The 130156-nt window shown below is 46.4% G+C and overlaps 2 protein-coding genes and 1 pseudogene across 2 annotated transcripts; 1 reads left to right on the forward strand and 2 right to left on the reverse strand.

Moving 5' to 3' along the window:
* Window positions 1–13888: 13888 nt before the first annotated feature.
* LOC144152559 (uncharacterized) lies at window positions 13889–34908 on the reverse strand. Its single transcript, XM_077683856.1, has 5 exons — window positions 34747–34908; window positions 22229–22389; window positions 19777–19841; window positions 17781–17864; window positions 13889–14130 (listed from the first exon to the last, which is right to left on the reverse strand). The coding sequence occupies exons 1-5, from the start codon at window positions 34840–34842 to the stop codon at window positions 13994–13996; spliced, it is 543 nt and encodes a 180-aa protein (XP_077539982.1). The 5' UTR covers window positions 34843–34908; the 3' UTR covers window positions 13889–13993.
* Window positions 34909–65209: 30301 nt separating this feature from the next.
* LOC144152122 (uncharacterized) lies at window positions 65210–96449 on the reverse strand. Its single transcript, XM_077683334.1, has 5 exons — window positions 96239–96449; window positions 71869–72029; window positions 70813–70877; window positions 67687–67770; window positions 65210–65624 (listed from the first exon to the last, which is right to left on the reverse strand). The coding sequence occupies exons 1-5, from the start codon at window positions 96332–96334 to the stop codon at window positions 65479–65481; spliced, it is 552 nt and encodes a 183-aa protein (XP_077539460.1). The 5' UTR covers window positions 96335–96449; the 3' UTR covers window positions 65210–65478.
* A 25253-nt stretch (window positions 96450–121702) lies between these two features.
* Window positions 121703–123096, forward strand: LOC144153503 (S-phase kinase-associated protein 1 pseudogene; annotated as a pseudogene).
* Window positions 123097–130156: the final 7060 nt, after the last annotated feature.

Here is a 130156-nt window from a genome sequence, read left to right on the forward strand (position 1 = left end):
CTTTTGTGTCATGGCTTAGAGGCTCAATATTGCAGTATGTCTGTAAATTAAACTCCAAAGCGAAGGAAAAGGGGAAATTTTGTGTTCCGAGATTTTTGATTATCTATCGCACCCATACACATATCGAAGTGCTCGTTGCCGATATGTGTAGCGCTTAAGAATATCTATAAACTAGTTTTACGGTCTCGCCCGAACCTACACCATCGGGTCATGATGCATTTCAGAAGAACTGGGTGTTCGTAGAGATTCTCCAATAAACGTTTCACTGACTGATTTCTCCCATTGGTTTTTCCTAATAAATGTTATTTGGTAGAATTGCAGAAAACCAATTTTACGGATTTCGCCTTCCGACCTATAAAATTAAAAAAAATATTTTTTTTCATCACGCACCAGACTGGCGGGAAGGCCTGGCAGGTGATCTCAACGCTTAGCCAAACTGCAGGTTCAAACAGCTTCATATAAAGACGATAGTCGAAATTCGCTACTTCCACACGGAAATTTTGGTCTATATGTCTGTCTGTCTGTCCCTCCATTCGGCCACCGGGCCAAACCTAAAGTACACGTCGTAGAAAACTTCTATATACCCACTGCATTTCTGAAAACCTAACTGAGGCGGCAATTATCATACATCTCAATATTATTGAGCCAAAACAAAACATAGAAGATATCCGAGACAAAAAATCAATTCCCCAGAGATATTTGCGATGTTTGTTTATTAAAAATATATGGATGCGTGATTTTTGCGATCAGATAAAAAATACTACAGCCACTGTAGAAAACGCGCACTAGTGGCGTCATCTCTTAGTGGCCCTGTGTGCGCACTTTCGTGAGTTCCACAGGGTCACCGCCAGCTGCCGCCACCTAAGTCGCTGCTAGACCTACCTTCGAATTCAGGAGGTCGTTGTATTGGAAAAGTGGCGGTGTGCCTCGCCAGTCCTCACGCGCGTGCCCAGAGCGCGCAACATGCCCACAGGCTAACGCAAGACCGTGCGACAAGGCGAACGTGGAGGTACCACCACGCACCTAGGCCAGTGGCGTGTGAATCGTCGGGTTTCCTTACTTCCACGACTATGACAGGGCCATAGAGTGCAGATTCTGGACGCGAACGTATGCCCAGGAAACGCCACATAATTGTAATCTGTCTGTCTGTCTGTCCTTAAGAATATCGTCTTTCGACGACATCTTTAGCGAAGCAAGCATAAACGTGGCCACTTTTTTATGATAACCTTGAACCTTCTCATTATGGTGTAGGAGCTGAAAATTCCTGAAATTGGTAAAATTACATCAAGAAAACAATGCACAATGCAAAGCGCGCTCAAAAATTTTTTCAGGTTTTTCAGTTTTTATCGCAGGCCTGTTCGGATATCCAAGTGATTTTCGTTGATATAGCTACATTATACAGTTGTGTAAGCATTGTATCAGAACATTTATTCTTAACACCTAATAGAACAAATCGTGATTTTGGGAAGCTTACATGTTTTAAAAAATTACTCAACAAATATATAGCCTGTTTATATACCCAATTGGTTAGTTTTCTCGGAAAAATTGATCGCAGTTAGCACAGCAACTGGAGGGGCCTTTGCCCCGCAGTGGGCGTAGATAGGATGCTGGTGATGATGATGATGATTATACCGACATTTGGTTTTTTATTGCAAGTGCTGTCACTAGAACTGTCCAAAAACGAATTTCAGGTTTCTGTTGCAGCACGTGCATAAACAGGGCAGTAGGCATTTTAAGATTACTTCGCTGTATTAGTGCAATTCAGTTCAAATTTCCCGCGTTCGCTGAGCGCTCACTATCTGCAGGCACTTTCGGAAACCACGCACCTCCAGTAGGAGCCGATGTTATTATTCATAAAACTGCGACTGATCAGTACCAGTAAGAAAGAAATACGATTACCAGTAATACCAGTAAGAAATACCAGTAAGAAATACCAGTAAGAAATACCATTAGTGTAGTGGGCCACCCGGGCATGGCCCTGTTCTACCGCTAGTAACCCACGTGCCTCTTTTATCAGTCTACACAGCGCCGTCACCGCACTCCCGTTCACCGTTTTTTAATGAAATGAAAATTGCGTTGTAGGCAGATTACTAAATGTGTCCCAGGGTTTTTCGCACAGTCGCAGCACGATTGAAGTTGTTCGCGCCATGTTTTCCTCGTCTTTCATCATTCCGGCAAGCTTCTTCAGGTTCATTTTGTAAAACGTGAGCCAGAAGCGCAGCAAGGCAGCAGATAGATCTCCTTGTAGCGGAGTCCTCAATGCTATTAAGAGGTATTACGACTACTTCAAGAGAAAGAACAGATGAATCGGATAAATGCCCTTACGTTTATACGTGGTCGCCATGTCACGACAGTTTTAAAGAAAGCTGCATTTCTGAATACAAAATAAATTTATAGGCCACATTTGACTTACTATACACGAATTAGATTTTGCTAAGAAGTTGCTGCAGCCGGCAGTGCTATAAAAAATTATAGTTTACAACTGCGTAAAAACAAATCAATTGCACTTGTAGAATTAGTAGATGACACAGCTTTAAACAAAGGTGCAAATTCTATCTACATCGCGGAAAAGGCGGAACACACTTACGAACATATAAATATTTTTCTAAACATGCGCCAGGAGTTCAAATTCACCATGTATAGATAACGACCCAGCCCTCTAACTGCGACAAACATCAGGTAATTGTGCTATGACCCATGCTTCTCATTTCGGATCTCAACAATATGGCAAAAGCAACCAAGCTAAGTTAACCTGTTACACTTGCAGCGAGTAATCACTGTAAACGTGTCATCATCGTGGTGTATCCCTCATTTTAAAAGACTAATCAATAAAAAAACGGTCGTTTTGCTCGGCAGGGCTCTCTCCTTGTAATTATCGTTGGGCTGCCTGCAAGATCACTTTCTACGTCTTGGTATTGGCGCTTAAAACTGCGAAACATTTTTTGACGGATAGCCCCCCCCCCCTCCTCCGACACTTAACACTTATGTAACAATTTTAAAATTAGTTCATCCACAGAAAATAAAAATATAGTGTCAATAGTATTAACACGCAATGTCAATTCACCGCGCCAGTGCGCATTGATGTTAAACGACTAATTTGTTGCAAAAGTCTCTTCAGGGTGCTAAATTGTCTTTCCCACTGTTCATTGCTTTTATCACTCCAGAATAGCTCCTTTACACGTAAAAGAACCGGAAGGTATACGCAATTGATAGATTAACTTACTATCATCTCGGCACGACCTATTTGGCGCAAAGTTTCTAAAAAATACCAATTTAATTAAGCGCAATATACTAACGAAGATTTTTACGCAATAATTCTAGACATCTACTCTGCCTGCTCTATGGAAAATACCGAAAGTGGTCCTATGGTAAATCTGGAAAAACTTCACCCTGGAATTACCGCCAACTTCTCTCCCAAGTAGCGGATCCCGATTGTTAGAACACACTGTTGTCACCAATCATAGAAATCTTCCATACTTTGACCTAATTTCTTCGTCAGCAAATCATGACTTTCAGAACTTATTATCTGCAGACTAATTACAAATTATTTTAGACCCCCTTTCTCAACTTCATTGCATTTATGACTTTTTTTCTGAAGCTGTTAAAAATATATGTCACCAACTTTTCTTTCTGAAAACGCTTTACGCAACCTCAACTTAACTCTACTGGGCTAAGTGCGCAAGATATTATAGTGGGGTTTATTGGCAGGACGTTATAGCAAGGCCTTACTGTGGCGGAGTCCAAACGCGTTCAAGCGAGCTCTCGGGTCTGGGCACAAGTCTCGCGCACAGCGCTCTCGATGGGGCTGTCTAGCCCAGATTTAAGCACATACCCGCTTGTGCTGGATTGTCCCATATCCAAGCACATACATCGTCTGACGTGATACGTACACAGCACACACCCATTTAAAGGGACACTGAAGTGAATTTGTCAAGCTCCCGTTTTTGCTTGCACTGCGTAGACTGGCCAAATTAGCACACTTTTCATCGTTTATCCGGTTGACAAATCGGTAATTATTTTACAAAGCACGAAAGAAGAAAAACTACCATGCGCGGTTTGCGGCGGCCGCACCAACTAAAGCTGTGACGTTGGAAGGAGCGGGCACCGTGATTGGACGATGCCCAAGGTGAGCAACCAAACAAGTTTCGGTTTCGGTTTCGGTTCTGTAAAATACAACTGGTGGCGTTGTTGGATGGGCATTCTGAATAACTCAGTAATCATCGTACCGCGCTTCTGCCATGTTGTCAGCTGTAAAAATGCATAAAGATAAGCCTCCCAGGACGGCTTGGAATCGTAGCATTCACTAGCTGAGGCCTACGCAGTGCATGAACGTCCTCCGCGTCCCCTGAGACGCTCAAATACATGCGCTTTTCCCCCATATTTGGAGCTTTCCTTACTCATGCCTGTATCGTAAAAAGCGTGTTCGCACCAGGCCAAGGGTCTGTTCATTCTGGCCTGTGCCCACTGCCTCCAAGAGTCGGTGCTTATGGAAACAGCACGCCAACGAGAACTCGCTAGCGCGCCAGTGCCAGCCTGCGCGCGTTTTGTGAAGTAGTTCTTGGAGCCATGAACGTTGCGGCCCAAAAAAAGGTGAACTCAATATAAAAAACATCCGCGGAAAACAAAAAAGTTAACTTACAAAAAAAAAAGCACGTACCCACGGGGATTCGAACTTGTGACTTGCAAAATACTTGCGGTGGCACACCTAGCGCCCCAGATAACTCAGCCACGGGGCGGGCTCCGCAGACCTTGGTAATATAGGGTATATATTGTACAACCAGGTCACACTTTTATTTAGTTTTGGCATTTCAAGCAGCTTAGGTGACTATTTGTTGTATTGCGCTCGTGCAGTAAGCGTCGCCCGAGTTTCCACAATAGCTCACGCCTAGCAATTGCATTTCGTAGACGGAAAAGCGTTCGCAGATGCGTAGTCGTGCTGCTGGCCGCTGTGCTTGTTCGCCCTGCGCAAAAAAGTGCTTCCCGCACCCTAGTTTTACGCTGTACGGTAAAAATATCAGTTGATTTTATTTCCTTAGTACCTATATTGACTTCGCTGACTCTTCTCCCACCTTCAAGAGGCCTTATATTTTCCTACTGGCGTACCAGTCAGCGAAGCGTCGCATGTGCGCTTGTGCAGCGCTTGTGTGAAGCGACCTTACCTTAGAGCTAGATACAGTGTACAAACTAACCAAGTAAAGAAAGGCAGATTCTTCCATTCACAAACGTGTCCTGGCTTCGTTTCAACCACGACCAACTATACTTCGTGGTTTCAACTGAGCGAACGAATTGCGACGACCCGTCGGCGGCCGGCGGACGAAACGCTGGGCCGACTGACTCTGTCTGAAGGCCGGGGAGCCGTGCAGTAGCGCAGCCAATTGCGAGCTCGGCTCCTCGCGACGTCACACGAAAACGCCGCAGAAAATGGGCGAGCATAGAGAGAGGAGGACAGCATTTTCGAATTTTTTTTCTACTAAATAAAATCGCGTAAACGCGCCCAGGGTGGTCGAAACATGGCCTGGGGACTCCGTACTACAATTTGCGCAAGTAATCCCGCAATGTTTACATATCACTTCAGTGTCCCTTTAAGAAAGTGGCCATGATATCTTCATTACAATATTTACTTCTTAACGACTCACAATTAGTTACTCCTAACAGCTTCAACTCTACCGGTTCTCGTGTCTTATATTTACGACGCTATCAAAAATTACTCTAGCAACATGAGAACAAAACTAAAATGGCTAGTTTCCTAGGAAAGAGTTCAACGGCGAGTCTATCAACGGCGAGTCTATCTATATCATCATTTTTTTGTTTTTTTCCGGGAGAGATAAACGCTAGAAAGAAAAAAGCATTTCACAAGGCTGATGTCAGGGTAAACCCAAGGTCGGAAGTCCTAGTTTGATGACATGGGTGTAAATTTTGGAATGTTTGCATAGCAACTTTATTTTCTAGGTGGGTCAGGGATTTCCAAAATTTATGAAAACAAGCAAGATTTTTTTTCGGCTGGAATTTAAATTTTAGTGACCTGATTAGAATTTTATGTCACACCTGCAAATCACTAATCAATTCAACTACAAGGTCGATTGTTTGTTTGTAAGCTTCTAGGGTCGAAATATTAAGGAAAGAACAAAGGAAAATTTGTTTGCTTAGATTTTCTTGTGGCGTTGCACAGAGATCCGGTTTTTGGCCTTTCCGGTTTGTTATCGACATAACTCTTGTTCCGTCTGTTCTATCCGGTAACGCCAAACTGTTTTTTGATGACTGCGTTATCTTTCGTGAATATACTACTAAGAATGACACAAAACTTCACTAGAATCTTCTCAACATACCTAACTTGTTTCATAAATAGCTCACGTAACTAAAAGTCTCTAACTATAAGTTTTCGCATATCATGTAATACTAACAGACCCCTGTACTCTATATGAACAATGCTGCTTTAGAGCCCATCAATTCTTATAAATACTCAAGTCACAACCTTTCAGCTAACCAAATTTCGACGCTCCAAATTGAGTATATAATCAGCAAAGCTAATCGGATGTTAAGTTACCTACACCGTAAGTTATAAAGCGATGGGCTACGCCAGTGAATAGACCATTCAATGCTGTACAACCCTTCGGTGAAAAAACCCATGCCTTCTCCCGACGACCACGAACGCATGACGAAACCCCTTGATCCATGAATCCCTCCTCCCAACTCCCTCACGTGGCCTCTGGCCTTCCCTCTTTAGATAAATGGTTTAAAAACAACAAGAAACATGACTGGTGGATTGTCACACTGCCTCTAGCTCCTTTTGATCCTATTATTTGAAAATCGTATTATTTGAAAATGAAGTTAAGGGTAATATGCACGTTTTTAGTGCTAGCCTATTATACGTTCCCACCGCCCAAAATAGGTCACCTCCGCGCAATATTTAACGTTTTTTAACATTTCTTGCGTTTTGTTTGTAACGACGTCATCCGCTGATGAAATGGAGTTGATTTAATTACAAAACGTTCTTTGAAATAGTGTAAAGTTATACTTTGTGGTTATATGGCCTTTCAAGTAAAGAAGCGGTCGCCGCGTAGGATCCCAGATGGGTCAAGGTAGATATATTCTCGCGGTCAGGTTCAGTTTGTAGGTAATCATGTGAATTTCTGCTCCAGAAACACCATGAGATGTCCCAGAAAACCAGGAACACTACCGGAAGGCTGAGCGCAACAGTAGCTTGATGCATGGGCTCCTCCAGGGTTTTTTGTAACCAAGTGCGGCTAGAAATTAGGAATATTCAATGACTCGGCAGCAGGGTTGCGGCAGTGATCCAGCAAGCTCACCGCATTCCTATCTACGCAGTTATTGGCGGTAATCGCGGCGTGCGACAGCCCGGCCTGACGGAGTGCGCATTCGAGGCCTCGGAGCAACAAGTCTGCGCAGCCAATCCAGGACGACCAAGCGCCACCTGCCTCGGTCCCGCCTGCTGGCTATAAAGGCCGGCACCTCTTGGCACCCGGCACTCGGCAGCAGGGTTGCGGCAGTGATCCAGCAAGCTTACCGCATTCCTATCTACGCAGGTTGGTTGTTGCTCGCCGAAGCCTTCCTGGCCTTCCTGTATGCGTATTTTCTTGCCGCACCTGTGCTGCCGTTTGTTATTACCGTTGTGCATAGATAGTCTATGATGGTAACGAACGCGGAACTCGCAAAGTCTGTTGAAACTTTGACAAAAGAGGTTGAAGAAATGCTGAAAAGCCTCAACATGTTTAATGAGCTGTACGAGAAGATGAAAGAAGGCCAAGCTACCCTTGCCAAAAATAACAAGGAATTGACCCGGGAAAACCACGAGTTAACCATGCGCGTGGCTGAACTTTAGCAATATTCCCGCAACAACAACCTGGAAATAAAAGGCGTTCCCTCGACCCGGGGAGAGTGCTGCACAGCAATCCTCAGGCAGATAGGAGAGAAAGTTGGTTGTGCTGGTAGTGATGCTGACATCGATGTTGTGCACCGTGTTCCGGCAAAGGAGGGGCCGCACAAAATTGCACGATTTTGTTCACGCGCCAAGAAAACGGAGTTCGCTGCAAAGGCAAAATAGGCGCGGCTGACTGCCGGAACTATCGGTTTCACAACGGTAAATGACAACCTAAAGCCCATCTACATCAACGATCACTTGACCCCCGAAAACAAGCGGCTCTTTGCGCAAGCACTTGCACTGAAACGAGAGAAACAGTGGGAATTCCTTTGGACCGCAAACGGAAGGATTCTAGCCCGCAAGTGCAAAGACTGTCGTGTGCACCGCATTTCGGGGGTCAGTGATCTTTCCGTCTTCACATGAACAATCACCTATCAGATAACCAGCTTAGCATGTACTACAGCGTAGATAAACTAAAAGAACTACTCAGAAAGTCGTCTTCGTCGCACAAATCTGTAATTCATTTTACGCACGTAGTTTACCCAAACATAAGGATGACGTAATAGACTTTCTAGCATTCTTTGATCATAATTTTTCGATTATATGCCTTTCGGAGACATGGTTGTCATACGATGACGATAGGCTGTTTGCCATACAGGGTTATGAAGCGGAATACGCCCACCGAACAAGTGATCGTCACGGTGGTTCAGCCATATTCATCTCGAATCAGCTTTCATACAGACGCCGCTCTGACATAAAATTTAACCTTGATAAAGTAGAGTCCGTGTGGCTTGAATTTGACCGCCCTTCTTTCCCGTCTAACAAAAACACCATAATTGCCTCCATGTATCGCTCACCTTCGTACGTGAATTTCTGCGCAGAACTGGAAATCATTTTGAGCCGCCTGAATCACGAAACCAAAAATATAATCATAGTTGCTGATATAAACATTGACATTACAGATATCAATAGCAGCTGCTGCGCAGAATACGTAAACTGTTTTGTTGGTCGTGGTTTGGAATCATTGTTACAATCGCCTACACGCTGCACTTCACCCCGCCATGGCACTCTCATTGATCATGTCCTAACGAACGTCATCTCGCCTCAGATTACCTTGATCGTTAACTCCCGCATCGTTAACTTTGATATTACGGACCATTACCCCATTTTCTTGTTGGTCGAAACTCATAACCAATGCAAGGGAAAAACTCTAACAAGGTCTTTCTTCGACACCAAATTGTTTCAACAGTTAATTTCAAACATTGACTGGAGCGTTATACTCCAGGAACCGAATGTTGAAGCCGCTTTCAGCAATTTTTCTACTAAATTAACGGAAACAGTTAATTTATGCTCATCATTTTCTGTGACATACAAACGCTACTCTGCACCGAGAAACCCGTGGATCACAAACAATCTACTATGGTGTATTCGTAAAAAGGCCAACCTACATAAAAGAACTTAAAAAGCGCCCATTTAATCTAGCTTTACAGAAGCGGTTAAAAAATTACTCCCACACGTTATCTAAAGTTCTAAAAGCCACAAAAGAGGACTATTATCACAATCAAATTATTAAAAATGGTAACAACAATCACAAAAATTGGTAACTAATTAAGGAATTTTTGAACCTGTCTAAACAAGCACCCAGCGCAAATGAAATTGTCGACGATGGAAAGTGCTTGACTAATTCTTCCGATATAGCGAATGCGTTCAACAAATTTTTTTCGAGGGTATCCTCAATCCCACCAAGTAATATTCCGCATTATGCCCGTTGTTCCCACTCATTTTCCTTACGCCCTACATCACCGGAGGAGGTTTTCCGTGTTTTGTGTGGTCTAAAATGTACGGGTCCAGGGTTAGACCTCATTCAATCATCAAAAATCAAGCTTGTCGCTCATGAGCTTTCGGGTGTTCTCGCTTCTCTTATAAATAACATATTTACCACAGGCATTTTCCCTTCCACACTTAAACTTGGAAAAGTTGTGCCAGTTTTCAAAAAAGGAGAACGAAATGCGTTGGGTAACTACCGCCCGATAACGATCCTGCCATTCTTAAGTAAACTAATCGAAAAACCTCTTGCTAACCGCCTCACCAAGTACCTAGAATAATTTAACCTTCTCACACCACGGTGATTTGGTTTTCGGCCCAGTTTTTCTACGGAGCTAGCGCTTATAGAATTCACTGACCAGATTAAAACGTTTATTGACAACGGTTGCTGGGCTGCGGCAATATTTATCGATTTTACTAAGGCATTTGATACAATTAACCACAGTATACTTTTTTCAAAATGAGAATCATATGGTATATGTGGACCGGCTCTAACCCTTCTAAAAAGTTATCTGTGTGACCGCACACAGGTTGTTCAATTTGCCGATGCCGTATCGCAGCCAATAACTATTAATCAAGGTGTTCCGCAGGGATCCATTTTAGGGCCGCTTCTTTTTCTTTTGTATATTAATGACTTACCTAGTTGCCTTAACAGTTCTGATTGCATTCTTTACGCTGATGACACGACTATTTTTGCCGGTGATAAGAATCTTAACAACTTAACGACGCGACTTAACGACGACCTGGTGAACATTGTGTCATGGTGTAAGGATAATGCGCTGCACATACACGCCACAAAAACATGCTTCATGGTTTTTCATACCCATCATAAGCAAACCTTTTTAGTTCCGAGCATCATTCTAGATAACCACGTGATTTATTCATCAAATACGGCCACATTTCTAGGCGTTGTGCTTGACTCTAATCTAAAATTTAACAAACATGCCATGTCCCTTGCTAAAAAAATTGGTTTTGGTATACGTGTATTAATCAAATCTCGCCATTATTTCCAGCAGCATGTTATTCTGTCACTGTATTACGCTTTCATACACAGCCACCTCACATACTGCCTATCTTCCTGGGGAAACATGTACGAAACTCACATGTCTCACCTTGAACACTTGCAAAACCAAGCAGTACGCCTGATTACATTCAATCCTGTCCAGACATCTGCCCTCCCAATCTACCGGAATCTGAACATTCGTGCGCTCACATACTCACTACAGTTAAAGCTCGGCCTTCTAATTCATCGAATTCGAAATAAAGTTACTGCCGTTAATAATATTTCTGCCCCACAATTACTATACCCCAATATTACCAGATTCGCGGAACGAAACAACATGCTACTACCAAAAGTGCGCACTAATTATGGGAAACAAACAGTCCTCTTTTCAGGAATAATTCTTTGGAATTCATTGCCCACAGACATCAAATTCATCAACTCTGAACGCTTATTTCATAACTGCTTAAAAAATCACTTGTGGTCAACAGTTTGCCGGTAATCAGTGACCATTACCTTAATTTATTACATCTAACCCGTTCTTTGAATATATCTGTTTAATTATGTTCTATTGATTGTTTGTTCTTTGCCAAATATCGCTTCACTGATCTCTGTAACGCTCTACCTGCCTGTGTGTGCTTTTGTTTTGTACTCAGCACAGGAGGTCCCCTCGACAGTGTAAACTCTGCGACCTCCTTCTGTAATAATAATTGCCATTGTTCTTCTCCTGTATGCAAATATTTTTCAATAAAACCTGAAAAACCTGAAAACCTGATACCTGAAACATAGTTGATGATTGTGGGGGGTGTAAAGCTCCGACGCTAAATAGGCGATGAGGCTCGCCGTAGTGGAGGGCTCCGGATTAACCTGGACATCTTTACGTCCGCTGGCATCTTGAACGCACGGGCTTGTTTGCTTTTCACCTCCACCATAAAAGCGGCCGCCGCGGCCGGGAATCGAACCCGCGTCTTTGGTCTCAGCAGCACAAAGTCATAGCCGCTGAGTGACCCCAGCGTGTCAATTAACAAAACATCTCCAGCGTAATCGAGGGTACGAACAGGTACAAAACATATCCAACTTCTCTACGGTGAGCGGCCATATCATCCGCTATTGCTCTAACAATCTCGGTCAAAACCATCGGGTTCGCTATACCTAACCAGATGAATCAACTGCCGCCACGCCCTACGAAAGCCACCCGGAACGGATGCCAGCCTCGGCAGGGCAGCTTTGCACACTCTCCTGAGGCCTTCGGTATTTGACCTATATCTGAACATACATGCCCACTCCCCAACACGCATCCATGCTACAAGATAACCTGAGTTCCAGAAATAACCCTGCACTGCTCGCAACCATCGTCTTCCACGAAAACAGTGGACGCACAAATCATTCCTCCTTTAAAATGCAAGTTTGCTAAAAACAAAACATTGCCAAGAAAACGCAAATGCAAGGCGCCAACACCGAGTCCATTCACAAGCCTTCACCTCCCCCGCCACCACCCTTTCTAAAATTAGAAGAAAACACAAGAATCCTCGCACAACCTCTCCCTTCTTCGATTACCCCGGCAAATACATCGCACGACATTCGAGAAAACCAACGTCCTTAAACAAATCACGTTTGCCCCACACTACGAGACAGCGGATACCAGATTATTTACCGCCCACCCAGAGGCCTTGAACTCTCGGCATGGTCAGGCAAAAGCATCATGCAAGGCTCAGTGGTCACCATCGGTTTCCCCGTCAAAGACCTATGTGCACACCATCAGTTTTCCAGTTAGCGATATCCCGTAAGCGTGTCGAGGCTCAACAAAACGTCGTTACTGGCTGCTTTTTCCTGCCGTACTCTATTATTTTTGTCTCCTGAACAAACCGCAGTACGGCAATTGGTAGATTAATTAAAGCGAATCTTCAGTGTCCTCACTGATGCCTTCGTACGCGATGCGTCCTTCGGAAAAAAAAAACATTTCCCGTCGCTTGAATGGAACCTGGGCCTCTCGGGCTTTGAAGCCAGCGTATATTCCATTGCTCCATTTGGACATGGTCGAAGCGGTTTGGAAAACTCAGCCAACAAAAAATTCGTCACGAGAAGAATGGTGTTGCTATGGGAGCCGTAAAGCTCTTGGCTGCAAGACTGTTAGGCCTAACTTCCCATTTTGAGTTTGAGTACGTGAGGCCGAACGTCAAATCTTGGGGTTCAACACCGCAAACCAGCACCCACTCACAAAAATGTTCACTGAACACCAAGCAGCAGGTACTAATTCGCGCCGTAACACCCCTAACCCAAACATTAGACAGATGGCGTGCACATCCAAGAGTTGCTGTAGCTAGTCTAGAAAAGAGGTGCGTACCTACGAAGTAGTATATACTCGCAGTGTGGGATTGGCCAACCAAAGAATCCATCACGAGAAAGCTTCGTGGTAAACCATCATCGTCGTGAGATGGACGGGTGCAAGATTTGCTATTTGATTGATTGATTGATTGATTGATTGATTGTGATTTATTTATTTATTTATTTATTTATTTATTTATTTATTTATTTATTGAATTTGTTGTTATGGTATTCATAAAATATTACTTAGTCATAGCACATAGCTCCAACGGGATAATATTAGGGACTTTAAACCTCATATCTCCCTTCGTTTGCGTGAACCTGAGGATGACTGAGCCCACTCTTGCACAAGAAGCGGGATGGCGTATTTGAGAACACTTAGCCTGACCACCCCAAACTAGAAGCACTAGCTTTTAAGCTACGTGAGTTTTATTTACAGACTTGCAGCGTATAACGATTTTTTGCATTCCCATTTCCTAGTTTACCGAGCCTCAAAAATTTTGTCATACAAGGCGATGAAAACAGCAGAATACACCTGCTGTCATAAGCGAGCACGCAATCTGTCAATTAGATACAATTTCCTGGAGAACGACTGACTGCAACTGTTTGAAGCACAAGCTCCAGAGGAATATATCTTTTAAGAATTTTACGCAGGCTTGTACCCAGTGCATTTAAAAATACAAAAAAGTGCTGAAAGAAACGTTTTGTATTCAGCGTGAGTGGGACATGAATACGAGAGAGTGTTAAAAGCCAGGAATTACAAAACAGAAGTTCAGCAAAATATTATTCGCAAACCGTCAAACTGCACCTCACGAGTAGCTGAGTTTTTTTTATTTGATTTGATTTGGACCCCACAATAATTCGTTTGCAAAGCTCGTTTAGTGTCCAGTGCGCGATACATTTCCGCCAAAAACGCAGCGAGTAGGAAACATTTCCTTGCTGGTGTTGAGGTGCGCGCCCATCTTTTATGGGTAGCCGGAGTTTCCATCACAGGTTTCTTTGTCGTAAAGCAAAACACCGTGCCCGCATATCTTGTCATTTTCTTGAATACATTGATTCGAGATGTTGTCGACAGAGTCAGTGCTCACCCAAAGCATACACACTGAAAAAGAAAGACGCATAACATATTTCAATTTCAGTTTCAGTTTCGCTATATTAGACAAATAGAGTAAATAACATAACGTTAGCATAGAGGCAGGGGTCCGATATTGAAGAACACCGCAGGTGGGACGCCTCATGATTAATTACAAATTGAAGAATAGGTGTAGTTACTGAATGATATAAATGCATGAGGGTTACACTGTTGGGAAAACAAATTAATAAGCCACGATTGTGTTTAAAACAGGTGAATGGCGTTTTCTATACCCTTGTGCACACATTTTGAAGCAGTTATTCAGCAAAATATTTAAGCCCTGTTCTTCTCTCCTTCTCAAGCAAAGCCATGACTTTGCGTCATTTGGATTCTTTCATTGGGCGTGGCTTTGGGTTGGGTATTTTCACTACTATAACATATTAAACGTGTCCTTCTTGTTTAATGTCACAGGGCGTATCCGGAATAATTCGGCTACCATTTGTTTTGGCTATTTACCTTCAATTGAAATGGTCAAACCACTGATTTTAGAATATTAAAACTTTATTATTTTGCGTTCCTTCGCTACGCGGCAAGAACCCGGCTATAAATACGGCTACTTAGCCCTCAATCGAACTAGAACGTCAAAGAAGCGACCTTCGCTGTTAGGCTTTCTCAATTTTATTGAGATAGCGCTCAGTGCCTAATAATAGGCCGAAGAAACTTGGCCGATACGCCGTTTTGTACTGTCACGTTCACATCCACCAAACCAAAACTGATATACAGCTTCTGGACTAGAAGTTTCCGCCTTCGCGATGTGTTACCGCAGCCAGAAATTAAAGCTGGCGCAACACTTTTTATGGAAAAATATTGACTAAGGATATTGGGAATACACAAAATATAGTCTTCGAGTTAAAACAAACAATAGTCCGCATACGAAGATGCGCGGACGTACGGAAATATCGGCTTCACAAGAGCCGTGAAGTAGCCGGTTATCCGATAAGCCGAGTGAATTCAAAACAGGGGAGTCTTCATGGCAAAAGACCGATCCTCTGTCACTGTTGTTTATATATATTATAAAGAGTGATGTATCACAATTTCTAATAAATCTATGCGCTTGCAATAAAAAGCTTTGGAGCCCACTTTAAGCCTTCGCAGATTTCCAGCCTTACCATTTCGACAAAACAATGAAGTACACAAAGCACACAATGTGTTTATCAATCTGAGCTCAAGCGGGCGGTGTTTTGGTGTGCGGCGCATTTGTTTCCGTAAGAGCCTTAGTATCTTCAAAAGACGCCTGGTCTAAGCTGTCTTTGGCCAGATTGAGCCGCTTTATTCTTTCGTTGCTCTTGCGTTTTTGTTAGGGGGATGCCATGCCAAGTGTTACATTTTCGCAAAGGCACATTCAACCCCTTAACAAACTGTTTCTTTTGCCGCGACAGCCTTAGATCACTATGTTTCAAGGAACCGCTTTTGCAGGGTTGAGAAAATCGTGAGGTATAAAAAATTAAAAGCGCAAGTCAGAGATCGCATTCCAGGAAAGGGAAACAGCAGAACAGTAGGAAGGTTAGAGCAGGGCTCCGCGAAAGGCAGCGGACTGCCACCGCGGAGCAGGGTAGCCTTCTGCCATTATCGGTGTTTTCTCTTGATATCTGGGCGGTGTAATATCAGGACATTCTTCTGATGCATTTCATATAAATAAATTATTTGTTACAATGTGTACCAATCCTGCAGTCGAAGCCTCAACCTTCGAAAATATTGGGCCATCGCTATATGCACATAGCTAACCATGTTTCTGACAAGAACATATTTTCAGAATTGAAAGGGAGTGAAGGGTGTTCCTAGAGTTTTCCTAGAAGCAATTTATGGCGTTTCAGCATCTTTCTTTCCGAAGCCTCCCAAAACGTCATCCATATCGCTAACTGGCTTGCATTGAACATCCGCTTGGCTAATGCGCTCGACAAATCGCATATAAATAATTAGACAGAGTTGTTTTCTTAACGATTCCGGGATTCATATTTTGGGTATTCCTGGAAAAGAGTCTGGTACGGTGTCAAATAGTTTGCAGCCATCAAAGTTATCGACTGTTGGATTATCTACGTACTTCAGCCCCTTTATCCACCAGAAGAATCGAGATTCATCCAGTGAAGCCCACAGAGGATGTAGCTTGATTTCCTTAAATATGCCTTCCTAAGATGTGCGTTTCCCATGGCATTGCTTAAAGCGTCACTGTTGGATCTGCGAAGCGTTATTCAGCAAAAGTCCAAGCTGCTCTGGCATGATTTCATTTGTTTCGCTCTTAAAAGCTAGACAAATCTCATGAAACGGTGTTGGATTCTCAAACGTGCCGCCGTCGCTAACAAACGTGCATTTTTTAGTAGATTTAGCGGTACATTCATCTTTCAAGGCTACTACACTTTCGTACACCCATTCGGACACCTATGCACTAAAAAAATTCAGAGCATTTGAGGCAAAGCACTGGCAGCTATTACAGGCCAGCAAAGATCGGCATCCGGGGGCCGCCTCCTATAGTGCGCACTGAATAAAATTTCATTGTGCTGATACGTTTCGAACTATTTACTCTTGATTAAATGCTCTCAGCTTCGGGAAGAGCAATGGTGTAAGGGAGCCCAACAAAAAAGAACAGCACCGCACAGTATTATAATTAATGATACAACTCGAGGTACAATTATATTTGTTCATCTCATTGATTGAAAAACTTCCTTCTCATGCAAGGATCGCGTATGCGTAACGAATTATGCGTCGTTTAGTTCTTAACAGCCGTGCCTTTAAGTACACGTGTAATGGCCAAGAAAATCCATCAGTGCCTAAGCAGGGTAAAGATTCGTATCTAGTCACGTTAATTTCTAATGCAACTAAACAGCAATGACCTTTGTTTCTGAAACACTGATTTTATAAGAAAATAGCTCTAAACGCTGACCTCAGCCAGTTAATAGATCAATAATGGGCATTTGAAACGGGAGTAATATTTCCCACAGCGTAAAAAAGGTTATCCAATCGAGACAATGAATGCTTCGCGTCCCCTGAACAACCGATGGGTGAACTCTTCTGTACTTTTTACCGCCTCCAAGTTCGATAAACTAGAGACTAATAATTTGCGATACCCAGACGTAGCAATTATTCCAGTGGTTTTAAATGGCGGAAGTGCTGAAACGATTTTTTCTCATCAGTAACTTAATACTCTAACCTCGTTTTAGCAAGCACCCTTTGCGCCTCGACAAAGCGGTTTTGACAAACAATTTCCAACGTTGTTTAGCGGGCCCTTTACACTGTTTTGTCTCAAGAAACACCAAAGCCGAACACAATAACACGAACGTACGGAATTTGAACAAAAAGATATACAACAATGCTATTTACATTCCAAACTGCAGCATTGGTGGCAAAATTTAACTAATGAGTGCTACGCAGCGGAAATCAAAGCTCGAAGACAATTATGACGAAAAGCTTTCGTACGTTATACTATTCAGAAGTGTGGTCACCTGAGTGATTTTTTTCTGAATTGAAGCAACAAAGGCAGCCCAGCCAATTCACAGGGTATTGGAAACATCTCCAAGTTTTTAGCCTGATAACGCCGTGTATTGGTTCGCTCAGTATTTGAAGTGAGTGAAATATCTCTTATTGAAAGAGGCAGAAAACACTAATTGTGTGCATCTAGAACTTACGGTCTTCTATATCTTGACCTTTGAGGATGTAGCAGGTCTTGTCGTCCGAGAAGGGAAAAACTCCTATCCACACTGCGTCCGGATCTGGAAAGCATAAAATGCAGCATAGTTTTATAAAACTTGAAATGCAGCACCAAGAAAATAAGCTGATGTTCCAGATTTGACGCCCACATTGGGCGAGAAGTTTCATCGAGCGAGGAAAAATATTGTTTTTAACAATACAAGAAGACTTAAGCAGGATATATAAGGTAGCGATCGTGAAAAAGTATTTGCTCACCCAAGCATTCGCTTCATTCATTACCATCGGCATTTCCCCTTGGTGTGCCTGTTGGTTCTTTTACTATAACTCGATATTACCCCCGTTCAAATTGCGAAACAAGGACAACATTAATGGGAAGGGGCGTACTTTTTAACGCGACTAATAACTACTTCCCGGGATGCAGGCTCTATTTACTCATGTAGGCCTCAGTTAATGTCTTGCCAAATCGCCTTGCCAAGGTATAAGGAAGTCCACCCTTGTCTTTGGTTCAGGTAGTTATGGATTTATATTACCACTTAAGTCTGGAAAATATTTCCGAATGACACTTTTCAGCTCGAGGGATATCTTTGCGAGTTCCCGTACAGACAACCATGTTTGGAAAGCAGAAGAGGTTGCGTGCTTTAAAGCCCATGTGGTGAACAGCCATGCGAGCGATTGCTTGAGCAATTGAGACAGCGGAGCTTCAGCGACGGTGACAATGAGGAGGAACTTGCGGGCGTGATCGCGGAAGCTGAAAGGACAACGGATCGACGCCAATCAGTGCAATAAGGCACGGTTACTTGGAAACGACCCCGTGGGACGCCTGGTTCACGGGCCACCTTGATCAAGACCGTCGCTACTCTCCGCCAAGGCTCGAGAGCACATCTGGCACCGTCATCGTGGCACTGGTGCGCCGACTGCTGGCGCTCCGTTCTTGCTGTTGGGTGCTGCCGTTAAGCATGACCGTGCTTGAGGATTAAGCGGACTACACGCTTCGTCCCCGTCTATCTACTCGTCTGGGCGGCTAGACACGTACTCCAACGAAACGTGAGACCATGTACTTATTGGTCACTGCGATCCGTTCTTTGACTTTGCTATCTGCCAGACGGTGCACCGTTTCCCGTCGTCTATTATGCTCACGTCCTGAGCTTGCACTACATGAGGGGAAAATAGACTTCAACGCGTCAAACAGCGTTCGTTTCTCGGATTGCGTGGTTCTATGCCCATTTATAACAGCACATAACAACAGGCTGGGATTCCTGCAGCACCCCAGGAAGCACAACCAGGCAGCACGACCAGAATACGTTGCACCAGGAAAGTATTCTCGCTAGAACACTAAGAAAGTGGACATCGATCTATCAAACAGGAAATCATGAGGGCAAGAAATATACCTATTGCTGTTCGGTGTTTCTGTTGTAGCCAAAAATGGTTCTACCGGGCTGGCCGCACGTTATTTAGTAGGTTGGTCCTCCTGGAACCTGGCCGTCTCTGGTGCTTGTTTTGTGCACGTGGACGTAGACCACTAAAGGTGAGTTCCATAATGACACGCTTGCGGCACCCGGATAAAAAATTCGCGGTGGGAAGCGTGCTAAAGAACAGAAATCACCTATAGAAGAACGGGGTTAGCCACTCCCCGCTACTATCGCGGCACTGACTGATTTAATAAAGTTCAATGAAAGTCCTCCCGCAGGCTAGATCAACTGGTGATAATTGTGCGGTCAATCGAAGTTTCAGCTGGAAACTGAGTTGACGCCTGCTTGGATGTTCTGGATTTTTTGACGACACATCTCTGGCTATACCTCGATGTCATCAACAAAGCAAAAAAGCTGAACGCTATTAAATTAGGCGAAAAAAAAACGCCTTGTCAAAAATCACAGCGACCACGTAAAACACTTTGTCCTCGTGTAAAGTGCGGTAAACAAGTAAAGAAATGTAAAGGATTATTTTTATATTTTTATGTAAAACTGTTTCACTTACCAGGACTGCTCACAACGTTGGCTTCGTAACGGGGGCTTCCAGGCAATGTATGGTGAGTAATAGTCCTGCAACAACGGGTTTAGGTGTTTTGAAATTGGGCAGGCTGTACACTTGCGTATGTAATGGCGAGCTTGAGGGCATATTTCGTACAGTAAGCTGGTCAGAGTGATACGTGATGGCAGTATTGGTTATGGTAGAGTCACTAAGGCCTACGCCATCCTCCACTTCTTCAAATATTCAAAGTGCGTCTGCTTCTGTACCCAGCACTAGAATCAAAATGAAGATCCTGCGTTGCTATAACGATCAGTATTTCTGCTTAGGGTTCATGCGCTGATGGCCATAAGAGTTCTCACTTCAACTCTAGCAAAGGAAAAATACGGCCACAATGGTGCCTTCACTTTTTTGTGTGGTTGTTTATTACGAAAAATTAATAATCGTCCCGTATGTGCCTGTCCATATTGGTAAATCATCTAGGACGTTTTTATTCCGCTGATGTTCTTGTTATTTTTTTCAGTTGGGAAAAGGAGCATATAATTGGTAATAAAACCATGGAAGCGTTTAGGCCCTCCGACTAAACACTCCCCCCATGTCCACCCATATCCATCCACCCATGTTATGCAACACGAAGGGAAAGCATTTCTAGATTTTTACGGCTTGGCTCGGTGAACCTCACGACAGTTCGTAAGTGAGCATGTACCCGGCTTATTCGTGGTTGTGGTGCTTAGTTTAAACTGGGCCAACAATGCGAAATTCAAGAATATGTATTTCCAAAACACACTTTTGATAGCTGGCGTACCTGTACAGCAACGCCAAAAGCCCTTTAGGCAGAACAGCTGGGAAACATTGATAAACATTCACATTTAACGCTGGATCATAACACCAGAGACGTAATAATAGGAAACTAGAATAGATTTATCCGTGTGTAATTGCCGGTAAACGTACAAGCGCCGATTGAAGCGTAACTACAGGAAGAACAAAAATTACACTCTTATGCTTCTTGGGTGTCCGGTTGGTCAGACGACGCCATTTACACACATTGCGGCGATTTATCAGTGTCCAGGGAGAAACTGGCTGGTCAGTATCTGTGTGACTTAATAGCTAGATTATCATTCCTTGCGCAATAGATCGGACTTGTCGAAATTAGTTCCTGTGCCGATCCGTCAACACATCTGCAGGTAAACATAGTGCGCGCCCGAGAGAGAGAGGGGCTGCGAGGAAACTGCCTCCGCACATTGGTGGGAAGACGTCAAGTCAAAGTGCGGCGCGCAACATTCGCGTGCCATCGCGCCAAGCGCACGCTCTTTATCCAGGTTCCACGACTACAGCCACTGTTTTTACGCGCTGTGAAATGGCGCGGGCCGGGCAAAAAAAGGAACAATAGGAGTGCAGGCAACGAAACGCTGGTGAAGTAGCGACAGTTACCAGTTTAACTCCGGAGGCCTCAAATGTCACCACTAGGGCGATAAGAGTCACACGCACCTCTCGCCCGCACCGGAACGAGAAAAGCTGTGTTGCGGCCTTTTAAAGCTCTCGCAAGGCGGGCTTACCACGCCGGTCGTCGAGTTCGGGGGAGAGAGATGAGATGCAGTCGCGTTTTTTATAATGCACCAAAGTACGTTCAGTAATTCTATGCATGGAGCTTGTATCTAAAATAATATCATTAGTATCCGGAACGACCAGCCATTTCTATAAAGGATAACTATTTTTGGTCCTCCTGGTCCCGTCAAACCTCCTGAATGCGAGCAGCTCTGCTGGGTTAATGGAGCAAAACAGGGGGCTAACCAGTCAGCAATGTAAGAGTGCACATCTGATGGAACTGTTCCCCGTTTTAACACTATAACGTGTTCTGTGATGTAAGCAGAGACGAACGTTTTCCAATGCTGATAATGCAACTTGTTGAACAAACTAAAGTTGGGGCAATTGTTGGAGATTGCACACCCACATGATGCATACAATGCACCCCATTTTAAGCAATGGTTTCAAGATAGGATCGAGAAAAAGCGTGACATAGACGACACAAGAACGACCGGACAAGCGCTTACTCACTATTAATATTTATTTGAAACATCGTTTCGTATTTAGACCGGTATTATCACTGGAAGAATGAGAAGTGAACTAAACTATGCAGAAAGAAACAAAAAAATGATAGCCTCTGTAATGCCTATCGTCTGTTTGTTTCTTTCTGCATAGTTCCTTCCAATCCTCATGCTCCCACTTGTAATACCTGTATAAATTCGAGACGATGCTACAAATAAATATTAAATGCTAGTAAGCGCTTGTTCCGTCGTTCTTCCTTGTGTCGTTGTCCAACTCGCCATCTGGTTTTCGATCATATTGCACCAACTTGCCAACTGCTTTGTTTAATGAAGTTTCAAGATATCTACAAGCACAAACCACTTGCTTCGACCGCCATGTGAAAGTCCTAGGCGCTTTCGTGCCCGTATGTACGTACATTTCGTCCCCGCCGTCACTTTTCATGTACCAGGTGTATGTAGCGCTTCCTTCCTGTGAGTCGAATTGGGTCAATTCTGCTTTCACGCACTTCAGGCTGGCGCCGTTATACGTATCAGTTATTGAGTACACTGCAGTAACGTTGGGGAACTTTTCTATGGTCTGCAAAACAGAAATTTAGGCAATAAAACGAACTTTCATATTTCCAAAACGAATATTTGTTGAACTCAGATTTTAACACGACCTCTCAAGAAATCCCGACAAGCTAAAAGCACGCTGTTTCACAATCATTAAGTATTCGGTTCTCATTCATGCACAGGTGCCATAAAACGCCCTAAGCCTCGTTTCATTATGTAAACGAGCATGTGGTGACCGGAGTAAATGGGCATCAATAATATTGGTTGCCTGGCTATTTTCAAAGTGTATTTTTTCCTGCCGCAATTTTGGGTGGGGGTGTAACTAGCGATGTGGATGCCAAACCCTCTGTACTTGTCATAGCCAACTTTATTGGTAAATTAATCATCATCATCATCATCAGCCTATCTACGCCCACTGCAGGGCAAAGGCCTCTCCCCTTATTCTCCAGTTACCTCGGTCCTGTGCCAACTGTGACCAATTTATCCCCGCAAACTTCTTGATCTCATCTGCCCTTCTAACTTGCAGCCGCCCGCTGCAACGCTTGCCTTCTCTAGGATCCACTCTGTTACCCTTAATGACCAGCGGTTATCTTGCCTTCGCATTACATGCCCTGCCCACGTCCATTTCTTTTTCTTAATCTCTACTAATATGTCCTTAACACGTGTTTGTTCCCTGACCCACTCCACTCTCTTCTTGTCCCTTAATGTTGCACTTATCATTTTCCGCTCCATTGCACGCTGAGTCGTTCTCAATTTGAGTTGAACCCTCTTAGTGAGCCTCCAGGTTTCAGCCCCGTAGGTGAGTACCGGTAAGATGCAGCTGTCATAAACTTTCTTCTTCAACGACAATGGTAAGCTGCTATTCATTACCTGAGAATGTCAGCCGTATGCACCCCACCCCATTTTCATCCTTCTAATTATCTCTGCCTCATGGTTGGAATCTGGGGTCACAACTTGGCCTAAGTAGATATATTCGCTTACCACTTCCACTGCCTCGCCACCTATCTCAGACCGCTGCGCTGTCCCGAGGTTATTGATCAGTACTTTAGTTTTCTGCATATTAATTTTCAGGCCCACGGTTTAACTCTGTTCGTCCAGTGCAGAAAGTATGCTTTGCAATTCGTCCCCCGAGTTACTTAGCAAGGCAACGTCATCAGCAAATCTGAGGTTACTGAGGTATTCTCCATTAACCCTTACTCTCACCTGTTCCCAGTCCAACGTTCTGAATACTTCTTGTAAACATGCTGTGAATAACATTGGAGAGATTGTGTCTCCTTGTCTGACACCCTTCCTTATAGGTATTTTACTGCTCTCCTTATGAAGGATGATGGTAGCTGTGGACCCATTGTAGATATCCTCTGGTATTCTTACATAATGCTCATCTGCCCCCTGGTTCCTTAATGCCTGAATGACTGCTAGGGTTTCGACCGAGTCAAATGCTTTCTCATAATCTATGAAGGATATATATAGGGGTTCAGTATACTCAGCGCACTTCTCTATCACCTCATTGATCGTGTGAATATGGTCCATTGTTGAATAACCTTTACGGAACCCTGCTTGTTCTTTCGGTTGACTGAAATCTAAGGTTGCAGAAATTCGGTTAGCGATTACCTTGGTAAGTACCTTGTAGACGACTGACAGTAAGGTGATCGGCCTGTAATTTTTCAAGTGCTTCATGTCACCTTTCTTATGGATTAGGATGATGTTCGCGTTCTTCCAAGATTCCAGTGGACTTGCGGTCATTAGGCATTGCGTATACAGGTCTGCCAGTTTTTCAAGCACAATTCCTCCGTCATCCTTCAAGAGGTCTGCTGTTATCTGATCCTCACCAGGTGCTTTGCCCCCTTTCATTTCTTTCAAAGCCTTCCTTACTTCTTCGTTCGTTACTGGTAGGATGTCTTTCTCTAATGAACTACTGTCTCGCTCTGCATTATCCTGGATGTCCCGGCTACTGTACAGGTCCCTATAGAACTCCTCAGCCACTATGACTATTTTATTCCTATTTGTGATGACATTGCCTTGCTTATCTTCAAGTGCATACATCTGATTTTCCCCGCGCCAAGACGCCTCTTCACTGCTTTCAGAGTACCTCCGTTCTTTGCAGTGTATTCGATCCTCTCCATATTATACTTCCGTATGTCAGCTGTCTTACGCTTATTGATTAACTTCGAAAGCTCCGCTTGTTCTATTCTGTCAGCTGCGGTAGAGATTGTCATGGTCTGCCGTTTCCTAATTAGATTTTTCGTGTCCTGTGGAAGTTTACCAGCATCCTGCCTAGCCATAGTGCCCCCGACTTCTACTGCACACTCCGTGATAATGAGTGTAAGGTTGTCGTAGTCTTCCTCTGTAGTAAGCTCGGCTTCATCTGTAAGAGCTGAATATCGGTTCTGCAGCGCGATCCTGAATTGTTCTGCTTTACGTTTTACTGTTAGCTCATTTATCGGCTTCTTTCGTACTAGCTTGCTGTGGTCCCTCCTCAAGTCTAGCCTCATTTGAGATCTTACCATGCGGTGGCCACTACACCTTACCCTTCCGAGCACTTCCACATCCTGCACGACGCCAGGGTTATCGCATAATATGAAGTCTATTTCATTTTTATGCTCCCCATTCGGGCTCCTCCAGGTCCACTTCCGACTCTCCCGTTTACAGAAGAAAGTATTCATTATGCGTAGGTTATTCCGTTCTGCAAACTCAACTAGTAGGTCCCCCCTGCTGTTGTACAGCCCAGACCATAGTTCCCAACTGCCTTGTCTCCGGCCTGATTCTTGCCTACTTTAGCATTGAAGTACCCCATAACTACGGTATACTGTGTTTTTACTTCAACCATTGCCGATTCCACATCTTCATGGAAGCGTTCCACTACTTGGTCGTCGTGGCTGGATGCGGGCGCGTAGCCCTGCACCACCTTTAGCTTGTACCTCTTATTGAGCCTTATTACAAGACATGCTGCCCTTTTGTTAATGCTATAGTTCTCTTTGATGTTGCCAGCTATGCTTCTATTGACTAGAAATCCCACTCCCAGTTCTCTTCTGTCCTCAAGACCCCGGTAACATAGGACGTGTCCATTTTTCAGCACCGTAAATGCCCTCCTAACCTCGGTAAGCCCTATTACATCCCATTTATTGCCCTCTAATTCCTCGAACAACACCTCTAGTCTCGCTTCGCTTGATATTTTTGCGCGTTAAACGTTGCCAGGTTCAGATTCCATTGGCGGCCTGTCCGGATCCAGGGATTCTTAGCACCCTCTGCTGCGTCACAGGTCTGACCGCCGCAGTGGTCAGTTGCTTCGCAGCTGCTGGGGACTGAGGGCCGAGGGTTAATTGGCGTATTCATGGGAGGTTGTGGCCGTTACTACACCAGAGTGGCCAATCCTGCTCTGTTGAGGGAGTGCATTACCGGCAATGGTTGCCGGGGTCACGCCGCACCCCAAGCCCTTTTGTGCAATTCCATCAATACACGGATTTTTTTTAATCCGGTGGGAATTGTCCGGCACCGGGATTCGAACCACGGTCCTTCTGCACGCGAAACGGATGTTCTACCTCTACGCCATCGCTGAACCTTGGTAAATTATTGGTAATTTAAATTAATTTAAATATTAATTTAAACGGTAATTTAAAATTAATTGGTATTGGTAAATTAATCTATATCAAATGATTCTCAAGACACCCTTCATGTTCACAGTGCTGACGGCTGCAATACCAAATGAAATTCTTAACTTTCTCTGTTTTGCATTCATTTAACCTTGATGGCTTAGGGCTCAGTTGCAACGGGAGAGATTAAGCAATGTAGTGCTAAAAATGTTTTTCTAAATGGTAGGAGCATCAACTACTTCAGCAAATGCCACCGTTCCTAAGAGCAGTCCACGTGTAGCTCAATCCCGCATAAACTCCATACGTTATGAATCTGTAAAGTGCGCATTTTTTTTATTTTGTGAGTGTAAACAAAAAAATACGAAGTAATGCCAAGCTATTCCAGAATGAGTATACGTCAACAGGTTTGCTCCGAAAAAAAAACAGTTACTTATTACAGAGAAACCATCACTAGTAGTAAGACCTGCTGCATGGATCATTTATTGACGCCATTTTATGTGTTATTATGAAAGACTTGGTGATTAAAAATCTGCAGACAACTTCCATGGAATTCGTATGATGAGACTGGATAACTATATCACTTAGTTTTTGGAGCATTTGCATTTGCAGCCTTCCAATGCAGATACAGGGCCATATTATGGTACTCTAGTATTATCCAGATTCCATTTACACAAGCGGTACTGAAAAGCATAATAAAGGCATAAATAGTTGTTCGGCCTTTTGTCAGGCCGGTGTGTAAATTGGACTGAAAGATTTGTTTTTGGGGCAAATATGTCTTCACAAAAAAAAAAACATTGCCGCAACTCGCACTAGTGGTACAAGGTAGGAGAAACAGCAGAAATTGCGGTTGAGCCAGGTTCTCCCCGCACTTACTGCGGATCTCAGAAGAGAGGGAACAGACACAGCAAGTCTATGCACTTTCCTATTGCGACGAGCGGCAACCCATAAGTCTCACCCTCTGCCAAGACGTCATTGCCCACTTACATCGCCTCTCCGAACCAATCAGGTATTCCGCGTGCCAAAGACCCCGCCCCGGAATTTCGAAGCTGAGCGGACCGAAAATGTTGCGTGGGCTACACAACGACCTCGACGGCGACGACGGCGACGATGATGATGATAGTGGTATACCCTTTGTAGCGGGGCGAAAACGCGGTCATGTTACCGGAACAAATAAAAAGAAACTAATATACCTGTTTTACTCTCTTTGTTTAATTCTAGCGCTGTTATTTCTGTCCTCCTTTTGCGGACGAGCTCTATAAGACGCATATACGTGATTTCGTTACTATCGCAACTCTTAAAATCGCCGTGAAAATCGCAGCATACCGTTCTGGGTTGCTTCCAGAGCAAGCGTACACAGCTCAGAAAACTCAGAATGCTAAGCTTTAATGCGTAGCGTTATTTTGCGAGTTTTACCTCGGCCAAAACAGCACATAACGCTCTAAATTTTCAAGGAATTGCTTACTTGGCGGAGTTAGCATCATTAACCGCTACAATTGTCCAAATGGAGATATTTCGTCTGACGTAAAGCTCTGTCCGCCGATCTCTGGTCATCAATATTTCTAAGTTGTTCTTCAAAACATATTTTGCTCTGTGCTTCCCTCGATTTAGAGGAGGCCGATCCCATGTCTACCGGCGCTTCGTCATTTGTTGTTTTACTCTGTGCTCCTAATGCCAATCGGCCTATCGCCCTCTGATTTACTTCATGCGCTGATAGAATCTCCAATTTTACAGTTACTACTGCGTTTAAAAAGGTGAGTTCCGGTATTATTACACCCTTCCAGATTCCTCTGACTACTTCATATTTGTTATATCCCCATAGTGCTCGGGGCTTCATATATAGAGGCGTTCCTTGCTCCTCATGAGTTCTTAGATGCGGATGACTTTCGTTAATCCTTATGCACTGATATTTGTATTTCGTTAACCACGGTATGGCTGCTTGTTGAACGAATAACGATTTGTTGCGGGCGTCGTCATTAAAAACCAGAACTCTAAACTTTGCTGTGCTAAACCGTAACCATAGTTCACTGGCTTCTTCCCCGCATATATCTGTGAACTGTTGCAGACACTGTTCGCTATCTGCTAGTAGTACTATGCCATCTGCATATATCAGTCCAGGGATCCCTGTGGCTATAGCACATATTGAAACCGATTTTACTGCATTCAAGCTGTCTTTCTAGTCAGGCCATGTACAGCATGAAAATCAATGGCGACGGAGGAAAATCCTGCTTTAAGCCTCTACTTGTGACTACCGGTTCTGTGCACTTTTGGTCCTCCCAGGTAATTTGCACCTTGCTCTCATTGTAAATTCCCTTAAACAGCTGTATAATGTCCTGGCCCAACCCCTCCCGATCAAGTATGCTCCCTAGAAGTTCTCTACGTTGCCGTAGGTTTCATTTATATGGAGAAATGCTATCCATAATTGTCGTTGTGAGCCATTGACACTTCTATGCCTTGGGCTAGGGCAAATAAATTCTCCTCTAAGTGCTTGTCTCGTCTTAATCCATTTTGCAGTTTTCCAGTATGCCGTCCCCTTGTATTCATAGTTCCGCTTTTATGGCTTGCATGGCCAGCCTGTATGCCACTGAGGTAATTGTAATAGGCCTGTACGAGGTGACATCAGCCCTGTAGCCTTCATCTTTATAGAGCGTCTTCATACCGCTCTTACGCCAATTGGGTGGTACTTGCTTAGTTTGTATCACTTTTTAGATTGCTCGAATCAGTTGTGCCTTGCTTTTTTGGCCCAGTAGGTTGACCAGCCATGTAGGAATTTCTACCGTCCCTGTTGCCGTATTAGCTGGAACATTTTCTTCGGCTTTTTTCCAGTTTAGATTCTCTACCTTTAGCTCCGTATCTGTACGCACCTCAGTTGCCCCACTCTCTAAATGCTGTAGCCCTCTCTCCGTTCTTCTGAACTTCTCTTGTATCATTAGGCGTATGTGAAATACCGCCTTTTCCCCTTTTAGTACATGGCCTTCACCGTTTATTACATAACGTTGTACTTCTTCGGTCTTTTTCCTTAGTTGCTTTACATGGTTCCAAAACGTTCTCTGCGCGCCTTTATCCTTCGCCCGTATATTTTTTCCACAAAGAACAAACCCTGCCAACTGCGATGGGTTTGTTCTTTGGTGGAAAAAAGATCGTCTGGTGACCATCGCGCTGGCAGGAATCAATGCAGTGTGAACCATGAAACGCGGTATGTCAAGTGCAATGTCGGCTGTGTTTTTTGTGCTTCCACTGTCTTGCTGTAAGGAATACGTCGGTCAAACGGGCAGATGCGTTAACGTGCGCCTCAGAGAGCTTGAACTGTCCCTGAAAGGGGCTATGTAGTCACATCTTGCGGAACATTGCAGCAAATGCCGGCATCGGGGTGGTTGCAGGCCGCTTTTCTCTGATGCAAGGATTGTATTCAGGCATGTGCGGCAATTGACGAGGGAAGTAGCTGAAGCGTTCGTGATAACCCAGAGAGGGAATGATTGTGTTAGTCAGGGATCTTTTGCTTTACACGAGAACGATATTGCGTATCTTGGTAGCCATTGAGTTGTACACCCTGTGGCAGTTGATGATGTAGGTGTTCAGTTTTGTTCTTGTGGGTTTTTATGGTTGTTTTGTGGTTCTTGGGTTGTTCCCATCTGATTATAGGAGACGCATGCGTGGGAGAGTAAATGTTCTCGTCTTTTCTGATTAAACTTTCGTTGTGAGTAAACGCTCGCCCTTTTCTTTCTTTGTCTCGCGTTTGTTCAGTGTTGCGCTTTCTGAAGGTTAAAAAATTATGCGGTTGTGCCGCGTGGTGGTGTAGCCTCTAGCTAGCACATCAGGATGGCTAGGTTCCGCTGTCTCACCCTTCGAAATACCATCTTCTCGGTTTTCTGCGTTTTCTGCGAACGCACGACCAAGCTACAGCGGTGGCGTTGTCCACCGCTTCAGCCCGGCCGTGACCGATGCTCCTGAATTAGGGACGCCGGCCCCACAAATTCAAGGTAACGGCTGGCAGAATCTCTGGTTTCGCTTTTTGTAGAGCCACGTGTGTGAATTTAAGTGACTTCGCATGGGGAATTCTTGTGGGTGTCGTTGAAAGCTTTGCTTTACAACCACCTTCGCAGCGTTGGTTGGAGCCATTTTTTTTGTTCTGTTAGTTCGTTTCTGATGTTTTGGATAAGCATCGGATAAGCATCGCCTGCATAGCTATCCCATGCCCCATTTAAATATTTTGTGAGCCCTGTGTGCTAACTTCGGTACATTCCTTTGCGCTATACTTTAGATCTCGATCTCAATTGCTCGCCTCCACAGCATCTTTATGGTGTCTGCTGTTTAGTCCACTTTCCGGGATGCTCGTGGCCCACCTAAAAAACGTACCGGCCGCGCATCTAGTCTCCTACCCAAATGTTATCTACACGCTCAGTGAAATACACTTCGTCTCCAACAAACTCCTGGTCCCGGACGCCACGGCGTACTTCCCGATCGAGGTCAGCCACCTCAAAATTCATTGCTTTAAAACAAGTCCACATTTTACGGTTTGCTACGTCGCATCCTTTACCCTCAACCACCGGCATCGTAAAGACCGCAATCAGGACGTCCTACGAAATAGCCTTGAGCTCAATGACCCCCTTCTCCACGTGCTTCGCACTTCTTCGTCCTCTTCCCTGAAACAAGAAAGGCCCCTGAGCGGATTACTCTGCAGGATGGCGACACCATCGTTTCCGACCCAGCCAGCATTGTTGAAATATTCACAAAACACTTCTTGTCCGCGTACTCCTCGTCACGCGACAGCGGCTTCCCGCTTCGGCTCGCGCAGATAGGTGATGTCATACACACGCCCAACATAACCGTTGAGGATGTCACGGCTGCTATCCGCAGCCTACCTTTGAACAAATCCTCAGGCCATGATAACATCCCATGCTTCATTGTAAAAGGCTGCTCTGCCATTTTCGCGCCGTTGCTCTGCCACATTTTTTGTCTCTCGCTTGAAGAGCGGCACTTTCCGACAAATTAGAAACCCGGCGTTGTTTTTCCTCTCCATAAGTCCGGAAATGCGTCGGTGCCTGGGAACTACCGACCAATATCTCTCCTTTGTTCTTTCTCAAAAGTTTTCGAAAAAGTAGTACACCGTTATCTCTTGTCCAAAATCCGGCCCCTCATTCATAGTAATCAGCACGGTTTTATACCTGCCCGGTCCGTCGAATCAAACCTTGCCTGCTTTTTGAGTGACGCCAGCAAGTACATACTTTCACGTCAACAAATGGATGCCATTTACTTCGACTGCAGCAAGGCCTTCGACCGCGTAAACCATGATTTGCTCCTTCGCAAACTGTCTTCTTATGGCTTGGCTCCTGCTTTCTGCGAGTGGTTTGCAACCTACCTCAAACAGAGAACAAACTTTGTTCAGTACGCTGGTGCTAAGTCTCGCAGCTTCACTGTACCATCCGGGGTTCCCCAGGGCTCTATTCTCGGTCCTTTATTGTTTAACTTATTTGTGAATGATGTGCAGTTAATTATAAAGCATTCATCTCTATTGCAGTTTGCAGACGACATGAAACTCTATCGCGCAGTGGGATCACAGGCGGACTGCGCCCAGCTTCAACGCGACGTACAAGCAATCTCCCTCTGGTGCAAAACTAACTACTTAGATTTGAATCCATTGAAGACCGTTACAATTACATACACTCGAAAAACCTCTCCTTTAACCTTCCCATACCACCTCGACTCTCTGACGATAAGAAGAGTAAGCGAAACACGTGATTTGGGCGTTCTGATGGATTCGAAACTACCATTCACACCGCATGTAAACTACCTCACACGCTCATCTCTTCGGACTTTGGGCGCTATCTCTCGTGCAACAAGGGACTTCTCAGGAGGTTCGTGTTTCCTTGCTCTGTACAAAGCCCTTGTATTTCCAAAGCTGGAGTTTGCATCGGCAGTCTGGAACTGCATGAGTGCGTCGTCGTCTTTGCGCTTGGAAAGGGTTCAGAAAAGGTTCACGCGCATCTTCTCTCGCCGCTACACCCTACACGAGAAATACGCTTACAAGGATGTCATCAAGCGGCTCAAGCTCGAAGAACTGCAATCTAGACGCACAAACCGCGATTTAGTGTTTTTGTTCAAGTGTATCCACTCCAGATTCGACAGCCCGAAATTAGTGAGCTCTGTTCGGCTAAGGGCACCAATTCGAGCTCTCCGCCCCCACCTTTGCTTTGATGTGACCACCTCAGAGATGCTGTCTCCAGTGTGCCGTGTGCAACGTGTGTACAATGATGACTTTCCTGCATCTTTGGACGTCTTTTCCGGCAATGTTAACTCTTTTAAACGCGCCCTGAAAAATGCATGCATTTGAAGCCGCTGTTGCCCATTCAGTGTGGTATAGAAGTTATCTCGTGTTCGTGTTTTCCGTTCCCTTCCCATTTTCTACACTTGCACCGTTTGCCGTACACATACTCCCGTGTAGCTATGTATGTGTGTCCGCACGTGTGTGTGCATGCATGCACGTGCGCATTTGCCTGCACTTGTTCACCTTCACATGCACCCGCGTGGGCATGCGTGTATGTATGTTTTGTTTGCACTCACGAGCGTATGTGCCGTGCATACATATACATTTTGCTTTATATGTACTTATTACCAGTATCCATGTTCCCCAGTAAGTTACGACGGTGGATTGTACTGAACTTGCGTGTATGCCAATGTACTTTGTAGTATACCTTGTCACAAGCCCTGTCTCAGCGCGTGCTAATGCACCTGACTGTAATCTTAATTCCTTAAATGTATAAATTGAGTGTGTGTGTGTGTGTGTGTGTGTGTGTGTGTGCGTGCGCGCATGCGTGCGTGCTTACGTGTGTGTGAGTGCGTGTGCGTGCCTGCGAGCACGCGCGTGTGCGGTGGTACTATGTACTTTGTGATCCCTGCACTTCATAACCAGTCTCCATGTTTTACCGTTTGTTTATCTGTTTGTTGCCCTATCCTTTTTGTGTGCACCACCCAAGAAGGCCTAGTGCTGTTGGTGGGCACCACCCAATAAACAATAAACAATAAACAAAGATGTCGTTATTCCTCCCATAATCACCTCTAGGCGCTTGTGTTTCATTGTCTACCACACCTGTTCTTTCGCACTTGTCACTACGTTAACCGTCATTTCGGGCAGCATGCTAGCCTCAACTCTCTATTTGTAATCACTTGGTCTGTCCTGCACATGTTGGAATCGCCCACAATAGTGTCTCCACGCTCCCTTGGATCTCTAGCCACGCAGGTGTTTTTGCCTCCGGGGCTTCCGCGCTCCCTGTCTCTGCATATCTCTTGCCCGGCGCGACCCATTCCCATCTTTCACGACAGCGTTAGGCTCCTCACCGCGACCAGCTGTGCCATGTCCGCCAGCAGCCCCACATGCGGTGGCTCTGGTCTCCCCTTTTCCCGCCTCGGATACAGGCACACTAGAGAGTTTTAGAAGACCGTCCGTTCTGTCGTGTGCGTTGTTACCTGGTTTACCGGGATACGTCTGGGCACTTGGGCATTCCTCGCGGCAGGGGGATTAATTCCGCGGGCCTGCCTTTTGCCATATCTGCGCCTCCTCGCCCTTCCTCCTCACCCTTCCGCGCGCGCAGGCGCGGACCGGTCCTAGTCAACCCGGTAACAACGTAACCAACTGGACGGACGGACTGCTAAAACTCTCTACTCAATGCGCTTGTCCGGTGGCGTACACCACTGCTTTCCGGAATGGCACCCCTATTCACACGCGCGCTCTCTACCGGCGCTACCTTTCATTATACCACCTCTCCCTGTTGCTTTCCGGTTTTTAGCTTCTCCAACAGCCCGTCAACCTGTACCGTAAGCTGCTGCTTCTCCTCCTCCAGCCCGTCGAAGCGCGACTCCATCATACACATCCTACACATGAACTCCTGCCCTTCCGCCTCCTCGAGTGAAATAAACCTCGTCTCCTCGACTGGGTACTCTCGCTTGCACCTCACGCACGCATGTATGCATTAGGGAGTCTACATGCCGCCGCATGTAGGCTCCCTAACGTGCATAGGAGCCGCCTGCCGCATGGTGGAGTCTGACGGAACCAGTGCGCTAACTTTTTGCTAGGGCGCGCGGTGATGGGCACGTCTGAGCAAAACGCGCGCGGATGGATCTCGGAGGCCATGTTTGAACTTACACTATTTGTTACCGTCAAAAATAAAACTTTTCCGCACGCCACCACTTCTTTCTTTGTTTTCAAGGTAGTTGAATTCACTGCAATAAACGACAAAATGAAGTTACCAATATAATAACATTGATTGTGGGGTTTTGCCCCACGCAATAAAGGCGGGGAGGCGCACCGTAGTGGAGGGCTACGGAATAATTTTGACCAGCAGGGGATCTTTAACGTGCGCCGAAATATTGTACACAAGGGCGCTTTTGCTATTCGCCTCCACCAGAAAGGCGGTCGCCGCGGCCGGGAATTGAACCCGCGACCTCGTGCTCAGCCACGGAACGCCTTAGCCACTGAGCGGCTACGGCGGGTTACCAATGTAATAGCAACTTCTCGAATAGCTTCTCTTAGCGTCGTTCAAGAAAGGAGAGAGTATATGGCCGCTGTTTTATGCAGAGAGTGCAATGTGAGCAGAGAGATATCTGCCCTCCCGTGCGCCTCAAAACTATCCCGAGAAAGGAAGTCCAAAGAATAACTTCGCCTGGTTAAACCTTTTAGCCTCTGAAGTCGAAACTTTTACAGCTAAGTTTGCCTGCCAAAGGCGAAATGCCACATAGAAATACCGCAAGCACGTTTCAAAAATAAAGCCGATTTTCAATGGAAACAGAAAAGGGCATACCTTTAAAATTTCCACATTGTCACATTTCATCCTCCCTGCTACTAAAAGCAGGGTGTAGGTCATCAAAACGGGCAGGTTTCTTTGAGTAAATGCCATTATGCTGTGGAGCAACTACTGCACTGCTTACAGCCCGCTATAAAAATTATCCCAACCTTCGGTACAGCACCTGCTGAAACCGCTGTTTTTATAGAAACCAGCTGCGCAAAGCACATGTTTGCGCACTTTCTGTCAAGGCTAGAGGTCAAATATTTGATGTGTGGTGCGCCGAGTTTGTGCTCAGTCATTCATATCTGTAATGTTCCAACCTTGCTTGTCCTCTGGCCGCTCAGGGATGTACAAGTAACACGTGCAAATTTCAAAAGTTGTCTTATTTCAGCAGTTCAGCGAAGCCCTCACCGGGCAGCCCTCGTCTTTTTAATTACCCGATAGGACATGTTTTCGAGAGCACAAAGTTTCATGGGGGAAAATAGATTTTTCAGCCTGCTTTTCTGCCACATTGGAACACGCGTTAGGTCATGCGATGCTGACGCGAAATAAGCGGCGAATAGCACTGCGGTCCAAAGATGCCGCCCGGTAGTCGGTACTGCCCGTGCGGGAGCATTGGCATCTGAATATTTTTATTGTCTGCCAAAATGGAGCATGCAGTAGAAGTTGGACAGGCTAGTCCGGTCGCTATCTTTATTTTTGAAGGCAACTTTATATGCCGCTCATTTTGCACAGGGGAAAACATATGTGAAGTTATTTGGTGGACGAAAAGTTTTTCTTTCTCAAAACAATTCCCGGAGCAGGCTGGGGTCACTAGCACGTTGACCAGCTCGCGGAAAATTTCAAACTTCTAACACTGTTAAACAAAACCTTCTGCAGCTATCGCCTTAGTTCTTTTAATGTAAAGACTATGCATACTCTCAAATGATTTAGGGCATTACTGCTTGGCTTCGAGAGCGAACCCCTTTAATTAAAAATTCTCAAACTGGGAACATTTTAAAAAATTGCCCATATTGCCGCGAGCGTTGGCTTGTTTATTTGTGTTTTGCTTTTGCCGCCCGGCGGCGCCGGACTGTGTTATCGTTGTTGTCTGTGTGCCAAGGCAAGCGCGTGTTCCGTTGTTTCTCTGCCGCATGTGATATCTCTTCTGATAGGGAGAGCGTTCCGAACTAACGGGAACAGCCTGGAATAATCTTCTAGATCTACAATGTTCTAGATGTGAATCGACGGTTCGAGAACCACCCGCGCCGAAAGATAAAAAGCCCGCAGAGCAGATGCCGGGGTACTCCGATCGTCGACGCTCGGTCGCACACGTCACTTCGTTGACTGCTGCTACGCCGCCTGTGTATTCTTTGAGTTGTTAGGGGCGCACAAGTTCGCTCCAATAAACGGGTTTTCCGTCAAGACAACTGCGTCGTCTCTGGCTTCGTGACATCTGGTGGAGGTGCTGGGTACATGAACCCTAAGCCCTCGTCAAGCCCATGTCGCCGGTCGACGGCCCGACCACCTGCGGTGCAAACCCCCGCCCCAAGAAAGACCGACGTGTGGCGAACGCCAGATAATCGGCCGCTGTGTTACCACTGTGGAGAGGCCGACCACATCTACCGTCGCTTCCCCTACAACAGGCTCGGCTAGGGTTATCCGTCGACGCATCACGCCCCTGGCCCCGGCAGCGCCCTACTGAAATCGAAGATTACCTGTTCAACGCCAACCGAGGTCCATCCCGTTTCAACCGCTCGCCGTCGCCCTACCCGTACCAATCGCCGAACCGCCGCAGCAATGCTGACCTCGCCCGTGGAAGGTCCCCGAGCCCACGCGGGGGAAACTAAAAGCAGCAACTTCTGGAGGTGAAGTTGCCCTACGGCGAAAAACCGGAAACCCACCAACAACGCAACGGCGCACCGAAGGCAGTGTTTCAAGACATGCCCTCATCCCGACGACCCGACCTAACCCTGACGAGACTCCCGAACACGACGACTGCTACACGGCGCGACGCCCACCAGACATGACCGAGACTGCCGCTGGGAAGACGACTACGACGAACAGTGCCCGACCGTCAACACGCACAAGCCGAGATGCGACGCCCCGACGCACTCGGAACTCGAGGAAGGCGGCATCTGACGTCAAGGTGTCCATCGACGGCTTTGATGTAGTCGCCCTCATAGACACGGGAGCCGACTACTCAGTAATGAGCGGACCATTTGCGTCTTAGCTGAAGAAAGTTATGACCAGATGGGATGGTCCGCACATACGCACAGCAGGACGCCATCTCGTAACGCCAAGTGGAACGTGCACATCGCGCGTCACGATAGACGGAACAACGTACCCTGCGGCGTTCGTCATATTGCTTAACTGCTCCCGCCACGTAATTCTCGGAATGGACTTTTTGACGGATAGCGGCGCAATAATTGATCTGCGGACCAAGTCCATAACTTTTTCCTCCGATCACTCCATGACGCCGGATCCGAACCCCGAACACCGTGCTGCTTTAAAGGAGCCATGAAGAGAAAATACAACTTTGTTTAATTTGAAAGAACTAGAATTCAGTATCTCACTAAGCTCTATTAGAGCCACACAAGAGGTTTTTTAACCAAAAAAAAAGCAAAAACTATTTAAAAATGTTCAAATTTTGCGCCACAATGACGTGTTATGAGAAAGAATGACGTCATACGGGCCAACAATAAAACATAATTTTCAGTGTGTTAACTGCACGTTAGTATTCAAGTGATGCGGTCAAATGGAACTGGAGGCCCCATTACAGATGTCCAGACATGTGTCGTCGCGACAGGTCAGTTAGGCGGCCGCCAATCGCACAAACAAGGTTCCGTGACGTCATAGAAAAGTTGCGGAAAATTGGCTAGGGGGTCGCGACTGCTTCAAACGTTTTCTTTAATATCTCCGTTATTCGTTCGAAGATTGCGATGATATTGGTATCATTGTTACCGGGACTAAGCAGTCTTTCTAATAAACCGAACTTGTATTTTGTCTTCATGGCTCCTTTAAGGATCGCCGATGATCATGTCACACTGCCACCCCGCGCAAGCTTGATGATCATCGTCTACTGCGAAGATGCTGTTACTGACGTCGACGCTACCGTAGAGAGTGACCAGAGGTTGCTCCTCGACCGCGGTGTCTTCATCGCAAGAGGCATTGCGCGCTTTACGTGACGCAGTCCCAAGTTATGGTCACTAATTTCAGCGAGGAATACCAGCATTTGAACAGGGGCGCTGCAATTGCCTTCCTCGAAGAAACGCAAGAAGCAAGTGACGTGATTGCGGTGGCCGACTTTGAACACGCACCTGAAGATACCTTCAAGCTTCCGAATTACTTCGACATGAATCTGGCGCTACCGCAAGAAGAGAGGAACAAGCTATTGGCTTTGCTGCGTCGCTACAGCGAGTGTTTTTCGTCGAACTCAAAGTTACGTCAGACACCTCTGGCGAAGCACCGGATAATGACTGAGGATGGAGCCCGACGTACCCGACAATCACCGAACCGCGTCTCTACACACGAGCGCGAAGCCATCCGGACTCAACTCGACGACATCCTCAGCGACGACATTATACAGCCATCGAAAAGTCCGTGGGCTGCGCCGGTCGTGCTCGTGAAGAAGAAAGACGGCACGCTGAGGTTCTGCGTGGACTACCGGCGATTGAAGAAGATCACCAAAAAGGACGTGTACCCCCTGCCACGAATCGACGACGCCCTCGACCACCTCTGCCACGCGAAATTCTTCTCATCGATGGATCTGAAGGCAGGCTACTGGCAAATTGAAGTGGACGAGAGAGATCGAGAGAAGACTGCATTCATAACCACGGACAGCCTATACGAATTCAAGGTGATGCCGTTTGGGCTATGCACGGCGCCAGCAACGTTTCAAAGAGTCATGGACACTGTGCTAGTTGGCCTGAAGTGGCACACCTGCCTCGTATACCTCCACGACGTTGTGGTATTCTCCCGGACTTTCGACGAACACCTTGCAAGGCTGCAGTCTGTACTGGAGGCCATTCGTACGTCGGGGTTAACGCTGAAGCCTGAAAAGTGCCGTTTCGCTTACGAGGAACTCAAGTTTTTGGGCCATGTCGTCGACGCCGTGGGAGTCCTGCCTGACCCGGCGAAAACTACAGCCACAGTGAACTTCCCAAGACCGAAAGATAAGAAGGGCAGGCGCAGATTTCTCGGACTGTGCGCATACTACCGGCGCTTCGTCGCAAACTTCGCACGCATTGCAGAGCCACTCACGCGCTTGACGAAAGATAGCACCCCTTTCAGCTGGGAAAACGCCCAAGAAAAACTCGCTCGCCTGCATCTTCCCACGGGGGGAACTCGAGTAAATGCGTCGCATAGGGGTGGTTGTATTGCGTGAAAGTTGCGTAATTGGGTAGTTTCTGGTTACCGTTTGGATGTGGGGAGGGCCTAGAATGCTTAATTATATCTTTCGTCTTTATTATTCTTATTTAATGCTTCGTGATTTTCGGACACAGGAACGACATATGAAGGTATTGTCATCATTATTTTCTTTTATTCCTTGGTGCTGTCGTTGTATTGGACGGAGAGAACGACTGCTTTGTGGTCGCTAAAGTGGACTGGCAAGGGACCTTTGAGCAGCGGTCGTGCGTTGGAGTAACTGGTGAAGATGAGGTCGATGCAACTGCCGTGGATGGTGGTGGGTTGTTTGTTGTTGTACGAGTAGAGTGACGCTGCTGTTGCATTGTGTCGCACTACTTGTTGACGGTAGTGTTGCTTCCATCGCTTATACTTCATCTGGAGCCAAACGAAAGGCAAGCAAAGACGCACTTGACTGAAGCTCGAACGAGCGCTCCGCCGCTTATATACACTGCGCGCGCTGTCGCGGGAGAGGATCATGGGGGAGAGACGCTCATGCGCACACTTCCGTATACAAGCGCGCGCCCTTTCCACACCCCCACCGCGCTGTTATCACGCAGCTGGCACGCCGCTAGCACGCCGCTATCACGTGTACACTTGCCGCAGTTGCTGCTGAGCGCGACGGAGCGCACGGGCTAACTACTGCGCATGCGCGCGCAGACGCGTTCCTCCCGCACCGCCCCAGCTGCTGTTGAGAGCGACTAGGCGCACGGGGCAGCTACGATGCATGCGCGCGCAGACGCGCTCCTGCTGCACCGCCGCAGCTGTTGTTGAGAGCGAGCTGTTGAGAGCGAGGAGGGTACGGGGGAGACACGCGCACCTGCGGAGGGAGCGTGGGGACGGCGCCGACAACATCGGCGAGTGACATCGCGAGCCTAAGAAATGCTCCGCATTTAAAAAGCATTCTGCAAGCTGCAACAATGCCTGCAAAGCCCGCCCATGCTCGCGCATTTCGACGAAAACGGAAGTGCACACGGACGCCAGTGATATAGGCTTGGGTGCTGTCCTCGTCCAAAAGCAAAGCTGTTGCGAAAACGTAATCGCCTATGGCAGCCGTGGTCTGTCCAAGGAAGAAAAAAACTACTCAGCCTCTGAGAAAGAGTGCCTCGAGATTATATGGGCCATTTCGAAATTTCGCCCATACGTGTATGGAAGCACAGGGAGAGGGCGCTGGGCAGCTCTGATCCGGAGGTTCAAGCCTCCCTGACGAATCGGAAACCGAAACCGTCACTGTGACAGACCACCATGCGCTGTGTTGGCTCGCCAATTTGAAGGACCCCTCTGGCCGTCTTGGGCGGTGGAGCTCGCGCCTACAAGAGTTCGACGCTGCAATCGTCTACAAATCCGGCAGGAAACACTCTGACGCCGACTGCGTGTCCCGCGCCTCCGTCGACCCACCACCACAGGACTCCGATGAAGACACCGCATTCTTCGGAGTCGTGACAGAGAGTGACCTAGCCGCCCAGCAGCGTGCCGACCATGACTTGCGCGTCATGATCGACTACCTCGAAGGACGCAACGTCACCGTGCCTAGGGCGTTCAAGCGGAACTTACCAGCATTCAGCCTGAAAAACTCCGTCCTCGTAAAGAAGAATATCAGCCCCGGAACAAGAACGAATTATCTACTTGTCACCCCCGCACACCTTTCTGACGAAATTTTGGGAGCGTGCCACGACGACCCGTCTTCCGGACATCTCGGCACAGCTCGCACTATTGCAAAAATCAAGGCGAAGTACTCCTGGCCCCTCCTTACATCCGACGTCACCACCTACGTCCGGAGCTGCCGTGACTGCCACCGACGAAAAACACCGCCGACAAGACCCGCCGGACTTCTGCAACCAATCAGCGTCCCGTCGAGGCTATTTAAACAGATCGGAATGGGTCTTTTAGGCCCGTTCCCTACGTCACAATCACAGAACAAGTGGATTGTCGTGGCGAGAGACTACATGACGCGCTACTCAGAGACTGCCGCTCTTCCGAGGGGGACTGCACGAGAAGTCGCCAAGTTCTTCATAAACCAAGTTGCGCTGCGACATGGAGCCCCTGAAGTCCTAATCACGGACCGCGGGACGGCCTTCACTGCGGAGGAGGAGGAGCAGGAGGAGGAGGAAAACTTTATTTAGCCAAGCTCTGTTACGGGGACGTGGTGGCCGCTGGCTTTAGACTAGCGGCGACAATGGCAGCCCGATTCGTCAGGGAGGCTTGAACCTCCGGATCAGAGCTGCCCAGCGCCCTCTCCCTGTGCTCGTCGCAGGTGATGGAATGAAAAGGATCATTGGGACAAGCCCACATGGTGTGGGATAAGGTGGCGGGAATGCCGCATGATGGGCAGTTCGGGGAGGGAAATAAGGACGGATGAATGCGATGGAGCAGCGCGCGACAGGGGAGGCTGCCTGTATGCAGAAGGCGCCACGTGCGCTCTTGCACGTTGTCGAGACTGACGTGAATAGGGGGTTATACACGGCGGGCGAGGCAGAAATGTGTCGCTATGTCGTGATAGCTGAGTAGGCTATCTCTAGCTGATCTGGCACCGCGCGAGGGGACGAGGCTGGGGCCGGCTCGGAAAGTGAACTCTCGAGCAGCAGAATGGGCCACCTCATTACCTCCTAGCCCGGCGTGAGCAGGGGTCCAGATCAGTTCTACTGAGGTGGAGGGGGAATTTTGAGAGAGAATTTTGAGTGCCTGTGGGGATACGAGCCCCTTGGCGAAATTTTGAATGGCCGTTTTCGAATCGGAGATCAGAATTGTGGGCGTCGGCCGGTGCGTTAAGGCAAGCGCTATTGCCACTTCCTCCGCCGTTGCAGGATTGATGGTGCGGACAGAAATTGAGTCAACTGGTGGGGCATTAGGGCGGTCAATGATGGCTACCGCATACGCATCATAGTGGCGGTAGTCAGCCGCGTCCACATAAAGAATGTACGGTCGGACGGGGAGTCGCTTATTGAGCGCGCGCACACTTTGCTCTCGCCGCCCCCTGTGGTAAGTTGGGTGCATATTGCGCAGGAGTGGGCGAACCAGTATATTAGAAGGATATTTGAGGGGATTTGAAGCTTGCTGTTGGTGATTAGCGGAGCTCGTAAGCCGAGTTTTCCCAGAATGTGCCGTCCAGTAGAGGTGCCTGATAGCCGTTGCAGCTGACCTATGCGATGGGCCTCCACCAGCTCCTCCGCGAGGTTGTGAATTCCCAAGCTCTCAAGTCGGGCAGTGGAAGTGTACAAGGAGACCTCTAATGCAGCCTTGTAGGCTTTCCTCATGAGACAATTAATTTTCTTCATTTGAGTGGGAGTCACCTGAAGGAAAGGCAGTGAGTATGTGATGCGGCTTACGACAAAAGCCTGCACCAGTCGCACTCTGTCTTCCTCCTTAAGCCCTCTGTTCCGGGCGGTTATGCGTCTAATGAGGTCGATTGTTTGATTCACGTGCGAAGAAGTTGTGAAATGTACTGAGTGTTAGCCCGGTTACGCTGGATTAGAAGACCGAGTATACGTATGCTGTTTACCAGCGGGACAGTGATGTCACCAATTGTAATTTGTATATCCGGGACGGACTTGGAGCTGCTTTTTGCCGGTAAAAGAAGGAGTTCAGATTTAATAGGGGAGCAGTCAAGTCCGGCTGCGCGCGCTTCCTCGATGACAATTTGTGCTCCAGTAAAGAGTAGAGGGGAGAGAACGGCGCCCTGAGGTGTGCCAATAGAGGGAATATTGATGAGGTCTGAGATTATGTTTCCAACCTGAATAACCGCTGTGCGTGACATGAGGAAGCTTCGCACATAGTTGTAGATGCGTTCTCCCGGGGATACAGCCGTTAGTCCCTGCATAATAGCCGCATGAGAAACCCGGTCAAAGGCCTTTGTGAGGTCCAATGCAAGGCAGGCAGCCGTGTCCACTTTAGATGCTGGAGTGATGACTTCGTGAAATAATTGAAGGTGAATATCCTGAGTTGATAATCCAGAGCAAAAGCCAATCATTGAATGAGGGAAGGCATTGATGGAGGTGAGATGTTTCGTTAGCCGTGCATGCATTATGTGCTCAAGAACTTTACCCATGCACGACGTAAGTGATATCGGCCTAAGGTGATCCATGCTGCTTTCAGGATCTAAAAGATGTCTAAGAATAGACCACGTGCGTTTCATGCTCCAGTGGCCTTTCATCTGGTCACACAGTTGTCCCCACTGATTCTGTGCAAAATGAGCAGCATGGGATTCAATTTGTAGGTTCAATTCCGCCATTTTTCGGCTGAGCTTACGATTACGTTTGTTTTTTCGCCATCGGTGCTGTATGCCCTTGAAGGCCTCCCACAGGTGAAGTAGCCGGGAGTCCACTATGTCGGAAGGGATTTCAGGGTCTAATTGGTGGTTATTGAGGTTGGCATCGGTAACTATCTGGCCGACCCAGTCCTGGAAGGTGTCAGTCTGAATTTCTGGTTGGGAGTAGTTGGCGCGGGCGTGGCGGAAATCATCCCAATTTGTTGTCTGGGTATGTCTGGGTCGCGGTTTGATGGAATGGGCCAGGGAGATGTCTGTTTGAATAATGAGGTAATCACTACCCAATGATGAGTCAGTACAGCTCCAGCGGACGTTATGTATTCTATTTGTGAGGGTGAGGTCCGGCGTGGAGTCTTTTTGAACGCCGTTGCCAATTCTAGTCGGTATTGATGGGTCCGACTGAACTGTGAGTCGAAGTGCCTGAATGCATTCCCATAGAAGACGACCCTTTTTGGTGCACCTGAGGTAACCCGATACGGTGTGAGGCGCATTGAATTTACCCACTATGAGAAGAGCATGATGTTGAGCAGCCTGTTTAGCGAGGGAAAAGAGCCTGTTAAAGTTATGCCCAAGGGCTTTGGGAATTCTATATACATGGGGAATGTATAGCCTGGAGCCATTACGTTGCACAGGATAGAGGACAACTAGATCATGCGGAATATCAGTGCTATCAAATTGAGATGGTTCGGACGGGATGTTTCTTTGGACAAGAATCGCTGTATGAGGATTAGCCGGACATTGAAAGGCCCTCTAATCCTGGAGCTTAGTTGTAGCTCCTGCTTCCTGTACGGCTATGACTGAAGGGGGAATTTCCATGCAGGCGACGAGCATTTGCAGGTTGTGCCTTTTCTTGCTGTAGCCCCTGCAATTCCACTGCCAAATTCTTAGTTTCTTTAGTGCTGGCCATAGACGCGGTTATATAGGGGATCAGTGGCCGCTGAGGATGCGGTGGAAGCATTTATACGGGCACCTATTCGGTCAACACAACACTGAATTTGCGCTCTTAGCTCCGCAAGATTGGCATAGAAAGCAGAAACGTTGGCTAGAACAGCCTGATATAGGCTGGAGTACTCGGCTTTCTGCTCCGCAAGAGCTAGCTTGCATGAGCTTTCAATGGAGGTTATCTGCCGCTGCAGCTGTTCATCTCGGTCAGAGGGCTTGGGTGGAGATTGGGGGTCGGACGACAGCGCCTTCCGCTTGGGCGGAGGAGCGTAAGAGGAAGACGGATCTTCTTTTTAAATGCAGAGCATTTCAGTAACTCACGATGTCATCCGCGTTGTCCCGTCGTAGTCCGCACCGTCGTTGTCCGCACCCCTCCCCCTACACTATATAAAAGAAAATACTATCCGGCGCCAGGTTTCGATCCCTCGACCCTGCGGGCGGAACGCAATGTGCATGGTGCTCTACCCACTGCGCCACAAAGCCGACACAGAATGGGACGCTACGAACGCGCCTTATATCGTTGACTCATTCAAATTACTGCTGACGAGCGCTCTCTCGTCAGCAGTTGCCACAAGTGCAACAACATTAAAGTAACGCAAACTACTTAACGTCGTGGGCCCCCGGAAATGCTCTGCATTCGATCGTGCCCCTCGCGAGGGGGATGTTTAGCTGAACTGGTGCAGATTAGTGCAGTGTCGTGCGGACCAGTGTCGGGTGCTACTGGGGATATCAATCAGTGAAAAAAATGAACATATGCTGCACGGCTTGCACAGGTGGAGCCAGTTCAGGTAAAAAAATGAATGTCTACCGTGCTGGTACGCCCAGCGCTCGGCCTATAGACTCTACCGAGAACCCGGGGAGGGCGCTGCTGCCGTATTTTCTAAGGAGTACCCGCTCGATGTTTCGGTGGATTATTTGCTGCTTTAGGGATTGATTTTCATACTGCAGGGTAGCATTTTCCTGGAGCAGAAGGGTGATTTTGGCCCGAATGGCATTTAGTTCTTTAAGAATGTTAGGGGAAAGCGAAGGGGGAGGGAGAGGGTGCGACGAGCTACTGGTAGGAGCGCTCGGGCAGCTCACCTGATGTCCCGCCCGTTCTTCTGCCAGTGCTCGCCGTCCCGGCGGGGCTGTAGGGGTGTCTTCGTGGTAGCCTTCATCCCGGTGCCTGCATCGCGAGCTGGACGGCGGGGAGGGGAGCGAGGTCCCTCTGAAAACAGAGAAGGTTCGTCACGCTGAGCAAGGAAGGAGTCCTTATTTGGTTTTTCGGAAGACACAACCTGTGCGTAGGTCGGGTGCCGACGGCGGGGCTGGTAACGTCTAGGGCAATCCGCCGAGCCCGTGAGATGCGGGCCTTCGCAAACGATGCATCTGAGGGAGCAGTTGTGATTCTCGGCAGCGTTCATGGTGCCGCATCGAGAGCAACGCGCGGGGGCTTGGGAATTCGGGCAGACGTCTTGGCGGTGCCCTGTTGTCAGCATACCGCGCATGCCTCGGTCTTCCTCCGGAAGGGTTTGCAGCGATAGTGGTGGGTCAGTGTACCTTATCCAGAAGGGAACTTTCGTGCCGTCAAATAAGATTTGAGCCATGTTTGACGAATTGAGCCGTTTGACGTCTAAAATTCACATGTCCGGGTTGTAGTTGTAAATACTGTTTCTTATCTGTTCCGGGGTGTAATCTTCGGGAATATTGAAGATCACTCCCGCTACGGTATTCGCCGGCGCCGAGACACGCGCGGCTATCTCGTACTGCTGCCCGCGTAGCGTGAGAGAGGTGTTGCTGGCGTACCTTGTTCCGCGGTCTTCCAGTGGGGTGCTGGCCCATCCGGGCTTCTGGAACTCCGCCGGGTCCATTTCTTTGCCTTCAACGGCGGCTTCCATTATTGGGAATTACGTGGCAGTGGCGGCGCACCGCAGCTGGCGTGGTCGCGTGCAGCAGTTGCGTCGGCCGGCGAGGCAGCGTCGCTAGGCCTTTGAGGCCTGGCGCGACCGGCGGCGTGGTCGCAACTTTGAGGGGTCATAGCTGGCCGTTAGGGGATCCAATATTAAAGATGAAGGTGTGTTCCTAGAGTGGCCGAGACTTGGCGTTTCTCGTAGGTCCAACCTTGATGCTTGGTGCGATGTTCAGCAGCAGAAACGGTAGCACAAGAACGAGAGCCGACGTGAGATGCATCTACATCCTGCGGCCGCCTAGCGGCCTTCCTTCACTGCGGAGCTCATGCAAGTAATCTTGCGCTACAGCAACACGGATCACCGAAGAACGAAGGTGTACCACCCCCAAACGAACGGACTAACCGAACGCCTGAACAAGACAATCGCGGATATGCTGGCTATGTACCTCGACGTTGAACATAAGACTTGGGACGAAGTCCTACCGTATGTCACGTTTGCGCACAACACGGATATCCAGGAAACAACGCAGGTGACACCGTTTGAGCTTGTCTACGGTAGACGGCTGACTACGATGCTGGACCCCAGGCTTCCCCAAGTGGAAGACGACGACCTCAACGCCGACGTCCAAGGATACCTTTAGCATGCGGAGGATGCCCGCCAGCTCGCTCGAGTTCGCACCACGGACCAGCAGCTGGTGGATGCGATACGCTACAACCTCCGACGCCGAGACGCCGAGTACCACCCAGGGGATTGTGTGTGGGTTTGGATTCCCATCCGACGACGTGGACTCAGTGAGAAGCTTCTACGACGGTATTTCGGACCCAACCGGATTCTACAACGTGTTGGCCACCTTACCTACGAGGTGATCCCTGGTGGGGATTCAGGAACCTTACGACGACGCACGCGGCCCGAAGTCGTCCACGTGGTTCGCTTAAAACCTTTCTACACACGATTGCGGTCTTTTATTTTTTATTTTGTTCGAACTGTCCCCCCCCTCTAAGAGTGCATCGGGTCGATGCACTGTTAGAGGGGGGGTAATGCCGCGAGCATTGGCATGTTTATTTGTGTTTTGCTTTTGCCGCCCGGCGGCGCCGGACTGTGTTATCGGTGTTGCCTGTGTGCCAAGGGAAGCGCGTGTTCCGTTCTTTTTGTGTTTCTGTGCCGCATGTGTTATCTCTTCTGATAGGGAGAGCGTTCCGAACTAACGTGAACAGCCTGGAATAATCTTCTTGGATCTACAATGTTCTAGATGTGAATCGACGGTTCGAAAACCACGCGCGCCGAAAGATAAAAAAATTGGCCGCGTATCTGCTCCTTTTGTTCCAAATGGCGTCAAAAGACGATAATCTTTATCGACTTTTGCCAAGTAAATGCCTCCCTTCGTTTTACCGCTCACCTGTTTACCGCTCCTCCCAAGGTAAAGAAGTCAAATGTTTCCTTAAATCATTTTAAATTTCCTGCGTTCCACTGCTCCAAACCGGGTGTCTCGATGCCAACGCTGCCGTACGGCGAAGACGCGCGTGAATCGAGGCGCCCTACTTCAAAGTTTATAGAACCGCGTTTCTCTACTCCACGTGCGTTGCAAGCAGAACGTGACAACCTATTTAGTGGAACCTTTCGTAACTGTTGCCGGTTGATTTCTTAAAATGGTGCCAGCAGCTATACTGGCGCGGGAGACAGCAGGCGACCGCGGGGTGAATTTTTTTTCTGCAGTTGATGAAGTATTTAATTTCGTAAAAGTGAAGCATGTATGATTTTTTATAAAGGAACACTTTAAATATCACTTCCGTACTGATTTGTTGTCTAATATTTGCTCAGTGTCTTGTTTTTCTTCAACAATGTTGACAAGTATCAACATTACACCGGCCTTAGATGGGTAGATTTAGCTGTTACTATATAAGACTATTGCGCAAGCATTGTTTTACTTTGACCGGATGGCTGAATCGAGTCACAGACGGACAGACATACAGACAGACAGACATACAGACAGACCGAAATTTTTGGGTTTAAGTAGCCCAAGAAAGACTATCGTCTTTAAAAGCCTGCAGAGCAGACGCCGGGGTATTCCGATCGTCGACGCTCGCTCGCACACGTCACTTTGTTGACTGCTGCTTCACCGCCTGTGTATTCTTTGAGTTGTTAGGGGAGCACAAGTTCGCTCCAATAAACGGGTTTTCCTTCAAGACAATGCGTCGTCTCTGGCTTCGTGACAATATGTAGGCCATTTTTCTCAGAATGTAAGCAAACAAGGTTGTTCACATTTTGTAGCAGTATTCTTCTAACCCAGTTGAATGTTCATGCAAATTTTAGCTGATGTGGTCAGGACGGTGGAATTAAAACAAAGCACTGTACAGCAGGTAGGTAATGCATTCTGGTATATTTTCAAAGATAATTAATATAGGACCACGGTCGAATTTTTTCAAAATGTTATAAAGTAAATTCAAGCTTGCTTTCTATGACCTACACCAAAAACGTTGCACTATTTGTGTCGTTTTGCAGCTGCAAAGCACCAAACATGACTTTGTTAGAAGTATTGCGATGACATCCAGTGGTTTGTAAGAAGCTTACTACTGCAATGTAGGGCGAGAAATGGCATTTACACAGAACAAAATTCCCCGCATTTCCCCGAGGGGAAGAATGTGAAAGTGCGAATGCACGAGTTGAATTTGCGCGGTTCGGTAATGTTCGCGAAAGAGAGATCACACACACACACACACAACTACAAAGAAAGAAAGATGCATTTATTCACAGACACCTATTTGTGTTGTCGTTGTACTTGATTGCTAGAGCGGATCTCAGCTTTGAAATTTTGTGTCAGTACTCCTTTAAGCGGGTGCATTAGCCCTTCTCACGCCCGATTCCTGGCCAATCCCCCACGTGGGTATGTGCCATGTCAGCGGCCAGGCAGCGCGCGCCCATCTTTGAAATTTCGTGCCAGTACTCTTTTTTTTACGCAAGTACGCCCTTTGGCATAAACTAGATGTAGTCCAGCAGTCCCGTCTCCCCAATGAAGTCGAGGAGGGGCCGGTATTGGGGACCGTGCGTCCAGCGGCGAAGGTCAGGTGGTCGTCCTGGGTGGTACCCAAGGGCCCTCATGTGACGAACTCGTGCTGCCTGGAGGCCCGAGCATGAACCAAGGAGGTGGTCCAGGGTCGCTTCAGTGGCAGGGGTTTTACAGAAGGGGCATGTTTCTGGGGGAACTTGCGTCCTCCATGAGGCCTTTATCGCCGGTGTCAAAGCAGCGCCCACGCGGATTCTCCGAAGCGCCACCTCCTCGCGGCGGGTTAAACCGCCAGGAAGGTCCGACCCACGCGGGGGAAGAAGGGCACGCGTGGAGCGCCGGAGAGACTCCTTGTGAATGATGAGGGTGTCACTCTGCGACAACTGGAGCAGGGGTAGCGGCCCAGTTACCCTCTGGGGATGGCAGGCCGCGTCAGCGTCAGTGTGGGCAGGTGTTGAACGTCTATTCCACAGAACTCGCACGGGACACGGAAAAGAGTTCACAATGCGATGCACATCGCAGGTCAAGTCGAGCGACTTGGCGACGCGTCGGAGTTGACGGACTGCCTGTGTGGAGTCTGCGTACAGGTGAAGGCACGACGGCGGGTTTATGCGTAATCGAGGCTCTAATGAGGATAACCCATCCCGGATGGCCAGAAGTTCTGCCATGGTTGAGGGAAGAGGTGCCTCGGTGAGGTATGAGCAGGTCTGCTGCAGTTCTGGATGAGTGGGGCACACAAGGCTGGTGTGTAGGAGATTTGGGGCCATGCCTGCGTCGACGTACACTTGCATTGCCTCGGCTGCGCCATCCGACTCCGAGGGAAAAGGGTTGGGCTGCAGGGACTGATTATGAAAACGGCGTATGCGGGTCAGTGGCCGGTTGTCTGTGGATTGGCTTCGGCTCCAAGGGGGAAGGTCAGGTGATTTTCGTAATATAACAGGTGACTTGGAATCGAAGTAGTGGGCCAATGCCGCAGCAACGGGAATTGTTTGAATTTTCAGGTGACGTGCCCTCCGCTGTTCAACAAGCTCGTCGAGGGTGTTCAGCTGGGCCTCAGCTTGTAGCGTCGGAATTGGGGTCATACGAGGCAGGCCTGTGATAACTCGCATAGCCTCTCGGTTTACACTTTCCAGTAGGTCCCAGTCCCTTCGTGTGAGATGCTGAAACTGAGCTTGGTATATCAGCCGGGGTTGCAAGACAGATCGAACTAGGATACGTGCCATGCGACTACAGGCACCGCCGGTCTTTTGTGAGATCCGTCGGAAGAGATGAAGCGTCTTGGAGGCTTTGCCGCGCACGCAGCGGATCCATGGAGCAGCGGACCCAGAGGCGTCTATTTCTACGCCAAGCACTCGCATTGACGATGCGGGATTGAGGGCACGGCCGTTTAAGGCCAAGGAGAGGGGCGTCTGGGAAAGACGACGTCGGCCCCACCTATTTGTGATCGACATGAAGGTCGTCTTTGCAGCCGAAAGTGTCAATCCAATCTTGGCACACCAATGCGCCGTTTTGTCTAGGGCCGCCTGGAGGCCTGCTTGCTGTCTGTTCAAATCTGCATGTACTGACCAGACTGTAATGTCGTCGGCGTAGATTAGAAAGAAACCGTCCGGAATGGTAGCTAACTGCCACGCGAGGGGAAGGAGTGCCACATTAAACAACACTGGTGCCAACACGGAGCCCTGGGGTGCTCCCCGCTCTGAGGTGAAATGCCCTACACTTTCCTTGCCGATTCGTATAGAAAAGGTACGACTGTCGAGGAAAGACCGCACCAAGTTGCAGACCATGACTGGAACTTTCAGCTGACGTAAGATGGTAAGGATCGCAGAGTGACTGACATGGTCATAAGCCTTTAGGACGTCCATGGTTAGGAGCGTTCGTATGCTGCGAGCTCTGCCACCCAAAAGTACCATGTTCGAAAGATGTTCCAGGCCATCTTCTGTACCGAGGTGTTGGCGGAAGCCTATCTGAGCTGGATGATACCACAGGTAGCGCTCAAGCCACCAGGACAGGCGAGTAGCGAGCATACGCTCCAGCAGCTTGCAGATAGTGCATGTCAATGCAATCGGCCTAAGGTTACTCATGCGGTCCACTGGCTTGCCTGGGTTTGGTATCGGAACCACTTCCGCATGTCTCCAGGAAGCTGGGAGCTCGCCTGAGGCCCAGATGGCGTTGAGTGAGTCAAGCATCCACTGAAGAGCTGGGTCATCAGCCTTCTTGAACACTTCATAGGTGATACCATCTGGTCCCGGAGCTGTGCGCAACTTGGCCTGGTCGATGGCGGCCACAAATTCCGCCATTGTAAAGGGCCCTTGCATGCCATCAATGTCCACCTGAGTTGGGCACGCACCTGCTTCAGGAGGGAGGTAAAGTTGGCCGATGAATTGTGGTGGAGCCTGGTCGAACGCCGGGAAGAATGCTTTGGCTAACTCTGGGGCAAATTATTTTGGCGTTTTCCCAGAGGCAAGGCACGCACTAGTGGCAGGGTCCGGTGGTCGTGCACCAGCTTCCATGCTGCGGAATGTCCGCCAGATGGAAGATGTCGTTGAGGACGGTCCAATGGACGCACACCAATCTAACCACCTTTGTCTAGAAAGGCGCTTCTCGTGGCGGCGGGCAGCGGCTGTGGCACGATTTAAAGAAGCTCGCAATTCTGGAGATCCTGGATACCGGTTCACAGCCCGTTCAGCACGACGACGAGCTGCCCATAATCGAAGGAGATGCAGGTCAGGAACTGGCCTAGACTCGTCCACCCAAGCTGTCCGCGTTGCGTCCTTAAGGGCGGCGCATAAAATAGGCACTGCATCGCATAGGGTTCCAGGTAGGGAGCTGTCTAACACCCTCCTAAACAAGTCCCAGTCAGTCACACGACAGCGGCGCCGTAGGCATCGTTGGGACCCTGGAGCTAAACCAAGACGTAAGGGATAGTGGTCACTGCCCCAACAGTCCGGCTCACGATCCCATGAGACCGGAGTTACGCCTGTCCACCAGGAAAGGTCCGGGGCATAGGAAGGCGGGCGAGGATGATCCCAGCGACGTGTCGATATGTGCGGAGCATTGAGTAGCACAAACTGCTGGCTTGTAAATGTATCTAAGACTGCCACACCACGCGCACTGGACGAAGGGTAACCCCATGCCTCATGAGGCGCATTAAAGTCCCCACCGACTAGCACAGGTCGTCCGGGGTACGTGCGGCGAAGGTGAGCAAGCCAGCCCATTCGCAGTCGGGGTGCACTGCCACTGTACGGACGCACGTAGCACGACACCAGGATCACGTCTGTGCGGGGTAGGCGAACCAATACAGCAACCACTTCCTGCCACGCACTGCACCAAGACACCAACGGCACTTGCGTCTGGGGGTAACAGGTGGCTACGTACACAGCCACTTTACCAGGTGGACCAGATGCATTGCTGCAACGGCGATCCGGAATGGTAGGTGAAGAGTACGCAGTGAATCCCTTAATGCGTGGCATTGAGTTTGTCTCCTGCAAGAGCAGAGCCCACGCTTGAAGTGTGCCCATGCGGAGACGAGACTGCAGCTCCCCTACCTTGGTCGCGAGACCTCTGCAGTTCCACTGGAGTACACACTTGTGTCGTAGCGGGCTTGGGGAAGCATTCGCACCTTGAGGGGCCACTGAAGCCATCATGGACGTAGGTGCGCCACGAGAACCGTCGCCAGATGTTGCAGTTGCTCCGCTACGAAAGTGAGAAGTTCTGTGGCCGTAAGGTTAGAAGAATCAGGATGTAATTCCCGAAGCGGCGCTGAAGTGGCAGGTGGAGGAGCAGGTGCATCGTGGTGCTGTCCCCGTTGCGCAAAGGTCGCGCGACGTTGCACTGATGTGGCAGTTGTTGAAACAGGTGTTTCCTGGTGCTTCGCCCGTTGCGCTAAGGTTGCACGACGTTGCCGGATACGCTTCATTTCTGCTTCTAGCTCCGCCAAACGGTGGTCCAAAGCAGCCACGCTATCCGCGCAATCCGTAGTTGAAGGCAATGGTTCCTTGCGGGTATTGCCTGGTGGTTGACGTCGCCGCTTCACCGCAGTAGCGTAGGTGTGGTCGCCGAGCGGTTGGCTCCCATTTGGCTCCGTAGATTCGTCACATTCCTGTTCCTCTGCTAATACTTCATACCTGTTCGACAGTGCTAACATATTGCCAGTGTCTGCCGCAGCTTTGTTTTGGCGCGTTTGTCGACGGTTTTCCCGCAGTTTCTCTGTTGCGCGGCACTTTGTTGGGCACTTCGCAGACGTTATGTCGTGGTCGTTGCTGCGACACAATGAGCAGCGATATTCTGGCGTTTTCAGGGCTTCCATGTCGGCGTCCTTTGGAGGAGTCGGACAAGAGGCCTTCATATGTCCAGGACGTAAACACTGGTAGCAGAATATCGTGGACGGCCGGTACGGGCGAACCCGAAGGATACACCCAAAGTAGTAAAGGCAGGAAGGTGGTTCCGAAGGCCCACTTAAGGTGACGAGGCATGTACGGCTGCGCCCTAGGTATCGCGCCGACACCACCTTATGAGTTGGACAGGTGAGGTCCGCACTTAGAGTCGCTTGATCCTGCCCGACATCTACTCCACTCACGACGTACCTTTTGAGGTCGGTTCCTGAGGTGAGGTAGGCTTGGACTGGGAGGGTAAATGTTTCTGTGACCGGTATCGATTGGAGGGTCTGCAGTTTGGCGGTGGCTTCCAGGGTAGGCACCCACACAGAGATCGTGTTGGTGGGGCGGTGGTAAGTGTAGCCACTAAACCCTGTGGTGCCAAGACAACCATCAAGAGTGCGTTGCATGACTTGATTGGGCAGTTTTGACATGTCGTAGGCGCAGCGTGGCTTGACAACCACCTTGTACGACCCTGCAGATGTCGATGTCAGGAGACCAGTTGATGGGAGAGTCGGACACTGGCGCTTGGCGCTGCAATCTTGGGATGTCATGTCAGATGCTGGTACCGAAGGGCGTTGCATCGCCCTCTTGGGAGGCGGCGTAGTAGCAGGAACCGTAGGCGTACCTCGTAGCTGGCCGGAATTCAACGAGACACAATCCATTTCTGTCGAGGACTCCGGGGCCACGCCCGGCGTCGATGAGTCATGGTCCATAGGCGAGCCGTGTTCCGCCGGTGGAGGAGTCAACAAGGGCGGCGCAAGCCCACGTGCGCCCGCCCGCGTGCCAGAGCAGCCAGCTCGAGAACTGGTAGCACGTGCAGCAGCGGCAGACATCGGGCGGCGTTCGCGGATCTTGAAGAGGCGAGTTAGGCCTAGCCGCCGAGCGACCGGCAAGGCATTCGTTGCAGAAGGCGGTGGGCGCCGAAGCGCCCTCCGAGGTACCGGTTTCGAAGCCAGGAGCACTCAGAACGTTGATGGTGTCCGTTCTCGTGCACCAGGAGTTGTATGGGCGCAGGAAAGTCGATGCAAAAGGGAGCAGCACAGAGACACGTCCACACGCTCACAGCGCTCACAGCGCCCCCCATACTAATATCGTGCCAGTACTCCTTTAAGCGGGTGCATTAGCCCTTCTCACGCCCGATTCCTGGCCAATCCCCCACGTGGGTATGTGCCATGTCAGCGGCCAGGCAGCTCTGGCCCATCTCCCCCCGTTGCTAAGGAAGACGAGGAGCGCGCGCACCCGCAGCTGTTGCTATGCGGACTACGGCGGCGGACGATTCAGGCTCGCTTAAGAAGTGCATTCGCACTTAAAAATCATTATAAATAGGAAACATTTTGGTGGGCATGATTCGTTCAAAGTCGGCGTCCACAAAGTAAAGAGCACTTTAGCAAGTTGGAGAAAAGCCCCCCTAAGTGGACCTTTTACGCTAGCACACTCCCGCTTCCGGGTGTGTCGTTCCATGCACTGCCCACTGTTATTAAATGCTCGCTGTGTACGCTCACAGCGTATACAGAGATGGTCATAGGAGATTCAGACCTCTCGGGAGCGAGCGAGGAGCAGAGGTTATGCCCCAGCTGAGTCTAACTTGCGGCGACGAGGGAACGTTGCGAAGGAAAGAAATACGCATTGAACGGTCGCGGCGGAACTTTTAAATGCAGAGCATTTCAGTAACTCACGATATCACCCGCGTTGATGTCCGTCGTAGTCCGCACCGTCGTTGTACGCACCCCTCCCCCTACACTATAAAAAAAATACTTTCCGCCGCCCGGTTTTGATCCCTCGACCCTGCGGGTGGAACGCAATGTACATGGTGCTCTACCCACTGCGCCACAGAGCCGACACAGAATGGGAGGCTACGAACGCGCCTGATATCCTTGACTCATTGAAACTACGTAAAGAAGCTGCTGATACAACGCATTCACTACCACCAACTCCTCAAACACTAAACGTTAACGCAATACACCCACCCCCTATGCGATGCATTTACTCGAGTCCCCCTCGCGGGTAGATGGGACCGCCAAAAACAACGCGTTCTGGACTGCGCAGTAAGGTGCCGGCACGTGCGAGAACCGCTCGCGCTGTTCGTTCCAGGCAGGGGGCGCGCGAGCACTGCGAAGGCGGGAAATTTGAACTGCTTTGCACAAACCTCCGTTCAATTCATCAAGAGAGAAGTGAGACAGGGAGGCGAAAAGCGTGATGGGTAGTAGCAGTAAGCGGATAACGGTGCCACAGGCCGTTATGGCGAATCACTGCTCTGCATTTACGACAGCTTTCACGTTGAGTGGAACGGCTTTAATTTTTTGCTTAGTTTCAGCATGCTTTTCTGGTCACGAAACTCCGGCCGAAGTTTCATTCAGGGACAAAAGCTGCGGTAGGATCGCCCCTGTTAACGTGAAGGCTTCGCCGGCGGGCGACGACGCTTGCGGGCCGGCTGTTTCTCCGTCAGCAACGCGCCTACTTTCATCTGCTCTTCATTTCTTCCTGTAAAAACGCGAGCGAAGTGTGCATGTTTGTGAGTCAGTTGTTGTCGCGTAGCTCAGCTGTGAAATTGAGGCAAGACCACGGGTGTTACTGAGGCGTATATGTTGCAGTGTTCGTTCGTTGCGGCAGGCACCGCTACGTTCTCGCTTTGAGAAGGCGGACATCTGACGTTTTCAATTTTTGACTAGCCTTTGCAGCAGCCTGAATGATTTCAGTTTACTAGCCCCATAATTAAACCTGCATTAAGCCCTGGGCGGCATGCTGCGCTGAGCAAATAGGTGTGCAAACATACAGCAAGTTGGGTTAGCGCTCTGTTTGCGTTATTTTATAGCGCGCTAATAATGTAAAAAAATATTCGATATTCGGAAAGTGAGCGTGGACAGCAGGAAAAAAATGCTCACACAAGGGAAGCAGCATAATGGGCACGCGGAGGGGCCAGGGTAGGAGCGAATGCTACAGTCTTGAGCGACTTTCTCGGCTGTCCTCATAGGTATAGGGTGTCAACAGATAAAAACTCCCGCTCTCAGTGCCTGTCACACCCCTCCCACCCAAATGACAAGATAAAAAACATTGATTGATTGATTATGAGGTTTAACGTGCCGACGCTACACCAGCAATGGGGCGCGCGCCGTAGTGTAGCACTGCGGATTAATTTTAACCACTCAGGTATCTTAAACCTGCGCCGAAATCTCGAACACACAAGCGTTTTCTTTTTTAGCCTCCATCAGAAAAGAGGCTGAGAACCCGCGTCCTTGGGCTTATCAGCACTACGCCTTAGCCCCTGGGGCAAGCGCGGTGGTCAAGTTAAAAAAACATATATGCAGCCAAAGATAGCCATGCTCCGCTTTCCAAATTCAAAATCTCTGATTGGATAACCAAAATCACAGTAGCTGCAGTCCCATCGTTCTTCAGCGCCTAAACGCGACGACATTTTGCAGACGGATTTTCTCGTTGTGAGCGCGACCATGGCTTGGGCTTCGTAAAATACGCCGGCAGGTTTTCCAATATCCGGCATATGACATCGACGCGGAGCTTGAGCTCATCGCGCTGCAGAAGCACAGATTGCCCACCTATTTTGAACTCATCGGCTCGAATAATCTCCGTAGGATCGAAATGTTTCTCGCACACACGAACGGCCTTCGACTCGAAGCTGAAAGCGTCCGTTTCCTGTCGTGGAATGGCTCGTTTCCACCTGTCGCGTTGTTAGCGGTCGCTTTGGAGGCAGAACAGCGAAACCTTTTCCGTTGTACTTCGATAGCTAGAGCGGCAACCAGGTACACAGCATGTCAGAGGCATGGTAGTTCACATAGTTTGCCCTTCGTGATGAGTGTAGATAGCTATATCACACAACAAACACCAGCAAGCTCGCGCTCCAACGCAATTCAAATGCGGCCGCCGCCGTCCAAGCCGCCTTCACCGGACTTGTAGCGCCACCGCGCGGCAGCTTTGGTCCCCTTATGAAGCTCTCCCATAGCGTTACGGAGAAGTTTCGTGACCAGAAAAGCATTGAAGGACTCTGGTTTCAGTAATAGAGTTTCATACTAAAAATCACGCCATATCCACGGAATGAATGATGATAAGTGGGGCGAAGCTCGAGAGGGGGAGATCATCGTTAACCGTAACTCTCCCGTGAAAGTTCGCCCATTACATCATTAAGAAAGACGTAAGACTGTGTGCGTACATAGTACAAATCAACTTTTATTTTCGGAGTCAATGCTCCCAGGCCCAGACCTGGTGAAAGACCCCGCGCCATCGAGGACTACCCCGCACCTCCACCACAATTTGTCACGTTGGGTGGGACACAACGGTAAAGAAAGAACTTTTATTTAGGGTGAACTTGTGCCCGAACAAGACGAGAGGAAACGAGCAAAGGTCCTTGCGTCTCGTTCGATCTCCGAGAACGACTGCCTGCGTTCCTGGCGTGATCTCTTGCGTGATCTCCCCCTCGCAGTGCACGTGCGCTCGCGCCTCCGTTGGCGAACACAGACAAGCTCGCGCTCCCGGTGCCGAGTTTGCGCTGCCAGTTGCAGCCGGTTCTTGCGCGTGCAACGCGGCCCACTTTGCGACATCTCCGAAAGCATGCGGCGGTCACGTACTACGAGACACAAGGGATGGACAGAACCATGGCTTTAGGAGCTTCGCCCCTAAAACTGGAGGGGACACTGGTGCTGCAGTCATTCAACCCCCATAGAGCAGATTATGTGACGTCCGCTCGTGATTTTTAACTTGGCTTAACTTAAGGATTTGCGATTATGCGCACTTGGCTTCGGGTTTTTCTGCACAATCAGTTTCGGTTTCGGCGTCGAAAGCGCCGAGGGCTCGTTCCGGGGCAGAATTGCTTTTGATTGCTTTTAGCGCCCGATTCGAGTGGCGGCTATTATCAAATACTGCTCGGCTGGAATGAAGTGGATGCGGAAAGCAGTAGCATCGCCGTGCATCCCCTACACTAGAACTAGTCATGTTTTACGCCTTTTCTGAAAACTGACGCGAATTAGAGATTCTGCACGAGGTAGACGGTACGAACACGCTTTTCCATCCTAGCCACAGTCATGACGACGCTTGCGAGAACAACACCAGCGCGGTAGTGGCTTAGCGAAATGAAAAGCTTTACCTGCAGTAAGTACACGTATACACCCGTCTAATTTTTCTTCACAAAGCAATATCGTGCGTGCTCCTGTGCTCCGCCCGTCGGGTGTGCCAACACCAAGTTGATCATGCTTGATCAATCTCATCCAAACACCAAGTTCATCAATCTCATCCTTTGGTGCAATCCACGTAGACAGCAAAGTTCCAGGAGGTTGGAGAGGCGCACTCTGTGGAGCATCAGAAGTTGAAGGTAGGCCTAGCGCCCCAGGGACAGCTGCAGCCATTGAGCCAAGATGTGTAGCGCGTGGATTGGGAAGCCCAGGAGGCTCGGCGGAGCCCGCGCGCAGCATCGCGAACGTTCCAAGCTTGATCCCCGCAAACCGCTGACTCGCATTTCGCAAGTTTTCCACAGCCTTAGCGCAACATCGAGTCAAGCCCATCCGTTCCCATCAATAGCTCTCCAGCGTGGCGTCAGTGCACTGGACGTAGGTGACGAATTTGGCGCCAAGGTTACAGCTCCCCGGAGCTCTGCAGTGATTTGAGAAGTCCTGACCGATTGGCTCTCCACGCTCATGAATGAATTATTCACTTTGCACGAGCTTATCTCAGCGTAAGCGTCCGTTATCCTCCCTTCTTCGCCAGGCGCCGATGGCGTTATATACTCAGCTTTCCGACATCTCGGCGGTAACGCCCTCCGGCAGTTGCTTACCTTCTACAAGTCGCGGGAGACCGGCCGCGTCGAAGCAAGCTGGAAAGTTGGTCGCCTAGTAGCAGTCCTTAATCCAGGAAAACCACCAACCGACAGCAACTCTTATCGCCCTTGCTTTACTAAGCGGCATAGGGAAGGTAATTGAGGAAATTGTGCTGCAGCGACTCGTCTGGGTCAGGGATATTGTGGACAGACACGTGTATCCCCCAGAGATTTCAGGGTTCAGAGAAGGAAGAAGCAGCATCGACAATCTTACTGCTTTGTCGAGGGACATTCATCGGCAAAAGGCTGCAAAAAAGATAAAAAGATCACAGTAGCTGTGTTTCTAGACATCAAGGCGGCTTTCCAGATCATCTAGACTCCTGGCCATTCCACGCTGGCGAGCGAGAAATTTGCTCATCAGAAAGCCCCCGCTCCATCTCTCCAGGCTTCCGGGGAGACCATATCGCCAATCCCGCGACTAAGATATCAAGACGTAATGCAATGTTACCGGCCCGACAGACTATACTTTCTTCCCCTCATTCTACACTCTGAAAGGAAGAATAATCGCTTCTCCGCAGGCTACAAACATTCTTTCTCACACACTGCGCCTCCATCGTATGTTTCAATGTCAGTGTTCTGCTGGATCCCAGTTTTGTTCACAACTAAGACCTTTACCTCTTATATATTACACTATGAGCACAATTCGAAACTATCACCTCTCCAATCCTCTCTTCCACCCCTGAGCTGTGGGAAGACCTTGTTACCAGACGCCATCTGGACGACCAACAACTCCTGGCATCGATAGGGAAAGCTTTATGCTCACCTCATGGGTTCGCGGACTAGGCAACCACACTCACTTCAACGAGCTCAAACAAGCGTATCTCTCTCTCTCTCTCTCTCTCTCTCTCTCTCTCTCTCTCTCTCTCTCTCTCTCTCTCTCTCTCTCTCTCTGTCTTTCTCTTTCTCTAAGCTAAGCCACCAACGTGTGTTCATGAGCAAGTAGTCCCATCAAGATAGTATAGGCCCCCAACCTCCCATCTCCCTAGGGCTGGGACAGCCACTGTGTGGCTGTGCTCTTTCTTTCAGTGGTTGCTGAACAGCTAAGTATAAAATGCTATGCGTTCAGGGCTCCTAATGCTGCATCATAAATTTCAAGCGTGGAAGGATTGAGGTCTTACAGAACAACCACAATTTTAAAAGCCGGTTTGATTTGTTCATTTGTGTAATTTTTGCCTGCCATAACCAGAGTTTATATTCACACCCGAAGACGATACCGATACCACCTGCTATGGTAGCGATACCAAGAGCACCCCACTCAAGACGGCTCTGTACTTCCGACACCACCCAGACGGCACAGAAAGTGTGCCCCAAGACCGGCCCGTCTATGGCCGCTTTCTGGCATATCCGGCCAGCATCCAGGTTCTGGCAGCCACTGATCATGCGTTGAACGGCCAACATTCGGCAACCAGCGCTTCGGTATTTTTCCGTCCGCCCGTGTCCGGACGCACAGCGGCAGCTAACCGGCTGCCAGATATTCAGTTCTCTTACGGCTGCCGATGTTGAGAAAGAGAACGGCCGAAGTACGGCCTTAGGGCATCCGTTTTTTCTTCGGGAAGCGGTAATCGGCCGAAGCACGGCAAGCGACCGGCCACAGAATATGCGTATTCTTGCGGCAGTTGGTGTTCGAAAGGAGACCGGCCGGATCGCGGCTGCCGTGCATTCGTTGTTTCAACGGTTAACCGCGCGTCCGGCAGTAGAGAATTCGTTTTCTTCAGGCAACCAGTGTTATGAAGGATGCCGGCCGACGTACGGCCCCAGAATATACGTTTTTCCTTCGGTTAGCTGTCCTCGGCCGAATTACGGCAAGCGAATGGCCACAGAATATTTGGCAACCGGTGTTCAAGAGGAGACTGGCCTACGTAAGGTATCTGGTTATACGTCATTTTTTCGGCAAACGGCATACAGCCGAACAACGGCACGCGCCTGGGCGCCGAGAATTCATGCACAGACGTGTTTGGAAGGAGACCGACCGGTTTTTTTCTGGAGGGAGAAAAAGCCGTTAGGGAGCCGAACGACGGGGACGCGTTTTTCATCCGCTCCGTGTTTCTAGGTTTTAAATGAATGAACATCGTTTGTCAAACAGTAATGAGTGTTCTCGGTGAACGGGCAAGGTGCAAGGACTCACTGGACATTAGCAGGGAACCTTTTAGGCCATCGAAATGTCATTTATTGCCACAAGAAGACTGTGCCACACCGACGGGTGAGCTAGGCGTCGCCAGTCATCGCCGCTACCACGCCTCTGCCGCCGGCTTCGTCGACGCATCAGCTCGAGGCTATTCGCCCCCTCAAGAAATAGAGAGCATTGGAGACATCGACACGGCAGAGATGTCCGATCCGAGATGGAGATGGTTGACCAAAATAACTGGCCTTCAAGGGCGTCGAGCAAGCGGCCATTACGCAGGAGCTAAACCACCACCATGTGAAGGACTCCCCACCAAAGAAAGGCAAGTGCGAGAAAAAGCGCAAGTTATTCTGCTTACAATTAAACTGCGACAAGCAATGTTGCACTATGTTGTTGGTGATAAACGTAGAAGAGACCCGCTCGTGCATTGGTAGGATCAACTTCATGCCCTGCACTATGTTACTTCATGGGATTTTACAACTGCCTATTTAGAAAAAAAAATTATTTTAAATTTGCGATAACAACAGAGCCTTGTCACTGACGAAGCCTAGCTGTTAATTTAAAATTATTTTAAATTTGCGATAACAACAGAGCCTTGTCACTGACGAAGCCTAGCTGTTAATTTAGTTCCGATGTTTGAAGGTGAGCTTAGCTACTCTTGGGATATGACTCATTTGGTTAAACATAATCGCCAGCATCCTAGCAAACACGAATTTTGTCAGGATTTTCTTGCTCAACGCTGATTGTTGAGTTTACGCACGATTTGGCTCTTGCAATAGATAAGCTTAAAGTGGTTGACTGTATATTCTTGGACTGCAAAAAAAGCAAATGATGGTGTTCCATACCGGCTTCTGCGTAGTACATTTTATCCTATGAACTGAATGAATCGGTTTTTGCATTGTTATTACTATTGGCCCTATACCTTTGTTCAAAAGTACTGTGTAGTTTACCGGACTATAGCGAATGAACGTGATTCCGTATACCTGCAGCTTTATTCGACTTTAATAACATCCTGGTGTGCTGATTCACAAAAGTTTTGGGATGTTAAACAGTGTGTTAACGGCACCTTTACAGGAAAACCTTCATTCCAATTGAATACGTATACCGTAAATTATGCTCCTGTGACAACGGCCGAGGAATATAAATACCGAGGAGTTTATTTAGGGAGTGGTTAGAGGTTAAATAGGCAGATTCACACCATAAAAGTTACAGCTGCATATGTTTTTGGTTTCTGAGATGAAATTTCAGTGAACCTCCATCTAACTGAAAAGAACAACCGTATTTCACTCATGTGCGCTCAATCTTGAAGTACGCATGTGTTTTCGTGGATCCCTACACCAAAGAGCTGGTTGATACGCTCGAAAACATACAGAATATATCAGTGCGATTCGTATTAGGTAATTCGCACGCTCAACTTAGCATGAGAGAAAGTAAAAGTAAATTGAAATGGCAGGACGTGAAAGATCACAGGAAACCACAGGTTGAACTTTTTTCGTAATATCTATAAACTGGAGTAGAAGGGGAGAAGTATATCCAATCGCCATTCTACATATCGCAAAGTGAGACCACTAGCTTAAAGCAAATTATTAACTTTTCTTTAAAGGTGACGCCTTGTGCGATTCATTTTATTTTACATCAATACTGCAGTGTAATTATCTTCCACGTATGATTGCATTAACTCTTTATATTGACGATTTTCAGTGCGCTTTGTAGAATTATTTTGTTATTTTGTCTCATATTTAATGCTTAGTGTTATGTATCTCCCTTCTGTAATGCATGAAAAGGCAAGCAGGCATCAAATAAATAAATAAATAAATAAATAAATAAATAAATAATTAAATAAATAAATAAATAAATAAATAAATAAATAAATAAATAAATAAAACAATGAAGAAATAAATAAATAAATAAAAATAAATAAATAAACTTCCAGAGGCGCAAGTTTGCCTCCGACGGGTTGAGAACCCTACGCATTCAACCTTGACCAATAAAATAGTTATTGCCCTATTCGTTGCACTATGCAAGGTTTTTCTGTATGCATGCTACAATTGCTATGTTATTGGTTTGAAACAAATTATGTAACTCTAATTTTACGCCTTTCCTTGCGTGAACACAGAGGGATACAACTGCAGCCACCTGAAGCAGGGCGTCATTCGCAACGCGTCTAGAATTTTTTGTACGTAGTATGAAATTCAAAGAAAATGAAGTTCTTTTGGACTATTAAGTGGTGTGGACGTATACTCATGAAAACAACATTAAAATAGATTGAAAATGAAAGCACCTGTTCGCTCCTTCTTAGGATCAGCCCTGCGCAAGATCATCAGAAAAGCTGATCGAGTAGATAATGTCTTTTCAAAAAAAATGGGCAATAACTGGAGATACTTTTTTGTGAAGGAGTTATATTCAATGCTCCTGAGTGTTTTGTTGAGAACCAAAACGCTTCGTAAAGGCATTCATGCCGGTTTTATATACATCAAAATTGGTCAAGCAACTGTTATAAAAATAGTTTATGTAGTCATAGCATGAAAGTGTTCCGGAATATTGCCCTAAAAGAACTTGGCTAAAACGGCACAATTTATCTCTGAAATTCAACCCACTAAAGTTTGCGCCCTCCGCCCCCCCCCCCTCCTCTTTCCCCGTTTATTACAGGTAAGCCGCCCCACAGAGGATATCAGGACCTGGACAATACATCTATTCAAGCTCTACAAAGAACTGAATATTTTCTGTGTTCGGATGTAAAAGAGGCACAGCAATTAAAGGAACGACAATTTGTGAGCACTGTTTAATAAATGAATTTTGCTGTCAACTGAGGCTGGTAATTAAGCAAGGCTGCGCTGAAAGCTTGACGGCTGGTGGTTGCGCGCGAGCTCACTTTGATGTGGCTGCATTGGACCAAAAATGCTGGGTTTGTGCTGCTTCTGCACTGCGCGAATGAGTCATCTGCTTGCGCGACATGCAGTGACCGGCCTCAGTACAGTTAACGTACTGTGGCTGAACTCCAATGCCCCTAGCACGGCCGTATTTCCGGTAGCTTTAGTCCGGCTGGAGTCCGACGACCGCATCTCGGCTGTCCTCCGGCGGCCGTAGTTCGGCCATACACGGGTGGCTTTGGAATGGCCGGAGCCCTACGGCTGGAATCTGGCCGTATGACCGTAAGCCGGCCGACTGGCCGACGGACACTGGCCGTTGGACAGCCATGGGAGAACAGCCGTGTACGGCCAAAAGGCCTACATTTGGACATGGGCCGAACATGGCTGCCGGAAAACGGCCGGACAGAAAATCACCGGCCAAAGTACACCGGCCTGTTTTAGGCCGAACAGTCCTGTGCTGCCTGGGCACCTGGTATGGTCTCAAAATGTGACTGGCAATATTTAAAATAAATAAATAAATAAATAAATAAATAAATAAATAAATAAATAAATTAAAAAATAAATAAATAGGGAAATAATTAAATAAATACACTCTCGAAGTTTAAATCTACTACTCTGTGTAAGAAGGCGACCTATGATACTGGCGGAATTGTTCACCGAATGAAGGAGTTTTTGAGCTGGTGATCGCTTAATTTCAACCGATGTGGCTTAAAAACGGTAGTGTACTTGAATTGTGTGCATGCTCGAGCACAATGGCACTTAAAACACCGAAAGGTTTCGCGCAAAAGAGCCTAGATATGGCTCTAATTGCACATGTTTATTGAAATCAATGTATTGAGAAGCCGTATTATAATCCAAAATTATTGAAAAGACATTCGTTGCATTCTGCCATCAGCTGCACTTTCTCCACCCGTTGTAATTTTAATGGCGCAATACATTCTTCCTAAACTTGTATCTCCCCATTCGAAGACGATTTGCAACGAGCTGCTGTGACTTGTTGGGCTCAGTGTTTAATGCAGAGTAAATCTGTGAGGCAAGCCTCAGTGGGTATGCAGGCTTTGCTCGGCAGCCGCTGTTGGCTACCCCTTCCTAGCGTGTCCGGACTCTGCGCCGCATCTGCTTTTGTCATGAAGCAAAAATCCTCGTCCGCAAATGTTGTTATATTCTTGGGTGCATTGCTTCGGGACGTTATCGATAGAATCACTGCTGACCCAGAGAACGCATACTGAAAAAAACACAGAAAGTGTTAAAACGCTACGTTTTATGTCTGAAACGTATTATATCTCTCTGAGGGCATGTATTTCCGCTTGTAAACAACACATCAGAGTGACATGCGATATTTTGAAAGAATATCCCAGAAAAATCAGTTTTGATAGAAAAGGCGTCTTTTTTTTTGTTTGACACAAAGGGCTGAACTTTCAATACTTGTTTTTTTTTCATATCGCGATGCGCTTGTGCTTCCATACTTCTCAAGTGAACTCGTAAGTCTATGGGCATCTCACAGATTAGTTTGTTTCAGAATGCCGTTGAGAATGTTTTGACAACACGATAATGTAAAAATCTTCATGCAGTTTCAATAACAACTGTCTCCTTGCTTAGATTGATGCCCATTTTTCTTCCCGGTGACAAAGTGGTGTCATCGATGGCGAGTGTTCTCAGGACCGTGTAGTTCAGTCTCGTGTACCACCAGCGTCTATTCTTGGTTTTCTTGTTTTCTAATTGACGTAATGATATTACGCATTGATGTACCGGTAAAATAGAGATTGTTTGCCGATGACACCATGCGTTATAAAGTAGTATTAAATTCTGCTGACGAAGCTCTTCTAAACTCGCTGCTCGACAAACTTCAGTCATGGTTCCGTCATCGCCACAAAAATGTCAGATTGGTGTGTACAGGGGTGTGGTAACTAATTATAAACGCCTGTTTAATGTTGATAATGTAAAACCTGCCAGAGAGTGCACCGGCGCCACCTGCATTCCTCGAGCTTTGAACAGTTACGTGCAATTCGTGCATTGTAAAAATGGTTCTTTTTGTTTCGACTCTTGCGGTGTCTAGAGTCGCATGCCGAGCAGTGCAGTGAGGGGGGTAAAGAAAATGAACTTTTGTCGTTGGGCTTTCTATGCCTGCTATTTGGGTACAATTAGGTTGGTTTACTACAGCCACTGATCATCTTTGTTCTTACACCATGTGCGTTTAAGCATAACGACGGATGCTCTATATGTGTGCGAATTTAGAAGAAAACTGTAGAGCGCCAAATCACAACAGTTCAGCCTCCGTCGTGATTTTGCGACCCAACATCAGCATTGGGGCACTTTACTTAAGGAGTGGGGCATATAAAGGAATATTTTCAAACGCTCACCTCAGCCAATCAATACCTAAAGGGTAGTAATATTTCAAGCAGGAGAAAGAAACTTCACCGAATCGATTATATCTTTCCAAGAGTGAATAATTAAGCATACATTTTCCACAGAACTCACGTGTTAATATAATTTGAGCTTTTAGGTCTCGCAATTCGTTTTGAAAGGATTGCTTTGTGTACTATCCCCAAAACAGAAGCAAGAGAACGTACACATTGTCATCAAAACGGCACAAGGTGTCGTCTTCACAACGAAGTGTACGTTATTTGTGTTTGTTTTAGTGAACAGTACACAGCACAGCCCTTTCAAAAGATGTGACACCAACTAGCCTAAAACCAAGTATAACTTAAACATTTAACTGCATACAACATAAATTCGCCATTTGGAACCTTAAGCTGTTGCAATATACTCATGGGTGATTATTCAGCGAAGCTATGGAACTGTTTGTTTAGCTCCGTGACCGGCTAACATTTACCACGTTATTGCAAAATAACTTTTCACTTAGTGATGCAAACTCTGTTTTGACAAATTCTAACGGGCTTGGCCGGCGCTTTTTTCAACTGTTTCAGCTAACAGGGGAGACGTTGTCCTAAATTTCATCCCTACACTTAATGTAATTTAAAACAAAGTATACATAGATAATTACTTTATGAACACTAGTATTTGTGGTAAATATACCCATATCAACACTAGGAAAGGACTGATTGAACTCTTTTGATACGAAACATTTTGACGCAGTCTTCCTAAAAATAATGTGATTAGAGTGCATATTTAGCGCATTTGATGTATTGCACGGCACGCACTTTCCCCTAAATCGTCAGACAGATCACCAATTTGTTATCTCGCGTTTCGCCTGCTTTTACGGTGTTTGTGGCAAGGCCGCATATTTGTTTGGCGGATAACGCTAAATGGGCGCTCAGGTATCTTACCATTCTTGATATCTTGACCCTTGAGGATGAAGCAGGTTTTTTGGTCGGTGAACGGCACAGTAGCTGTCCATACTTTTTCCGGATCTGAAATACACAGAACTTTGAAGTTATAGTTTAGTTGCTTGGAACATTTTTGCTTGAGTAAAAAAAATTCGTTGTGCAGCAAGCTCCAAAGCTAATGAGCTACGATTCCTGATTTGGAAATGTTTGTTAATTTGTGCTACACAAAATGGATTCAAACTGCTCGACAACTTTGGAACAATTGATTGACCTATGTCGCAGAAAAGGACAGAACTACAAAAGCAATTTAAAAAGAAGGGTAAGCACGTTTTCCCAGTTCCGTCGAGTCATCCTAAAGGATTCCCATAGTGACGGGTACTTTGCTTGGGAACAGCTCCAACAGCCATTATTTCCTTGTAATGACAACTTTTGTATTCATTTCTTTGCTCTTTCGTTATACGTGTTCCCGTTCCGGCAAGGGCTAAATTTTGTCATTTGCTAATTAACATGCCTACATATTCAGTGAGGCGTTATAGTAGGAATGTGTTCTGCAATAATAAAACACGAAAAGTTGCAAAGCTCGACCTGATCATTACAAAGCAAAAACAAAAACTGAATAAAAAATACAGTCTGGGTTGTGTTTACAGCAGGAAAGGAAACAAGGTAAAAGAAAGGCAGGAATTTTAAACAGGCTGCTTCGTAGTTTGTTATCTTAGACGTGGGAAAGGAGAACAATGGGGAAAAAGAGGAAAACAGGAAAAGAAGGGGAAGGTAAGCATACAGCGTAAAGGCCCGTCCTATTTGGCGGAATGCGCATTGTTTAAGAGCGTTTATTTTGCCACCGGGCATAAGTGAGAGGGTAATAATTGATGATGACCAAAATCAAATTAAACCAACATAAGAAATGGATATGGTCCCGCTTGGGTAGCAAGGTCGTAAAATAGCCTTATCTCGGCAAGCAGCTGTTTATGAGGTCTAGGGCACTAGGCTGACTGGAGCGATTGAAGCGTAGGTTTTGAGCAGCAGTAAATTGTCCATCTTCGGTATGAGGTTTGTTGAATAATGTTAATAGCGCAAAAATAGTGTATTTAGATTTTTGACATTAATCAATCGATAGATGCCAACTTGTTTTCAACATTTATGCCCCTTATGACGTTTGGACGTCATATATAGCGTTTGGAATGCAGATTTGCGCTACGAATATTCGCCAATTTTCTTGTTGTTTCTTTCCTCTTGATGCATACGTGTGTGGCAGGAGGGCTTTTGCTAATTCCTCATGCACTGTTCGTGTTAAGAATAACCATATAGCAGGGAAGCACAGCGATTTAAACCCGTAACGCCAAAATTATGCGTAGACGTATTAGTAACAAGCACCAAGGCCCCGTTTTGATTGCGTCGAAATTATTCAAAAGAATTTTAGTGTTTGCATCCAAGACCACTGCAGACCATATGTTTATTCTACTGTTTTTCAGCGCAACTAAGCAAAGCCTTTGGGCTTTCATTCCGTACTTGTCCTTGCAATCTGCCACTTATAATTTCTTTTTCCGCTGCTAAGCTGCCTGTGTCGCCAATTTTGTGTCGCAAGGCATATATACTCGCTCAAAAAAAAGCTTCCTGTCATTCTAGCTCAACATTAGGGCTGCGTTTATTAATGTACCTTCAACTGCGCATACTGCGAATGCTAAGCCTATATTGCCGCTGGTAATTTGTGTCCTATTTTTAGCACCCTTCAGCTTGTGGTCACATATCAGTGCCAAGATATGATGGTAACACCACAGGTTCGCAATAGAATAAAAAGAACTCTCCTACCAAATCCTTTCAAGTCTAGTCCAGCCAGCTTTATTTGCATTACGGGGAGGCCAGCCGGCTTGGACCAAGAGGTAACAGCTTTCATTTAGAAAACCAGAGCTCCCTGTAGTAAAAGGCATATCAAGGGCATGCTCCACAACCTCGGCAAAGAAAACTCCTGTGTAGGCAGCAGGCAATCCATGCCCTCGGTATAACAAATAGGTACGAAACAAACTTTAACATTATCTATTACAAGTTATATTTCTTTATCTGTAACAACCACTTAGACACTGAAAAAGTATCATGTGATAATAAAATCGCTATAGACACACCTTTAATAAAAAATTATCTTCATCGAGTCACATTTATATATCATTGAACTCAACTTAGGCACTTACACATTTTAATCATGCAATACAAATACAGCGGAAAATAAAACAAATCCAGTAAAAGATAATGCAACAACGCACACCCGTGCTGCAGCAAAAAATAAAGCAAGCCTTGGTTTAGTCAAATAATTGATGTGTTCTGTAAAGTTTCTTCCAAAAGCTTTGGGCAGGTCTCAACCAAAATGCCAGTGCCCAATACATGCCCAATGAACGAACGTTGTGGTAGTACATTTCAAAAACAAAATCCCGCCATCTTTGGCAGCATTTTCAAAAGCAGCCTAAGCATTTTATGCCGATACCTACCAAGAGTGACGCTGAAATTGCAAGCAGCATTAAAACCATAATGGAAGTTACGTGCGTGTGATCGATGAACACCATAGTAATTGTTTTTAAAATGTAAGCACCCAGACTCATACCTCACATTATCTAAGCACCTAAACTACCTCTCAGGTACAAAAGCCAATTACAGCATCGAACTTGTTTAAAATGAAATATTGTTTCTGAAAACGGAGGTGCTTTCTGGAAAGAAAGCAATATGTACTGCGCCCTGCAGGCATCGGCAATTAAACCGCTAGAGACGCATTCCAGAATTTTACCTTCGATAGAAACTCTGAGTAGTTATGTGGCACATGACGTCACATGCTCTGAATCATTGTCCACCAGCACAGAACCTTTCAGCGTTTGGGCGAAGCATAGGAAACAAGAGATGTGTTGTATCGGTGCCTTAGGAACAACCCGGATTTCATCACCATGGCACGTGTCAAGACTCAATACTGAACCACACAACTCCTCGAAGTTGTATTCGGTAACGCGCCATCTTCTGGTTTGTTTCTCAAATCGCGGAGAAGCAGGAGATTCAATATAACTAGTTCATAATGCTTTCGCAGTAAATTATTACCTTTCGACCTGTTTACTTCATGTTTATCAATTTACAGATTCTTTCGCTTACCAGGGCTGCTCACGATTTTCACTTCATGCGGCGAATCTCCAGCAGTTATGGTGTGAAGGATAGTTCTGTAACAAAGAAGTCCGAGTGTGTTACACGTTAGTAGACTATGTAATTCCTGTTCTCCGGAACATACATGGTTCATTTTGTGTAATTAAAGAGGTATTCTGATCAGTGTTCGCAATAGTGCCATGTGGCAGGCAAGGTATGCCGACCTATCACCATTTAATTGATCAATATAGTGCCGCAGTGTTTGGTCCTGTACTCAAGCCAACGATTCTGCGTTGCATGCACAGATCAGCACTTTGTTTCGGCCACAAGCATACATGGGAATCGTAATACTCGCTCCAAGTCGATTGAAAGCAAAGTATTGGTATGGGCACAAAAGTAATTTATCTTCACATTTTTGTGACGAGATAGTGATGTTTTAAAGGTAGTGTTTTATTTCTAAATATTCGGGGATTCTTTTCTAACATTTATTACACAAAATGTGGAATATTTTAAGTGCATTGATTTTGTATCAGGCACCTGCTGTCTGATTTACTGGACGTTACTACCCCCGTACACCAGATCGAGACTTACACTGATTCTGGACGCGCAGTTGGCAGGGTAGTGCATTAAACGTTTGGGATCGAGAAATACACAACCGGCCTTCTTTAGTTTTACCCTCCGTTAGAATTTCGAGCACGCAACGAAACCGGCGTTTTTGTTCTCCTGGCGCATTGTTTAAGGGGCTTGGTTGCGTTACCTTCATCAGATAAACGAAATAGTTTAAGCATTATGTTAATCTGGTGTAGCAGAAAGCGTGTGCAGAAACATCTTTTGCAAGTTGAGGCTAAAATTTAGCTGCCTGTTGAATGAAGAAATTCTAAGGAATTACCCAGAAGAGAGCAAGAAAAGATTTATGCTTACCTTTTTGGCCTATCATTGATCTAGTCACCCGAAGTGTAATCTGCATATCTTAGCAAATCTTTGGAAAAGATTTAAACACTGTACAAGCACAAAGAGCGATTTATACGGCCTACATCAACGATACGGAGTCTTCTTGCATGTACGTACGCTTGGTCGCCGCCGCTGTGTTTCGGGTACAAAGTGTACGCAGCGGTGCCTGCTTCTGAATCGAAGTGTGTCAATTCTGCAGTCACACAGTGCCGCATATAGCCGCCATACGTAGGTGTTGTTGAAAAGTACTCCGTCAGGTTCGGGAAGTTTTCTATCGTCTGCAAACGCATAAATTGAAGCGTCAGTAAACAAACTGGTCAGGAACGAATGCATTTTCAAGGGTAGCAATCTGTCCACCTTGAGAATTTATAACTCAAGAATAACTGAGAAAACGGAAACACGCTTGAGAGAAAGGCTACACACGCAACACAGGTCTTCCTCTTGTCCGTGTCACTTTTTGAGCAATCCTACTCAAATAAGCCAATGCTCACGTGCTCATGATTACGACACGAGATGTAAGGCAATGCCTGCCCTCTACTGGTACTGAAGAACGTGTCATATAGAGCATTCAAGCTTTCACCGTTATTTACAGAAAACATTTCTTGATCAGTCACTGTAATAATTTGTGGTGTCGCGTCGGCGACGGCCCCGAAGGGCGACGCAGGAGACAAACGCTCGATGAAAGAGTCAAGCCAAAAGAGGTCATTTATTAAGAGTGACGTCACACATATACCCGCGGCGTAGACCCCTGGTGGTAGAACCACCGAAACGCTGAAATGCGAAAACCCCGGATACTACATACTTCCTCCATTGAAACGAACTCCCCATTGGGAGGAAAGGCTAGACATAGCAAACGAAATAACTCAAAATAGCGACACAAACTCAATAAAAATGTTGTCTCTGCTCTGTCTAACCTTCCTTCGGGGGACGACTACCCGTTGCAGGGTTTGTCTCAAGCAAACAGTTTTTCTATAGTTCATTTGGATTCTCTGCACAGCACTGCACTTTCACGGCACGCACACAGCATGGTTTCTGGCGAACCCCCTGTCACCTTCGTCTCCCCCTTTTCCTTTTCGTCTTTTTTTTTTTTGTCCTTATCGGCGGACTCGTCGTCACACTCGACGTCCTCAATCTTCGGCTTCTTCGGTTTATATTCTTCGTTGGCCTTCTCGGCCTCTCCCTCGGGCTTGTCTGCTTCGTCGGCCTTTTCGGCTTCTTCCTCAGGCTTGTCACCTTCTTTCTCTTGAACCTCCTGAGCCTCACGTGTGCCCTCATGTTCAAACGAGTTCGCACGAAATTTCTCTCGAAGATCTGTTAGTTGAGAATTGAGCAGCCGCGTTTCTTCATCGAATTTCGCTTCTCTGCTTCTGCTTTGTGCAAGTTCGGGGAGGAGTTGTTCAACCACTTCGGCCAGTTGTTCAACCACTTCGGCCAGTTGGTCAACTGTCGCCAGTTGGTCAACTCCCGACTGGCTTTCTGTAGTTGTTTGCCAGCATCGGAGGTGATCTTCGGTGAGAGTTAATTGGAGAGCAGAAATAGAATTTATTCCAAGGAGAGATCTGCCATTTCGCACCACATATAATGAGAGGGGTTCCTGAATAATTTTAAACTGAACTGATGCTGTGAGACATCCTGACACAGGTAGGATACCTCCAGAGTAATCATTAAAAATTCGGGGTGGAGCTTCAAGTGCTATTTGCGATGAAAAATGACGTTGAAATATTTCTTCTGATAAAATCGAGACAGCTGAGCCTGTGTCTACCAGAAGGGATAGTGAAGTGCCATTCACCTTGACATCAGCGTAAAATCCTTTCTATGTTGCATTTGCGTGTTGGCCCAGCTGGTTAACGATATTGGCTTTCTCGTCGTCGGATGGGGTCTCGATGTTCCGCAACGGTGACCGGGTGTGTCGTTTCAGACGAGGTGACGACGGATGCGTGATTGCAGAACGCGGCGTACGGCAGGCATTCCTGAAGTGGCCGATTTTACCGCACCGGAATCACATTTTCCCTAGAGCGGGACACTGTCGAAGGGAATGCCAAGGTCTACCACAGCGGCTGCATGTTAGAGGAGGAGAGCGTCGACCGCTGGTCCGGGCGAAGGTAAGCCCCGAACGGGACGGTGACGAAGTTCGGTTTCTGGAGATTGTGGGGCGGAACTCCCGACGTGGAAAACGGGTGGAGCGCTGTTGCGGTCGAGTCCGTTGAGTCCCGTCGATCGCTTGAACTATTTCTTCTCTGGCAACTTGATATCGTTGCAGCAGATCTTGGACTTCAGTTACGTTTTGGATGGCTTGGATCGCTTTGTCAAACGTCAGTGCCGGGCCTTCTGTGAGCAGACGTGCCTTCGTGCAATCGGACGCAAGTCCCACGTGAGTTGATCCACGAGTGACGCGGCTTCGTCGGAGCCGAAGTTGCATTGTCGACCCACGTATTGCACGCGGCGCGCAAAGTCGATCGCCGATTCCGTTCCTGCTCCACATAAACTTCGGAACTGTATGCGGTTCGCCCGCTGTGATGTGGAGACGTCAAAGTGAGTCGGGAGGCCCTGAACGAGATATTCATAGTCGTTGCCGGTGCTTGCACCCGCCGGTCTGGCTGACTCGATCATACGCGCAGTTCGAACCGCTTTCGCTCCCAAACAGGTGTTCAAGAGCGCTGTTTTACGCCGCGGAGTGAATTTTTCACAAGCTGCTGCGATAAGGTATGTTTCGAACGACAGATGCCACTCGCGCCATGCGATGGCCGGCCTCCCAAGGTGCGGCAAAAATGGTTGTGGTTTCGCGGCTATGTCAGCCATCTTGACACGATAACGAACGAAGGGGTGCCGCTTTACTTTGCTTGATGAAGTTTATATAATCCTGGTGCAAAAAATACTTCGTGCCAGTTGACGATATCTTGCAGTATTACGTGAAGGTTACATGTCGCTGGTCGTATTTGCTGCGTGTCGCTCGATGCACGTTGATCTCGGCACTATGCTATGCTGCTGGCCGCCCTTTCCTCACCGGTGCGGTCGTCCGCGTAGGCCTAACTCTCTATCGCTCTAGGCTGACTGTTTCAGCCCTCACTACTTGAAAATAAAGCGTGCGGCCTGTTCTGCGGCTTACATGTTATTGCAGGAATGTCGAGCGCTTACATTTCGGACGGTTCTTGAGTCGGCTGCGCCATTGTGGTGTCGCGTCGGCGACAGCCCCGAAGGGTGAAGCAGGAGACAAACGCTCGATGAAAGAGTCAAGCCAAAAGATGTCATTTATTCAGAGAGACGTCACATATATACCCGCGGCGTAACCCCCTGGTGGTAGAACCACCGAAACGCTAAATGCTAAAACCTGGGATACTACATAATTCATACTAGTAAGCACGAATGAGACGACTAGAGTGGGTAGACCTAAAATATGCTGTCGGCAGTGCTCTTTAAGATGCAACGCATCTCATGCTCGCCCCTCTGTCCTTCCTGCGTCTGTCCGGCGTTGTCCGTATAGCCGCGCCTCTCCTCGTCTCCTCTCTCCGATAGCGAACACTCTCTCCCAAACAGCTGCGGGTTGGCGCAGCGCGGTCTCACTCCGTTTCTAGGCGCCGGTGGGCGGCGCTGCGCTCAGCGCTGCGCATGTGTAGTACTCTCTCTCTCCGCGTTCTCCTCTCCTTCGGGCGCCGTGAATATAAAGCGGCATGCCGCGCTCCGACGGTCTCAGTCGACGGTCGTCCGCATTACGCTTGCACGCTCTCGCAGTACTCGACGATTGCTTGATGCAAACGTCGAGCCCCTAACTGTGCACTTTACGGGCCACAAGGCACTCATTCTAGTCTGCAATAAAGACCGTACCTGAGCATACGTGTACTGCTGTGCATTGCGTGGTGAAAATGGAAAATTACGCCCACCTCCCCTTCGCGTGAGAATCTCTGCTATAAGCGTAATCAATACGATGGAAAACGCCAATGGAACCCCCAAGAGATGCGTTGCATCACACCAGGGTTCCCGCGAGGGGAGGTGGGCGTAATTTTTTACCATCGTGTGTAATATTAGAACGATGTAACGTTATGACGTGATACAGTTCTCACATGACGGAGTTAGTGAAAGCCTATTGAAGCTATTCCGAGCAAGGACGACGACCTCTCAAGCTGAAGCCTTATCAGACTTACCCCAAAAGGTTGTGCAACAAGCACTAGCAACTCCTACACAACCGGAAGCACCACGTGATCCCCAAGCAATGGCCTCCATAGCTGCACCTCATTGCCACGTCAACTCAGAGTTTGTAGCCAGGAGCCACGTCTTACCACAATTCTTAGTCACCCCGACGTGTGGCGCGTGGGGAATACCAGCGTGTGGCGAAACCCCCATCACCGTCCGCGGTCCTACTTCTGCGGAGTCGCTGGTCATATTTACCGTCGCTGTCTCTACAAAGTATTCGGTCGCCGAGGTTTCTCCATCGACGCTTTCGCTCGCTGTTCGCAGTTATTATTTTTGTTGTTGTTGTTATTCCTGTACTGGTAACACATACCCAGTGGGGATCGGCCAAGACACGGGTGGCTTTTGGGGGCTAATATGTCCCCCTCATAGCTCTATACAATCAACCTGTAGAATTTAATTGGGGAAACTGTAACAGAAGTATATAATAAAACTGCAGGAGAATCAGATATTGATGCATTTTTAGGAGAATAGGTGACAAAACCAATTTTTGGACGAGTGAAAAGGACAGGCGCCTAGCCTCCGATATATATATATATATGCGTGAATGGCCGCAACCACCTTTCTGCTACAAAACCTTAGGGATGTGCGCACGAAAGAAAGTAGCGCAGGCATTGACAGAGGAAGGCCAAGGCGTTTAATTGGTGCGGCTAGATAATGTTTTCTAATAAAAACCGTGGCAATACAATGAAAACGGTTCAACTGTTTGTCTTGAACCCTTACAAAAATGCATTTTGCGTTTCAATTCAGTTCAAGTTGAGTTTTTATTGAGTCAACAGAAACCTAATTCAAACTCAATTGGCTATTGAGATGTGTCAGTAGAAACTCAAAAGGATTTGTACTGAGAAAACGCAATACAAAACGAATTGACACCAGTCTATTGAAACTCTTTGGAGAACCAATTGACAAAACTCATCAGGCTGAAACATACACTTTGAAGGGCTATTTTTTTCAGCGCTGCCCACTGTGTCTGCAGAATTAAGGCTACTAGGTTACTTTTATGTTTTTTTATTGTGCATTAACATTTCTATTGAGTGCAGTCAATAAAAAGTCAACAAGGTTTTAATAGACAAAACTCAACAGAATATCAAATGACTTTGTTTAATTGAAACTCAATAGAGTTTCTACTGACAAAAATCAAGTAAAATTGAGAGTCGAGCTAGTTGGTGAACATACGTTGTTGAAAATTATACCAGTGTGCTTCTTTTTGTCCATGGTTTATGGTTCGCGCTTAATTTTCAAAGCTGATAAAACTGCTTAGGCCAGTAGCCTTTACCAGTAGCATCTTCGCCCAAATAATAATTATACCTGCTAAGTGGGGAAATCAATTATATTGGACAATTTTGGACTGCATTTCCTCAAATACTGCCGCAACATGCTTTGCACAAAACAATGGAGGAAAAAAACATTGACAAAACTCTAGTGACTCATCTCTTCTAGCACGTGACTCCCGCGGAATCGTTTCCTTGCTATAGCAGTGGATTTTCTTCTTTATACCTTAGCACGCATTGACATAATGGGTGAGCAATCTCCACTACTGCTAAGCTTCCGCTTTAGCGGCAGTGGACATATTCGAAGTCAGTCTTCCGGGAAAGTTGGAGCGGAATCATGAAGCATGCATATCTCGGCCGGGAAAAAACGGAAAGGCGGGGGTTGGGGGAGGCTGCACATCTCGGGTCCCAGTTCTGGGGTCAAAAAAAAGTTGTGACTCCCCCTACCTATTTCCACACACACAATGCTGTGATACCTTGTGTTCCGGGGAGGGGAGGGGAGGAGGTACATTTAAAATTAAAACGCGATTTCATCTGCTACATCTACAAAAGGCATATGTGACATCGCATCCTAGTGCGATGATTCAGTCTTTTTCTGTGGAGGCACGATACTAACAGCGCTGTTTTTCAGAAGTGAATACTTATCTCACAAACCCAAACGCACAAGAATATTCCAGTGACGAAATTGTGCCTATAATTACTCATAAAAAAAACAGCAAGACTTTGGGGTAAATCCCTACACGTCGAAAAAAGAACAATTAAATTTTTGTACACAGCGAACTTTTAAAACAAGCGTTCAAATCAAGCGAACGCAAGCTTGGCCTCATCGTCGTTCACTCGTGAACTTCATTACTCCAGTTATCATTCGCGCACCCCGCCGTGGTCTGAGCCCAAGGACGCGAGTTTTATTCCCCGTCATAGATAACTTTCCTTGAGGATACCGTGATCTGTCTATGATAACAACAGTAGAACAGCAATTTGGAATGCAGAGAATCCCACAAGGAGAAAACGCGCATCTACGCTCTATTAAAACAGGTGAAAACAGTTCTTTCACTGCAGAAAAACTCCGTACGCCAGTCCAAGGCGCCGCGCTCACACGAACTGAACGAACATACGAAGAAAAAAAATGAAGAAAGACAGACAAACTGAAGCGCTGATTAACAACTCATCTTTACTGCACAGCGTCACAAAAAGAAAGAATGAGCCTGACACTGCTTCACGCCACTACAAAAAAAAAAGAGAGAGAGAGCGAAACCGAACAAATTAGTGGGCTGGCGGGCCGCTTGTTACACTCCGTACCGCTCTCTCGCTAACCAAAGCATGTCTTTTAAAGATGTCAACACGCCCGCGGACTACGTTTCTCAAACACAAGCGCCTCGCAAATATCCTGCGCCCGCAAGCAGATCAAGAACTTTGAAGCTGTTTTCAAGGATTGGACTTTCCAGAATTCTTCCGTCCTCTCTCCTGCTGCAGTTCGCCGAAGCGGGCGCCCGGACACAAAAAAAAATTCCCCGCATTTCCCCGAGGGGAAGAATGTGAAAGTGCGAATGCACGAGTTGAATTTGCGTGGTTCGGTAATGTTCGCGAAAGAGAGATCACACACACACACACAACTACAAAGAAAGAAAGATGCATTTATTCACAGACACCTATTTGTGTTGTCGTTGTACTTGATTGCTAGAGCGGATCTAAGCTTTGAAATTTCGTGTCAGTACTCCTTTAAGCGGGTGCATTAGCCCTTCTCACGCCCGATTCTTGGCCAATCTCCCACGTGGGTATGTGCCATGTCAGCGGCCAGGCAGCGCGCGCCCATCTCCCCCCGTTGCCAAGGAAGACGAGGAGATTCCTGGCCAATCCCCCACGTGGGTATGTGCCATGTCAGCGGCCAGGCTGCGCGCGCCCATCTCCACGTGCGCGGACATCGCCGGTGAACGCAGGTTCAGGGTCGCTTAAGAAGTGCATTGCACTTAAAAGACGTACCATCCACATGCACACCCGGCGATAACCAGTTCTTTTGGTTCCTCTGGCACCCTCCCACGCTAGCTAAAGTGACCGCGCTGTCACGAATGTCTAGTACGCGGCGTTGTCACTGCCGCCAGTGGCGCTGACAGCCAACATCGCGACCTCGGAGGAGTTCGGTTATCTGCAATATAATATTACTGCTGCTAGAGGGGTTGATATTAATTCTATAAAAAAATTATTGTAAATATTAACATAGGACTCACAAGCCGCCGTAGGTGTTTTTGATATCTCGTGTCAATGTTTCCACGCTCAGTTTTCACAAGAATGCGTAGCTGTGGCATAGCCATCGCAAACCGACTTGAAACCAAGCCAATGTCGCTTGTTCGCGATCCCGCATGTGCGGGCGTGTTCTGTGTGGGGGCGCCATCGCGGTGCGGTCTTTCTCACTGTACTGTGCAAATTTACAGCTTTCCTCGAGTTGTTGGCGATTTATGTGCCGTGTGCGAATCTTTTCAACCAGCATCGAAGGTCAGACATTGCAGTGCAGCTGGCGATACATCGAATTTATTGAAGGAAAAGCCATCGCATGCGTTCTTCTACCGCCGGTGAACATCGTTTGTGTGTCGTGTTGTGTTTGTGCGCTGTGATCGTACAGTGAAGAAGCTTGCGAAGTGAGGTGTTACCATCCCTTTTAGCCACGCTTTGGAATCCGTCAAATTCACCCCGCTGGGAGCCCTGGCGGGAGCGACTTGTTATAAGGTAAGTTCATTCTTTCCGAGCGCTCCTGTACATTTCATCATGACACGTTGTGCAGACCTACCTGAATGGCTATACTCACAACTTCGTTATTTGTCGCTATATAAACAGTGTTTTTATGCATGCCGTCTCGAGATCGACCGAAAGGGTACGATTTCACTTCAGATTTTCAAAAATACTGTACGTAAGTGTAACAAATTGAAGGCGGTATTTTACCGGCACACATTTTGACATCAATCGGTAGTTTACTGTCGTCCGCGCTGCTGTATTGCTGTCGCGTGTAATATATTTGTATGTATCTTAAGGTAAAGGTCTAACAAAACCTTTGAAGGCAAGTGACGAATGAATGAAATTCTAGATGCAGTGCCGCTACAGAACGGAGCAGCAGCCCTGTATTGCCTGGTACGAAGTGTCATAAGAAAAGAAAGAACGCCATGATTAAGGTAAATAAAATGTTTGACGAACCAAGTTAACGAAAATGAAAAAAAAATGAAGGAGATCGAATCGAACAAGCGCCTGTCGGATCAATAACAGACGCACGAATACTGCGCTATGCAAACACATCTGACAGCGCTAGGCTGAGAGGCAGATCTACCAGCCACAAATAGTATAGTGTGTTCAACCAGTTAGGAGACATGTCGGTAAAATATACTTACAAGCTAAAGTGCTGGCTGCCGGCAATATATTTGCTTCCTAATTTGAACAATTGTTTGGAGAAAGAGCGTTCCCTGAGTGCAGAGCAGTGACTCAGGTGACAAACGTGGCCTAAAATGTACTTCATTCCAGCTAAAGAAATAATGCCCAAGAATATAACAAATTCATTTATTACTTTTGGAAAATAGAGACTGTGTATCCGCAGAAGCTAGGGGTTGAACCCAAAGCATCTTTACACAAGTCTGATGCGTTACCTTGACACCCTAAAGCCAAGCAGACACTTTGTTTTTAAAACCAATGAAGAAAAAAATGTGCTGCGTAAGGAGTAGTTGGAAACAAACTACACACTGTTATATATTAGTCTTTTACCACAAAGTGCCAATTCTCTCCACGTATCTTTCTGGGAATTTCTCATTTGCCAATTTTTGTCTCAGGTGCTAGGCAGCTTGCGCTAGAACATGTACAGGCGTCAAACTTTCAAACTGATGAATACCGGTTTTGACTAAGCACTTGCTCGACTTGCTAGCATAAATTGAAATTTGCCATTGCTTATAACCACAACCTGCTGATTGCCTTTCTCGGAGCAGTTTTGAATAAGTTGGGCTGAATGTGGTGTGAGTAATAGCAAAATCACTGAATAACATTTTGGCCTAACGTGGCATCAGACGTGCCACTGACTGATGCTACACCGGCATTGCGCGAGGGCTTAGTCGATCTGTTGTGACAAATGTTCTGCCTCTAGGAATTACCCAAATGATTGGTCGGCACGGTATCACTGTACTGTTTTAGTGCTGCTGCTGTACAGAAAATCTCGTCAAGCAAAGGGAAAAAAAAGCTTTGACATTTTTTCTCATTTACAGCAACTCTGCTGTTTTTTCCTCTCACCAAACAAAACTGTTTCGTGTTCTCGTTGTGTGTAAACTGGCATAGCGGCCTTGTTATACTGGGACACTCCTCTGGCATTGTTGCGATTAAGGCAAAAATGTGGATATACCCATATCTCATATGATCCCTTCAAGCTGCTGCTTAGTGCTACTTGTTTGTTATACGTACTGCAAGGCACACACCATACTTCAGCGTTACAAGAGTGTGAAAGACTGCGATATTCAACTTACGCATTTTTTTCTGTCACGTTCTTTCTGGCAAGTTTTTTCTTCTTTCACGGTTCATGTACTTTTTTTCCACTAGTCGGTAATGACAAAGTATTTGCGCTCATTATTTCTAAAGCCATTTGTAATGATTGCCTGTTGTAGTAACTTTAGTTTACAGTATCATCTGACACTAGTTTTTTTTTAAATCAAGGCTACAATTTTGTAAACCAGCTCATGCAAGTTGACAGTTATCTAATTTTGTTTTGACATTTCAAGCATTAAAATTTCACAAAACAAAATCCACAGGTTGACAGGTATGCTTTTGGACAGGTTTGGTAGTGGATCACCCAGTCTTGATAGGCCTAAGCGGATTTCTTTTGGGCCTCAAAGATGTGGAAGACGCGGTAACTAGCCCATGCGGGTGATTTTGTGGCTCCCTGCGGACATAGTCGTTCCTCTAGATTTCAGGTGCTTTAATGCGGAAGGCATTCAAGTAAAGGCGTTCCACTCCCTACCCATTGTAGAAATAATTGATGTGTTTAGCTTGCCTTGATGCACTAAAACCTGAAACAAGCTTATAGATTTGTTGAACTGCTGTCTCCTTGCCTTGCTTTTCAAAAATACAAACCATCGAACATATAAAACAGCAAGCTACTTAGACCAGCATGCTTAATAAGAAGGACGCAATCATTTCGTACTACACTGGTGGAAACAAACAAGGCTGTTTCTTGTTGTATTTTGTAGGCTACACAGTCAAGTAGCCAAGTGGACCCTGCAAGGCTCCAGTCCTCCCGTGCTCCTTTCGTGAGCAATAAAGCAAGCGTTGCCATGAAACACCTCACTATTTCTCCTGCTCAATGCACACCTTGATTTTTTGCATTATTGAAGCAGACTCACTATGTATTTAGTACAGTCAACTGAACTTTACGAGGCAATTGTTGAAATAACTTGATAAAAGACTAAAATGAAATCAAATGGGCTGTCTTGAATATGCTCAATAGGTTTTCATTTGACATTTCTCAACAGGAACTCAACAGGAGAATCAATAGATAGTCAACACAGACTCAACTGGAACTCCACCGACTTTTCTCAGTAGACTTTCAATTGATACATCACAACAGGAACTCAATAGGAAAAGTGTATTGAGAGTTAACAGAAAGTCAATTGGAAATCAACAGACATGTTGACTATAGTCAATAGACTTTCAATTGAAACACAGCGTTGAGTTTCAATTGAAACACGGCGGCCAATTTTCAACGAGAACTCAATACAAAATTTCTATTCAAAGTCAATTGACTGTCAACACATTGTACTGAGTAAAGTCAATTGACTTTCAATTCAATCTCAATAACCATTTTTGTAAGGGTCACCGCAAGCAGCACAAAGCCAGAGGGGGTGAGGCTAGCGCGATGCAAATAAGAATTAAGCTGCGGTATTCTACATCTGCTGCTCGTTAAGGTGGCCTCACACTGGCGGACTCCACAAAATCTGCATATCATGTATGAGCTCAATGGAGCGGCTGCGCGTGCGCACGTTTCACGCTATATCACATCACAATGAAAAAAGTAGGCGTCACTCGCGTGACGCATCATCGCAGGTGCGGTCTCTAGCTACCTTTGGGCAGTTCACCTTCTAGCGCGGTACGGGCAGGCCATGTCTGGTTTACATTGGCGAAAATACCAGAAGACGAACGTACAATAATGTATATACCAAGCATTTATGTTCGCCTAAAGCTCGGCCAGAACAAAGAATTTTGTTTTATCAGGGGATAGTTTTGCGTTTAGATTTCGATCATCGCGTTTTGATGTTGTAGTAATCGTTTTCGTTTTGCGGTCATTGCCTTTAAGTTTGCACTTTTTTTGTTTTCACTGACGCGAAGCTTAGCATGCACTCCGGTTTCTGTATGGACGGGGTTGTTTAATTTTTTTCAGTTAACTTTCACCCGTTCATTGGCCGGTGGGCTAATTCGATTTACGGGCAGCACAAAAACTTAAAGGTTCCCTGAAAGGCGTTTTGAGCACACTAAATGAAGTAGCGCAATCGTTAGATTGGGTCGTCAGCGTAATCTGTGCCAAGTATTACTCTTTTACGCGCAGCGGAAAGCTCACACTTTTGTTGCAAAGTTTGTCGCTTTTTTCTCACCCTTCCCTTCGTGTTTTTGGACGCCGCCATATTGACATGTCTACATCATCGATTCCCATATGTTCGTCATGAGCTAGACATCCTGCTATTGGGCTGCTTTTTCACGCACTTCCGGCAAAGAGATGAGTCGTCTGCTCAGCGTCGGCTCGCCGGCTGATCTGCCAGCGGAGTGCCGGAGTGCTTGGACATTTTACGACAAACGAAACAAGTGTAAGCAAACGCTTAACCGTTCGTATTGAATTCAACACGGCCATAACACGACATGGATATTCTCTTACCTGAGTACGTTCCATAAAGAAAGCGTTGAAGCCCCGTGGCACTTCTTTCGTGCAATCGCAGAGAACGCCCTGAGCCGAATGCCCGGGTTTGACGGATACATTTTATTCAACTTCAAAACAATCCAGAGATGCGTTTCGAACGAACACAACGTCACAACATGCGTTGCAAAACTGAACCGCGATTGACAGACGATGGGTTGCCTCCTCCTGCCCGTTGTAAATTCGGCGCTCACCTCGGGCGCGGTTTGCGGGGACGAACAGCAAGTCACTTAACTCTGGCGCGCAAGCCGAGATGGCTTTTACGCACACTGCACATACCCCATGCGAGGTTGAGTCGTACGTCGCTCGAGCAAGATACTCCAGACCATGGGAAGCACTATCCACCCGCAGAAGCACAACGCCGCATTTCATCGCGAAACAAAGGCGCCCACAACACACACACCATCGCCTCCTGTAATGCCAAACGCATCTCACACTTCCCAATGGGAGTGAGTGGTACGCCTGCAGTGCCCACGTGTCGCGAGGTGGGGCCCCGAGCTGAACCGGGATTACGCAACCGTAACTGACTTCTGGGGAGGTTTCTGCCTTGTTGCCAAGGCAACCGATGTTTTAGATTGTCAAGGAAATGGCGCTCGCTCCACCGTTAGAAAGCTCAGAGCCGCGCCGGAGCATGTTTTGCCAACGTTGCCGCCCTCCACCACGCGTCGCCCCAAGCTGAACTGGTCACATGATTGAAGCGTTTTGTGCACGGGCTCTGTATCGGTTTAAAATGTCTTTTTCACATGCCGCCGGCAGGAATTACCACTTCCGCAAAATAAGACCCGGCACCAGCGGGGCCACATCTGATACGGCGCTTTTTGGATCAACAGTGCGCGGTGCATAAAAGGGACCGAGCGCACGATCCTCCCCGAGCGGCTGCGAATTCGCGCCGATAAAAAGTCACGTGCCGACTGCAGCAACGTACGCCGCGAAAGGGCAAGGCCAGGCCGCCGCACAAATGCGGCCAGATTTTTCGTTCGCTTTTCCAGCCTTGAGCAGAGTGCGGGATTCATGGTGTCAACAAAGCTTGCCCGTAGCAGACGGCAATCCGAGGAGCGCCCTAGCGGAAGTACGTCACCGCTGGAGAGCGCAGCATCAGGGGAGGGAAGGCGCGCGCGCCGTCAACAGCGAAAGGAGGAGTAAACGCGGCGCGACGATAATGCGCGGTTTCTGATTTACGATTTCTCAGCTAATACTCATCGCTTTAACAAAATTCTTGCGGGAGAAGATTGCTAATACATTGATTTATTTGGTTACATGTACATCCATGCATCGGCGGAAGGTATTTCAGGACCCCTTTAAAGTTGACGGCGCCTATCAAAGGCTCTTGTATTTTTTGGTTGCGAGGACACCAACGTATCCCTTGAAATTTAGTGAATGCAAAATTTATTAGACCTTTTTCCGAACATGCGCTATGGCTATAATGTATCAGTGTCTAGTGGAACAAGTGTTTCTTGTTTTCATCAGCATCACTTTTTGTTGGGTGTCTTTTTAGTGTTTTTTCACGTTAGAAGACTTCACTTATACCCGAGTTTCCATCGCCACGGAAATAACGGATTTTGCGTTAATGTACTTTGCCACCAGCCTAATGGCTACTTGTATGTATCATTATCGAATAGCCCATCACGCCCCCTGCACACGTCTTCAAAACACGTTTTAGTCGAACACCACAATGCATTTACTAGTTCTACCGGTTGTCAGTTACTGTAACGGAACCATGGTGGTGCTGTAGAAGCGGCGTGCTGCAATCGAACTCTGGAGGCAGCGGGTTTGTGTTTTCAACTCCGTTAGTGTACAATGCCTCACTTTTTGCGTGCTTGCTTTACTCTGAGAAATTCCGCGACAATCAGAGCACTCTTTCACATTTTTTGTGCTAAAAGTGTCAGCTGGATATGCCTTCTCAAGGCTCTGAAGACGCCACTGTTTAGATTTACTAAGCTAAATAATTATTGCTTCTCAATAAATCCAATGCTCTGCTACTAAAGACCGATATGTTCCCTTACTCATCATTTTTTTATCTTGATCATTCATTGTCCTTCCCGGCCCGACGTCGGCTACATCGGCTCCACCGGGACAATACGCTTTGGTTGCCACCAGGGACTTATACAAACAACTCGACACCGTTTCACCGAGTGCGTTGTGACGTAACTTATACTCGTCACTAAACGAACCTCATCGGCAGTGCGAGAGACTCCAATGCTGGAACATGCCGTCGGCAGAGGTCTTTCCGCATCTTCTTCGCAACAGTCCCCGCTACGCACAATCCACCAGACAAATTAGGTGAATCCCCCCACTCCAGTCGGTCGGGTAATATCTACCTTCGCGCTGCAGTGTCCTTGGCTAGACTTTAAAGCTTTCTATCTCTTTCAGCCAACGGTTCTTTCGTGACGTGACGGACAACAAACTCCACACAAGGCGGAGGCGGGCGGTGGCAGTGGGAAGGGGGAGGGCTTCACTCACGGAGCACACTGTTGATGGCGTGGCGAATTTACTGCTCCCCACCCGCAAGTGCCTGCTCGCCGGCGTCATCGTCGGCGGTACGGCTTTGTTGTCTGCTTTAGCGACGGTTCTAATGGGCCTGTTTTGGCGCAGCTTCGCGTCCATTGCACGCTGCCTACGCCCGGCTAAATTAACTTGTTCGACAGCACCTCCAGGGTAACCCGCACCCGATAGAATTAGGCGGTCGTACGGCTAAAATACGTTAAGGACTGGTTTTCAGGGCGGGGCAACAAAATGTACAATCCACATACAGACATCTGGCCACTAGAGAAACGCTACATTTAGCGCACTGCTTCCCGCGAATGGGACTCCGTTTTCTAAATTGGTGAATACCAAATCGGTTGTGTTTTCAGGGGCATTACAAAACGATAAAGTAGCGACTGGTTCTGATAAATAGCGATTCAAAAGTTCCCTCAGCTTCCTCGCAATTCTCAAACTTACTAAACTAACTAGCTTAAAACGGTATATATGGGAATCACTAAGCTCACATGCCGAGTTGTTTCGGTGTCTACGCTTGTGTCGCGCGGTTGTGTAGCCGCGAGCTAGCACAACAGGGTGTCTAGGTTCCGCTGTCTCACCCTTCGAAAGACGCTCCTCTCCGCTTTCTTTCTGCCGACTAACGGCCGGGCTACAGCGACGGACGCCGCCGCTGTAGCCTGGCCGCGGCCGACGCTGCTGCTGCATTCCGGATGCCGCTCCGGCGAATCCCAGGTAACGGCAGGAAAAATCTCTGGTTTTACTGTGTAGATCCACATGTGTGAATTCAAATGATGTCGCGTGGGCAATGTGGGTGTTTAAAGCTTTTCTATCCAACCACCTTTACAGCATGGATTGGGGTCAATTTTGTTCAGAGATTCTCACCTCCAATTATGTTTTATTTCCGCTCTTCCTGCTTCTTCCCTTTATAAAGTTCGCATATTTGTGCAGAGCGGTTATTTTCTGGCCGAGTTTTCTTTTGTTTTTTTTTTCATCAACAACATCCTGTCTTCTAAATTATTTACACTGCAAATCTCGATGCTGAAACATACCCATGCAGCACACGAGAGTGACAACAACGTGTCTGAATATACGTTTACGATAGAAAGAAATCAAAAATTACACCGGAAAAATAAAAAACGTGACAGGGAAAGCGGACGAAGCACAGGCTTGATATTCAGTGGTTATCAAAGTCAGAGGGATGCCACCAGGAGCTCCTTTGGTTTTCACGTGCTGTAATAAACTTTTCTTAAAATGTACTTAGGCGTCTATTAGGCCATATCGCTATTTCGCTACTTCCATTGCTTGCGGCCTTTCCCCGATTTCGCCTTGTTGCAAAAGAACGAGTAATTCCGCATCACCCGTGAATCCTAAAGCTGTGTACGTAATGTCATGTGTCAGCGCACCCCCTGAGAGGGGGACGCATCAAAACCCCCGAAAAAACAAGGAAAAAGAACAAAGGAACGGCCATTTGAAGTGCGCTCCAGGAGCGCGCCAATCAGCAAGCGCCAGCGCCGACGCACCGAGGAATCATGGGCAAAGGTGGCAGCACACTGGTCGGCCAATCAGGGAAGGCCACGCATGGGACAAGTGGCGAGATGGCCATATAAGGACAGGGAGGAAGCAAGAAACCAATGGGAGTGCGCCACGGGAGATCCCAGAGGGTATAAAAGCGGGGCGCACAAAGAGAAGGTGGAGGCAAGAAACCGAAGAAACCAGGAGGCGGCCGGAGCACGTGCGCTTCAAGGAACGAGCCAGGGGGACGCGGCCAGGCCATCGACCACGCCATCCGAGCCTGGTTGGGAGCGGGCCGACTTCATCGGCACCGTCATCCTAGGTGCACCACGAACCCGTGTCTTCGTAGCCCCAGCGGCATCGGTCGGGCACCAGCGGCCAACGTCCACGCTCCGTCGACGTTCGTCTCGACGGCCCCGAAAGGCTACGTTCGGGCCGAGCCTACCTGGAACCTCCAGCGGCAGCGGCTACCAGGGGGTAGCCACCGAGGAAGCGCGCCGCCGAAGGGATGACCGCGCGCATCGAACGCCGGCAACAAGGACCTCCAGCGACAGCGGCTACCAGGGGGTAGCCACCGAGGAAACCAGTCAGGACGCGCGGAGCCCACGCCGCCCAAGGAGTGACCGCGCGCATCGAACGCCGGCACCGAAGCGAGAAGAAGAAGGCTACCACCGAGTCGCGGCCACGCAAGGGTGCGACACGTCAGCGCCGATGATCGGGGTAGGCCAGTCCAATAGGGACGCATTCATAGGGCACAACTAGGGAGTTGGGGTTTAGAGAGATCACCTATAGGGTGATAGAATAATTTGATTCGGACGAATTGTGTAGAACTTTATGGTAGAGACTCTTGCGTTAGAGTTTTATTTATTTAATTATTTATTGTACCCTCAGGGCATACAGCATTATAGAGGGGAGTGGGTTTAGGAGACAAGTAAAGTACAAGTGAAACATGAAAAACAAATCACATTCAGTACATGCATATAACTCTCAAAAACAGCGTGTAAACGACAATGCATACAAAATGTACACAATATCAATAAAGAATCAAACAAGGAAGCACCGCGACAAAAAATACCGTAATGACAATTTAATGCACAAAGGAAGTGCCGGTGAAAAAAATTTAAAAATAGCATAAAATTAATGCGAGACACAAGTGAACGGTAAACGAACAACAGCAAACAACTAGGAAAAAAATGCGTTGAGCAAATCAACGCATAAAATTCTCGAGTGCCTCCCGAAAGCGTTCATGGTTAGTAATGGTGACTAGTGACGCAGGCAGGTTGTTCCAATCATGACATGTTTGAGGTAAAAAAGAATACGAGTATGTTACGGTGTTTTGGCGAGGAATATGAACCTTGTAATGATGGTCGAGGCGTTCAGAAAGGAAAAAGGGAGGTTTCAGCCAACGTGATTTAAGTACCGGGTTATGGTGATATGCTTTATGCAGCACACAAAGGCGAGCCAGTTTCCGGCGAGTGGCAAGAGTAGCAAGGTCAAGGCTGGATTTCATGTTAGTTACACTGGAAGTGCGGTGATAGTTAGAAAGTATAAACCTTGCGGAGCGGTTTTGCTCAGCTTCAATTTTGTTAGATAGTGTTACATAGCCAGGGTCCCAAACTGAGGAAGCATATTCAAGCCTAGGGCGTACGTAGGTTATATATAGCTGCTTTTTTAAGGAAGACGGTGACAGCGAGAAATTTCTTTTCAAGTAGCCTAGCATGCGGTTTGCATTAGATGTTACATATTCAATGTGGCGCGCCCAGGATAGGTTATTGGTTATGTGCACACCGAGATATTTGTAGGATTCAACTGTCTCTAGCAAGGTATCTTTAAGAAAATAATCAGGGCTAGGTAGTTTATTACGCGAAATTCTCATCGATTTACATTTAGAAACGTTAAGACCCATGTGCCAGAGGTTGCACCAGGAAATAATGTTAAGGTCGGATTGTAGACACGCAATATCAGTATCGTTAGTAATTTTACGGTAAAGCACACAGTCATCAGCAAAAAGGCAAACTGGGGAAGAAATTTTAGAAGGCAGGTCGTTAATATATATTAGAAACAGTAAAGGCCCCAGCACAGAACCCTGAGGTACTCCTGAATGTACCGCCACCTCGGGAGAGTCAGTTTCATTAACGGATACAAACTGCGTGCGGTTAGCAAGAAAGATTCGAATAAACTGTAGCACTTGTGGATCGATTTTCAAATGGCCCAATTTATGTAATAGCAGCTGGTGATTTACTTTATCGAATGCTTTTGCAAAATCTAAGAATATACAGTCGGTCACAAAACCTGAATCAAGATTTACATGCAGATCGTTAGTAAACGTGACTAGTTGTGTTTCACAGGAAAATAATTTCCGGAAACCGTGCTGCGAGTAATGAAAGAACTTATTTGATTCTAAATGCTTAACAAGGTTGGAAAAAATTATGTGCTCAAGAATTTTGCAAGGAACCGAAGTAAGTGAGATTGGTCGGTAATTAGAGGGGTTATGTGCGTCACCTGATTTGTGAAAGGGTACCAACCGGCCTGTTTTCCAATCTTTAGGCAAGTAACCGTCATCGAAACATTTAGTGTAAAGGCAATATAATATAATCGACATATACTCTTTAGTATTCTTCAGAAATTTGGAATTAATACCGTCAGGGCCACATGAAGAAGACAGTTTCAGGTTGCTGATAACGCCAGCAATTCCAGTAGGATCGAAAACAATAGGGTCCATTGGGAAAAAATTTACGCACTGCAAATCTGGAAAAGTATCTACAATCGGGTTACAAAAAGACCTAGCGAAGCTATTATTTAACAGCGAGGCGCACAAATGGCTAGAAACTAGTACACCATGATTATCAACCAGGCTTATTGTGTTGTCGTTTTTAGGCTTCATTATGCTCCAGAAACGCTTGGGATTTGTCTTTAATAATAAAGGTAGAGTTGACTGAAAAAAGGTACGTTTTGCAGTTTGAAGAGACTTGGTGTAAGATGCGGCTGCTAATTTGTAGGCTGACCAGCGCTGCGGACAAGTAGATTTCTTGGCAGTACGATAGAGCCTGGCTTTTTTGTTAGACAATCGTTTCAAATAACGGGTAAACCAGGGAGCATTAGTATTACTATAAACGCGCCGTAATGGTATATGTTTGTTGATTAATTGATAGACCTGTTGTTTGAAGGAATTCCATATGTGATCAACGGTTTGTTCTCTATAACGTGGCAGTAAACTATCAAGAAAAATACAAAGCCCCGTATTAATAGCTTCGAAGTTGGCTCTATTGTAGTCCCTAATGCTTTTTAAGCGCTTCTGTCTTCTTGTAGCAGGAAGGGAAAGAGCGAACTGCAGTACGTCATGGTCGCTCAAGCCGGGGATGTGCGTTATTGACGAAACAATATCTGGGGCAGATGTCAGGACTAGATCAAGCAAAGACGATGTTTTCGGTGTTACACGGGTTGGCTGATAGACAAGCTGGGATAAGTTAAAAAGGGAGCAAACGTCGAGGAAAGATGACGCTTCAGCAGATGCCGGTTCGACTAAAGGAGTGGAATGCAGCCATTGAATATTGGGATAATTGAAGTCACCAACCAAAAAAATTTCTACTCCTGGATATCGTACCACAATTTGATTTAAATTATCATGAAGACCTTCACAAAAACCGGTGGCAGAGGATGGAGACCGATAAGCGGCGCCAAGAATAATCTTCTTATAATTGAACGTTAAGCAGCACCAGATAATTTCAAGGTCAGTAGTTACAGAGACAGCAAAAGATTTTAACTGGTTGGTGATTGCAATTAGTACACCACCACCTGTCCTGTCGCCGCGATCACGTCGATATACCACAAAGTTTTTGTCACACTGAAATAACTCATCCACCGATATTTTGTTCGTGAGCCAAGTCTCCGTCAGTACGACTATATCGGCTACAGAATCGTTGATTAATGCGTTAAGTCTATCCTTCTTTTGATACAGGCTACGGATGTTAGTATACAGAACAGAAACATCGCACGTACGGCCACTACCCCTCGCATTATCCTAGCTACCGCTGGGCTGACCATACACACGTCCCGAACGGGTCGACCTCGGTGATGTAGAGTCAGACGTACCATCCGGAGAGGCAACCGCAGGAAGAGAGGAAACAACCGCACTAACTTCAAGAACAGAATCTGCATCTGCAGAGTACCTGTAGTGTTTCCCGTCGGCAATAAGCTTGTTGTGGCGTAGTTTGTACGAAGTTTTCAAACCTTTTCCGAAGTCAAGCAGTTTTTTACGTGCAATGCGCGTAGAAAGAGAGAAATCTTCTCTTATGTTAAAATCCGTGTCGGTTAGCAAAGATCTTTTTGCCTGAATCAGTTCTTTAGTTTTGAAAGAAGAAAATTTAACCACAATGGGACGGTTTTTGTCCACAGAATACTGGCCTATGCGATGCGCACGCGCAATGTCGGTTGCAGGGATTTGCAGCTGCAGTATCTCAGAAGCAAACGAGATAATTTTGCCTTCAGATTCTTGCCAGCTTTCCTTAGGACTGTCTTTAGGACTGTCTTTAGTTGTATGTTGGGATTGTTAGTTAGAGATGTGTGTTTATCGTTTGTGTGTAGTTTAATTATTGAGTGCTTTACGTTAGGGTTCTTGAGTGTGCATTAAATGTATATGTTGTTAAACCCGTCAACGGCTTCCCTGTGTCCATTGCTCCGAGCTGGTAAAGACCACCCCACCATCCGTTCACGTGACACGTACCCCCTCATTTTCGCAACTTTTTCCGACACCCGATTGGTAGCAGCATAAATTGAATCGACGCCTCACGTATAGGGAGTGACCGCATCCGCGTGTTCACATTCGCAACCAGACAATGAATATATCAAGACTACTCTTGAGTACCCCCCTATCGGCAGCCTGCCATCAAATAAAACGCCGTGAAGAGTTCATAGATACCGTTAGTTCATGCGCAACCAATAAATCATGACAACTACAAACACATCAACAGCGCGAAATAACAGAATGTTTCACTGAAGACTAGTGTCGTTGCTGTAATTTACAAAAAAAAGGACTGCGCCAATAAATTTGTCATCATTGTCCTGAGCATAGATAAATCAATTCTGTTCAATATTACGAACAGGTCACCTGTGCCTGTGATACACAATCTTCTCGGGTATTTTAACAAGAACAGTGGTTTTTGAAACATTGTTTATTACACCCTCAATAGCTCAATGGGTTCCCAGATACACAAAATCATTAATAGAAAGAAGTCTTAGAACGGATTTAAGCTCTTTCGCCAGCAGAACTATTCTGATTCCCGCTGAAATTTATTTTATTTTCATATACAGATACTGCAGGCCCTTCTGGAGCCCACGCAGGAGGGAAGACAAAGAAATGCATCGAATGAAATTCAACATGAAACTCCCTACGCGTAAGTGTAGGCATAAATATGCCGCACAAACGGGTGCCGACAAGAATCCATTCCAATTTGAAATACAACACTTCTACAAAAACATATACTTCGAATACGTCGAGGAAATAGTTCTAACGACACCGAGTTCACTGTTTCTTCATATAACTTATTTCAGTAAAACATTAAGCGATGAAACAAAGGAAATTTATGCAGATTACTGTGGCTGATCGGTGGCCGAATAGTCATACTGGGTTGTGTTCTCGTTAAACGTTTGAAAGGCTCTCGGAGGTAGTGTTCCCGCGACAACTTCAAGTGACCGTACTAAAGTTGATAAAAAACATTTTAAGCTAGATATGACCCTACACTGCTCGAGTTCTGGGAGGTTTGCCGTATTGCGTAAAATGGTTGCTTTACAGTGATGCTAATAAACAGAATAAGCAAAACACAAAGCGAAATTCTGTATTTTTCTGTTTTACAATTCAATTATTGTTGGTAGGGGCTCCAAATAACATCTGCATACCCCAGCTTAGGTCGCATTAGGGCTTTGTATGCGTTTAATTTTACAGCAGGTGGCGTATTACGCAACTTTCTTTTCAAAAATTCCAATTTCTGTACTACACCCTAACAGACGTCGTCAACGTGCGTTTCACAACTAAGGTTAGTCCTAAGTATGACGCCTAGATATCTAAGCTTATCAGTTCTGTTGATGGTAGCATTACCTAATGAATGAGCAAAACCGGGAGGCCTCTTTGCTGCTTAAAGTGATAACGGTTTTCTTAGTAGTATTTACTCTCAAGCATTGTACACCATGTCTCGAGTGAGTCCAAAGCATAGTTTAATTTAGTTTGGTCGTCTCGGGTATTAACAGCTGTGTATACCACGCAGTCATGCGCGAATACTTTATGTAAACCGGGGTTTCAACAGTAAGATAAATATCATTTCTATATAATACAAAGGGGAGGGCCCAGCACAGAGCCTTGTGGAACTCCTGAGTAAACGTCCAATTCTTGGGAGACACACTCATTGATGATTACGCAATCTATTCGAATTCTTAAGTAACATTCTATCCATGCGACTACTTTTCGTTCAATGCCAGTCGAGAGTAGTTTTGTATTTAGATGGGGAGGTGGGACGACATGAAACGCCTGTGCCATATCTACAAATATAGCGTCGGCTTCGCCATTTGTATTGAGTGTACTAATTTATTCATCAGTAATTTCAGTTAGTTGGGTAACGGTTGATAAACCACATCTAAAGCCATGCTGTTTGGAAAAAAGAAAATGCTTATATTCTAGGTAAGGAATAATGGCATTATCGAAAATATGCCCGAATAGTTTACAGCAAGTATTCCTCAGGGAAACTGGCCCGTAGTCGTTAATTTTTAGAGGACAGCCACATATAGGCACCGGAAAAATTTTTGCCGAACGCCAATGATCACAAATAGTCACTATGCGTAAGGATATAGAGAAATTGTGGTGCAAATATTTATCCACACATGCAGCATATCTCCTCAACAAAGTATTGGACGGTTAATCGGGACCCGGTAATTTCTCCACGTCTAGTGTTTGCAAAAGGCTGAGGACACCACCCTCGGTTATTTCTACATCCGGCATAGGACAATAAAAAATATATGGTGGCGAAACAGCGTGCGAAGCTGGTCGCGCGATCACCATTTGAAAATAGTGATTAATTTTTTGGAAATGGTAGTCACATCAACAATACTTTCGTCGGGAACATTTTTCTCTGAAATGCGTTGTTTATCTTTTCAGAGATGGCGCCAAAATTTTTGGGGTCCAATGTTCATGAATGACTGCACAGTAACAAAAAAGAAATCTTCTTTTGCCAATTGCGCTTTTTCCTGCTTATAGAAATAAAGCTTGTTAGGTCAGTTGTGTTACCCTTTTGCGACATCGCTTAATTTTCCGTATTGAATAATGATTTTTTGCGAGAACCAAGGGTGTTCTCTATTAATGCGGTTTCTTTTAAATGGTGCGCGCTCTCACTTGCAAAAGAGAACAAGTTTTTTTTAATTTGACCACATTTCTCTAGCATCCGTGATTTGACTAAGAAGAACAAAGCACGATTTCAACTATTTTAAGAACACATTGCCGTCCGCATTATTGTTAAGGAACAAGCCTGCCTTTTACTCACAATAATATTTAAGTAGCGTGTATTACTATTATCTAGATTCTATAGATACCGCCAATCAGCGAATGGGCAAAACATTTTCTTTTTCTTTAATTATATGACTAGGCCCCGTCACGACCCCAACGGGTTTCTGCCATATAAACAAAATTTCACTTGCTTCTTTTTTTGTTTAAGCTGCCCAGATTCAAGGATTTTACAGGAGATAAGAGGTTAATAGCCGATATCTAATCCTATTTGCTGCTACCATCAACTTAATAAAACAAAATTATTTTATGCAATATTGTGCAGGTACAGCCTTCCGGGTCAGCACAAGAAAGACGGTCTTCACTTGCACTTCAAAGTTTTATAGCGGCGAACTAAAATCGGAAGATTCACTGAGCTTGTATTTAAGTATTTGGTATAGATAGGAAGCATATTGTATTTTTAACTACTCGCATGCGCATTGGCGAGATTATTAGTTATTTGCTCTGCTTTTAAATATACACTCGGCAAGAAAAGTGGAACCAACCACCAAAATGGTGAAATTACCGAATGAACGACCGCAACCATCGCTCGGGAAGAAAACGAGAATCTCACAGAATCAGAAATGCGTGTACCTTGAAGATGTCAGCATGGTCGCATTTGGTGCTCACTGCTCCAAACAGAAGGGTGCAGATTGTAAGCAATGGTAACTTTTTCGGTGATAAGGCCATTCCAGGTGGTGGTATTGCTCACTGCTGACTCCAGGACAGAATGACTGCTACTGTAGGTGCAAGAGCTGCTCTTAAATTGTTTGTTACAGGGAGAATGACGTAAAGCACGTGGCTGCGCAACACATCTAAACGCTACTAACTGGTTTAACTCAGGTGAGCCACGCAGCTGACACCGCCAATGATCTTAGTTTTTTTTATTTTTCTCTTGGCAGGGTTCTTTGACCCCGATGTAACAGCAGGGAGAACACCTGCGGATGCCCATCTTAATTTCTATAGCAATGTAGAACTCCGGACCCAATCTCGAATCTCACATGTTTTCAATTTGGTAACATGTCATGTGCCTTGACAGCACTATATATTCTGGAAAGATACTGAGTTGATATATTTTTTGTTTTGATACTTTGAATTCCCGCACACCTGGGTAGACTAGGCTTAAAAAGCAGTCGCACCAGCTTCAGAAATTGAAACCTGCCGGGGCGTTCATAACCTTAGACGGCGAGTGTCCTGTGTACTTCTTCTTCGTCCGCGTCTATTTTTCGCTAGTAAAATGCAGTGAGATAACCAACTAGACCAACTTTATGCCTTAACTTAGACGGCTCAGAGAGTGAACACCTAAAAAAACCGAGGTGCTCGCCAAAATCCGGAATTTCCTCATGCCGGGGACGATAGAAGCCCGCGAAATCAATCCTAGCGTTGATGTGGGCATGCGTGTGGCTTCTTTTCTTTATCTTGCAAAAAATCGAGTATTCTTATGGGGACTCGCCTGTGGAAGCGGTAATCATATTACGGTAAATGTGTCTTCCCAGTTTCGATCTGTTTTCTCGGTTTGTTTGCATGTCTCGACAGCATATTTGGATATATTCGCATGAAAAATAAACGCCTCTTAGTCCACACTGCGGGGCGCCTTCTTTCTGTTTGTGCTAGCATGTAACATCAACACGCCCTACCGATTCCATTGATAAACCTTATTTTGAGTATTGAAGGCTCTACTACTTGTCCTTGCACTTCGGATGTGCTTGTAGGCGGAAGCCTGTGCGCCCTCCATGGTGGCCAAGTTCGGTGGGTTCCCGCCATAACGTTGGCATCAACTGGGGCTGACAAGAAGCACTTGGTCCCAGTTCAGGTACAAGGGGCGCATGTTCCGTGATTTCTCGCGCCTTCGTCGTCACTCTTCACGTGAGCCGTGGACTCTGTTGAACCTCTGGTTACACTAGGCGAACACTGGGGACTATATCATGCAGTTCTACTGGCAGTTAAACTTTTCGTACCACCCAGCCTGGCTTCCTGCAAAACGTCCTGCTTGTGAGGGACATGTTCACTTGTTTGGTGGAGGTTCAGTGGCTCGCGAACCACCGCAAGTGCCCTCAGCATCAAACCTATCCTATCGCAACTAGTAAGTGCGAGAATCTTTGGGGGCTCGGGCTGTCGGCGTCTCCTGTCATCGCCGTCTCATGTAGTCATGGTACCACAACACCGGGAGACTCGTTTTCCAAGGCCTCGCGCTGGAACGTAACGCGTATCATAATAACACAGCGGGACACTGGTTTGCCAACGCGTCGCGCTACAACGCTTTGTGCTTCAACGGCACAAGCCTTTTGTGCCCACCACCGTTATCTCTACCCCACCACCGTTTTCATCTCTGTTGGCGAAAACGCCACAGCGCGAAGAATACACTCCCACTGAATGCTTCGACCCCCCTAGGTTTCACGTTAGTTGAAATGGCCCGGGATTTTCAACACGAAAGTGTTTTATGCCGGGCTACACAAACCTAACCGACGTCATATTAGTCACGGATACGACAGCACCAGAAACAGTTCCAATTGGCGTGGCGGCGCTAGGTTTCGAGCCCACGATCACACTGGCCGCAACGGGGCGTGTGAAACCTTCTCCCGACTGAGCCATGAAGTCATGCCCGGATAGCGGTACTTACGCGCAACTTTTTCATTCAGATGGTGCTGCCGTCTAGGATAGGTGAAGCGAAGTAGTGCGTCATGGCCCTTTTGAGCGCCGATATTTGGCGTCTCGATAGAGCGGTGTGTAGCAGTGGACGCTGCTGGGTTTATTCGTCCGCCGCCTATGTCGAACACCGCTCAGCTTGTAAAACGCCGCCCCCGCGTTCCACAAGCTGAGCTTGCCGCAACGCTAGCGCCTGGCGTACACGCCACGGAGCAGGACGAATGTGGTCGCACCTTTGCCTAAGCGACCCGTCAAAAGCACATTGATCACCAAGCACACCCACAAGACTGCTGCCGACTCTCAAATCGTGCTCCTTTCGCTGTAGCTGACTGTGACTTCACCAAACGATTTGCTGACAACCCGTTCGGTTTCATTCGCACAGTTTCCGAGCGCCTGGAGATTCAATCGGATTTACGCGATGCTCCGGCGCGTGTAATCCAATGTCTAATTCTGATGAGTCTAACGGTGCCATACCGACAAAATATAAATACGATTTGCGACTTCATATTGACGCACAATAAACATTCAAATGCTCCTGTGAAGACACATTTCCTTTTCGTGTTTCATTTGGTTTCTCGGTTCCCAGCCGCAGCCGAGACCAGGGCAAAACAGATGAATGTGAGAGAACGGACAGATACTTATATTCATTGTGAAGACCAGCCAAAAGTCTCACCTTGTGCGTCACAAGTGCCCCCCCCCCCCCAAAGATCATTGTTATTCTCCCTGATGACTAAAAAAGAGGTTGGTTTTTTGCTGTTGATAAACAATTTCACCACCTTCCCGTAGGGGAACCCTGAGTAGTATGCGAAGCAGCCATGGGGTCCACTCAAGTCGACTGCGTTTACGTTGTCCGCAGACATCATGCTCACCTCGTCTATGATTACGCATTTCACGTTGCGGAAGACCACGCGGAAGGTGTTCAACTAGCTGGCGCTGAGGCCTCCTCCTTGTCGGGGCCAGTGGTCTTCCGAGAGAGCTTGAAACCCACGTGCACCGTGGTTCCTGCCACTGTGAAAAACGCCTTTCCGGTGCTCGCGCAGATGACGAGCGCGTTGTCGGCGGTGTTGTTGCCGGTGTTACTGTACCGGTTGTAGAGGTCCATGGGAAGCCGGAGGACAAACGTCTTGCCACAACCGGCCGGTCCGGTGAAGAAGACCCGTAACAGAGGTGCTGATGGCGTTGTCTGACGGTGGATGATCTGGTGCAGTAGCTCATGTTGTTCCGCGTTTGTCATCCTCATCAAGTTGTAGTATTCGTCCTGGTCCATGATGTCTTGGCGCTTGCGCACGGCCGCGCACGAACTCGCGTGTTTTATCAGGAGGACCAAGTCATGGCTCGGGATGAGGTCGACGTCTTCATGTTCCGGGTGGCGTATATGCGTTTCCTAGTCTGTACTGCCATCCGTCACCTGAGGTTGCTTATGGGGGTTATATCACAGCATAAACGTGCCTAGAGCATACACAACCGCCTGAACTGAAATAAATAGCAGCGAAAAGGAACCTGCAATGGTTGAAAACCCCGGTATAGAGAAATATTCAACATAAATAGCCGAAATAAACCTAACAAGAGAAAACCCGAAAAAACGTACAAGAAGCAGTAGCTGAAACTGACGAAAGGGAAAAAAATACCCGGTATACCATTTATAATGCATAAAGATGTCATAAATAGATTATATGAGTTGCAGCAAGCAAATTTTATTGTATGATGACACCTTGAAAATAAAAAAAACAGTAACGAGCTTTGAACCCGGGTTAGGATGTCTTCTTCGCAGGAGTGGAACTACTACACCACGAGAGAAAGCGGTTCTGAGCGATTAAATTAAAACGCCTATACGCTTCCGGGTGGACGATCACGGCAGGCGGAGGTGCTGCTCCTTCTTCTTTTTCTTCTTCTTGTGCCCTCTTTTCCGCGGCGCTGACACTAGCGTTGACGCTGGCGTTGCAGGTGGCGTTACCAGCGGCGTTGCCAATGGCACTTATCGCGGCGTTGCACGACTGTGGTTGAACGTGAAGCTATGTCGTGGCGGATTCTTTGGTTGGCCAATCCCTAGGGGCATCCTGCAACAATCATCATCAGCGGTTCCTGGCCAGGCATGCGCAGAGGGGGTGTGGACACCGCACAACGGCACCCACACAAGGTGCCACCTTAAGCTGCTTCGCATATAAAAGGGTGGTGTATTGCTACGACTAGCTAAAGGCGGGAATCGGGGTTTCGGCGGCGCGGCACTGTCGTGTTGAAGCTTAAACGCGAGGCCCGGACGTTCTGAAACATAATGAGACAAAAAAGTTCTAAATTCTTTGACAAGGCTAGGAAACGTAACCCTCACAAAGTCTTCAAAAAGTGGACGGGTCTGTAACAGAATTCAGCAGGCGGCAAATATTGGTTGGCAAGTTGGCACGTGCCTCACCAAGCCAAAGGACGAGGCTTGAGTCAATAACTCCGATGCAAATACGATAATATTTGAACAAATAAAGCCCTAGCAGGATACAACCCACTAGTACAAATATATAAACTTAAACTGAATGAGACATAAACAAGGCCACCCACTATCAAAAACTAGATAATAAGTCCTTAAGCGTCCCCTTTGTACACCTCGCTAACTGTGTTCCCTTATCGTTATACACTTGTCCATCGGTTAACAATTTAGGTCCTATCGCAGAGCTACGGGGAACCCCTGCGATGGAGATTTGGCTGTGCAGTTACATGACGACAAGGTGACCTGAGCGACGATTGTAGCTTGCCGCGCGTTCTAGTGAACATGCTAGTGGCTAGCCTTGAGGTCGCTTTACCACAAACTTTGACCGCTTATTCACTCTTCTAGTCGTTTTTATTCCTCGGTAGACACCGCAACTCAAGCGACAGGTCAGGAACCGGTGGTGCGTTGGGCTGCACTGGAGAGCACCAGGGCGCTCTTACGTCGAAGGAAACGGCGCACCACAACAAACCGCTCACCTCCTGATCCCGGTCTACTCTTTTCGCTCGAATCTAGTCGTACTTCTCTTCAAATCGATGTTTTCTTTGCCCGGCGTTTATTATTTTACAATTTCGTTTGTTGTCTTCCACTCTGGATTGCATTTCTTATTGGTGAACGTTCGAAATTCTTCCACTCTGGATTGCATTTCTTATTGGTGAACGTTCGAAATTCTTCTTGTGGTTATTTTATTGGCTGGTTCGTGTTTTTTTTCTGTTCCCATCAATTATTTTTTGTGCATTGTCAATATCTCTTTTTTTTCGTACACCTCTACTCACCACATGAAACAAATACCTGGAAGATATGACCCTTTTCGGGTTACTAATACAATGTCATTACTGAATACCTAAAACTAAATCCGCACAGGAGGTTTACTGCCTACTGAGTTACTGAGTTAACCTTTACAACTGCATACCTTATTACGAACTGCTCATTTTTGTGAGCGAGCGTATTGACGAGCATGGTGTTCTTAGAAAAATGAGGCTAACATCCGCCGGTGCGAGTTTAAAACTGATATTTGTGTATCTAACGTCCATTTGTGTGTTTTGGCAGCGAGGTGTTCATTCAGAGGAACGGCGTCTGTATCGAGGCAAGCTGAACGTTAGAGCCAAGCAGTTTGTACCTCGCCAGCTGGACTGCGTAGTTCCCGAATGTTTGGACCCAGCGAAAGTGTTCAAAAGTCGCCGGCAGTGTCGCCGATTTTATTGTAGTAGTAGGCTGTAGTCACCAGAACCTTGAATGTACAGCCGAAAAAGTCATTGGGCTACCTTGTTTCCAATCCCAATATTTCCGTGCGCAGTGAGCAGTGGTCACGGCAGCAGCACAGGGATGCGGTTCATGAACCCTTTGGTGTTCCTTATCCGCATCGCAACGGGACTGCTGGTGTCCCCAATTGAAACATCGCCTACCTGAGTCACACCGAAGGGCCGCTGCCGATACCGTGGCCAGCTGAATTTGACCCGATCAGCCAGCCCACGTCATCTCACACCACTGTCCCAGCGCCGCCACCGGGAACGCGAATCTATGGCGCACAGCGCAATACACATCGCCGGGGGATATAAAATAGCGAACTGAGGAGGCGTCCAACAGTGGCACGGAAGCAGCATTTCAACCCTTTTCTGTTCCTTATCTAGATGAGCAAACGATTCGAGCAATGTTTTAAAAGTGGCTATGTGCATTTGCTCCCGCTGCCGTAGCCCTGGTCTGCTCATGCTTTCTGTAAGCTCTCTGCATCAGCTCATTTTTCATTGCTTTTAAATGCGGGGACACAGGGGCAACATGGACAAGAACATCATGGACGAGTTTCGGCGCCTCGTGAACCACAGCCTGCCCACCGTAACACAACAGCACTTGCGTGCCTTTTGCCACCGGTGTGGACCCGGACGCGGAATTCCCTCTGGCGCTAGTAAAAGCAGATCACTCAACATAACGGCAACACAATGGAACCACACGGAACCGCCACGATGCTTCGCATCCTCATCAGGGTTCCCCACGGGAAGATGGTGTAATTTTTTTCATTTCATTTTCATTTCTCATTTTCATGCATTTTTCATTGCTTTTGAGTAGCGACGTTGAAGAAAACCTAGGCTCAGATGAAGTGCCCATCTCACCTCAGCTGAAGGCTATTGCGGAGGATATCGCAGAAATAAAGAAGTCAAAAGGTTCAACTAACGAGAATCTCAATGCTATAATTAAGAAGCTTAATAATATCACCTTCTTAGAAAAACAAGTTTCTGAATGCATGTAAAAAATTCCCAGCTAAAGAAAAACCTTGCCGCAACGACGAAAAAAGTGGACGACTTGGAAAAACATAGCTGTCGATCGATTTTGATTACCTATGGTGTTCAGGAACAAGCAGAAGAAACCAGAAAAATGTTGCAGGAAAAAGTTACAAACGAAATATTCAACAATATTTTTGAAGTTAGGACGTGCGGATTTGAAAGAATTCACCGTTTGGGCCGCCCTGAACCAGGAGAGGCAGCAAAGAGCCGGACGATAATACTATGCTAGTGGATTACGGGGATAAGGCCGTGATTTTTTGAGAATGTACTAAACTAAAAGACTCTATGTTTTCCATTAGCGAAGACTTCTTGCGCTCTGTGCGTGACACGCGTAAGAAACTGTGGGTCAAAACTAAAAAAAAAATCGTATAACAATGAACAAGTGTCTCTGATCCAAGATGAAGTTCGCATAAATAACTATCTATTGTCTTGGAATGGCGAGACAGGCGACCTCGTTGCCCTTCAAAAAAAAAAAAAAAATGAACCCACAGTCATCGAACTGCAGCGCACCAAGCGACGACGCCGGCAGCGCTTCTCAATCTTAATGCCCGCCCCAGCTGGAACTATCTGCTTTTGGCATTCAAACCTCATGTAGTCACAATTACTGCAACCTTTCTCTATTTGAGCATATCTCATCCAGAAATCGCACCACCCAACTACAGGATTGTGTGCAGACCGGGTCTTTATGTGAGGGGGTGTGGCAATCCTCTTTAAGCAACGCATCAATTACTCTGTTATGGGCGACGTGCCGAATGTAGAGGACCTACGATGTAAGACACACTTAAACTATAGCTTTCTCTTTGTTGGTGCCACCTACCGACCCCTATAGCTGATACTGATTATATGGCGCCATTATTCGACTACATGCACATGCGTATGCTGGTCAGCAAATGAGACATGTCAGGGGACTTCAACTTTCCCGGAATACACTATAACTCTGTCCTGTGCCGGATGCAAGAGAAAAAGAGCTTTGTGACAATGTTTTCGTTTTATCTGGGTATGTAGGTGAAAAATACAATCGTATTTATGGAGCGTCCAGTTCAATTCTGTGCCTTGTTTTGTTAGCGACCATTTCCTCTCCAACAAAATACATGTGGAAATGTTCGATGATATATCTCATCATCTGGCTGTTCTTTGTACATTGCCGGCTGAATTTGTTGTTCACTCACGCGCCCATGAACGTCACGTATTTGCATTCCCAAAAGCGAATTACAATGCTATAATGACTTATCTGATGCACGAATTTCCTGATCATTGCGAACTCTGTGAGGATGGACGGTCCAGCATCGATGACGGGTGGCTATCACTTAAGAATCACGTTGTTCACTGCATCAAACATTTTGTCCCCACCGTAGTAAAAAAAAAAAACACCTGAAAAAAGAGACCACGGATTACTCGAGAAATACTTCACATTAAACACAACATCAAACGACTAAGAAACTCCAAGAAGTCTCGTTTTAGTTCTGATTACCAGGCGCAATTAGGTTTCATTATGTTGCTTTTGAGACACAAAATTCGTGACGCTAACAAACACTTTTTAAGCGTCACATTTTATACTTTCATCAAGAATTTTCCCGGACATTTTACCAGTTCATGTGCAAATCACAAAATCGTGATTCCCAGCCGTCCGACTTAGACGCAAAGAAAACAGCAAACGAGTTCAACGATTACTTTCGGACAGTTTTCACCGTCGATAATGGTCGAACAAATCCCTCTCCAATAGCGCGTGATCGTTACTTGTTGGGGACGTTGTCGATTGTTGAATTTGTTGTTCTATCCATATTACTGAGTTTGGAAGAAACGAAAAGTACTGGCCCAGAAAAAATTGCTAACAGCTTTTCGAAAAAGGTACGCCGAGCGTATTAGAAATATCTTCACATTCGTTATGCAAAATCACCCCGGGAGGGTTCCATCCCTAAGGAATAGAAAACAGCTAACATAATCGCAATACATAAATCAAGGAATGCCCCATGCCCATCAAATTACAGGCCTATCTTTCTTGCTTCAAAATGATCGAAAATTCATAAGCATATCATCCTAAAAGTCCTCACTGAAGCCCCTGAAACAAACAGCCTGCCTAATCCGAACCAGCATGGTTTTAGAAAGGGACTACCAACTACCACACAGCTTATTGAAACTATGCATGATCTTGAGAGAGCCGTAAACGAACAATCACAAACTGATGTTATTTTTCTAGACTTGTCTAAGACGTTTGATCGCGTGTAACATGTAAAAATAATCTCTAAACTAAACAGTATTTTCGGTGATAGTCCCATCATTTGTTGGATCCGTAATTACCTATCCTATTGGTATCAATATGTCTGGTATGGCGACAATGGGTCTGAAATTGTAAAAGTTACCTCTGGCGCGCCTCAGGCCAGAGTTCTGTCGCCGTTATTGTTTTTGATATTTATTAATGATATCACAGATAATATTTATTTAACAATGCGGTTATTGGCAGGCGACTCGATTCCTGATCAGAAATTTAGAAACATTAGGGATGAGCTATTTGATACAGTAGCTCACTGGTGCAGCGACTGGAAAATGCAAATAAACATTAAAAATCAGTTTTAATGACCATGACGCTCAAGAGAGTAAAAATATCTCTATTCCTATTAAAATATACCGATCAAATAATTGATGGCACTTAAATCAGTTGATGAATATAAATATTTGCGAGTAATAATTTCGTTCATTCTTGGCTTCACTACACATGTGAAGCATGTTACATTTAAAGCCTACAACAAGCTTTTCTTTTTGAAGCGCACTTTGAAAGAAGCCACGTACGAAACGAAGCCTCCAGCTTATGCTACACTCATACGCCCAGTTCTGGAGTACGCTAGTGCTGCCTGGTTCCCGGCTTCAAAGGCGAACGTTGCTTGATTGGATAGCATGCACTTTAAGGCCGTGCGCTTTATCTTCAACCGATACAGGCGTAGTGACTCTCCAACTGAAATGTTACAGCTTGGGGGCCTTGTAAACTCAAAAATCTTGTAAAAGTGAACCGTTTGCAGCTTTTGTTTTCACTCTATCACAATGCGTTAAAGATAAACTCCGATACTTACATTCCAACCAACAAAACCCGTCCTACGCGATATAAACATATACGCACACTTCAAGAATATGTTCCAATAACGACACGTTCCACTATCTTTTCTTTCCCCGCGCCAAAGTTATTAGATCACTCCATTACTGGACAAACAACCGTAGACAAATTAACTCTTCTGGCTGGAATTGCTATCCTTTACTTAACAATTGGTTTGCCATGTTACTCTATGTGCGTGGATGCTTGTGATTTGGGTGCCACCTTTTTTGAGCAAGTGCTATCATTTCATCACCATTTATCTTTTTTTGTATTTATTGTATTGTAGAATTCTTTTGTTGCTGCGAACTCTCTACTTCGTGTAAACCTTCGTTATACATCTTGGTTAACTATTGTGAAAAGAAAACTGTTTGACAGGTGTTCTTTGAATATGCCTGCTCCTCAGTAGAGATTGACAGTACGAATAAATAAATAAATAAATAATAACAAATAAATAAACAATAAATAAATAAATAAATAAATAAATTCCAATTTGATATCTGAACGGGCGAGTGCAATAATGACAAATTTGCAAGAACATTATTTTTTTATCCACCGTATGGTAAGATCTCGAATTAGGCTAGATTTGAGGAGGGACCGCAACAAGCAAGTACGAAAGAAGCCGATAAATGAGCTAACAGTAAGACGTAAAGCAGAAGAATTCAGGATCGCGCTGCAGAACCGATATTCAGCTCTTAACGATGAAGCCGAGCTTACGACACAGGAAGCCAGCAAAAACCTTACCCTCATTATCACAGAGTGTGCAGTAGAAGTCGGGGGCACTATGCTAGACAGGATACTGGTAAACTTTCACCGGAGGCGAAAGATTTAATTATGAAACGGCAAACCATTACAATCTCTACCGCAGCTGACAGAATAGAAGTAGCGGAGCCTTCGAAGTTAATCAATAAGCGTAAGACAGCTGACATACGGGAGTATAATATGAGGATCGAATACGCTGTAAAGAACGGAGGTAGCCTGAAAGCAGTGAAGGGGCGTCTTGGCGCGGGGAAAAATCAGATGTATGCACTTAAAGATAAGCAAGGCAATGTCATCCCAAATAGGGATAAAATAGTCACAGTGGCCGAAGAGTTCTATAGGGACCTGTACAGTAGCCGGGACATCCAGGGTAAGGCCGAACGAGACAGTAGATCAGAGGAGATAGACATCCCACCAGTAATGACCGAAGAAGTAAGGAAGGCTTTGAAAAAAATGAAAGGGGGCAAAGCACCTGGTGGCGATCAGATAACCGCAGACCTCTTGAAGGATGGCGGAGAAATTGTACTTGAAAAACTGGCAAACCAGTATACGCAATGCATAATGACAGCAAGTGTACCGGATTCTTGGAAGAACGCGAACATCATGCCTATCCATAAGAAAGGCGACATGAAGCACTTGAAAAATTACAGGCCGATCAGCTTACTGTGAGTCGTCTACAAGGTACTTACCAAGGTAATCACTGACAGAATTTCTGCAACCTTAGATTTCAGTCAACCTAAAGAACAAACAGGGTTCCGTAATGGTTATTCAACAATGGACCATATTTACACGATCAATCAGGTGATAGAGAAGTGCGCTGAGTATACTGAACCCCTATACATAGCCTTCATAGATTATGAGAAAGCATTTGACTGTCGAAATCCTAGCAGTCATTCAAGCATTACGGAACCAGGGGGCAGATGGGCATTATGCAAGAATACTAGAGGATATCTACAATGGGTCCACAGCTACCATCATCCTCCATGAGGAGAGCAGTAAAATACCTATAAGGAAGGGTGTCAGACAAGGAGACACAATCTCTCCAATGTTATTCACAGCATGTTTACAAGAAGTATTCAGAACGTTGGATTGGGAACATTTGGGAGTAAGGGGTAATGGAGAATACCTCAGTAACCTCAGATTTGCTGATGACGTTGCCTTGCTAAGTAACTCGGGGGACGAATTGCAAAACATGCTTTCCGCACTGGACGAACAGAGTAGAACCGTGGGCCTAAAATAATTTGCAGAAAACTAAAGTAATGATCAATAACCTCGGGACCGCACAGCGGTTTGAGATAGGTGGTGAGGCAGTGGAAGTGGTAAGCGAATATATCTACTTAGGCCAAGTTGTGACCCCAGATCCCAACCATGAGGCAGAGATAATTAGAAGGATAAAAATGGGCTGGGGTGCATATGGCAGACATTCTGAGATAATGAACAGCAGCCTACCATTGTCGCTGAAGAAGAAAGTGTATGACCGCTGCACCTTACCGGTACTCACCTATGGGGCAGAAACCTGGAGGCTCACTAAGAAGGTTCAACTTAAATTGAGAACGACTGAGCGTGCAATGGAGCGGAAAATGATAGGTGTAACATTAAGGCACAAGAAGAGAGCGGAGTGGGTCAGGGAACAAACACTTGTTAAGGACATATTAGTAGAAATTAAGAAAAAGAAATGGTCGTGGGCAGGGCATCTAATGCGAAGGCAAGATAATCGCTGGTCATTAAGGGTAACAAAGTGGATCCCTAGAGAAGGCAAGCGTTGCAGGGGGCGGCAGAAAGTTAGATGGGCAGATGAGATCAAGAAGTTTGCTGGGATAAATGGGTCACAGTTGGCACAGGACCGAGGTAATTGGAGAATATTGGGAGAGGCATTTGCCCTGCAGTGGGCGTAGATAGGCTGATGATGATGATGATGATGATGATGATGGTTTTTTAATCGTTCCCCAAGGAGTAGTAGAACCCAACAGCTTGCCTTAGTAACCATGTACGACATGATAGATACGCATTCCCGAAATTTTAAATGTGTAGGTTTAACACTTTTGGCTAGGTGTTAATGAGTCGGTCGATCGGCGATCGAACACTTCTCTGTACTGGTATAAATGTGCACCAACTAGCCCGCTTGCACAGCTTCAACGAGGGATGATATTGCACGTAGCCAAAGACGACGCAGGTGTCTTGAAGGAAAAACAAGTTTATTGGAGCGAACTTGTGCTTCCCTAACAACTCAAAAAGTACACAGGCGGAGAAGCAGCAGTCCACAAAGTGACGTGCGTACGAACGTCGGCGATACGAATGCCGCATCATCTGCCCTGTATGCTTTTATCTTTCGGCGCGCGTGTTTGGAGAACCGTCGATTTACATCCAGAACATTGTAGATCAAAGAATCTTATTTGGGGCTAGTGACGTTAGGGCGTAACAGTCTGCTTATCTGAATGAGATAGCCCGTGCGGCATAAAAATAAAGAATAGAAGACGCGCTTCGCTTGGGACACAGATAACAGGGCCGAGCGTTGCCGGGCAGTAAACAAACAATAAATGCAGGTCGATTTCGGCCGCGGAAGCATTTTTTCTCTAACTTGACGGACTAACATTCGTTATTGTCGTCATAGAAAGTTACTTTCCTGCAGGGCGTCGTCGTGTTACATACACCATTATTGACACCAATAAAACTCCGGTCTAAAATGTTAGTAAACAGAAATATCAAAGTTCAACACATTTACAATGCAAATTAAAAAGCGTTTCGCCATGCGGAATATGAATGCCATTCACAATTATTTATACCATAGCTTATCGAAAATTATAAAAACACATACTCGATGCAATTACGCTGTTAAGCTAAACATACCTGCTTTACTTTGGTTTGTGGCCGTCTGGCCCATCCATGATTGGCCGTCAAAAATGCGATAACCTTGGCATGGATTTAAACATTAGGAAGTAGTGAAAAAAATAATTCCATTGAAGTAACTCATTCATGTAACCGAGGAATGAATTAAATGACGGGAGAAATGTAGTTTTAAAACCCTAGAGGCTTTACAAAAAACGAACTGCTCGCCCTCTGTAATCGCTGTACGCTGATTTTGGTTTTGTTTGTCCGGTTTCTCGGATATTTTTCCGGTGCGGCTGCAACGGCGTGCGCCGCATTTTGACTTCGCCCTTAGGCCGCCATTGTCGTCCGTTTAATTCCGCTATCAATGTAGAATGCGTGGCTGCCCTGTCTGCCACCGTTGTAATTTCATTCTTTTTCTGGGGTCATTGCACTTGCCGTTGGCGGATTCACCACTGATATATCGCATAGCCGGTCACTTTTTAATTGTATCCCGGGAGCGTTGACCGAAGTTCGGGTAAACAGCCTATCCTGGTGTGAATCGGAAGAATAAGTGAGAGTGGTCGTATTGGCGGAACGTTTATGTCATTGTGTCTGTCATCTGTTAGGCTCTCCCTCCAGGCACGACACCACCCATATCAATCAGCCGCTGTGTTCATTGCCGGCGGATTCCACAGCAATGCACGTGAAGGTGCATATGTGTATCATGAGCTGTCATACTTGTTTTCATTGGCTTATCTGCTCTCGATGTCATATATAACCACGCTAATATAAAGGGAAGGGAAATCTGCTGCCAGTGCCTAGGCGAGCTGCGCTTCAGCTTGCGAGACTTTATGTATCGGGTAGTAATGTCCCACTACTATTCGGCATGGCTCATAAACCGGCGAAAGAAGTAATTTGGACTGCAAAGTTATGGTTGGTCGTAAAAGAACAAACTATTACTGTAAAAATTTATTCAAAGTTAAATTATCAAGAGAATAGTGGAGCTGCGGATGATTTATTTGTAAGCGAATTTTCAAATGGTTCAGGCAATGCGAAGAGAAATTATATCCCGTTTTTGTTATCTCGGCTTTTGTTGCGAAGACAAGCTTTGTGGAAAAGCAGTCCAGGTAGGAGACAAACGCTGCTCGCTGCAATTCGGGTGGCTTCCACGGAACGCGATTGCCGTGGCAAATATTATTGAGAATCGTTATGAATTATCTGAGCTTGGGCGAGGAAACTAAAGTATCACAAAAGTAAAAAGTACTCGGTTGCTACTCATGCACCTGGTAAGTGATGTGATAGATAAAGTTCCTTCCTTGAAAAAAATGCTCCTTCCTGCAAAAATTTTGAGTGACTTATTCTTTCATTTCTTTCCCTTATGTTTGTCACCGTGACCTTCAAGCAGATGTACTTCAACTTGCTCACATGTCTAAGGAGAAACAACCTTTTCCTTTTATTTTTTTTTTGTTTGTTGTAATGCGCCTCATAGGTTATGATTAGAGATCGAAACTCTAAGCAAAAAAATCAAGGTTTTTTGCTTCCATATTAGGCGCTGAAAAGTGCCATTTAGGCAAACATAAACGCCAGATACTCTCGTGTAAGCACATGTAGGCTCAATTTAGTACCTTATTTTACTAAAATTTTGACTTGTATTAAAAATGGGAGCCAAGTCTTGTGCTTTGGGGGAGTAACTTTATTTTCTTCGTAAAAATAAAATTACTTCGTTAAAATATGTCCTTCGTGACAATTAAATTTTTTTCGAGGTTGATCAGCGCTTTATTGGTGATCTTGTCTTTGGCGTGAGTGATGCTTCGGCGGAGTTTTAGAAGTGCTCCGCGTACCTCTGCTGGGGTGACGAGCTTGTTCGGGGCTCCTGTGTAAACACGGAGCTGATCTTCTCGTACTTCAGGGAGGTATCTGTCCCTAGGCGCAGTGGTGAGTCACTGTGCGCTTCCTTGAAATGTATGCATTGTCGTTTGCATTGTATTGAAAGTTTCAGTTTTACTTCGGGTCTGATCTATGAGGTAGCGAAGGAGGTTCCATGTTTTCAAGGTGCTAAGTCTGTCACTGAGGCAATCGCACATTTGGGCTCAGTTTTGCTGCCATAACTTTGCTGCGTATTTTTCTGCCTCAGTATTCACTTGCGCAATACGTCGTCGGAGCTTTTTGTTATGACGTTAGCGCTTCCACCTCCGCAGTAAGCTGTTTCTCGCCTGCCATAAGTGGGGAGATGGTTGTCAATAGTTGTCGTTTTGATGAATGTATGAATACTCTGAATATACCCAGTGTAGGCGTTGAAATCTGCGGCTAGCGTTAGTGGGCATTGTTTATACTATTTGATTTCTTACGGCTGCGCCTGTCTTCTGGCCTTTGTGAAGCGGCGCCAGTCGGTTAATATGACTTCGCCTAGATTTCTGTTGTATCGAGGTCCCAGAAGGACACTTTCTGTAATCATATGATCACTTCCGAGATTATTCTCTCTTTGATGCCATCTGGCTATCGGAGCGTTAGTTGCCAGCGTATGATCGGGGCATGTGTCTCCAACCATGCTCGTCCCGATACTGGTGGGTAGGTAGTGTTCGGTGAGCAGAATAAGTTGCTTTTCATCCATTATGGTCAAGCGTTCATTACCCCTTTTTGTTTATGATGTGTACCCCCAGGCGGCGTTCCGCATTGGAATCCCCAGTGACTATGAAAGGGTAGTCTCTGGCGATACATTTAGCCTGACGTATAATGTCCTCAGATCCGATGGTGTGGTTCTTAAGGCGACAATATGCGTTGGTTGGTTGGTTGGAGCCACTACATGAATGGCACGTACCCACTCCGGGCGATTAACCTAGTCTGATTATGGTTTCATTGTTGAAGAAGCTTACCAATGGAAGCATCGCCTCCTGTATTTTTACAATGCCAAACACATCAGCATGTACCTGCCAACCAAGTCCTCTCCTTTTACTCCGGCCACTCTCCTCCAATCGCTAGAATTTCCCAACGCTTTATTCATGTGACAGGTTCATCCTGGCGACGCGTGGTGGAAAGCAGCAACGTTTGCAAAACATGCTCCGCCGCCAGTCTGAGTTTTCTAACGCCAGCGAGAGCGTCGTTACCCCGGCAACCTCAGACATCGGTTACCTTGGCAACCAGACACAAGCCGCTCAACAATTTAGTTACAGTCGGGTGATCCCGGTTCAGCTCGGGGCCCAACCTTGCGACATATCGACACTGCAGGCGTATACCACTCACTCCCATTGGGAAGCGGGCGATCCGTTTGGCATTGTAAAATACAGGAGGCGATGATGGAAGCTGACGGAAAATAGCGGTGGGATATTAGTTGGTAATGTGATAGTGGCGATTTCAAAACCCCCCAAAAATCAATAGTGGTGTAATAACAACTATTGTAATACACGATTAAAAATCCTGCTGAAATTCAGAGAATTGTGTACTAATACGTAGCATTCTTATGCCGCTTGTCTTGACGGTGAGTACTTTTGAGCCAAATTTTGGGCTTTTCTAAATCCTGTCGGACAAATTGTCGCCATTTACACTATTATAATGATTAGAAGTGGAACTTTCGCGAAATTTGCATTTTTGTTGAAATACAGTGCGTTACGCAATTCTCTGTTTTCCGTAGTTTTTATACCTATTTCTTATTTTTTAGTGTTTCCAAATTTCTTTCTATCAATTACCTCATTTACGCTAATATAAAGATTGTAGAGGAACTTCCGCAAAATCTGCATTATTGTGTAAATGCCATGCGTTATACGTTCTGCCATTTCCCGTAACTTTTTAAATATTTTTCTTGTTTTTTTTAGTTTTTTGTAATTTCGCCCAACCAATTATCTATCTTTAAGTTATTATAAAAACGAATAAATCTGACACTACAGCGAAATCTCCGTTATTGTGGAAGTGTAGGACGTTACACAGTTCGCCATTTTCCGTACATATTGTATGTTCTTATTTTGTTATTTTTTCAAAATTTCTTCGACCAATCATCTCAATTTACGCTATTATAACGATTGCAGCTACAATTTCTGAAATCTCCATTATTGTGGAAATGCCATGCGTTGTCCGTTTTGCCTATTCCCGTAATTTTAAACTTTTTTTCTTTGTTTTTTTAAGTTTCAAAATTTCGCGTGACCAATTATCACCATTTCCGTTATATAACGACTACATTTTGACGTTTCGCGAAACCAGCGTAATTCCGGAAATGCAGGGCATTACCGCTTCGCCATTTCCGGTAATTATTTTGTATTTTTTCCTATTTTAATACTTTTTTTTAATTTTCTTTTGACCAAATATCTTTATTTACGTTATTATAACAATTACTTTTGGAACTTGAGCAAAATCAGCATTATTCTGGAAATGCTGCAGGGCGTTACACGGTTCGTCATTTTTCGTAATTATTTAATATTTTCCTGTTTTTTATGGTTTTTCAAAATTTTGTTCGACAAATTATCTCCATTTACGTTATTATAACGAATAAATTGGAACTTTCGCGAGAACTAGATTATTGTGGAAATGCATGGTGATACACCGTTCGCCATTTTCCATAATTATTTTGTTTTTCTTATGTCTGTAGTTTCTTTAAAATTTCCTTCGGCCAATTATCTTCATTTACGCTATTATAACAATTACATTTGGAAGTTTCGTGAAATCTGCATTATCGTGGAAATGCCATACGTTATGCGTTCTGCCATTTTTTGGAATTTTAAATATTTTTCTTAGTTTTATTTTTTCAATATTTCGTTCTCCAATTATCTCCATTTACGCTATTGTAACGATTAAAGAAAATTTCGCGAAATCTGAAATATTGTGGAAATGCAGAACGTTACACGTTTAGCTATTTTCCGTTATTTTGCATATTTCTCTCACTTTTTAGTTTTTCAAATGTTTTTGCGACGAGTTATTTCCATTTACGCCATTATAGCGATTACAGGTGAAACTTCCGCCATATCGGCTTTTTTGGTGGAAATGCACCCAGACGGCACAGAAAGCGTGTCCCATGACCGGCCCGCCTATGGCCGCTTTCTGGCACGTCCGGCCAGCATCCAGGTTAAGGCAGCAACTGATCATACATTTAACAGCCAACATTCGGCAACCAGCGCTTCGGCGTTTCTCAGGCCGCCCGTGTTCAGACACACAACGGCAGGTACCCGGCTGCCAGATATTACGTTCACTTTCGGCTGCCAATGTTCAGAAAGAGAACGGCCGACGACGGCCTTAGGACGTCCGTTTTTTCTTTGGGAAGCGGTGTTCCGCCGAAGCACAGCAAGCGACCGGCCACAGAATATTCGCATTATTGTGGAGGTTGGTGTTTGAAAGGAGACCGGCCGGAGTGCGGCTGCCACGCATTTGCTCTTTCAACGGTGAACCGCGCGTCCGGCGGCAGAATATTCGTTTTCTTTGGGCAACCAGTGTTATGGTGGAAACCGGCCGACGTACGCCCCAGAATGTACGTTTTTCATTCGGTTAGCGGTCCTCGGCCGAATTACAGCTAGCGAACGGCTGCAGAATATTTGGCAACCGGTGTTTAGGATGAGACCAGCCGACGTAAGGTCTCGGGTCATATGTGATTCTTCCGGTAAGCGGCGTACAGCCGAATAACGGCATGCGTCTAGGCGCCGGAGCTCATGCACTATTGGTTGGAAGGAGAGCGGGCGGTAAAGGATCGGTTCTTTCCTGGGTGAAGAAAAAAAAGCCGTTAGGGAGCCGAGCGACACAGGCGTGTTTAATCCGCTCGTTGTTTCTACTTTTAAAATAAACGAACTTTGTCAAACCGTAATGAGTTGTTATGGGTGAATGGGCAAGGTGCAAGGACTCGCTTTCAGGCCATCTGAATGCCATTTATTTCCACAAGAAGACTGTGCCACACGGACGTGTGTGCTAAGCCTCGCTAGTCATAGCGGTTACCCCGCCTCGCCTGCCTGCTTCGTCGACACATCAGCTTAAGGCTATTCGGCCCCTCAAGAAATAGCGAGCATTGGAGACATCGACGGGGCAGAGATGTCCGACCCGAGATGGGGTGGTTCACCTAAAATAACTGGTCTTAAAGGGTGTCAAGCAAGCGGCCACCACGCCAGAGCTCAATCGGTGTCATCTCAAGGACTCTCCCCCAAAAAAAGGCAAGGGCGCGCAAAAGCGCATATTTTTGGCTATTCTTACAATATTACTGAGAAAAACAATGTTGCACTATTTTGTTGGTGATAAACGTCGAAGACGCTAAGCTGGTGCTCACCTTCGTGCTCTGCACTACGTTGCTTTATAGGATTTTATTACTGCCTATTTAAAAACAAGTGTCATTTTAACTTTGCGATAACAACAGAGCCTTGTCAATGACGAAGCCTGGATGTTAATTTAGTTGTGGAGTTTGAAGGTGAGCTTATCTATACTTGGGATATGACTCATTTGAGTAAACATAATCGCCAGCATCGTAGCAAACACAGATTGCGTCAGGTTTTTCTTGCTCAACGCAGATGGTTGAGCTGCCGCAAGATTTGGCTCTAGCAACAGATAAGCTTAAAGTAGTTGACTGTATTTTTTGGGACTGCAAAGAGCATTTGACTGTATTTTATATGAGCTTCTTGTTAGTAAATTGCGGGCCATAAAGTTAATGAATCGGTTATTGCATGGATAGCCCAGTATCTCTCTCTAAGACAGCAGTCGGTCGCTCTCAGTGGTTGTTCGTCCGGATATGTTCCCCTGACCTCAGGAATTTCCCAAGGCTCAATTGCGGGCCCTCTTTAGTTTGTGTTATACATGAATGATATTACTATTGGGCTCAAAAATTTTTCAAAATGGTCGCGAATGACTGCGTAGTTTAAAGAACTGCAGCGAATGAACATGATTGCGAAGACCTGCAGCATGATTCAAATTTAATACAATCTTGGTGTGCTGATTTAGAAAAGTCGTTGACTGTTAAAAGTGTGTTAACGTCACCATTACAAGAAAACCGTCATTCCAATTGAATACGTACATTGTAAATTACGCTGATTTAAGAAAGGCAGGGAAATATAACTAACTAGGAGCGTACTTAACGAGATGTTAAAGGTTAAAAAGCACGTTCACAACATAAAAGTTACCACTGCACGTGTTTTTGTCTTTCTGAGACAAAATTTCAGCGAACCGTCATTTTACTTTAAAGAACAACTGTATTTCCCTCATGTGCGCTCAATATTGGAGTACGCATGTGTTTGTGGTGATCCATACAGTGAAGAGCTGGTTGGTACGCTCGAAAACATGCGGAATAGGGCAGTGCGAATCGTATTAGTTAATTGGCACTGCCAACTTAGCATGAGGGAAAGTAAAGGTAAACTTAAATGGTAAGACGTGAAAGATCGAGGACGAAACCTCAGGTTGAAATTTTTTCGCAATATTAAAGACGATAATCTTTCTTGGGCTACTTAAACCCAGAAATTTTGGTCTGCCTGTATGTCTGTTTGTCTGTCTGTCTGTGACTGGATTCAGCCTCCCGGCCAAAGCAGAGAAGACATTGCGCAATAGTCTGATATAGTCACCGCCAAAGGTAAACGTCTGAGCCCGGTATATATGTTCATACTTGTCAACTTTGTTGAACAAGAACAAGACATTACGCAAATATAAGACAGGAAATTAGTAGACAAGGAATATTTACAGTGTTCCTGTATTAAAATTTATGGATGCGTTGATTCGATTGCAAATGATATTCTATATCTATTGCAGAATATGAAAAATCACTTGGCATCAGCAACGAAAGATGATGATGATGATGTACTCATAGATCTTTGCAGGCACTGACAAGGGTTGATTGGCCAGGGCTAAATCGGTTGTTCCAGTAGCTAGGTTCCATGTTCTGCTTGGAACGCCCGTGGAGCACGGCCACGCGGTTCTATAAACATAGAAGTCGGCCCCCTCGATTCACGCTTGTCACCGCCGTACTGCTCCGCTGGCATCGAGGAACCCGGCCTGTAGCAGTGGAACGCGGTAAATTCAAATCGCCTTGAGCAAACCCTTGGTGTGTTTACCTTGGGATGAGCGCGACGGTAGAGGAAAGCATGAGAGGTGAGCGAGAAAGCAAAAGGGGGCATTTCCTTGGCAAATGTCCACAAAGACTATCGTCTTTTGAGGACATTTGCAACAAAACGAGCAGATACGCGGCCGATTTTCTATCATTCGAAAACGGGAATGGAAGGGCAGAAGTATATCAAAGCGCCATTATACAAATCCCGCAGTGGGACCGCAATCTTAAAGCAAATTATTAACTTTACCTTAAAGGTAACGTATTGCGTGACTCATTTTATCTGAGATCAATACGGGAGTGTAATTATCTTCCATGTAAGATTTTATCCACTGTTTATAATGACGATTTTCCCTATGCTTTGTATAATTATTTTGGTATTTCGTCTAAATTTGATGCTTAGTTTATTATATCTCCCGGTTGTAATGCATACGGTCTATAAGCCGGTAACAAATAAATAAATAAATAAATAAAAATTAAATAAAACAAAAAATTGCCTAGCGGCAAGTTCGCCCTCGACGGCTTGAGATCCTTACTCATTCAAACTCAAGCAATAAAATGTTTCGTTGTTTTATTTGTTGCAGTATGCAAGGTTCCCTGTAAGTAATCTACCATTGCTATGTTATTGATTTCAAACAAATTGTAAAACTCTTGTCTTACGCCATTCCTTGCGTGAACACAGAGGGATACAACTGTAGCCACCAGAAGCAGGGCGTGATTCGCAACGCGTCTGCAATTTCTTTAACGTAGTACAACATTTGATGAAAGTTAAGTTCTTTTCGACTGTTAAGTGGTCTGCATGTTACTGATGAAAACAACATGAAAAATAAATTGAAAATGAAAGTACTTGTTCGACCTCTCCCAGGATCAGCCCTGTGAAGGATCATCACAAAAGTTGATCGAGTAGAAAATTTCTTTGCAAGAAAACTGGTCAAAAACTAGACATAATTTTTGTGTGAAAGAAATAATGTTGAATGCTCATGAGTGTTTTGTGGAGTACTAAAACGCTTCGTAAAGGCATTTGCGCCTGTTTTATATACAACTAAACTAGTCAAGCAACTGTTGCAAAAATAGTTGATTTAGCCAAGCACGAAAGTCTTCAGGAAGATTGTCCTAAAAGAAATTGGCTAAAAGCGACACTTTCATCATTGTGAAAACAACCCACGACAGTATGCGCCTTCCGCCCCCACCCATACCTCCTTCCTTGTTTATTTCGGGCAATCCGCCCCACAGAAGATCTCAAGTCCTGGACATTACAACTATTCCAGCTCTGCAAACAAATGAACATTTTCTGCATCTGACAGAAAAAGAGGCACAGCAATTAAAGAAACGACCATTTATGAGCGCTGTTTAATGAATGAATTTTGCTGCCAAATGACACTGATAATTAAGCAAGGCCGCGCTGAAGGGTGGACGGCTAGTAGTGGCTTGAAGGCTCACTTTGGTTTGGGCGCAGTGGACCTAAAATGGTGGGTTTGTGCGGCTGCACGTCGCGACTGAGTCATCTGCTTGCGCCGACTGCAGTAGTGGTCTACCGGCCGCAGTAAAGTTAACGTACTGTGGCTGAACCCCAATGCCCGTAGCGTGGCCGAACTTGCGGCACCTTCAGTTCGGCTGGAGTCCGACGACCGCATCCCGGCTGTCCTCCGGTGGCCGTACTTCGGCCACACACGGGTGACTTTGTAATGGCTGGAGGCCTACGGCTGGAATCTGGCCGTATGAACATAAGTCGGTCGACTGGCCGACGGACACTGGCCGTTGGATAGCCATGGGAGTACGGCCGTATACGGCCAAAAGGCCACATTTGGACATGGGCGGAACACGTCTGCCAGAAAGAGGCCCGGCAGAAAATCACCGGCCAAAGTACACCGGCTTGAGTTAGGCCGTACAGTCCTGTGCTGCCTGGGCAGGGCGTTACATGATCTTTGCGAGAGTAGGGGAAGATAAAGGGTACTCGGCAAAGAATGCTCCGCAATGAAATTTGTTGATGCGGTGGACTAAGAAAGCAAACGATCTAATTCGGGAATACAAGAGTAAAAAGCGCGACAATCATCCCCGTTGCACCAACGAAGCCCCGCTGCCCCGAATGACAATAAATTCGGTATCGACAAGGCGAGACCCGGGCGCGGGGGGGAACGTCTTAGTAACAATGAGGGTAAATCTGCTGTTTTTCTTCTTCCTCTTCTGAGGTATTATTACAACGAAAATGTTATCATGGCTATGAGTGGCTAGTTGACGCTGCATAGCCGTGATGTCTCCTTTAATGAGCGCACATACGTCTGTACCGTTCTCTGTGGTGATAGTTAAGTAGCCTGGTAGTTGAGTGATTGGGTTTGTTTTCTGAAGTGCTATCACATTGGGAAGATCAGAGAGGGTAGAACGCTTTTAACGACAACAACAAGTGCCCACGAACCAAGAAGACTAGAAACGAACAACGCGACCCCTTCGTACAGCAAAAACCGGGGATAGACAATTCCCTCTAAAACAAAGCCACTGGCGGCTCCCTCTAAAATAAAGTAGCGATCTAAACTAACTACTTGGCAGTGGAATTGCCGCAGCTTTATAAAGAGGAGGGGTGATTTCCAACAGTAGGTTTCCTCCCTCTTCACCTAAAGAACTTATCTTTTTACCGTTTTGCACACTAAGATTCACCTGGGCACGAGTTGCGCTGCTGTGGAAGGTCCCGGAATAATTTCGGCTTTGCGAATCTCTACCGTGCGCCAAAATCTCAACACACGGGAGTTAACGTTTTCCGCGTTAAACAGAAAAACGTCCGCCACAGCCGGGGATGGATCCTACGTCGTTTGGCGCAGTTGCGTAACGCCTCCGTGAGTGACCCAAATTGGCAAATGTTGCTTGGGATCTGATTCCAGCCCAAACATTTCGTCACCTAACTAAAAGGGAGACATGATATTGAAGTTAGTCTCTCCAAATCCGAGGAAGACGTAGAAATTGTGAGCACTAACGATTTGAAGTGAGTCCTATATTGAAGTAACATTGAAGGGGCGGACTAGGGCACAGCTTGTGCCCTTGTCCGACCCTTCATCCAGCTTCACCCACCGCAGAAGAGTTCAAACTTAGCCGGATGTGTACAAATACTGAAATCAGCATCCTGTCAGGCAGGACGAGAAGATGACAAGGCGAATAGCTGCGCATACCAGCGACCAAACGACTGTTATTTGAACGTAGTGCCAGCTTTATACAGAGCGACAAACAAAACGCAACAAGAAAGAAAAGGGTGAGAGCGAAATAGAGGAAAAGGAAGGAAAACGGAAAAACATTATTCTCAAAACACACAGAAATATGGAACAAGGGAGCTAATGCATTTAGGCTTTTTTACTCGTCCAAATGCCGCTACTTTTGGTGGGTGCTTTAAGGGGCTTAGGGTGGTAGATAAAATCATATGCGTTCATTTATTAACCAAAACTTATTTATTTCTACCAGTTATGCATTTCTATCACCTCCTTATAAATTTGTTACTAATACACAACTTCTAATGAATACCTCCACACTGTTTATAAGTTCAGTGAACGGCGCGAGACCATTCGTGCGACATCGAACATTATTTTCTCGCCTTTCGCCGCTTCTCGGGAGCTAGACAACTGGTTTTGAAGGACCCAGTGTAGCGTTCGGGGTTGACTTTACCGATTTCACTTATATTAGCTATTTACGCAACAAAGTTGCGGTATGCAAAAAGGGATACATAAATGTATACAAGATTTTCTTTCTGCTTCAGGTAGTTTTAATTTCTGAAGGGTGCTAATTAATGGATAACTAGAGTTTTTCTCATAAGGAAGTTTCATTTTACGGCCTCTGTGTTTCCGAAAATAAATTATATTCTGAGTTCCTCATGAATTTCAACAGCCGAGTTAGCGCTGGCCAATCCCCTTTATGGGTGCGTGTCGAAAACTTTGAGCACATCATCATCATGAACATTTAAGATTACAAGGAAGACGATAAAAGCGTTCGCAGCGCGCTGGCGTTGCTGGAACCCTGAGTACGGCGTTTAAGGCAACGAATAATGTACGGGGGAAAAAGGCCGGCACCCCCATCTGTGGAGCTCGACGACATCAGTAGCCGCTCCGACAACGGTGAGGATGCCGCTGCTGCCCTAGGCGCCAGTTGCAAGAAGAGTGCTGATGCATCCCGGGACTGCGAGGCCAAACCGCCTACGTCGACTTCCGAGGGTTCGTTAACGCTATCGTCTGCAGCCGATGGACAATCTCACCTTGCTCAAGCGGCTATTAAAAAAGAGGAGATGCCTGCGGAAGGTGTGTATATTTTCTTTCCGGCCAACAGTTGCCGTAAGCAACAATGTGCGAATAGGCTCCTTGAAGGAAAGCAAAGAACAACATGGCTAAAAACTGAGTATAAAGGTTTTTCCTTGACCGCATTCGCGTTGTTTAGTAATCTGTACGTGTACTGCGCCTCGTAACGTCGAAGAAGACCGCGAACTTCGAAGACGCACTTTATATGCTTAGATATATATTTTACATTGTTTCTGCTAATCTTTATTTGGAAAAGTGAAACAGTTTGCTGTGTTTTCTTTTTGGTCGGTATAGTATTTACAAGGAACGATGACGTGTGTAGGGAATATCACGGTCAGAATAATATGGGCTACATTGTTTGTTCTCCCTTGCCCATCAATATAACCACAGTTTTTAGAGTAACTTCTGACTAACTCCTAGTTAGCAGCGAGAGCAGAGTTGTTCGCGTTCTCTACGACGGGAAATGAATCAGGCATGTTCGATTACAAAGAAGACTCGATAGTAGTGACAGACTACCAGCTTCTCTCGTTGCTTTTGACAGAAGTATTAATTAGAATAAATCAATGTTTTCGCCTAGAATTTTAATGAGTTTAGCAACGGAAGAAACCTCGCACGCCCTTTTTCTTACCGTGCAGGGAAACGTCCGAAGCTTAAACTACAGAGTTCTGACGGCAAAGTTTTCCACGTAGATGTGGACGTGGCAAAGTTGTCGCTGACTATAAAAAGCATGCTGGATGTTTTGGGCTTCGACGGAGAAGATGTCGTGCCCCTGTCGAACGTGCGCTCCGAAGTCCTCGAGAAAGTTCTCATTTGGGTCGCTCACCACAAGGATGATGGTCCGACAGTGAAGGTCTCAATACACCCCCCAGAATTTGCGGAGAATAAGGAGGCGAGGACATACGACCTGTACGTGGCTCCGTGGGATCGAGAGTTCTTGGTTGAAAATCGGGCATTGCTCTTCGAGCTCGTTGGGGCGTCCATCTACCTGAACATCAGTCGCCTTCAGGACGTCGCCTGCAAGACTTTTGCCACAATGATCAAAGGCAAGACACCTGCGGAAATCCGGCGAATGTTCAATATTAAGAACGACTTCCCTCCCCATCTCGAGAAGATCGTCCAAGAAGAGAATTCTTGGGGCTTCGCCTGAACCCTTCATTTAGGAAAATTGTGTATTTTCGGTTCAATACAAACAAATCATTGCAAAAGACTGAACTGCCTCAGTTCTATATCCTTTCAGGTGCTTTCATGGCTGGCTACTGAGCGGAGAGAGAGAGAAAGAGACAGAGGGAGAAAAACGTTGTTTGAAACAACAGAGAAGGGGTAGGGACAAACAGTTAGGGGCGGTCGGTGGCAGATAGAGAGTTTTAGCTCACCGTTTTTGAAGGTCCGCTCCGCACCCGGTGGCCCCCTGAGCACGACACGACTGGAGCGTTAGCAGCCGAGAGGCTTTTAGCTACCCGATAACACAGGGAGATACGGTTATTTGCACAGCTGGCCATGCCCTCTCGGTGTGTAGAGTTGATTTTCAGGCATTAAAACGAAGCAAAATACCGTGGTTTTGGCATTTTTATTCCTTTTCTGCTAATATAGTTGCAACACCTATATTACGGTCATAATTTAAAAGAACATGTTCTTCCGCATAGCCAAGAGAAGGCTGGCTTTTGGGAGGCCCATATAAGAAGTCTCGCTCTGCGCGCAACGGTTTTCGGTTGCGTCGCCAACCTCGTTGAGGTGTGTGTGTGATATCTTTGCACAGTTGGAAGCGCTTTCAGTGTTCCCTCACGGAAGTTTCAACCAAAGAAACTGAGTTTCCTGTAGCGCTAGCCTCGGTGGGCAGCCATCTAGAAAACCAGTTGGGTAGCTCAAGCGGCCGGCGAGGAGAGCGGGCCGTCGCAGGAGCCCCTGGTGTTTCTGGCAAGGGTTTCTGTATATAGCATATAGTTTTGTACCTATATATACTAAGAGAAATCAGGCGCCACTGTTGAGGCGAACCGCGCTTTAGAGCACGTTCCATCATGTAAGAGCAGGCACGTTCCATGCGTCTTTGGCATGGTTCTAGAATTGGCATGGCTGCAAAAAAGCTACAATATTACTTTAAAAAAGTATTTGAATTTGTTTTGTTATTGTAAAACTGATGCTCCAGAAAGATACTTTTGTCGGTGATTATGTAGAAGCTTCATGCACGGTGAACATGAAAAAAATGTTACCTTTTTTTTTCTTTTGACACCGGGACAAAAAAATTTAGTAGTGGCTTAGCTCTGCTATGCCAGGATATATGTAGCGTGAGCTAAGGCAGTCCAGTACAATTCAGTCCAATCCAGTCCCGTCCAGTCCCGTCCAGCCCAGTCCAGTCCTGCCCAGTCAGTGCTCCTCATGCATGCTCCGCACTGCTATTCACGAGCCACGCGAAACGGCTATCAAGCGGCTTCGGCGCAGGGTCAGACTTGGCGACAGCGCAAATGAGGCGCACACCTGGGCACGCGCCGGCGTCAGTGCGCCTGCCGCGGCTATGACGCAACACAATCCAACACAATCCACTTTATTCCAATCTAATCCAAATCCGATCCAATCCAAGCCAAGCCAAGCCAGTCAAATCCAATCCAATGCCCCTCGCACTTGCGCAGAACGGCCCTTCACGACACACGCGAAACTGCTCAACCTCGGCTAGTGTAGCTTACGCTACAAAAAGACGCCATATGGCTGGCTATTCCAAGTAAGCGAGCAACGTCGCTAGTTGGAATGTAACGGAGCGCCCACCACGGCCCGAGATTGCACCGCCAGATTTCCCTATCAGTATATATTAGCATGAAACTATGTGGTATATACATAGCTTTCCTAGGGGACCTCAGCTGCGCGTCCATCCGTCATCTTGCGTTCAATAGTCGTGCAGATACGCCACCCGTGACGCGGGTAGGAGCCACCGCACCGGTTGAAGCGGTGAGCGAAGCCGTGTTCCGGCCGCTGCGCGGGCAGACGCAGCCGTTCACCTGCGCACAACTGTAAAAAGAAGGTCGGTGCGCAGCACCGGCGGCGAGGGCTCTCGTATTAATCATACGCGCAACACTGGCGAAGCATACACAGGAATACCAGGAGCCCCACTCAGGTAATGCTGCTCATGGTCCAGGGCGTCACGCCTGCGCAATGGAGCCACCTGCTTTACCTATAAGGCAAAAGCGCAATCCTGTAACACGCGTCACTGCATCGGCCGCCGTGCGGACGATATTTTGCCAGGGTATCTTGATTCTGGGACCCAGGTATTCTTCTGGATTCCAGGCTTCTGGGACACAGGTACCCAGGTATATACCACGGTATTTTGTTTTTGAGACCCAGCTTGTGCCCACCTACAAACTGGGTCTCAGTACTGCAAGAAATGCGGCAAGCTCATCGATGAACCCAACCAACAAGACTGTCAACTGAACTGCGTCAACTGCCACCGGTACGAACAAAGAGAGGTGGCGAGAAAAGGTGGCCTCATTTCGAAGAACACAGAAGGGACCTTCAATCTCCCTTTTTCACAACGCTACTGCGCATGCGCATGGCTCTAGTGGAGGAGGCCGGAAACAGTCTGGCAGGGTCGGCCGGTCTGCTCAGCGGTGATTCCACTGCTTCCTGCGGCTGTAACTGAGCCCGTGTAGTGAAAGCATGCGGCCCGGTTGACCCCATCGAAAAAACAAAATGTAGTAGGTTTTACAAATGCAACTATCGGGGAAGCATAACATGTAGGGTGAAATTTTTGTTTTCATCGACACACGCCAAAACCGAAACGAAAGTGAACAAATAGGAGCTGTCCGCCACGGCACCATCCATGAATGCCCATTCTGCGTCCCGTCGCAATCTCACCAGGCATTCACACCGCAGGTGACGACAACGTGCTGGCGCGCCAAATCCAGAGATCGCCTTATCATATACTCCGACGAAAATACGAACACACCAGTTCACCGAAAGTTGCCGTAGTACGACAGGCTCATTGACCAAGGCAGCCAGGGCGCCCAGACAAGATTTGGGCCACAATGAATGTGCCTCTATTTGGTTAGTTCGTAGAGCGTAATAAACTTCGTAAGGTCTACGAATCGAGCCTACCTTCACACTATGTATGCGATCCGTACGTCGTGGCTAGCGACGCTTCGCTGACTTCGCTTAACCGAAGCTCCGTATGCGTACGCAGCTGGCAGGCTTGTTGAAAACGTAAGACATTTACCAGAGGAAGGGTTATGATGTTAACCTAGGAAACGAAGAATCAAAATCACCTAATGTTTGTGTCGCAAAGCGCGAAACAAAAGTATGAAGAGCACATTTTCTTCGGCTGGTGGACTCGCGATCTGCTGGCAAGTTAAAATTTGCGATCGTATTTCCTGGCTTATTAAGTAACGCAGACTATTGGTATCAGGTATCCGGGGTGGGGGGGGGGGGGGGCAGGCGGGAGGGAGTCAGGAGACGCTCCCAGGCGGCACAGAAAGTGCGTCCCAAGACCAGCCCGTCTATGGCCGTTTTCTCGCATGTCCGGCCAGCATCCAGGTTCTGGCAGCCACTGATCATACGATGAACGGCCAACATTCGGCAACCAGCGCTTCGGTATTTCTCCGGCCGCCCGTGTTCAGACGCACAACGGCAGCTGCCCGGCTGCTAGATATTCAGTTGCCTTTCGGCTGCCGATGTTGAGAAGGAAATCGGCCAGAGTGCGGATTTAGGGCATCCGTTTTTCCTTCGGGAAGCGGTGTTCAGCCGAAGCACGGCAAGCGACCGGCCACAGGATATCCGTATTCTTGCGGCAGTTGGTGTTCGAAAGGAGACCGGCTGTAGCGCGGCTGCCGCGCATCCGCTCGTTCAACGGCGAACCGCGCGTCCGGCGGCAGAATATTCGGTTTGTTCGGGCAGCCGGTGTTATAAAGCAGACCGGCCGACTTACGGTGTCGGAATATACGATTTTCATTTGGTTAGCGGTCCTCGGCCGAATTATGGCAAGCGAATGGCCGCAGAATTTTCGGCAACCGGTGTTCAAGAGGAGACCGGCCTTCCTAAGGTATCAGGTTATAGGTCATTATGCGAACAACGGCGCGCGCATCTGGGCGCCGAGAATTCATGCACAGACGTTCTTGGAAGAAGACCCGCCGATGTAGGAACGGTTTTTCCCTGTGTGAAGAAAGAGCCGTTAGGGAGTCGAATGGCGCAGACACGTTTTTCATCCGCTCGGTGTTTCTACGTTTAAATGAGCTAACTACGTTTGTGAAACAGTAATGAGTGTTCTAGGTGAACGGGAAAGGTGCAAGGACTCACTAGGCATTACCAGGGAAACGTTTAGGCCATCGAAATGTCATTTATTGCCACAAGAAGACTGTGCCACACCGACGGGTGAGCTAAGCCTCACCAGTCATAGCCGCTACAACTCCTCGCCCGTCGGCTTCGTCGACGCATCAGCTCGAGGCTATTCGCCCCCTCAAGAAATGGAGACCATTGGAGACATCGACCCGGCAGCAATGCGCGACCCGAGATGGCGGTGGTTCACCAAAATAAGTGGCCTTAAAGGGTGTCGAGCAAGCGGCCACCACGCAGGAGCTCAACCAGCGCCATGTCAAGGACTCCCCACCAAAGAAAGGCAAGGGCGCGCAAAAGCGCAAGTTTCCGGCTATTCTTCTCGCAATTATACTGCGAGAAACAATGTGCACTATATTGTTTGTCATAAACGTAGAAGAGGCAAAGCTCGTGCATTGGTAGGCTCAAATTCGTGCCCTGCACTATGTTACTTCAAGGGATCTAATAACTGCCTATGTAGAAATAAGTGTTATTTTGAATTTGCCATAACAACAGAGCCTTGGGAATGACGAAGCCTGGGTGCTAATTTAGTTGCGGTGTTGAAATTGAGATTAGCTACACGTGGGATATGACTCATTTGGTTAAACATAATCGCCAGCATCCTAGCAAACACGGATTTCGTCAGGTTTTTCTTCCTCAACGCATCTTGTTGAGTCCACGCACGATTTGGCTCTAGCAATAGATAAGCTTAAAGAAGCTGTGTATTTTCTTGCGCGGCAAAAAAGCATTTTATGGTGTTTCATATCACCTTCTTGTTAGTACAATCGGGAAATAAACTGAATTAATCGGTTATTGCATGGATAGCCGAGTATATCTCTCAAAGACAGCAGTTGGTCGCTCTCAATGGTTGTTCGTCCGGATATGTTACCGCGACCTCTGGATATTCCCAAGGTTCAGTTTCGGGCCCTCTTTTGTTTGTGTGGCCTCAAATCTTTGTCAAAACTGTTCGTGAATGTCTGTGTAATTTACAGGACTATAGCGAATGAACGTGATTCCGAATACTTGCAGCATGATTCAAATAACATCCTGGTGTGCTGATTCAGAAAAGTCGGTGAACCTTAAAAAGTGTGTTAACGTCAACTTTACAAGAAAACCTTCATTCCAATTAAATGCGGATACAGTAAATTACACTGCTTTAAGAACGGCCGGGGAATATAAATGACTAGGAGTTTATTTAACGAGAGGTTAGAGGTTAAATAGGCACGTTCACAGCATAAAAGTTACGGCTGCACGCGTTTTTGGCTTTCTGAGATAAAATTGCAGCCAACCTCCATCTACATTAAAAGAACAACCGTATTTTACTCATGTACGTTCAATGTTAGAGTACGCATGTGTTTTCTGGGATCCCTGCACCAAAGAGCTGGTTGATACGCTCGAAAACATATAGAATCGGGCAGTGCGATTCGTATTAGGTATTGGCACTGTCAACTTAGGATGAGGGAAAGTAAAATTAAACTTAAATGGTAAGACGGAAACGATCATAAACGAAACCTGAGTCTGAAATTTTTTCGTGATATCTATCATTCGAAAACTGGAATAGAAGGGGAGAAGTATATCCAAGCGCCATTCTACATATCCCAAAGTGGAATCGCTAGCTTGAAGCAAATTATTAACTTTCCTTTTAGGTGACGCCTTGCGCGATTCGTTTTATTTTAGATCAATGTGAGAGTGTAATTATCTTCCACGTATGATTTTATACACTGTTTATAATGACGATTTTGACCGCGCTTTGTAGAATTATTTTGTTATTTGGTCTCATATTTGATGCTTAGTTGTATGTATCTCCTTGCTGTAATGCATGCAAGGGCAAGCAGGCATCAAATGAATAAATAAATAAATAACTGAACAAATCAATAAACAAACAAATAAATAAATAAACAAAATACAACTACTAAACAATAGAAAAATAAATAAGTAAATAAATAAACTTGCGGAGCCGCAAGTTCACCTCCGACGGGTTGAGAACCTTACGCATTCGAACTTGACCAATTAAATATTTATTGCTTTATTCGTTGCAGTATGCAAGGTTTGCTGTATGAATAGTACAATTTCTAAGTTATTTTGTTTGAAAGAAAATATGAAACTCTTGTCCTTTGCTTGCGTGAACACAGAGGGATACAACTGCAGCCATCTGAAGAAGGGCGTCATTCGCAACACGTATAGAATTTTCTTAACGTAGTAAATTAGGTTCTTTTGGACTATTAAGTAGTGTGCACGTAACTCACGAAAACAACATAAAAATATATTGAAACTGAAAGTACTTCTTTGATCTCTTCTAGGATGAGTATTGTGAAAGATCATCAGAAAAGTTGATCTAGTAGAAAAATTTCTTTGCAAGAAAAATGGGGAAATACTGCTGAGACTTTTTGTGTGAAGTAAATTATATTGAATGCTACTGAGCGTTTTGTGGAGTACCGAACCGCTTCGTAAAGGCATTCACACCGGTTTTATATACAAAAAAACTGGTCAAGCAGCTGTTGTAAAAATAGTTGAATTATTCAGAGCATGAAAGTATTGTCTTAAAAGTAATTGCCTAAAAGCGGCACTTTCATCTTTGTGAAATTCAACCCAATAAAGTACGCGCCTTCCGCCCCCACCCCCCCCCCCAATCCTTCCTTTTTTATTACAGGTAAGCCGCCCCACCGAAGATATCAGGACCTGGACAATACATCCATTCCAGCTCTGCAAAGAAATGAATATTTGCTGTATTCGACAGTAAACGGGGCGCAGCAAATAAAAGAACGACCATTTGTGAGCACTGTTGAATAAATTAATTTTGGTGTAAACTAACGCTGATAATTAAGCCAGGCTGCGCTGAAGGCCGAACGGCTGGTGGTTGCGCGCGGGCTCACTTTGATGTGGGTGTAGTGAACCCAAAATGGTGGGTTTGTGCTGCT

This window comes from Haemaphysalis longicornis, unplaced genomic scaffold, assembly GCF_048455015.1.
Source record: "Haemaphysalis longicornis isolate Haplotype H1 unplaced genomic scaffold, Haemaphysalis longicornis Haplotype H1 scaffold_9, whole genome shotgun sequence".
NCBI classification, from domain to species: domain Eukaryota; kingdom Metazoa; phylum Arthropoda; class Arachnida; order Ixodida; family Ixodidae; genus Haemaphysalis; species Haemaphysalis longicornis.

Excerpts from the sequence above, each read along its gene's own strand:
- LOC144152559 (XM_077683856.1), bottom strand. The coding sequence starts at position 34,842 with ATGGCATTTACTCAAAGAAACCTGCCCGTTTTGATGACCTACACCCTG. Across the intron at positions 22,390-34,746 it reads ACAATGTGGAAATTTTAAAG|ACCATAGAAAAGTTCCCCAA; the intron begins GTATGCCCTTTT and ends TCTGTTTTGCAG. Across the intron at positions 14,131-17,780 it reads AGGTCAAGATATAGAAGACC|TGTGTATGCTTTGGGTGAGC; the intron begins GTAAGTTCTAGA and ends TTTCTTTTTCAG.
- LOC144152122 (XM_077683334.1), bottom strand. The coding sequence starts at position 96,334 with ATGGCCTTATCACCGAAAAAGTTACCATTGCTTACAATCTGCACCCTT. Across the intron at positions 72,030-96,238 it reads ACCATGCTGACATCTTCAAG|ACGATAGAAAACTTCCCGAA; the intron begins GTACACGCATTT and ends ATGCGTTTGCAG. Across the intron at positions 65,625-67,686 it reads GGGTCAAGATATCAAGAATG|TATGCGTTCTCTGGGTCAGC; the intron begins GTAAGATACCTG and ends TGTTTTTTTCAG.